The sequence below is a fragment of the Drosophila arizonae genome, chromosome 3 (genome assembly GCF_054131065.1).
Source record: "Drosophila arizonae isolate 15081-1271.41 chromosome 3, UAZ_ARI_1.0, whole genome shotgun sequence".
NCBI classification, from domain to species: domain Eukaryota; kingdom Metazoa; phylum Arthropoda; class Insecta; order Diptera; family Drosophilidae; genus Drosophila; species Drosophila arizonae.
The window spans coordinates 15201724-15342617 of record NC_142923.1 but is presented as its reverse complement, the minus strand read 5'-3'; the positions used below and the strand labels follow the sequence as shown (position 1 = coordinate 15342617).

The 140894-nt window shown below is 41.2% G+C and overlaps 15 protein-coding genes and 3 long non-coding RNA genes across 35 annotated transcripts in view; 11 read left to right on the top strand and 7 right to left on the bottom strand.

The window, feature by feature from the left end:
* Positions 1-716, top strand: part of odd (odd skipped) — a 2776-nt gene extending 2060 nt beyond the window's left edge. Inside the window, exon 2 of the mRNA XM_018001828.2 lies at positions 1-716. This exon is cut by the window's left edge and continues 1465 nt beyond it. The gene's annotated coding sequence lies outside the window, so the exon portion shown is untranslated.
* A 24964-nt stretch (positions 717-25680) lies between these two features.
* On the bottom strand, positions 25681-26840 carry LOC149269724 (uncharacterized). The gene is made up of 3 exons (XM_089463944.1): positions 26683-26840; positions 25896-26624; positions 25681-25840 (listed from the first exon to the last, which is right to left on the bottom strand). The coding sequence occupies exon 2, from the start codon at positions 26598-26600 to the stop codon at positions 26052-26054; it is 549 nt and encodes a 182-aa protein (XP_089320070.1). The 5' UTR covers positions 26601-26624; positions 26683-26840; the 3' UTR covers positions 25681-25840; positions 25896-26051.
* Positions 26841-30510: 3670 nt separating this feature from the next.
* On the top strand, positions 30511-34739 carry sob (sister of odd and bowl). The gene is made up of 2 exons (XM_018004904.2): positions 30511-33214; positions 33897-34739. Exons 1-2 carry the CDS (start codon positions 31698-31700, stop codon positions 34324-34326), a joined length of 1947 nt encoding a protein of 648 aa, XP_017860393.2. The 5' UTR covers positions 30511-31697; the 3' UTR covers positions 34327-34739.
* Positions 34740-53051: 18312 nt separating this feature from the next.
* LOC149269723 (uncharacterized) lies at positions 53052-53824 on the top strand. Its single transcript, XR_016269279.1, has 2 exons — positions 53052-53573; positions 53641-53824. It is a non-coding gene; the product is annotated as an uncharacterized LOC149269723 (long non-coding RNA).
* A 7927-nt stretch (positions 53825-61751) lies between these two features.
* On the bottom strand, positions 61752-63059 carry LOC149269722 (uncharacterized). Its single transcript, XR_016269294.1, has 2 exons — positions 62121-63059; positions 61752-62066 (listed from the first exon to the last, which is right to left on the bottom strand). It is a non-coding gene; the product is annotated as an uncharacterized LOC149269722 (long non-coding RNA).
* Positions 62327-64131, top strand: LOC149269721 (uncharacterized). The gene is made up of 2 exons (XR_016269295.1): positions 62327-62945; positions 63013-64131. It is a non-coding gene; the product is annotated as an uncharacterized LOC149269721 (long non-coding RNA).
* A 9487-nt stretch (positions 64132-73618) lies between these two features.
* Positions 73619-83068, bottom strand: drm (odd-skipped family member drumstick). 2 transcript variants are annotated; one of them, XM_089463891.1, is made up of 3 exons: positions 82709-83068; positions 74778-75673; positions 73619-73706 (listed from the first exon to the last, which is right to left on the bottom strand). In XM_089463891.1, the coding sequence occupies exons 2-3, from the start codon at positions 74996-74998 to the stop codon at positions 73682-73684; spliced, it is 246 nt and encodes an 81-aa protein (XP_089320017.1). In that variant the 5' UTR covers positions 74999-75673; positions 82709-83068; the 3' UTR covers positions 73619-73681. The 2 variants fall into 2 exon arrangements, with proteins under 2 accessions (XP_089320017.1, XP_017858696.1); XM_018003207.2 differs by lacking the exon at positions 82709-83068 and adding an exon at positions 81731-82348.
* A 7709-nt stretch (positions 83069-90777) lies between these two features.
* On the bottom strand, positions 90778-94565 carry IFT57 (intraflagellar transport 57). Its single transcript, XM_018001323.2, has 3 exons — positions 94167-94565; positions 93348-94104; positions 90778-91995 (listed from the first exon to the last, which is right to left on the bottom strand). The coding sequence occupies exons 1-3, from the start codon at positions 94524-94526 to the stop codon at positions 91850-91852; spliced, it is 1263 nt and encodes a 420-aa protein (XP_017856812.2). The 5' UTR covers positions 94527-94565; the 3' UTR covers positions 90778-91849.
* A 289-nt stretch (positions 94566-94854) lies between these two features.
* Spindly (spindle apparatus coiled-coil protein 1 spindly) lies at positions 94855-98168 on the top strand. Its single transcript, XM_018003209.2, has 6 exons — positions 94855-95580; positions 95633-95798; positions 95856-96071; positions 96132-96273; positions 96426-96524; positions 96580-98168. Exons 1-6 carry the CDS (start codon positions 95053-95055, stop codon positions 97625-97627), a joined length of 2199 nt encoding a protein of 732 aa, XP_017858698.1. The 5' UTR covers positions 94855-95052; the 3' UTR covers positions 97628-98168.
* LOC108610848 (uncharacterized) lies at positions 97647-100781 on the bottom strand. The gene is made up of 2 exons (XM_018003203.2): positions 98675-100781; positions 97647-97803 (listed from the first exon to the last, which is right to left on the bottom strand). Exon 1 carries the CDS (start codon positions 100720-100722, stop codon positions 98695-98697), a length of 2028 nt encoding a protein of 675 aa, XP_017858692.1. The 5' UTR covers positions 100723-100781; the 3' UTR covers positions 97647-97803; positions 98675-98694.
* A 902-nt stretch (positions 100782-101683) lies between these two features.
* Positions 101684-104263, bottom strand: LOC108610849 (uncharacterized). The gene has a single exon (XM_018003204.2). It carries the CDS (start codon positions 104041-104043, stop codon positions 102139-102141), a length of 1905 nt encoding a protein of 634 aa, XP_017858693.2. The 5' UTR covers positions 104044-104263; the 3' UTR covers positions 101684-102138.
* A 1025-nt stretch (positions 104264-105288) lies between these two features.
* On the top strand, positions 105289-107994 carry LOC108610847 (uncharacterized). Its single transcript, XM_018003202.2, has 2 exons — positions 105289-106729; positions 106790-107994. The coding sequence occupies exons 1-2, from the start codon at positions 105561-105563 to the stop codon at positions 107655-107657; spliced, it is 2037 nt and encodes a 678-aa protein (XP_017858691.1). The 5' UTR covers positions 105289-105560; the 3' UTR covers positions 107658-107994.
* Positions 107995-108265: 271 nt separating this feature from the next.
* LOC108610850 (PAT complex subunit CCDC47) lies at positions 108266-112510 on the bottom strand. 2 transcript variants are annotated; one of them, XM_089465109.1, is made up of 4 exons: positions 112365-112510; positions 109233-110140; positions 108820-109167; positions 108266-108747 (listed from the first exon to the last, which is right to left on the bottom strand). In XM_089465109.1, exons 2-4 carry the CDS (start codon positions 110070-110072, stop codon positions 108508-108510), a joined length of 1428 nt encoding a protein of 475 aa, XP_089321235.1. In that variant the 5' UTR covers positions 110073-110140; positions 112365-112510; the 3' UTR covers positions 108266-108507. The 2 variants fall into 2 exon arrangements, with proteins under 2 accessions (XP_089321235.1, XP_017858694.1); XM_018003205.2 differs by lacking the exon at positions 112365-112510 and having other exon boundaries at positions 109233-110185.
* On the top strand, positions 110472-114920 carry LeuRS (Leucyl-tRNA synthetase). The gene is made up of 6 exons (XM_018003201.2): positions 110472-110630; positions 110804-111639; positions 111698-112269; positions 112543-113001; positions 113067-114310; positions 114368-114920. The coding sequence occupies exons 1-6, from the start codon at positions 110628-110630 to the stop codon at positions 114803-114805; spliced, it is 3552 nt and encodes a 1183-aa protein (XP_017858690.1). The 5' UTR covers positions 110472-110627; the 3' UTR covers positions 114806-114920.
* Positions 114921-115065: 145 nt separating this feature from the next.
* On the top strand, positions 115066-116410 carry LOC108610851 (trypsin-1). Its single transcript, XM_018003206.2, has 2 exons — positions 115066-115714; positions 115776-116410. Exons 1-2 carry the CDS (start codon positions 115443-115445, stop codon positions 116329-116331), a joined length of 828 nt encoding a protein of 275 aa, XP_017858695.1. The 5' UTR covers positions 115066-115442; the 3' UTR covers positions 116332-116410.
* Positions 116411-117774: 1364 nt separating this feature from the next.
* On the top strand, positions 117775-118742 carry LOC149269720 (trypsin 3A1-like). The gene is made up of 2 exons (XM_089465110.1): positions 117775-118076; positions 118138-118742. The coding sequence occupies exons 1-2, from the start codon at positions 117790-117792 to the stop codon at positions 118691-118693; spliced, it is 843 nt and encodes a 280-aa protein (XP_089321236.1). The 5' UTR covers positions 117775-117789; the 3' UTR covers positions 118694-118742.
* Positions 118743-119578: 836 nt separating this feature from the next.
* On the top strand, positions 119579-120552 carry LOC108609603 (trypsin-1-like). Its single transcript, XM_018001324.2, has 2 exons — positions 119579-119898; positions 119958-120552. Exons 1-2 carry the CDS (start codon positions 119612-119614, stop codon positions 120502-120504), a joined length of 834 nt encoding a protein of 277 aa, XP_017856813.2. The 5' UTR covers positions 119579-119611; the 3' UTR covers positions 120505-120552.
* A 1654-nt stretch (positions 120553-122206) lies between these two features.
* tim (timeless) lies at positions 122207-140625 on the top strand. Of its 16 annotated transcripts, none has more exons than XM_089465104.1 (15): positions 122207-122597; positions 123632-123743; positions 127829-128068; positions 128129-129722; positions 129804-129945; positions 130007-130515; positions 130577-130775; positions 130840-130967; positions 131064-131217; positions 131281-131433; positions 131494-131854; positions 132157-132412; positions 132508-132609; positions 138188-138538; positions 139126-140625. In XM_089465104.1, the coding sequence occupies exons 3-15, from the start codon at positions 127972-127974 to the stop codon at positions 139223-139225; spliced, it is 4146 nt and encodes a 1381-aa protein (XP_089321230.1). In that variant the 5' UTR covers positions 122207-122597; positions 123632-123743; positions 127829-127971; the 3' UTR covers positions 139226-140625. The 16 variants fall into 16 exon arrangements, with proteins under 16 accessions (XP_089321230.1, XP_089321221.1, XP_089321232.1 ...); XM_089465095.1 differs by having other exon boundaries at positions 123443-123743; XM_089465107.1 differs by lacking the exon at positions 122207-122597 and adding an exon at positions 122639-123189 and having other exon boundaries at positions 123443-123743; positions 131518-131854.
* Positions 140626-140894: the final 269 nt, after the last annotated feature.

Sequence of the window (140894 nt, the reverse complement as noted above, 5' to 3'; positions counted from 1 at the left end):
GCAGTTCCTGGAGCCCAGGAACCCAACCAGTCACAACTAGCCCAATCGACGTTCCATATAGACCCGATGCTATATAGCTGTCGCATTGGCGCTACAAACTGCAAAAAGCCAAAGGAAGACAAACTAGACACAAATCAAATGGAAACTTAGTAAAAAGTATTGCGAAACAGAACAATTCCAAAATAAATATGGCATTAGATATCGCTTTTGCCCCACTGTACTTTAATCTTAAGTCTCTATCCATTTACTATATATATATATATAGTTATATTATCGTATGTACCTTATAGCCAGTAGTAGACGCATTCTGTTTATAACGCACCAATACCAATTCCCAGAGAAAACCTCAGACCTTCATCGGTCATTCAAAGACTGTACAATTATAATTACAATTGCAATCATAATTTGTTATTTTATTTTAATTTTAATGCATTTAAATACAAGAACATATATATACCTATATCGATATATATACATATATAAATCAATTGAATGTTTGTTAATTTTAGTTAAGTGTTATGCTTTTTGCCCCAATGACACAAACAAGAGTTCTACACACAAAGAATCGACGATCTCATTATCTTAGTCTAGCTCTAGATGTGCGTATGTCTGTATAAAGATATACCTATATGTGCATGTATTATATATGGTCTATGTATGATAAAGACAAAAGCTATCGCAAAATATATGAATTATGCGTAATTGTATAAACTAAACCTTATTTGTTTATCTTAACTGGAATACGACGAATTTCTGGGCAAAACAGCTGACGTACTTTGCCAAAAGTTGGGTTTTCATTTTACCTATTCCATTTGGGGTTTTTTTTTTTTTTTTTTGTATTTATAGTTACTGTATGATGTAAGTATTAAGACAATATTTAAGGGCTGAGTATGATATAACTATGATATTTCAGACAATACAATATAAGGAATTTATTTGACATATCTTTGATATTTAAAAAAATTAATATATACTTAGTAGAATATTGAAAATATTAATGCAGAAGGCTACGACTATTGACACTCAATAAAATAAAAGCAACTTATTAAGAAAAACCCAGTATACTAAATGGGGTATTCATAATAGAGCCCAAATATATTCAAGTAATATATAAGTTTTTCTTCTACATAGCTCCACTTGCGCCCAAAGTGGAATATTTTTGGGTGCGGCAAATGTTTATTGTTAAATATTTTTCTAAAATTTAATTTTCTTTCCGATCATTTTGAGCATTAGGCAACCTATTATTCGATGTACTTTATTTTTGGGCAAAAGTTCATTGTGTAATGAATTTTTTGTTTTCTTGATAGCTCCAATATAAATAGAAAATATGTAATAAATTTATTGTTAAATGCTTTTTATTTTTATATGCAAATAATAATTCAAAAACCAAAACTTTGTCCAATTAAAAGTTATTTCAATATAATTTTCAGTCTGTTTCTCACCCACATCGCAGCGGCTGAAATTTTGAGATGCTGTCAGCAATGAAGCGATTTGAATTAGGCAAATTCATAACTCAAATCGCTTCTCATATTTGAGGCATCTATTAATTTACAAGATTCCAATTTAGCCAGATACTAAGGCCCTATAAGGCAACTGGTACAGCTTCAAACTGTCAGATCTCTTAATTTACGATAACTTTTGTATTTGATGCTCGCATTCTGCTGTCGTTGATGTTGATGGCGATGTTGCTATACGGGCATTATTTATTTTTGGGTGTGGTCGTCGTGCTTGCCAGTTCTATAGAAGTGCGTCGTCCACTGAATAGCCAAGGCACAGTGGTTAGGAACGTGCCAAATGCGAAGATCTAGACAATCGACAATTGGCAATTGTGCGAGAGATCTAGAACTAGCAACTGCATTCCATTGCATTGCCATTAGCACGCGCATTACCAGGAACTGTGCTGTGCCTCGATGGCTATCTGGAGTTTGTCTTTAATTGAGGTTTCTCTTGCCTTTAGGGGTTGCCCGAAACTCTGCTGTTTGATTGGTCCAGCTGCTGGCTCATTTGCTGCTTCAATTTTCTACACAATTTTTGTTTGTTATTGTTATTTTCTCTGATGACATTGGCCATTATGGCCATGTACAATTGATTTTGGGCCAACTGTCGACTGTCGACTGTCAACTGTCAACTGGCAAATGTGGCATGCAAAATGGAAAGGTATTATTGGCAAGGGGCAAGTAGTGATGTCTACATTGCATTGCGTCTCAGCTGTGGCGTCCTAGGTGGCAGCAGAAGTATACGGGACGCGCCCTCCTGCCACGCCTCGACCCCGTCCCCGCAGATATTTCAATATCTGGGACAGCCTGCGGCTCTGTCCTGGCCAGTGTGTGGTGGGTTGGCCAGCAAACGCAGTGAGATTCTCTTTTCCTTTTTCGTTTCCTTTATTTTCGTTTTTTTTTTCCTCTCGGGTCTTATCTTCTGGTCAACCATAGAACTTGTTGCTCGACTCGGCCAAGTTGGCTGTGTTTTGGCAACAGCTCGCCGCAGGATACATGGCGGTGGCCAGGATGTGTGCTGTGGCCCGGTTCATGTCGCTCAGCATTCGACACACATTGTCCACAAACAGGCCCATAATTGCACGAATCCGCACTGCGTACAACCAAAATATTTTGTGAAAGTCACAGCGGGCGGTCGACAGCAACAGCAACAGCAAGAGCAACAGGAATAGACAAGGATGGCAAGCGTGTTATCCTGCGAGCTCAGATTGATGGATATATTGTCGCCTTCACTCAGCTAGACAACGGACTTGTCTATGTCTATCATTGTGTGTGTGTTTGTGTGTGTGTGTCAGTTTTAGGCCACAATTAAACGTATCGGTTCCGCAACTAGGGTGGCATCTTCTCTAGCCCCTGGTTCTGCCCCTGGCTGATTAAGCAGCAGGCAGTGCACAACGTCTGCCAAAAGTGAGCCATTTACTGCCCAGCAGCCAGCAGTCAGCCAGGAGCACCCCTACGAGCAGCGAGTGCTACCCCTGGCTGGCCGGGGGGTTGCCGTTTAATGACCTGTCCCTGGCCCGAGCATTGGCCATTGGCAATTGGCAATTGTCAATTGGCCAGTGCCCGAGGCACGTTCGCACTCCAAGTGGCCTTGTGCGACCACCCAGAATACGAAATACGAAATACGAATTACGAAATATCGAATACGAAATCCGAATAATGTCCACGATGCCGGAGCAAATGAAGTTGCCTCTTGGCTCAATTTGTGCGGCAATTAAAACGTTGCAAATCGATTTGCCGCCATTCAATAATGCCACAGCCAAGGGCCGCATTAGAAATGGACGCCATTTTGTGGCCTGATGCGTTGACAGCCACCGCACAAAGGCGGCAGCCATCGAGTGGTGCTTGGCGGCGTCAAGTTGTTGCCCATGATCACAATCACGCGCCAAGCGATAGCTGCGTACGTCTAATGTACATACATGGATGATTGGAGATGCTGATGACAGCATCGCAGAGCCTCTGGCTCGAGTGGGCCAAGCCCAAAACTTGTCTCCGGTAATTGTACATTGTCTATGCTGTCAGCTGGCACCATTTGATATGCCGACGCCCGCCTTTTGCAATGACAAACGCCGCCGAGGCGATGCCACTTGGCTTCATCAATAGCTAAAAGCAACAAGGGTATATATACACCTATATAGATATACATAAACATCTATATAAATATAAAAGAAACAAATTATAAAGCTGACTCCATCTACTTAATTCAATATCATAATGTATTTATATCACACGTTATTGTGGGAGTTTGGCTTAGTCAAGAAACCATTCGATGTGAAATATTAAACTGAAGTTGGTTGAAGAAATGCTTTCGAGCTTGATAATAATGAATAGCATTAGCTCATTTATTGTGGTAGCTTAATGGAAACTAGTTTTAATTGTTGGGAGCTTGCCAATTTCTAAGACTTTACTTATCATCATTACTATATCTCTTTTAATAGAAATTATACTTTTTTTAATGTTATGAAGGTTATAAGATTTTTAACTGAGCATAATTAGATTTTTCAAAATCATAAATAAATAAATACAAGAGCTCAAAAAATCTTAAACAAAAAATATAAAAAAAAGTTCCAAAACAATTTCGTAACTTTTTCGAAGCATAATATTTAAATATGTATTTAAAAAATTTACTTACATTTTTTTCTTGTTCCTTGCTTACAAGCTGCTTATTAATTTGATAAAATATTAAGCATTATACAACTGTGAACTTAGGAATCAATGCTTAAAGATATTACTTTTAATAAGTCATTTTTGATTTCACATTGAAAATTGCAAAAATAAAATTCAATTATTTAAAATAAATATTAGCCTTTACAACTTTTATAGCATACATACAAACATAAATAAAATATTAATTGTTTCTTCTTGTGTTGAATATACAAAGTACTTATGTGCATTAATTAAATAAATTCTGTTATTGCCTGGGGTAAAATAATATCAGCTTCAAATAATATTTTCTGTCCAAAGACAACAAGCTATCATTTCGTTAAATAATAATTCCGACCTAATTTATACAATATATAAATCTAATCAAATATTGTAAATGAACGAACTTTATTTATTTAGTCTCGATTGCCAACACGAGGCCATTCCAAAAGCTTTTACCAATAAACATCGCATTGTCAATTTTACCATTTGGTGTCAGGTTGTAATTGTTTGTCATTACACAATGATTTTTCCACAATGTGGTTACATTGTCTCGCATTTGTGGCAGTGTAAGATTTCTCAATGCTTGCGGGCCCAACCCTTTCTGCGGATGCACTTCTCTTCACATTTCCGCACAGTAGTTGCACATGTCTCAATTTGACATTGTTGTCGTCCCCTAATTGCATTACACGCGTTCTTACTTAGTCGACAAGCCCCACATACACACACACACACACACACACACACACGCAGTCAGAGACACACACACTTACGTACACACACATGCACGGAGGCACTCGGGTAGATGCGTAGTTTGAGATACTTTGAAGTATCTGTAACTCACTTAACTACGAAGCATGTCACAGTTACTGTTACTGTTAGGGTTCCAGCCACGTTAACGACGCACTGGGTGTTCCATGGCCAGCCGATTTTTATTGACCCGGCCTCAACTGAGCCGGGTCGCTCTATCTATCTGCTATTTTGACACTTTTGTTTTGCCTAAAAAGGTGTTTTAAATATATAACTTACTTGGGCAGATCGAGGGAAGCAGAGAGAAAGAGAGTGGAAACAATACGAATTGCTCTAACAATTTAATCGGTATGCGTGCTGGCTTATCGCCTGGGCTCAATCAGGACGCTGGGCATTAATTGACACCTTAGCCGTAGACCCATAGACAACTGGCCATGAAATCGAGCCCTGACAAGGGACTGTCAATTAGTTGCTGAATTTATCGCCAGGCACAAATCAGTTTTCGAAAATTTGTAACCCGAAAAACGCCGCAGCTAAAAGAGCGATCAATTTTATTGTAAACTAACTAGGGAGGTCTCTCCCTCCCTCCCTCGCTCCCTCTTCTCGTGTGTATATCTAATACTAAGCCAAGCACTTATTGAGAACTTAATTGAATTACCCGGCGAGAACGAGGGACCCGCACCTTGTCCCCAAGGCGTTCAATGTAGCCGTTGTCTGCTCGTTGTTGTGGCCAGCCAGAGACAAACACACACAAAAACAACAACAGGCGGCGATAAAGTCAAGTCCACAGACTTAGTACCAGGCGAGCGTCGAGATTCGAGAGACTTGGGAGTCTGTGAGGCAACAGCTCTTTTGTTTGTATCGTTTTTCACTAGTGTGCGTGAGTGTATGGATTGCCTTTTACACGCCATACCTAGAGTTACCCACTCCATTCCCATTCCCAGTCGCAGTCCCAGTCCCAGTCCCATTCCAATTCCCATTCTCAATCCCAATCCCATTCTGTGGCTCTCTGTTCTTTGACATTTTAATGCGCCCGTTGGCGTTGACGCCCGACTCTGATGGTGGTCACACATTCAGCTGGGCACACTTGAAAATGGTGTGATAGCAATAATCCGATATAAATAAGACATTATAAGCGACTTGTCTGCAACAACAACAACAACAACAACAGCAACAACAACAGAGACAATAAACACAAAATTTATTTGTATGGATTACAAGGAACTGAATCCACGGCGACGACATGTGGCGCTTGGGCAAAAGCTAAGGCTAAGGCAGAGGCTGAGGCTAAGGCAAAGCTGAGGCATATATGAAAAGGAATTGAGGAGTCTCGACACACGGATGATTCATATGGACCCACCGCAGACGCATCCTCTCATCAGTCAAGGGGCTGCACAAAAACGAGAAAAAGTGAAAACAATGGAAATGGCATTGGCATTGGCATTGGCAATGGATCTACGTCTGCGGACTGACTCCAACGACTGTTGATCGATTGATTTCATCGATTATGGTATAACAGTGCAGACTCCTCCGACTTCGCCGACTTCTCCGACTCCTCCAACCTATGTTTATTTGTTTGTTTGTTTGCCAACTCCAAACAGCAACAACAGCAACAACAACACATGATCAATTACAAGCTGTGCCGCTTTTCCCAAGCTCCCCACCGGCGGGCCCACGCCTGATGTCCGCGGCACAGCTTCTTTCACTTATTATTAAAGGTAACAAATTATTTTCAATTGATTTACACGCTGCCAGCTCAACAGTTCAAAAGCCCGCTGACACCCCCCACCGACGCCCTCGCAACCGTATGAAACTGACCCTGAAAACAAGGTATGCAGCAGCTACCCTCCCTTTCCTCCTCCCTCTGCCCTTGGTGTTCCATGCTGTTGATTAACCACTCACTGGGAACATTTAATGTGTAATAACGATTTGTATCTGGGAGAGCACAAAGTAGTTATGTTGAAATTCCTTGGGCAGCCAGCGCTGCCAGCTCCACTCCGATCATTAATCATAAGAATGTGAATCTTTCTTTTCGGCTCGCACACCTACAACAACGCATTGCCCCTGCGTTCACATGCCCAGAGCGGTAGACTCAGCCTGGTTCGGCTCGGCTCGGCTCTGCTCAGTTCAGCTCAGCTCGGGCTCGGGCTCGGGCTCGGGCATGGGGCTTCAGGCTGGCCGAACAATGATCATGCGCTATGCCAAACGATATTTCATGCCCATAAACGGTTAGCGGTGTTTGGGTGTAGTACGTCAGGTTTACGTACCACTCGCCTACACTGCAAACAATATATGTATATAGATTTTTGTCTTAGGTGTGATCTTCATTAATAACTAAATTATTACTAATATTAATATATTTAGATTAGTATTCTCTAGCAAAAGTTGATCCTTATTCAATAGGAGTATAGAAATCGAAGTCGTCATCTAATTTGATACAATGATAATATAATGTATAATATGTTTTATAGGATAATATATGAATATAGGATATTAAATGATCACCTATTTATTAATAATACAAAAATAAAAAATTTTAATATTTTTGTTTATAAATAATTATATAGCCTAGCTAACATATATTAAATTAGATTTCATTTAGGAAAAAAGTTTTTTGCTGATTTGATTTTTGATTTTTGTGCAGTGTGGTTATAGCACAGCATCATCATCTTCTATGCACCGATTTAACGCCCCGACATTTACATATGTCTGTGGTGTGTGTCCCCAGCCCCAGCCGCAGCGGCCCTCCGCCAACCTCCTCCCCCACAATCCGTGCCAATGCTCATTGGCGTTGGCGTTTGCTGCAGTACGTGCCTACAAATTATGTTTATTCACGTTTACAAGCCTCTGACATGCACTCGAAGACGAACCTGGAACCGGGAACCGGGAACCGGGAACTGGGCATGGGGTCTGGGTCTGGGTCTGGGTCCGGGTCTGGGTCTCGCTCTTGGTCTCGGTCGGAGGGGGTTCTGGGCACGGGGTACTGGCTTGGCACACCGGGGTGTCCCCCGGCATCAACGTCAGCGTCATCATCGCATCGACAGCGCTTGGCATTTCGGCCTTTTGGGTGGGTGACGGTGCCGACGTCATTCCCGCTGCGTCGGAGGGGGGCCTAAAGCGGGAGTGTCGGGGCCCGGGTTCGTTGCGCTTTCTACGTTAATTTGTTAACAACAATTTTTTGGCATTCGTCTGTGCACTTCTGTGTGTCATTAAGTTGCGACTTGATCACCGATCAGCGATCAGCGATCACCCATCACAGATCACTGGTCACTGATCATTATCATATGCTAATTATCGGTGATCACTTTGAAGGGATTTCGAAAAAAGCGTTGAAAATTTGGCAAATTAAGTGTAAAGTTGACTCGAGATTGCATTTGGTAATGAATTAGCAGAAAATAACATTCGCTCAGCTCAAAATTTATGATGTTTTAAATTTCCAATGAAACGAGAATTTTTAGGTTTGCCTCAGACCTGAGTGCTTCTTTTATAATTGAAAGTTTAGTTCCAAAGTTATCTTATATTTGAATATACGTATTTGATTTTCATTAATTATAACAATATTTAAAACTATGTAAGGGAAGTAGAGTTTAAAACATATATCATATCGTTGCTACATTAGAACCGTTGTGCATTTTCACATGATTTGGGTAATAACAACAGCCACAACAAAAGCAGAGGGCAATAAAGAGTTGCAACTCAAACATGAGGCTTCTCCAATGGCAACGGCAACGGCAATGGCAATGGCAATGGCAATGGCTAGTCGCATATGCAGAGCGCGTAGCAGCAACTGTGGCCCCTTTGCTCCGCCCCTAGTGTGTGGCATCGACTGAGAGGGGCAGCTAATTTCAAGAAACAGCGAGTCCATGTTGCATGATGCACTGCAGCATGAGGCGATTTTTATGTTAAGCACAAGGAATTCGGGCTATTAGCGCCAAAGGATTTTCTCATGGTTTAAAAATACTCAACGTGCGACAAATTTGGCCGCCGGCCATATGCAGCACGAAAGCTGCACGCGGAGCCAACTCCAACTCCAACTCCAACTCGGGCTGGAGCTGAAGCGCGTGGAGGGCGGGGTCCAGGCCTGGTTGAGCCGCTGACCGGCTGGACAGGCCACAACACATCTGATTGCCGGGAATTGCAGGCGGTGCGGTTGGCAGCCAGCTGAGCCCTCGCTCAACTAGGGGCAGAGGCAGGGGCGGTGCTTTATGGCCGATCGGTCGGTCGAGCAGCCTCGACCGGTCACAGAGAGCTGCGCCTGCCTGGCATACAATTTAATATTAAAGTTGATAAACATTTTGACCACGGCAGTTAGTAAGCAAACGTACGATCCACCTACTCGCCTTCTTTAACAGCAGCCGCTGCTGCAGCAGCAGCAGCAGCATCAGCAGCAACTGTGGCAGCACCGCCATCATCATCAGCAGCTCGAGCAGACAGTGGACGTGACCCGACTAGTCGGTCCGACGGTCGGTCGGTTGGTCGTTCGGTCAGTTGCTCTGACGCTCGGCTCGAGTGGCTGGTGAAATAAATTCAGAAACTATGCCAGCCACGAAACTTGGCAACTGATTGCGCCACAGATTCGCACTTAGTCGGTGGCTGTGGGCATACGGTGCTGGTGGGTTAGCGGCGGGGTGGTGCTGCTGGCGGTGCTGGTGCAGTGGCAGGCGGCAGACAGGGGGCGTACTTTTTCGGGACATAAACGGGGGCGTGTTGAGCGCGGCTTGGGCAATAAGCTTTAGCTTTTTGGTAGTCGAGTCAAGTGGGGCCAAAGCTCTGGGCCACGTTTCAGAAGCAGGGACCATGATTAAATTACAGAAAAAAACTCTAAAAATGGAGTATAAATTAATACTTTTTTTTTTTTAATTTTTATTATATTGTTAAATTTTATTACATTAGCTGTACATATACAAGGTAGCACACTATTAAAACATAAAATTAAATTAAAATGTAAAAGTTAATAAAATTCGCATTGGAAAAAATGATATAAAACAAAAATTGTAAAAATTGAAATTAAAAAATAATACAAAAATATTTATATTTTGTATATTGAAGAAATTAATAATAACAATTAATGCATAAATAATTATATTTTTATAAAACAATAAATTTATTGAAAAACAGAAACGTATTAATATAATCTATTATTTTTAGTAAATCAAAACATATATATTAAGATTTAACAACTTTTATTTATACATTTATTTTATAAAGTTTTGTCTTATATACTTATTTTATAAATTAGTTTAACATGTACAAAATGTTTTTATGAAAACCGAATATGTGAAAAAAAAAAAATGATATAATTTATCAGATTATTTTTATTGGTATGATTTACTTTTAATTATAGTTTTTTTTTTTTTTTTTTTTTTTTTTTTAAATTCAAACTTAATTTTATTAATAAATATCCTTAAAGTTTTTAGAAATAAAGGAAATAATTTTATAATTTTGTTAATTCTGTTTCGCTCTTTCTCAGCATAGGGAATCCGCAACCTTTGCCCACGCCCCAAAAAGCTGACTCCATCTTCAAACTGTGCTGGCAACTGATGCAGCCCTGGCTCAATAAAATGAGCAGCCACCACACACACAGACACACATATACATATATACATTTTTGTATGTACATATATATACACGCACACACACACAGGCATAAAATCATGTCCAGAGCGAGTCTTACATGGAGCTGGGAGCCGACTCCGAGTCGGCTTAGCTGGCTTTTGGCTGGAGCCGAACGCTTTTCGAGAAATCAACGTCCAACGCGATTGTTCCCATGCAAGTTTCTACAAATATTTTTTTGTGAATTATTACCTTCGTATTTTTCCAGTTCGCGAGGAGTCAAATTGGTCGGCACACGCTCGAGGGCACACGCCATTTCCCACGGAGCGAGCATTTATGGCCGAGACTTGGCCAGCGGACTGACTGACTGTGGCAGCAGCAATCGCGAGGCAGTGGCTGTGGCGAGCCACCCTGCCCTGCCCTGCCCTGATCTGTGCCGTCGACCCATGGCCGCGGTGGCTGCTGATCACTGATCGAGGACATGAGCCATGAACCGTAGCAGAATTCGCTGCTGCTGCTGCCGATGACGATGCCGCTGCTGCTGCTGCTGCTGCTGCTGGGGCTGTGACATGGCCAGGCAGGTGGTAGGCAGTTCAATTAGGACCCATAGCTTCATATCAATGGACGCAGTCACAAAACTGTCAACTGGGCCACGTAATGCAGCATAATTGCCAACTGCAGCAAGTGTCCAACTGTCCAGCAATTCAAATAGCGAACGCATCCTGCTGGGAATTTGATGCCTCACACACACACACACACACACGCACACAGAGGCAGAGAGAACGGCCTACACCTTTGTGGCTAATGGGCCAGGCTTCCATTGGGCAACCGAAACCGAAACCGAGCCCGATCACGATCCAAGTTCAAACCCACGCACTTCGATGCGGTTTCTACTTGGTCTTTTAATTGGCTTGTCGCACAGAATGCGACAGAGACAGAGGAAGAGTGAGAGAAAGAAGGAAAGAGAGTGAGAAAGGAAGGCTTTGCTGTTAAGGAGCGTCATGTAACAGAGTCTGGACCTCGGCCGGGTTGTCACTGGCACCTTCCTGGGCCTGGGCTAATAGAAGTGATGTCGATAGCACTTAAACACGATATCCGTTTCAATTTGTTTGGATTCTTCAATTTAAAAGGTGATAATTTTCTACTTTATGGCCCTCGACATGTGGGCCACCCATAAAACTGATATCGGAGTAGTGCCCCGGCTCTCCCCCTCCCTCGCTCACTGTGTGCGGTGTGTCCCTATCCATATGCATTCAATACCGCTGAACTTCGAGTCGCAGTCGCAGTCGCAGTCGCAGTCAAAGTCAAACTTGGAGTTGCAGTTGGAGTTGGAGTTGGAGTCTGAGTTCTTGACGTCGTATCACTCGCTTAATTTGTTATTCGCTGGTTTTCACACTTGATAATTGTGGCTGCGGTCAGTGGCGGGCTGCAGGAAGGGCAGACAACTTACGGCAACCAGCAACAGCATCATCCTCATCAGTATCATCATCATCGTCATCAGCAGCAGCAGCATCATCATCATTACCAGTCGGCTGCCTCTGCCACTTTGTGTCGTCTGTGTGGGCAGTTTCATTGCTAGCCGCAGCTCCGGTTTATCGCCTCCGACCGTAGACCCGACAGAATGTCTAAATTTTTTTTGATTACCGAATCTCAGCGATTTTTATGCGTTTGCCTCACATAAAATACGAGACGCTGGCTACAGAGCAACGCGCTCCGTTTCAATGATCAACTAAATCAACAGACAATTAATTATACACTGAGCGAAAACTCTTCTTCAAATCACACCGTGTCCCATTGTCTCGATCTGGCTGATCTTGAATGCCCGTCAATACGAATGCAAATGCAAATGCAAATGCAAATTGCTTTTGGCTCTTATTTCATTTTTGGGTGGTCCCCGATTTTAATTTGCCTGATTTGCATAGACGAACTCAACTTTTGTCTTAGCTCCGATAAGCTCTTGGCACTCTTTAAAACTCTTTAATTCCTATTTATTTAACGACCCCCTCGTTGGCTGCTTAATGGCTCGCACAATGCAGTGACAACGATTAGCTGGCAAATGAAACACGTTTTTTACTTTACTTCAGATTCAACTGATTAGAGAACCTGAACAAGACATTGTCTGTATGTATGGGAAATCACAAGTGTCATATACCAATGTCTATCCCCATTTGCAATGGGCGTTTTCTATTATATTCTATCATTCTCTATTATAGATGATCATTATATTAAATATTCAGCTCTGTAGAAATTCTATCAATTGTTTAACCAATGTATTGATAAATAATAATGCATTGAATCAGTGTAAGACATTGATTTAACTGAAATTTGAGTTTATTTTGAATTAAGTTAATAATAATATATTAAAGAATTTATAATATTATTTTCTCTTACTCATTATCATCGATGTCGCTTTACTTTGTGGTTTTTGTCTTAGTCATCAAACTTTGCTGCTGCTAAACATATTATAGTTTATTTTTATCAACTCTTAAAACAAATAGTAATAAATTTAAAATCAGATTCAAATCAGCAATACCTAGTATTTGTGTGTCATTCGAACTGTTTATATATTAAATGAAGCAAAACTCTGAAACAAACTTTTCCAATTCTGATTTCTAAGGTTGATGGGCATTAAGAATTCTGTTTATAAATCTTTTTAATGTGTCAACACAATACTTATAACAAACAAAATATAATAAAAAATAAAAAATAAAAAAACAAATACTATAATGAGCTGAAATTAAATTTACATATATGATCGATCCTATATATCTAATTGTAGTCTAAGAAGTAAACTTAATCTTAGAAGTATTTTTCTTTTAGCAATCTGTTTAGTATATACGTATATAATTTTATAATTGCATAATAAGAACTTCAATTATTTTCTCAATTCCTGCAATCCCTTGATAGAGATGGAGAGAGAACGAGCCCTATCCACGTTTGTTGAGCAGGGGAACTGGCAATTGGAAACGGGCAACTGAAGAATTGGAAACGTTGGCAACGTTGGCGGCGTCGGCGGTCTCCTCTGAAAGGCTGTAAAAGGCTGCAAAGCACAATATGAAATCATATCACTAGACATGGCTTACAATAACAATCGCGGCCAGACACAGAGAGCCGGAGTCAGAGTCCAAGTATGACTGAGTGTTGTATGTTGATGTTGATGTTGTATGAGTTTTACAGTGAATACTCTCAACAGCAACAGCAACAGCATCAGCAACAGCAACAGCAACAGCAACGGTAACAGCTACAACAGCAATGTGCCAACAATGATATTAAAAATAACAATTGTCTTCAGTGGTCTTTAACACCCGCACCGCTGATAGACAACAACAACAACAACAACAACAGCTACAGCAACAACAGCAGTTACAACAACAACAACAACAACAGCAGCGCTTGAGTGGCATATAAAAGTCACATCGACAACTTCGATTGACTAAAGAAAATATTGTGTCGATGGTGCGGATCGAGCGCTCGATCGGAGTTCATAAAGCACCGAGAGCATTTTGAATACCTGAACAATCATAAAAATAATGACGCTGCACATTCCAAGAGCAGCAGCAACAGCAGTCGAAGCAGCACCAACAGCAGCAACTCCCAGCCAAAAAAATCGAAGCGATCCCGACTTGGAGCTCGAGTTGGACTTGGAGCTGGAATTGGAGTCGGAGTCGGAGCTGTAGCTCTGATGAGCTTTTGCTGGCAACACACAGCATGGCATAAAGCCTGCGAATCGAGGAGCCTGGCAACATAAATTAGTGATATGGCACATTATGTGCCCCATGCCCGATGTCTGCAAACAGCAGAGGAGTCTATGGCGAGGCGAGGTCAATGCGGCGTATGCGCAATTTGGGCATGCAAATTGAGGCGCTGCTGAGGCTGGCTGCGTCTTCTTCCAAAGAAATTTGCATCATGTTGTGATTAATGAAGCGACTGCCAGCACGGATCACTGACCAGCCAATGGTTTTCACTGACAGCTTATCAGAGTAGCGAGCTTCCCCCAGCCAAACCGCCGCCTCCTGCTCCGCGATGGCACCAGAGTCGAGCCAATTGTTGCCTTGCGTGTTCGCTGACTAAAGACTTCAATTCAGCTTCAATCATTTCATTTAACTGATGATGACGATGCGGCTGCCGCTGCAGTTGGTCATCATTCTACTCGCTCAGATAGGTTAAATGAGTATATCAGTTTCACGTTTCAATTTTCATCTGACTATATTTGGTATTCAAAAAATCTTCAGCAAATATTTCATGTGATTTTAATATTATATATTTAAAACAGATAAGAGATTTAAGTAAAGTTTTTAAAAGTAGAATCGTCTTTGATGCAAAAATGCAATATGTTTATTGTTTACCCTATATATTTCCGTTTATGACGTTTTTTAAACTGGCTGGGCGAGTATGGCTTAGTCGATTGCATTCAACTGAATATTCAGTTCTGCTTCAGCCTTTGCTGAGTTACCTGAGCTCAGTTCCAATTTTAGTCGCTCGACACGCAACTTCCATTTCGAGCGTTTTGGCTACCAGAGCCGAGGCACTTAACTACTTTATTGGTCCAACTGTGGCTGCGACTCCTTCGCACACACCTGTGAAATGACAACAACAACAGAAGTTATTCAGCTTCTTTTAGAGTTTATAGTTTAATGAGCCACAACACACATTAGAATCGAGAGATTTCTATGTCATAAGGCTCGTAAAAGAACGGTATTTTATTGAGTACACAAATGTGAAATAAAAAATGAAAAAAAAAAAAAGATTTCTAAACGCCATAGCCATAGATCGACACATATCGCACTTCAGCTAACCCATAATAACCCATTTTAATTGACCATCAAAACGAAAAAAAACTGTAGAGAAAAAGATGAGAATAGCATATACAATAACCAAAATGAAGAAGTGGAGTGGAGGGGGTGGGGCTGGGGCTGGGTCGACAACTCTCATATCATTTCAATGGGTCCATGTGGATGTCTATGGCCGGGTGGGCTATAAATTTTGTATCGGCATTTGCCATTGTGTGGCCGACGATATTATCGGGCGTGGAATTTATCGTGCCATGTGGGGGAGCCATCAAAAGTGCGACAGAGATAGAGGAGCAGACAGAGACAGAGAGAGACAGAAGGCTAGGAGTCGCAATATTTCATGGCTGATGGATACGGATGTGATATATCGTAGCACAAGCGGGCTGTGATATATAGGCTCATACAGAGCTGGGCATAAATCAAACAATGGGCGGAGAAAAAAACCCAAAATATCGTATGATGTGCTGTAGGTGCTGTTGTTTTCCGGGCGGGCCGGCTCGGTTAAGGAAACAAGTGCACAGCACATCACCACAACAAAGAGCTATAAATTGGTGGTGGAATCAAATCGAAAAGGCGTTGAGAATAGTTAGCGATGATACTGATCTAAGCGAGTTCAAAGCGGCGGCATGTTTAATCAGAATACATACATATATTAACGGAATTGAATCTTTTGAAATGAGATCAGGGTACAAATGCGATGATCGGATAGAAGGAATTCGAAGAACTTAAGATGTTTTAAAATGACAGCAGTTGAAAACTGAAAATGTTTATAATTGAATGATTTTTGGATAATCATTTATAGATAATCATTTTATTTATAATAAGGTTTTTTTTTTTCAAATATATATAACATATGTATTTAAAAAATACAAAAGCAAAAATGAAGTTAAATAAAAACACAAAATAGTTAAATCTAGTCAAAAGAATAAATAAATAAATAAATATTGCTTATAGAAACCTAATATTTATTAATTTATATTTTACCTTTGATATTTTCTATTCGAACAATGGATTAAAGTAACATATCTATTTAATAAATATTTAGATTAATTGATTAATATTAATATGTTTAATACTAATATGACGATCAGTCCATAATTTTTCAAAATAATAAAATTTGTAATTTAAGCCCTATAATGTAATTGTAATTGTACTTTTAATAATTTTAATTATGTCTTTAAATATCCAGCAATTTATAATTAGTAAGTTATATTTAATTTTGTCGGTAATGCATATTATCCATTTATTATTAATGTAATTAATCATGCATTAATTAAATTGTTATATTATTATCATTAATGAGTTACATAACAAAATTATGACTTATCTAAATATTTTTTATGACAATAATTGGGCTATTTAGTAAATATTTAGGAATTTGCTAAGATATCAAAATATTTTAATTACTTAAACAAATTGCACTGCATCAATTTTATTCATGTATTTCATCACAATAAGTACTGCATTATTTCTCATAAATTATTTCAATTATTAGCCTCAGTCAACTGTTGAACTGTGAAAGTTGGCTTGGCTTCTGTCGATTCAGTAATCAAAAGTCGAAACTAAAACTTCTCACACTGCGACCGTTGCACGCGCATGAACTGTGACCTCTTAATGGTCATAAAAGAAAAGAGGGACCGAAAAAGAATCAGAGAGAGAGAGAGAGCGGGAGGGCAAAATGATGTATTCAAATTCGCAGGCGAATGCGAATGAATAACAAACGATGCGGCTCGATAATGTCGGCAATAAAACGAATGCCAACTGAAAGTCTCAGACAGAACTTGGAGCTGGTAGTTGGTTGCGCTTTTAAGCCTTTTAAACTTCAATCAAATTTCTCAGGATTTGACTGCCAGAACAGCAACAACAACAACAACAGCAACGGCAATGGCAAGCATAAGCCACGCTTTGGATGGATTGTAATTGGGAGGAGAAGAATGCGTATAGCGAGAGCGGCGAGCACCTTTCTTTAAGAGAGGTTGCCAAGACGATGATCCTGTGTGTGTACATGTGTGCGTCGAGACAGCTGTGTGTAAAATGCCAGCACGTAAACGTTTCACATGCAAGAGCTAACAGCATTTGGATTTGATCTGCCTGAATGCTACCAAAATTACCAGACAGCCAAAAAGTAAAAAAAAAAAGAAAAGAAAAATGAAAATAAAGAAGAGCTCTGGACCAACAATACGAATATGTTTATGGCTATGCGAAACACCGAAAAATTCTGCTGATAAAAGTCCACCGTAGCGGTAGACGATCGCATATATACAAATTGGCTGCAGCCATTAGTCTCGAGAGAGTCAAGTTAAACGTTTTAGTGGCTGCGCTTAAGAGCGCTAAGGGTAATTTTTCACTTTGCTGCAGTTTCCAGTTTATTATGGCATTATAAAGCAGATCTCCCATCGATGTGCCCTTTCCTTGGCTGCCTTCTTCTTCCCACACATATTCCCACAGAATATATACCTATGGGCAGCTATTGAATGGGATTCCAGGGAATAAGTCTGCAGCTATCTACTATTTGGAAAACAATTCGATTAGAATTGACTTCTGTCGAGTGCTCCGACTGCCCCCTCTCGCTCGGCTCAATAAAATACTTTCACATAATTTCCACAGAGAGTTGGAAAAATTGAGAGCGCTTCGTCGATAACAACAATAAGCAACATTAATTGTTTGGCATTGTGCGCATCCAGCTGTCCAACAATGGGCAGGGTACGACGACAATGGATCTCGGTTTCCATGCGATTCCGACTCCTACACAAGTGTCTTCGGCTTTGTCAGTATTTCACGCACTTTGTAAGTGGTTAGATAATCCATTGTTTATGGCATCTAAAAAAAGAAGAAAAAATAAAACACTATATACCGAAACCCGAATTTCGAAAATGGGAAAAATGTTTCGTCATTTTGCCAGCCAGTCTGAAGTCGAGTGTAAAAAGGGGAATTCGGTTCGCTTCGGTTCGCCACAAATTTGAGTTACTTTGCAGACAGTCAGGCAACAGCGCAGCCTCTCTTGGGGTGTCCAAAGAAGAGTTGTTCTTGGTCATCGAAGATGATTTGCTTATGTATTGTTTCTCATTTGAACAAATTAATCGCAACGCCATCGAAGACAACGAACTGTTATGGCTACTGCGTGGGTAGAAAACCTAAATTTAAATCAAATTTAATTTTGTTTGAGAATTTGTATTTTGAAATATTTCTCTGAATATATATGAATAGGAATATGTATGTATATTTACAAATATTTAATTAAAATTAAGTTAAAATATTTATCTGAATATGAATATATGCATATGTATATTTATAAATATGTTATTAAAATTGTTACATTCAATTTAATGTATTATTTATTTAATTATATTATTTAAAATGTTTATGTATGAAATGTACTCCATTTGAATTAAATATATTTTAGGACTCTTCCAAAAATTTTTATATATATTCTGAAAAATAATATAAATCATAATACAACGTCTTCTTTGTAATAAAAACATAAATATATCGCTTTCGCTTTATTTTTATATAAGAGCGCAGCAAAATGGTTATAATATACAACGATAGAAAATTCAGGCTAAGATTTACTACTGCAGCTATAGATCGGCTTGAAGTCCTTTACATTTATATTTTTTAATTTTTATAGAATACTTGATTTTTGTTTGTTTGTTAATAAACGAATTCTAGCATCAAAGCCAAAGTGATGGGAACTACGTTGAACACTGAAATGATCTATCAATTGATTATTAATTCGTCTAATTGATATAACTTGATTGATCTTGCTTCATAGCAATATCTAGGCAATACGTTCTCCCATTTCCCCTCCACATATGTAACCCTCTCCCTTTATAGCCAAACCTGAAAACCTCATCAATTTTATTCGACAATCGGCTTGAAAGCGTGTAAACCGAACCTATTAAGAGCCATCAGACGAGCGAATACAATTCAAGCTGAATGGATGCGCAACAATTGCATTCTGAGGCGTTTTAACAGAATAACAACAATAACTAAGCAAACCCAACAACGACAACGGCAGCCGTCGAGAAATGAAATGAAATCAAATGATGTGTATAAAAATGAAAATAATACAAAGATAAATAACAACAACAGCAACAAGGCAGCAGCAGCAACAACAATAAGATATACAAAACTCGAAACAAAACCATATAATAATAAAAATCAAGAAAAATAACTACAAAAGCGCAAAGTATCTGTGTATCTGTATCTGTCGATGCGACGGCGAGGGCGAGGTTGAAGTTGTGCTGTTGCTGGCGGCGCTGCTGCTGCGACTGCTGCTGTTGCCGATGCTGATGCTGTTGCTGCTGCTGCTGCTGCTGCTGCAGACAAGCGGGAACGATGGCGACAGCCATGGACAACAACATGCGAGACTCTTAACCTTTGACGCCCGAACAATGAAGTGGTTAAAAGCAAGACATTAACACACAGACTTACAGGCAGCAAACATAGCAACATAACAACAGCAACAACAACAACAACAATAGAGAGACTCGAGCTCGTTGCCTGGATCTGGGCTTGGGCCTTGTGTGTCTGTGTCTGTGTCTGTGGCTGCGGCTATGACTGTGCCTCATAGAGCAGAGATCGAACTCGAACTCCAGCTCGAGCTCTGCTGTGCTGTGCTGGCTTGTAGCACTTGAGTGGAATGACAGAAATTAGTGAAATTTATTATTGATATCCACTTGAATTTATAGAGCAGCGAACAAAAGGCGTTGTTCGAAGTCGCAGTCGTAGTCCGAAGTTGATGCTGATGTCGATGTTGCCCCCTTTACCTGCTCTCCCTCTCTCTGTCACTCTCTGTCTGTCTGTCTGTCTGTCTGTCCGTCTCTCGCGTTTCATATAAAAGGTGCATCTTTGTGGCGTCTCTCTGCAGCAGCAGCGGCAGCGGCAGCAGCAGCAGCTGCTGCAGCTGAAAAACAAAAATTGATGGCATTGCGTTGCGATCTAATGCGTGTGATAAACAGGTTCAGGCTATGCGCCGTTGCACCTATGCGCAGAAGGTGTCGCTGCGTATAAATTATGAGTGGAGAAACAATAAAATGCACAACAGGCAGCAGCGCTAATAGACGCTAGATAGAAAGGCCGCTTTGCTCCAAAGCGACAGACATGGACTGGGAGAGAGAGAGAGAGAGAGAGGCAGAGAGGAGAGATTCTTGCAGCCACCCAGAATGATGATTGCTGCGGACAGGAACGACGACACCCGCAGCAAGCATTCGTTCGATCGATCGATCGCATTTTTATATAAAGTGTATTTTCCAGCAGTTCCGAGAAAACTTGAGCGCCGCACAATAGAGTTATTTAGAGGCCCCAAAGTTATGGTTATTGATTTGAAATATCACACGATGTGAGTAAGGAGTGCGTGTGTGCGTTAAAATAACAGGGCAGCCGAATCGTTGTCTACTCACTACATGACAGAGAGACCCCCGAGAGCAGACTTGGCAGGTTCTTGAGAGCACAAAAGCCGCCGTTGCACACACACACAATACACACGCACACGCACACACTTACAGATGGATTGAAACTGAAGGCTTCAGCTCTTCCAGCTGAAGTGCTATGGGCGAGTCGCGAGCTCTTGACAGACCCCTTGTGCTCGTGCCCTGTTTCAAATGTTCAGAAATTGTGGAACCTTTAATTAAACGGTGGCCTAAAATATGCAAACGAGTCGAGACCGACGCTCGACCGTATGCCAAGTCCAAGTCCAAGTCATAACTCATTTTCTTTTCTTTTTTTACTTTTGTTTTTTTTTCCCCTCCCTGCACCGACGGGGCTACACCGGCCCATGGGCCACTTTGCATACTAAACGGCGCACGCCCCACTTTAAACGCATGCCGAAGACGCGTCTGCAGCAACGACGTCTTCGTCTTCTTCGCTCTCGTCCTTCGGGCGCTTTTTCGGCAGTCAGGTGGGAGTGACCATGGAGTTTTTTCTCTCAGTTTTTTTTAGTTAGTTTAGTTTTTTTTTTTTTTTTTTTCGGTGCGCTACCGAAAGTCTCCAGGTTTTTCGCTTCAGCAGATTTGCATGCGCCAGTAGAATATTTTGATTATGGCTTCGAACCGCAGGAAACTCATTTAAAATCGATTTATGCAAGGATTAAGACTCCAAGAGAGACTGAGAGAGAGAGAGAGAGAGAGAGCGAAAGAGACAGACAGTGCGAGAGAGAAGGAGAACCTCTTGCCCCTGTGGCACGTCCATCATGCAAGCCACAAGTTAAGAAATTAGTAAAACTCATTTTTGCATTTTTAGCCTCCGGGCTTAAACTTAATTCGGAAGCACAGCAGGAGGTTCTAAGTAAATAAATGTGCCTACCCGGCCTCCATTCGTTTAATTTGCATTTTATTGCACCGGAGCCAGTCGGTGCTCGACTCGACGAAGTCTGGGGGAAGTCTCGAGCCAATTAAGCGTATATTTGCCACGCTTTACAGCTTTGGACGGCAATCTTCCTGTTGCCTTGTGCCTGTTGCCTGGTGCCTTGTGTTGCTCTACTTTGGGCAGGCGCAGCTAAAAATGATTAAAGGCCATCCCGATCCAGACAGCCGTTTATATTAATTTCGCTTTGTGTTCCGAGCACCATCGCACCAGCTCCACTCACAACAGTCCTGAGAAATTGAAAGTGAATGCCGGGCAGCAGGAAATGAGTTGCCAATAGAATAATCATAACGCACCATAGGGGGTGGACGATCCACCTTGATCGGGCCAAAAGCTGGTCACACAATCCATCGGTAGGGTAGTCCGTGCATGCATATTCTTCATTCCATATCCGGCTTACAAATGGCAGCTAAAATGTAGAGGTGTATGTATTGATGGGCTAAGATGGGTCCAGGGATACTTAGAAGCCAAATTCAAGAATCTTAAGATATTTATTTACTTATAGTAAAAGGGGCAAAATATTCCGCTATTAAGAAATATCGATGAGTTGACGCGAAGAAGATACGTGAAAAGAATTCAAAAATATATTGAATATTTATTGAATAGACGACTATACATATGCTCGAAATTTTAAATGCATGTAATGAATTTAGTTTTAGCTTAGGAGTCTCTCTCTCTAGAGTATATTAGAAAATTTCTGCAGTAAGAAGAGTGAAATATCTTTATAGAGTAATGTAAAGCGGTTTCCCGGCTTTTTACACTTTTTTCTGATTTCCTATTTTGGAACTTAGTTAATTTTCGAGTTTACTTCAGTTTGCTATCCCGAGTCTGTTGATAATTTGCTGCTCTCGTGGTAAAGAATTCCAAAAGGAATTTCCTTTAGGTATATGCAAATGTCTCAACTTTTTTGTCTGTCTCTCTCTTCCTCCCTTTCTCTCTCTCTCTCTCTCTCTCTCTGTCTCTATCCCTCTCGCTCTCTTTCATATGTCTTTCTGTATCAATCCAATTCTATCAACATTGTTGTGATCGGTATCTTTATATATCTGTCTGTTATTTTATATCACTTTCTAAAAATTATATTATCTCACAATTCTGCATTTCTCACTATCTTTCTCTATCTGCTTTATTCCCTCAATCTTTATAAATGTCTCCCTCTTTTTCTGCTTGTTATTTCTCACCTCTCTTCCCCCTCTCTTCCAATTATAGCCTATTACTAGACATGTATATGTATGTCAAACATGACTATGCTGCGATGCCCTCCTTATCCCAGTTCCATGCGAATGCAATTTGAAGTGCTTACGTTCTGCTGGCTGGTGTCGATGTTGACCCAATGCGAATGCGAATGCAAAATTGAAATTTATTTCTTTCTCACGTAGTCGCCTCCGTCATTAGCTCAATCAGAGAAACGTTAAATCGCGTGCATCAATTTGGGCATTTAGGCATTTGGCCAATGAGCACGAATGGCGCCCCATTCGGCAACCGATTCCCATTCCAGCGATGCCAATTCAGATTCAGATTCAGATGCCGAGTGCCGAGCGTCGACTGCCGAGAGGTATTGGAACAAGTCGGACGGACACATGTCCACATCGGACTGATGGCCATGCCAAACGTTCAGCGATGCACAGCGAAATGCTTTGGCTGTCACTCAGCTGGTGAGTGTTTCGAGTGCGGGGGTCGAGCACACTCTCACATCATTCAAGCGGGCAGTCAGTCCGTCCGACCGTCCGTCCGTCCGTCTGTCAGTCGTTGTAGCCACTCAATAATTCGGCAGTCGACGTACACTTCCTTCTACTTCTGACCCAACCGACAGTCGCGAGAAAATTGCAACAATTTTCCATTGATGTTGTTGTTATTGTTGTTTTGTTGTTTTCTTGCAGTTTGTTTCATTACGATTTGTACCTCAGTTTGTTTGCAATTAATTGACATTCGCAATGCCCAGAATCGCAATCACAATCGCAATCGCAATCGAGAGTCCGAGCTCACTCTCTCAGCTCTTATTTGGCCGGGCAAATTATATTGAACTGATTCCCACGACGCTTTTGGCCAGATGGCTTCGATTTGATTTCAGTCTGTCCTTAGCTGTATTTCGTGTTGTTTCTGGTCGAAGGCATGCAAATCATTCAGGGAATGTTTGAGGAGGGGCTAGCACAAATGCTTCACATTCGCACTGTTCGCCTTCGCCTTCGCCTTCGGCTACGGCTACAGTTTCGATTCGGTTGGTTGATTCTGGCTCGGCTCTACTTGGTCGTAAATCACTTTCAACTGGCCAACAGCCTTTCCCAATTGACAACTCTGCTTAAGGAATTAGTTAGCATTTTGATTGGGAAGGTGTTAGAGCATGAAACGGCTGCAATTCAAAATATGACGATCGGTGTATAGAGCGGAACTGCTCCTCAGATAATAGCAGATGAAGTTATCAAAACTATTAGCTCATAATATATAGTATATTATATATGACTCAACTTATTATTTACTTTATATGTAATAATATTAGTATTCTATTACTTATACAAGTATGATAGACGATTCAACTCAGATTTACAGATTTTAACAATTTTATTTCATATTGAACTTGTAGAAAACATAGCTCTCCATTTCCATTACGTTTCGATTCGTAGACACTTTTTATTTGCCCAAGATCTTTGACCATGCGCCAGCTCATTTGTTGTTTGCCTACTCGGCTCAAGAACAATGTCAATACACAACAACAACAGCAACAACAACAGATCTCAAGTGTCTTAAAATTGATCAACGGCACGGATCAAAGAGCAACATATTAATATTTCCTAATCCATTGTAATTATGATTTCTCCCTCATTGTTTGTCATAAGAAATGTTGTTGCCTTCAACAAAAAAAAAGCAGCCGGCCCGAGGCCGTATTTTTTATTCTCTCTCAATAGATCAAATTACCAAGTGAATATGTCAATTCCTCACGAAAAACGATAAGAGATCTGCGTCACAGCTACGAAAGATAAAAAAGAAGAGACAAGAGAATTGTAAAGCAAAATCCCCAAACACTAATTGTAATGGCTGTGCGTGCCAACCACAAAGTCGACTACCAGGCCGCCTATTTCAGCAGAACTGACAAAATACAACAAAAAACGGGCATAAAACTAATGATAGTGGAAGAAGGGAGAGCTGGGAAGAGGGCGATGGCGAGGCAGCGCCTAATCTGGGCCTGCAACAGGGATTAGTTGGCCCAATCAGCGGCAACGCCTGCGGCTAATGAACAGCGGCTGCTGCCACTGCCACTGCCAACGGTTACCAGGAACTCGGGAACTGGACAACTGGGCAACTGGGCAACTGGGAACTCGGCTGACGCCCCTGGTAATTACTCGTACCAATAAAAAGTCCCGCCAAACAATGGCAATGGGTCGCATTTGGACTCGGCTCGACGAGCTCCAGATCTCCGATAGGCGATCTTATCAACTGCCACATGAGTGTGTGTGTTATGACTTTTACTTTTCTTTGGCTTCGGTCGCGCGCACCGCGCCAAATCAAAGCAGATTATAAATTCGATCGGTAAGATGACAAGCGGCCGCAGCAATCAAAATCAAATTATGAGACAGCAGTCAATAATTTGACACGACAAACCAGAGATACAGGCGCGATGGAAGACTGACGAGATCACACGCCGAAAACAGCTCAAAGGAGTCTATATATTTTGAGATTTCCATGTAAAATAGGAATCTAGATGCTTCGACATATGTTATTTGTAATTTGATTGAAAGTGAATTTAAATTGACATTGACTTTAACATTGACTAGGAAATATGTGTATCATATACTTATATGCTTCATTTGAAGCTTTCTTCTTATTATTAATATAGAACAGTGTAAAAATTGTATTGATTTGTAGATGTAGAATCATAAGTATTAAATCTACAGTTAAAACAGATTACTAATATCAACTATAATTTTATATATATATATTTTTATTATATAATTTAATGTATTTTATATACTAGTTATTTATTGTATATATTATCATTGCACATTTTGAAGGTAATTTACCAAAAAAAAAAATCTAAAAAAAAAAAAATTAACTAAGTATGAAATAATAAATTTAAAAAAAGTTTGATCTTCAATTCAAGTTCTTGTTTTTTTTTTTTTTTTTTTTTTTTTTTTTTTTTTTTTTGAATATACATAGTATATTATGTAAAGAGACAATTGGGGAAAAATCCTTTGGTTTATGAGGTCCTTGAATTTGCCTTAGATATCTAGCCGACTCCACCTCTGTCGAATACTGCAAAAATAAATAAACTTAATTTTTATATAACATATAAAACAGTTCTGCTTACAGTTTATATTTGGTATACAGCGTGTGACTTTGTAGTTCAGTTCCTGAAGAGTTCCGTGAGAGCTCTAATTATCTCATTCGAATATTGACGAATTAATTAATAGTATATTATATATTTTATATTATATTTTATATCAGTTTACTGTCTCTCTTGTTTTTACTTTTTTGAATCATCTCCTTCTTTCTTGTTTCTTTTTGATTTATTTTTTTTCTCTTCTTCCTCTTTTTCGTATTCTTCGATGCGCCGCTCCAGCACATCCACGTCCAGCCACATAAGCGTGGCGATGTTCCAGCTAGGCGGCGGATCGTTGTTGATTACGGCCATGAGTCTCTTCAGGCGCATTCGATCCTCCTCGATGGACATTTTGCGCCTCTTTCGCATCGTGGCATCCAGAGTCTCCAACACCGACTCACACTTGACACGCTTCTGTACACTCCTGTGGGTCTGAGATGCCTTGTTCTTGGTGCCCGGCTTGCCCATCTCAGCGGCAGGCACATCCTCGGGCAAATCCGGCTTTTTCTCCTGCAGCGCTTTGGGCTTGGGCTTCATCGATTTCTTCACATCATCGAAACTTTCTTCCTGCATCGGCTCAGTTTGCGTGGAAACCGTCTTAGTCTTAGGTGCCACAGGCTTGGAAGTAGATATCGAACGCAAAAGGTTTGTTGTGGTCGCGTTCTTATGGGCTTTACGTTTTGGTCGTTCCATTTTAATTTTCACTGTAAATAGTTACTAAAAATGCGTATGCTTTCTCTATACGAACTTTTGATTTTATTTTATTAAAATTTACCAAAATTCCTGGAAATTTAATTTAATTTTTAGTTTTTGATAGTACCTCTCACAGTTGTGAATTAGAACTGACTGCAAACAAATTGTATTCTTCATCTCTTCAAGGAATTGTCAGACATATTTTCAAGGCTAACTTGATGCAAAAAGTTGTAGGCAACTAATTTATCTATACTTTTCCATATGTCATATCACACAATTTAAAGCATTTCCGTTAATTTCACCTTTTTTTACATAATATTAAAATATTTATATAAATTTCTTATTGTATTATTAAAAATGAACTGATTATTATCATTATTTAAAATTTTATAGTTTGTACTCTTATACAAACTTTGTAAATATAAGAAAGCCAAATATGGCAGTAATTTGCATTCAATTAACTGCATGTTCCGTTATTTTCAAGCTGCCTGCATATAAGAGGCCTTGTAAATATTTAGTATATATAAATGAATATATATATGTACATATATATATTTGTAAAGCTTTGCGACATTTTGTTTGGCTCTTGGTTTTCAGTGAAGTTTGTTGTGCTCCGCTCGCCTGTGCCAGTCCCTGTTCCTGTTCAAGTCCCTCTGCCCGCTCTCTGCTCTCCGCTGTCCAATGTCCGCCGCCCGCTGCCCGTTGCCGCTCATGTTGCCTGCTATGTACAACATCAAGTTTTATCGCTGATCGTGATCATGTAATTCCAGCCCACGCATGCGCGCACAGCGTTAAGGAATCAAGTTTAGCGCATTCTTATTGCCGATCTGAATGCGCGCCTTTCGCTGTGACAGATGGTGTAAGGCTGCAAGGCATTCCCGTGCCCAGACCCAGGCACAAGCTCGGGCCCAAGCCCATGCCCATGCCCAGGCCCAGGCCCAGATGCAGCAGACGCAGCAGACGCAGCATCAGGCTCAGAGTCGGAGACGGCGAATGGAGCCCGAGCCGAGAGTCGAAGACTTTAGCGAACGACTGGTTTTTGTTTTTGTTGCTGTTGCTTTGCTAGCCGAACGTTCTATATATGTATGTAAACTGGTACTTGAAATTTGAAATCATGTACCATTTGCCTTGAGTTGCCAGCGCCTGGATGTGGATCTGATCGTCGATCGTGTCCCTGACAGAGCGGCACAGGAAACGCGCATTTAAAAGCGCGACTATCGAAATATAACGACATTAAGCTGCCTCAAAATAAGATAGAGGGAGATAGAGTTTGTCAAAGAGGGACAAGAGAGAGAGGGAGAGAGAGAGAGAGAGAGTGAGAGCAAGAGAGGAAGCAGAAGAGCCATTTAAAGGAAGCTTGTGTCAATACGAAATACGAATATACGAAAGCCCCATGGAGTTTGCCTTGGAATGCAGTCGATCGCTGCGATTTCTGCGATCGCTAATCTTTTGAAGGCGCCGACGCCGCACAGATCATCATAAGCGAACGTTTGGGCGCACTAAGCGACATAATTGCTACCGTGGGATGAGACAGACGCAGAGACAGAAACAGACGCAGAGACAGATCCAGAGCCGGTGGACGTTGAGTGTTCGTCTTCTTCGGGCAGCTCAGCTCAGCTCAGGTCCAGTCCTCGATCATTACCAGGCGCGCTCCTAATGCGCTCCAATCAAACACACACGAAACGAGCGTATGACATGTTTGTGCATTATTAATCATGATAATATCTGTATAAATGGTAGAAAAACTGTGCATTTGCCCCGCTGCCCACTAAAGCTCGCTGGCCAAATTGCAATTTAATGCAAAAATAAATTGCACCGCCGACCGCAAACGTGAAGCTCTCGAACTGAAGCCGGATCTGACCAACCGGCAGCCGGAGCAGGCAGCTCCCATGATTATTGGTCATTTACTTGCGCCGTTTAGCGCATTAAAATTCATGCAGCATCCGAGCATCTCTCCGACTCTGACTCCGACTCTGACTCTGGCGAGTCCCACAGTTCAACTTTTATGCATACAGAAATAATTGACAGTTGAAATCTTGGACGTGTAAGTGTAGACCCAATCCCAACTTTGCGTCTGGCTCTTGCACAATTCTGGGCGTTCGACTTGCAGCTGTGATTCTCTCTGCATCTCTGTGACTGCATCTGTGTATGCGTCTGCGTCTGTGTCTGTGTCTGTGTCTGTCCTTCTGCTTATCCCTGCAACTGCAACTGCATCTGCATCTGCATCGGCACTCACAGCTGTGGGGCGTGTGCTTTGCTAGCTGCAGCTGCAGCTGCAGTGGGGGGCAGCTGGCATGCAACACACACATTCGTTGGGGGTAGCGCCTACGGCCCCATGAAATCAACGCGTTCGCTAATGGGCAACAGCTAGCAGGTTATTACACTGAGAGAAATCATTGCTGCTGATCTTAAAAGTGAATTTTTAATTGTGAGAAATATTTTTAAAGCGGGTCAACTATTTTTGCAGCTCTGTCAAAAAATGAGCAAATAGCCTACTTTATATATTGCAAAGATAAGAATTGTGGCGATATACACTTCACGGGTGATTCGCCGATTTCTAGTGAAATATTTTTATAGCTTCTTTATATTATACTGAGAAATCCAAGTGGCTCAGTTTGTATAAAAACAAAATTAGATTGTTAGGGTGTTACTTAAATTTTTACAACTTTTGAATGCTCCATTGTTATATATTTTTGGGCATAAGGAATAACAATATCGGCGATAAATAACTAAAATATGTAAGGCGAATATTATTATGCTCTTGTACACTAGTAACTCTAGTAACTAGTTAGCTTTAAGATGATTTAAGAAGCTCGAAAATTTGAAATTTCCAATAGACCCATTTAGTTATAATACTTCTACTTTTACTACTACTACTTTTGCTACTACTAATACTCCTGCTTTTATTACCATTACTCCTACTACTACTATTATTAGTATTACTTCGTATACGTTCCCTGATACTACTATACTTTTGCTACTACTAATACTCCTACTTTTACTACTACTACTTTTGCTACTACTAATACTCCTACTTTTACTACCATTACTCCTACTACTACTATTATTAGTATTACTTCGTGTAAAAGAAATGTGCTAAAAAAACATTACTACCTAAATTTGTGATAAGCGCAGATATTTTGAAGCATACAAATAATTCCTACTTAGACCTTCAACTAATTTAAAATGATATTTAATTAACATATTTTTTCTCTAGTCTAAACGAACACTTAATCAATCAAGCATTTCCATTTAATTAACTTGTTTTCATTACAAACTGAAAGCGAATCAATTGACTCGAAGCGAGTATTTATTCCTATTCTACATTAATCCCAAATCAACTCCCTGGCTACGAGGGACGCATCGTCAAGTGCAAGCAACGACTTTAACTATCGCTCAAGGCTATCAGCGATTTGTTCGGATCTCTCGAGCAAGTTCTCGAAACAGGCCCCGTGCCTGGATTTGGGCATACAAATAAAATGATATACTACATAATTGCTACACAAAATATATGTATATAAGTTAAGAAGACGAAAGAACGAAATTAAATAATTCAGCAAGGCGGAGGAGAAAGACGACAATCAGAAAGAAATGAGAAAAGTGAAACTCATAAACAAATGCAGCAACGAAATTGCCAAAGCTAAGTAAATAATCAAACAAGAAATGGCAAATTATGTGCACAGCAACAACAACAACAACAACAACGGCAGCAATAACAGCAATCGCAGCGATTACTTCTAAAGCAATTGCGAAAGAACACCCACTCAAAAATAAGCGTTTGCCATATTAACAACAACTGCGAGCGCCAATAACCGGTTAGCATTTGCTGTATGTGTGTATGTGATCGCGCTCTCTGCAGCGAGTGTGTGTGTGAGTGCTCAAGAGATGGCAGCGCCGAAACGTGTTTCGTTTGCAGCAGCTACCAACACCTGGCTGCATTGCACTCACGCTTTGCTCTCACTCACAGCGCGCTCTCTGCTGTGTGAGCGCGCTCCCTGGCTCTCGCTCTCCCACTCGCGCTCTCTTACTTTTGCGATCGTTTGTCTGTTGCGCTCACTCAGTGAAGTGTGCTGGGCGTGTGCGTGTGTGTGTGTGTGTGTGTGCGAGCATGTGTATTTGTGAGAGACGCGTTTTTTGGTCAGACGAAACGGCAAACGGCAACAAGTGAGCGCAGGTCCAGGTCCGCGCGCCGCTCGCAGAGCAATGGACTTTTAGTTATTCCGTGATCTTTTACCAATATTGTGCAGCGCACACGGCACAACGGCTGATCGCAGAGCAACAACAGCAGCAGCAGCAGCAAATCCGCCCCTGGTTTCAATCAAAAACAAATAATACGCACATTGCTATATACATAAATAGTTATTAACGGAAGTGTGAAAACTGAAATCGATTAAATTGATAAAAAACAAATTATAATAAAACAAAACTTTAACTGTGTTTGAACTCTCCTATCGCCAAAAGTTCTCTGTGACAATAACGCCCACATTATCAAAACTTTTGTTGTTCTCTGCTGTGGGCCAAGCTTGAAAGCTTTTGCAGCGCGTGTGAGACGTCATTTGATCCACTCGCTGGACGTGTGCCTGCTGCTCCTACCCCAACCCCCATTCGTGCTCGTCTCACTATTGCGGTTGTTTGTTGTTGTTGTTGTCAGCAGTGTTTTCAGTGTATTTTGGTGTTTGTTGTTTTCATTTTGGCCTGTTTGCCGTTTGGAACGTCAAATTCGATTTTTATGACTTTTGAAAGCGTGACTAAGGCGTGATTTATGATGGCGTGTGGTTTTTAATATTCATGTGCAAAGTCAAAAGCCACGAACCAAGCGCAGCAGCAACCACTAGCCCAGCCAGCCAAACAGCCACACTCAACCTGCGTAGGTGCGCCAAACAATAAAAAACAAATACAACAACAGCAACAACAACAACAACAACAACAACAATAAAACAGAAAAGCAAATTTCAAAGCCAGCACCAATAACCGGACAACAACAAAAGCAACAACAACAACAGCAGGCGTTGCATCTCTGGTGCCCACGGGCCAAGTTGCTGGCTCGATATCCTGCTGTGTGTGCGTGGATCAGTGGATCAGTGTTTTGGGCTTTTTATGGATGCAGCGAAGCAATTGACTGCCGCTGCTGCAGCTGGCAAGCACGATAGCAACAACACCACAACCACCACCACCACCACCACCACCAGCAACAACAACAATAACAACAACGACGACACTATGCAAACATTGCAACAACAACAGCAAGGCAATACAACTACAGCAGCAGCAGCAGACGCCTGTAATACGTCAGAGCCGCCAGAAACAGCAGCAACAATTGCAGCCAGCAAAAGCAACAACAACAATCAGCAAACAGCTATGACAACGACAACAGCCAGCGTTGAACAACAGCTCAAAAAGACAGAAGTTCAATCAACAGCAACAGGCAAAGCAGCAACAGCAGTAGCAGCAGCAACAGCATCTAGCGCAACATCAGCAACAGTTGCTGTGGCCAGCAAGTCGAGTGCAGCAGCAATGGCCGCTGCAACGGCCACAGCAGCAGCAGCCACCAATGACTTGGCAGCAGCTGCTGCTGTCGTCCTGTCGCTGCAGGGCACCATGGTCAGCAGCCTGCAGCAGGCGGCATTGCTGCCGGCCAATTCAGCAGCAGCAGCAGCACTCAATTTGCAGGCGCTCGAATCCTATTTGGCACTGCAGCGACTCACTGGCAAATCGGATGTGTTTCGATTTAGTGGCAGCAGCAACAGCAACAGTAACGGCAACAGCAGCAGCAACAGCAGCGGCAACAGTACCGGCAACAGCAGCAACAACAACAGCGACGCCGAGCAGAATGCGACATTGCCCACACTCATTGACATTTCAAGTATTGAGCTGAAGTCTAGTTGCTCCTCCAGCGCTTCAAGCGTCTCAGCAACTGTGACCAGTTCACCCAGCAGCAACCATAACAATAACAACGCCAACAATAGCCACAACAGCAGCAGCAATAGCAGCAACACTAACAGCAGCAGCAACAATAACAGCAGCAGCAGCAACAATAACAACAACAGCAGCAACAACAACAACAATTGCTCTTCTAACACATCCAAGTGCATTCCGCCGTTGCCCTCAATTAGCACTGTGAGCGCCGCTGTGGCCGCTGCTGCTGCCGCTGCCGCCGCTGCAGCCAATCAGCAGGCGGCGCTGGATTGTGCCACAGCCGCCGAGCTGGCAGCCGAGTGTGAGCTGCCGCTGCTCGACGGCGAGGATGCGTTGTCCTTTGAGGCTGGCGATCTGGACAGCAGCTACGGCAGCTTCATCTTCAATCCCAGCAGCTTTGGGGCCGCCGATGCGGACACTTCCCTGCACTCGCTGCAGGCCACCATGTACCAGGACAAGCTGAGCGTCATGGCGGCCAGCGCCGGCAGCGGTGCAGAGGATGGGGCCAACAGCTCCACAGCTGCCGCGGCTGCTGCCCAGCGCTCGAAGAAGCAATTCATCTGCAAGTTCTGCAATCGCCAGTTCACCAAGTCCTACAATCTGCTCATCCACGAACGCACCCACACGGACGAGCGTCCCTACTCCTGTGACATATGCGGCAAGGCCTTCAGGCGTCAGGATCATCTGAGAGATCATAGGTGAGATAAGAAGAAGCAAACATTGCCGATTGTATAAGGGAATGGGGATTAGGCAAAAAGTAAAGTTTTATTAAAGCTCAACGGACGTATTTCCCTACTTCACGAAAGTATTTCGTAATTTGAAAACTGTATTCAATAACTTAACGAGCGTATTTCACAACTTGACGAAAGTATTCACAGCTCATCAAATGCATTCATAAATTAAACAAAATCACGTTAAAAGTTTGTGTAATCAATTTACGACTTAACGAAAGTATTTTAAAATTTAACGAAGGTATTTTATAATAATCATTCACATTTTATGCAACAGTCTGGTACTTGACGAAACTTAACTAAATTTATTACAACTTTTTAAAAATAAACAAATTTATATCAGAATTTATCTTAAATTCGACTTACTTTTAGCAATTAATTTAAGCATTTCAGCGCTTGATAATATTATCTACTAGTTTCGTCAAACTTTATAAGAATATCTTTACTTCCTCTTGCGAAATCAACACTGCAGGGTTTGCATGGTAAAAATTGGATTAGAAAGAACTTATTCAGATTAATTATGATTAATATGAAGATCACTTCAGTTAAATTCGAGTAAAGATGAACCCAGAATGAAATGATTCATTTATTTACATTTTCACATTTTAATAGCTTTATCTCCCTTTCGTCTGTTCCCTTTCGCCATCAGGTACATTCACTCCAAGGAGAAGCCCTTCAAGTGCGCCGAGTGCGGCAAAGGCTTTTGCCAGTCGCGCACCCTGGCCGTGCACAAGATTCTGCACATGGAGGAGTCGCCGCACAAGTGTCCCGTGTGCAATCGCTCCTTCAATCAGCGCTCGAATCTGAAGACCCATCTACTCACCCACACGGACATCAAGCCCTACAATTGCGCCTCCTGCGGCAAGGTGTTTCGGCGCAACTGTGATCTGCGGCGCCACAGTCTGACGCACAATCTGTCGGCCACGGGCGGCATGTCCGGAGGCCTGGGCGATCTATTCGGCGGCAGCAGCAACGGCTCCAGCTCCGATCTGGGCCTATCGATGGTACTGCCCAATTCAACTGGCACCGGATCCGCTGGCTCAGCCACAAGCCGGGACTTGGTGGCCGTCAGCGAGTAGGCCACTGGCAAATCCGACTCTACTCAACGTATCACGTGTTGTGACCTCCCAGTCTCTCAAGCAGGGGAGGCGCTATCTCAATCTCATCTGCAGCTCTCAAGAACTCGAATCCCTCCACAATGTGTCTGATCTGTGTTGCTCGTCTCGTGGCCTCCAAGTTGCTTACAGCTAACAGCATTTAATGTAGTTCGTAGTTCTCTTTGTGTCTAGACTATATGATTAAGCTAATGATATTTCCTAGTTGGTAATTTATTGGATATCTGAAACATAGAAATATATATCGAAAGTTTGACTTTATTTGGATATACAATAATATAAAATATATATATATATATAGATGTATGAGTGAATTGTGGACTCTTATCGTATTATCGAATAAATGATATAGCCTAATGGAAGTACTTAAAAGAAAAGTTTTTTATTATTGAGACTTTGGGTATAGGTGAGAGAGGTTGCTCGCATAAACTTTACAGGTAATTAATATACAGAATCATAAGAATAATAATTACCATAAAATAAATATGCTATAAAGACAATTTGGAAAATAGAAAATATACAAGAATGAATCCGAATTCCAGAACCTTTACATCAGATCTCTAGAGATAAATTTCAAAAATATATAATTTCACGAATTTAAGGAACTTTGTTATTATTTTGAAATGTCGATTCCTAAATTTTTATTGGCAAACTCTATTATTAGATCATTTAATTTAAATAAATAAAATAAATAAATTCAAATCAATGAAATTTGTATCCCTCAGCTCAAGGAAAGTACTTTAGTAGGAAAGGCTTACTTCCCAGAAGTGAGCCCGATCTTGGGAAAGGAAATGAGTTAACAAAACGGAGCTCAGGACTTTCTTTCAGTTAAGATTACAAAGGAATTTCCAGCGTATTCTCGAGTGCTGAGAGTGCTTCCTGTTGCGCTCCTTTCGTCTGGAGATCTGACCTCGTTAGCATGAACCCCCACCCACCCAAGCTGTGATCGCAGTTCTAGTTTCTCACACGTAGTTAACACTGTTTGCACACTTGTAGCAAAACGAAAAAGAGAAATCAAATATTTGTAGCGATGTTTATCGCTCGAGTGCCAACACGGGCAATTAATGTACCATTAAGGCGTACACTCCACGGCCGAACAAGCCTTTGACAACCGAAACGACAACAGACGGGCCCTGAGACAATGCGACTACTCGACTATTTTCCCATCGGTTGCCGTTCGATCGCCTTATCGCCTAGCCAAACAATGTCCGACAAGCCAATGACATGGAATTGTGGAGCAGGCGCTATTACTGCGACGCCCACCCACCCACATGAGGGAGAGGAGAGTCCCGGGGCTGGGCCAGCTGGCAGCTGTCTCCTCTTGCGCCACAAAGCCAACAAGTTTTTATGATCGGCAAAGATGCGTTCTACTTGGGCCAAGTTCAAAAGCCTAAAGCCGACCAAGTCGACAACTGTCCATCTCGCTCGCTCCGTCTCGGCCATATTGTTGTCTCTAGCGTTAAACGGATCAATGTGAAGCCGCCAACAAACGACGTAGTTATGCATTTCCTGCACAAACCAATTACAACGATCAAACAACAATTACGGTGCCACAGCTCTTGACCAGCTCCAGACCCCGCCGTCTCACGCCCCTCTCCATTGCCATTGCCATTGCCTTTACCTTTGGCTGTTGCTGTTGCTGTTGCTGTGACTGTGGCAACAGTTAAACACGCGCCTCGCTCTCTGCAAATATTTGCGCGGATATTGTTCTATTCAATGGAACAAGCACGAGCGACAACGTTTTGGGCCATTAGCCAAAGAGCCGAGCCGGGCCGAACTCCAGCTGGCCGAAACTGCGGACTGCGGACTGCGGACCGCGTACTGGATGAAGTCTCTTCAGACTCGGTTACAGTTTGAAGCAGCGTCTCTGCGAATTGCCAGCAATTTCACACTTTATGCGCGACGGCTTCATTTCCAGCTCCAGCTCCAGCTTCAGCTTCAGCTTCAGCTCCGGCACAGCCTCAGCTCTGTGAGGCGAGCAGCAGCAGGAGGCGCGTGCGGGCGAGCGGATGTTTAAACATTTAACGCTCGGCCTGTACCGCGGACCGTTGCCGTCTCTCCACATCCATACATACATCCATACATACATACATATATTGATGGGAAAATTATGAAATTCATTGTTTGTGTTTGACTAATAATTATGACAGCAAACGCATTGTCGTCATAAAGCCTCCGCTCGCTCCGTCGGTCACTGGAAGTGAGCGCACTAAATTTTGCTTTGAGGTTTCCGCAACGCCCCATTGACAATGTCAGAGCTGGCCGTACGGACGCCATACGTATTCGTGCACTGGCTAAACTCTAATAAGCCCTTCACTAAACAGCAGTTCGATTTGCAACAACAACAACTATAACTACAACAACAATGTTGTGTCTAGTGTTTGAGGCGTGGCAAGTTGGTTTGGCTTTGGTTTTGGTTTGGTTTGGTTTTTGGTTTCTTTGAAGTTGATGTTGAAAATATTTTCGTTGTGCTTGTGAAATTTTGTTGCGTTTCCCGGAACCAACGCAAAAAAGCGGAACGTTCTTCGTTGTTGTTGTTGTTGTTGTTGTATTTAGGTGAATGTGAATGTAAATGTCATGCTCGTCTGGTCTGCTCTGCCTTGGTGTGTTCTGTTCGTCCAGTTAGTTTGTCGGCACCATTTGCTTTATGATTTGATGTATGTGTGTCTGTTTCTGTGTCTCTGTCTAGAGGAGGCCCCACCAACCCGTCAAGAACTGACGGCACCTCAATAGGGAACGAATCTCCATGTTTGCACAGCGCTGATGTACGTTTCTCCATCTCCTCCTCCTTCCTCTTCTCCATTTCCATCTCCCTCTCCTGACCAAGTCCAGCCCAAAAGATCGCCGCTGGCGTTCCCATTTTTCGCCCAAAGCCTTTTGACTTTAAGCCTGTCTGAGTGACGTCGCTGCGCCAACGTTTGACGCAACGCAAACGTAAATTATGCGGCGTTCTTGTGCCTAATTAGGTGTCGTATTGTAAATGTTTTTATATATTGGAGGCACACACACCAAGCTAGCTAGCCCTTGAGCTAGCATCTCCTTCAAGCCAAAGTGCTTGAGGTCTGAGTCTTAGACATGCCGTATAATATTTAACAAGGAGTCGGTTGGTTAAGTGGGTTTGGTTTGATGATTGAATGGAAATTGAAAGCAATGATGATAGAGACTATAAATGGGACTTTTCATTGGATGAGATTAACCTTAATAAGTTAGACCTATATATAGTTAGCTTAGTATCTTAGCTCATAGTTAAGAACTTTACCATGAAGACTAGAGGAAGAATATATCTTTAGCTCTTGCTGCGCTCTTCGTGGTCTCTTTTCGTTGGTTCATGTGCCAGAATACTTATTAGTTTGATTCATATTCAACAAATCAAGGCTATATATCAACTAATATGTAGTTCCTCCAAGGACATATATCCTATTTGATCATTCAAAATTTAATTGAAAATAAAAATTTAAAAAACTACTAAACTTAACTAACTAAATTCATAAAAAAAAATATAAAAATTTTAATAATAATAATTTCGATTTAAATTAATAATAAAAAATATATTGAATTCCTTATAGTCCATATAACAATAAACTACAATTCTCAAAGTCAATCTATAATGCTCCCACGAATTGATATTTTATATAAACTACCACAAAGACCTGAAGATCACAGAATAATTAAAATATAATCGAATCATTCAAAATATGGTTGTATTTAAATAATTTCCATATCTGCCTTTGGTTGGAATAAATTTCTAATACTCGCACACAAATTCCTGTAGTAAAGTGGCTCGGAGACATAATAGAATAGCGCTCGGAGTTTATTTTGCAGCTTGTACCTTTAACCTCATTTGCATGTATTATTACAACTCTCTTAAGTCTGTCGCCTTCCTCGTCTTCTTCTTCTTGTAGCATACCAAACGACACTTCTTCTGAAGACTCTCCGCAAATTGCCGACGCCAAACGACCATAAAGAATGGTCGAAGCACAATTTCTGGAACTGGCAGCCAACTAGTTGGGGTCTCGGAAAGCCAACTGCAGCTCCAACTCGAACTCCAACTCCAACGGCAACTCTACCGTTCGGAGAAGAAAAGCTGCCGAAACTCGTGCAAGTGAATAGATAGGCAATGCTTACGCAGCGCTCCAAGAGGTAATTAGATTTTATTGGACGGTGCGCGCTATGCCGACGGCCTGCCTGGCAAAGGGGGTAGCTGTCAAGGCCCCGCGGGTGTGTCACAGTCTCGAGAATGCTTAGCGTTGACAAATATACATATATATATATATATATATATGGTGTATACATATGTATATGTATATGCATACATTCTAGCTATAACTGTTGAGCCTTGATGCAGCCGACTCGCTCGTTCTTTTTTTATGGCACTCGGGGCGCAAATGCAAACAAATGCGACAAATGTGAAGCGAGTAAGTATTTCAAGTTGAGAGCAGTACAATATAATTGACAGGCAATGAGCTCTGCACTTTTTGGATGCCTACTCTCTCGTTCTCACCCTCTCTCACTCTGACCCTCTCTCTCGCTCTCTCTCTCTCTCTTTGTCGCCCCTGTCAGTATTTGCCCAGGGCTTGTTTGACAAGTTCGCGGCACGTAGCACGGAGCAGTCGCCGCAGCGAGTTGTGTTCGACACATAATCATCAAACAGACCTAAGCTGAATAGAGCCCAACACTAACCACACTCACACGGCAGATAGTGCAGCGGCTTATCTCTGCCAACAGGGAGAGAGAGAGAGAGAGAGAGAAAGACAGGGAGAGGGAGAGCGAGAGTGGGTGAGCGAGTGACTACGGCATATATCTCTATATATATATTTACTGGGTTATATGGCTTTTGGGCACTGATAAGATCCGTTTAGTCTAGAGTTAGAGTCAGCTAATTGAGGGGACGCGCGGTTAAATGAAAACGAAAATCATTTGAGCAGCAGCACCACCCGACCACTGCCCGCCCACCCCTTGGGCAGCCCGTTGGCCTGAACTACCTCGGCGGCAGTCGGCATGATTAGAACCAAAAACAATCAAACAACACACACATCAAAGGCATTTCGCCGTCAATTTGTCATTAACGTCATAATATAGTGACAAGATTGCTTTGCACGGATATCGTCTGTGCCCGGGAACCCCTAGCCGTAGCCCCAATCCCCCTTCAGCTCTACCTCTACCTCTTCCTCTCTCTCTCTCTCTCTCTCTCTCTCTCTCTCTCTCTCTCTGTTTGCTAGGCCTCTTTGAGTATTTGTCAACAAATATAGAGTTAAGCGTCTGTCTCTCTGGCCGAGGTGTTGTAATAACCGCCCAGTTGTTGCTATTGTCGCAGTTGTAAATTTCCGTTCACTCGCACTAGCACCACATTGACATTTAAGAAATATTTTTTTGCTTTAGGACTGGTCTACAAACTGTATTCGAATTGTGTGTATTTAAGGATTAACAATGTGTGGGATTTCTTCAGCGTTTTCCATGTGAATCGTCGGCCTGGTTCTTTGGTGCCTAGGCGTTTATTTGGACAAGTGATTAATAGGCTCTTTATCTTTCTATTTGCATATCAACTGGGCTGACTAAAGAGCGGGCATATTTGAAGTACTTGAAATAGGTTAGACGAGTGCTGGAAAATTGATGGAGAGGATTTGACGAGCATAAGACATAGCTTGGAAGAAATCTAGGAATATGAAATATAGTCTAATATGAAGTATTTGAAAAAGTTTCCATAATTGCTGGAGGAGTTAAGGAAAGTATTTGAAAGGAAAACATAAATTGGAAGAGCTGAAGAATTCCTTTGTTATTTATGTAAATTGTACAAGTATTTAAATTTTCCATATTTGTTGTTGTTTCCAAGAAATCTTTTCATCCATCTCCAACACCGCCTCATATATTCACCCTCAATTACTCCCTAGTGATTCGTTGAATATTTTGCACCAGATTCAACAATGTTTATAGAGTAGCTGGCTCTACTTCAAAGCAGAAGTCAGATATCCATTTAAGATATGCAAAAATGTTTTGTTTACTTTGCGAGAGCTGTTAACGCCCACCTCACAGAGATAAGAAAAGCGACCCACACTCATACACACACACACAGAGCGCAGATCATGACGCAAAAAGAGAAACAGTTCGCCATGGGCTAGACACGATGAACGATTGAACGATAAACGACGAGCGATAAACGATAAATGGCAATCAAAACGAACTTCAAACACTTAACGCGCTTTACCCGCCCCCCGAATGTTGATTTAATTATCTCAGCATGGTTGCCGATTCCTCCGGGGGTTGAGCTACCCCCGTTAGGAGCGGACTTACCCTCACGCAGCAGGCCCATTAGCAGCAACTGTTTCGCATGTAATCTACACCATGCCACGCCTACCGCATGTTCAACCACCAGTTGGTGAGTGAGTGTGTGAGGCCCTCTAAAGTGGGCACAAATTATTAAGCTAATAAACAACAAAAACAAGGCGCGGATAAGCGACGGCGTCTGGCAGCAATTTGTGAACCATGTTGGGTGCTGGCTGCTGGGCGCAGGGAATGAAGGGCTGGCGGGATAGCACGGACAAGGGATACCATATAACGGGTGCTGATAAGCGTGAAATATATATCCATCCGCCGGGCAGCCATTGTCCTGCACCACTCGAAATGGGCCCGTTAACTGTCAACGGCAGTTCCTGCTTTGCTTAGGTACCCGGATACACATATAGCTGGTTATATGCATCGCTGATCTCCAATGCACGTAATTGAGTCGAAGTGATAGAAAGAGTGCGTGAGAGAGAGTGAGAGAGAATTGAATTGTTACGTGCATCTGCTGGGTTTTAAGGAGCTGCGACGCTACTTAGCTGGGATCTCTGTGTGGCTGGGCTTATCGCTCGCCTGCAGCGGCTTAGCATTGGACCTCTGCTAGCCTGAGTGTGTATCTGTATATTCGTACCTCTATCTGTATCTGTATCTGCATCTGATTGCTCTTTGTTATTGGGTGTCGTAATCGTTGACATAGCTCAACCTAATTGGGCATCAACCGAGCGCCATAATGTCACAACTGTCGGCTTAGCTATGAGCAGGAGCAGCCGATTGAATGGGGCATGCCACCAAACCCAACTGACAAATGCGCATTTGATGTGTCACACATAAAAACACATACAACTAAAAGAGTTTTGAGCTAAGTGATTCTGATGGGAATAAGAAAACAGAAAGGGCACTGAAACCGCCAGGAGAGCTGTCTGTCTGAATGAGATAGAATTTTTATTGAATATGAATCGAAAGACAGCCTAGAATGGGTACTAAAGGTTCTTGAGAGAGCATGCGATATGCTCATGCTCATAATGGACAAGACTTCTGTCTGAAAGAATCTTTATATATTAATTTCTTATATTCTAAAAAAGGTTTGAAATGTAACTGTGTCACAATTTATTTAAATTTTTATTTTTATTTTTTTTTAATTCATTTAAATTTGTAAAAAGAAAATTTCATTATTTATTTAAAGAAAATTTAATTTTAAAATAATTTTTATATATATATATTTTTTTTTATTAATTTGAATTTTGTTGATCTTAAAGTACTATTTTCTTATCATTTATTTAAATAAAAATAAATACTTAAAGCTGGTTATTCAACGAAGGTACCATATTTTTGTGCAACCCAACCCTATCCAAACTCAAGCCAACTCGCTCTCATAGTTTATTTCGATTCGATCCATCAGTCCATCATTGAGCATATGCAATTTCTGCTATATAGATGTTAATTTGTTAACTAAGGTACTCTATGGCATGGCAACATGACTAAGCGACTATCCTTAACCCGTTTATGTCATCAGCTACCTACAAATATAAAAAGCCACAGAGCCAAGCAGAGCAGAGCAGATCCGAGCTCAGGCGAGTCGACAAAATTAATTTGTTAGGTTCGCGCGAATCGTTAAAGATGCTGCGGTTGCGGTGGCTTGGTCTTTGCCTGGTCTCTTGGTCTCTCTATATAAGTCGAGGGTCCTAACTGATTGATGATGCAAACACGCGCCTTCTTTGTACTAATAAATTCTGAGCAAAATTCAGACAAATTCGAGACTCGAACAAAATGAAAGAAATTCCTTGGCCAAGCTAAGATAAGAGCACAAAGTGTGGAAAAGACTAATGTAGAAGAGATGCTCTCCCTGTCTCTCTCTCTCTCTCTCACTCTCTCACTCTAGCTCTTCCGGTTGGTCAGTTGGTCAGTTGAGAGTTACGCTCGTAAATAAGCAAAATTTGTTTCCATTTGTGGTGTGGGTAAACAAATTAGAAATCAAAAATTGAGCAGAGTCTGTTTACTTAAGGCTGATAACAATGTTGAAACAATAAACATTTTTCTCGCGCACCAACGAACACACAAATCCACTTAGCCACGCGCTTCACCAAAAAGAAATTCCGACCACCCGAAACGCAGCCAGAGCAGGGAGATGGGAAGATGCGACGACGGCGAAGAGTGCTGGACTCTCGGTGGACACATCATCAAGTGCGTTGGTGGTGTCGCGCGTTTGTTGTCTCTCAAACCACAGCCAGACAACAGGCAATTTATTGATGAGTTTATCGTCGGCCCTGAGAGCTCCCTCCAACTTCAACTTCAACTCCAACTGCAGCTGCAGCTTCCACTCTCTGATGATGTCGATGATGTCTATGTCGTCGCAGCCATAGGCCGCATATGAGTTGATTCTTTGTGCCTTTTTTATTTTACCTCTGCCGTTGGGGGACAATTTGTAAATTTGGTTTTATGACAACACGCACTGAAAGAGAAGAAGAGACAAAGTGTGTGTGTGTGTGAGAGTGAGAGAGGGTAAAATGCTAATTTAAAAAATTACGAGTTTCGTTCGCTTTTGGTCACACCTTAAAAATGCGCACAACCAGGTCTCGGTTTTTGGTCGCAGCTCCAGCCGTGGCGTATACGGTAGGTACAGCTCTAACTGTAATTTATCGCTAGACAAGACAAGCGGCAGGCCGCCTGTAGCTGAGGAGGTAGCTCCATGTGGCTGCTTCTGCTGCTGCTGCTGCTGCTGGCTCATCCGATATGATACTATTTATAACATTTATTTATGACATGCCAAAAAAACAGAAAAAAAAACAGATGATGAAGAAGAAGAAGAAGATGGGACCTCTGAATGCTTTGTTTTCATGTATATTTGGTTATAAAAAGCAGCTGAAATTATGATTATATCTACGACTTGTAGGTGCTGCGAGCCGAGGCTGCGCTGAGACACGTTTGACTTATGAAGACGTTGCCGTTAGTTGGCATTAAATATTGGTCATATTTATAGCTTGTCGCCAACCTGAGCTGATCTTAGCTGAGCTGAGCTGATCCAAGCCGAGCTGAGCTGAGTTTTATGTCTGCGAAAATTGACTTGAATTGGCAATGAATTTTAATCATTGAATGCGAAAACATCACTCCAAACTCAAATTCCGATTGCCGAGCAACCTCCAAACTTACCTAATTTATTGCAACTGACTAAAGTGATTCGACAGAGATATTCTTGTTTTTTTTTTTCGGCTTAGGGGAACCAAACAGGTTGACATCAGATTCAGCTTAAATATTAAGTGTACTATTCTGCCAGCTCGCTGGCTTCTACGATCTTTGATATATGAGAGTGTGAAGAAATTTGTCGATAAAGCCGAAAGATTCAACAGAATCGTAGCAGTTTTATGGGAATTGATAAATGCAAAATAAATAAGCCAGGTAATTTATGGAAATCACTTACCAAAGACCTTAACTGTAAACGATACTTTAACAAGCTTCAGATTTTGAATTAAATAAACCTGTGAGAGCTCACAAGAAATCAACGAAGGATTGATTTAGTTCCTCATCGATGTGAATTCAAGTTGATTTGATTTTAAAATTATTCAGTAAGTCCAACAAATGAGCCGAGCTGCTGGCAAATTATCAAATTATCGATCTATATTATATCAGAACTTGATTTGATTTTCTATTAAGTTGAAAGCGCAGCATATGTATTGAATAGATTTCAACAGGAGTAGAATGTATATAATATTTAAGCATTAATAAAATATATAAAATTACATGTAAAAATCTCATAAAAAATAAATAAATCAATAAGAAAATAAATAAAAATATTGGTAAAATAAATAATAAATAACCAATTAAAATATTTAAACAACTAATATATTTATTTACTAATCTTTCAATATTTCCTCATATAATCAAATATCAAAAGTCAAATTTTATGATAATTCTATCCTTTTCTAAAGATCACGTAATGTAAGTAATTCTGTTTATTTTTTATAATTATTACTATTTTTTAAATATTTATTTATTCATCCCAAAATATAATTAAGCAATTCTCTCATCTTCTTATATCAGATAACTCTCATATTAATATCCCCTAGCGCCATAGCTCTTCCTTGACTGTCAGATATATACTCTCCAATATATATACCTCAAATATATAGCACTGCACATAACTCTGCATTGACAATGCGCTCAGTGCGTCCATAAATGAAGCCATTATACAGAGCGAGCCATAGAGAACTTGTGCTAAACGTCAAACGTCGGAATTGTGCTCAAATATGATTTGATGTCGTTCTCAGTTCGTAGTTCCGTTTCGCGCGTGTGTGTGTGTGTATGCGTGTGTGCCAAGCTCAACAATGTTGCGCCATTCATGGAGTTTGAGAGCTGCAGCTGGAGCCGGAGCTGCCCCCAACGAGTCCGAGTCAAGACCCCGACGGATAGGCGGCGCTGAGTAGGTGAGTGAGTGTTAAAGGCAAATAATTTTAACTGCAGTGCAAAGAGCTCGCTTGTTGTTTTTGTTGTTGTTGTTTTGTCTTTTGCCGAAAATATGATTTAACTAAATTATTACCTGGAGCACACCTTAAAGTAATACAAAGGCAACGAGCAACAGCAACAACAATAAAGGAAACGCTTAATTTTGCATTGTCTTTTGGGCCAAAAAAAGTAACAAAATGAAGCGAAGCAACTCTTAAAATGAATGCATGGGGCGCTTGCTCGAGAGTTGGCTTCATGGATGCACCTTAAGCAACATTAACTTGAGGCTAAGCCTCACTCTGAGGGACAGAGGGCAGGGCAGAGCCCAGCATGGCACACACACAAACACACACAAGCACACACACACACACCCCACATACACATACACGCTCATTCGCAGTCATCATCATAGTTTGGGTCTCTTTGGCTACAGCTGTGCTGGCTCTGCTCGTGGGTGGGTATCATACATTTGAGTAGAACGCCTCTATTCGACGTGCGCATGAGTGGAGTGCGGGCGGGCGGTGGAGCAGGTGGAGCAGCTGGCGGAGGGCGCTGTGGCTGGGTCGTTGTCGGGTCTTGAAGCTGTGGAGCGAACGCATCACCATCACAATGTGCCATCAATAAGTGGTAACAGCGTGTGTTGTTGTTGTTGTTGTTGTTGTTATTGTAGCCAAGTTCGTTCGTGAGCGAACGTCCATCAATGTGGGCACTGTTGTTGCTGTTGCTGTTGCTGTTGTTGTTGTTGTTGTCGTTGCGACGACGATCATAACTTGAAGTTCAATCGCAATGCCGCGGGCCATTTGCCGAGCCTTAGTGTGCAAAGCCAAAGCCCAAAAGCAGCCAAAGCCAAAGCCACAGCCAGAGCCACAGCCATAGCCACAGTCGCAGTCGCAGCCGCAGCCGCAGTCACAGCCCCGGCAATGAGGATGGAGGCCATGAGACGACGGTACGAGAGAATCAATCGCCCACGTTTATGAATTGCTGCGGCGCCGCTTCAGACCAAGTCCATCCAAGTCGCCGCCGTCGTCGTCGACGCTGCCGTCGCGGTGCAACATTTTAGCCAACGTCTGCCTCGCAACCACAAAACGTCGCCACTTGCGCCTCATAAAATCAAAAAAGAGGAGACGAAGCAGAAGAAGAAGAACAAAACGAAAAGAAAGGCAACTCGAAGTCAAAGCCAAAAAAAATAAGGGCTAGGCACACGCGCCGCCTGTAACTGTGGCAAAGACTTGCGCCTGCCGCCCCGGCCCCCGCCCCCGCTCCCGCCCTGCCGCTGCCCGCGTGTGGCATGGCTCATGGGTTATGCCCCGGCCCAATGCACATTTGCCCTGCGCCACCTACGCCGTTTCGGGGCTGCGCCAGTGCAGCAACGTCCATTTGGCGGCATCTTCGCCTGCCTCTGCCTCTGCCTCTGTCTCTGCCTCTTTTTCTTCCTCTTCTGCTGCCTCAACTTCTTTTGCTCAAGCTGCGCATGCGACAAATATTTCAACACAGTCTTCGACGATTCTAATAGACCGATTTGTCAGGGATCAGATTACATGCCTGCCAACGCCCACATCCGGTAGAAGGTTGCCCGCTCCAAGCTCGCGATGCAGATGAAGATCGAGATGGAGATGCAGATGGAGCTAGAGATGGAGCTGCAGAGGCCCACACTTTAAGCTCTCGTGTGAATCCAATGAATGAATGTCGAGCTCTTTGAATGGACATTACTTAAGAAATATGCTCCAACAAAATGTGCATAGTACAGGTGCAAAATATATTTAATAGAATACCCAAGGGGTGAATTTGGAAACATTTGGTAAATCTTGGAACGCTTTGAAATAAAACATAACTATTGATGGGCATATGCATATATATTTAAGTTGATTCAATATGATGTGTAAGAATTATCCATGAAAAAATCGCTTATGAAAGTCAGCTCATATATCAGTAATATATTCTGTTAGAAGTTGATCAGAAACTTGTTATTATTATATTTTTAAATAATCAATTGTTTTTATAGACATTTAAGCTTACAATTATCATTAAAATATAATTGAAAATAAATTAAATATTGCAATATGCAAATATGTTTTTAAAAAAGTATTTATTTTAAAAACAAATGTATAATATTAAAAAAAATGTATGTGAAAATTGTAAATTAATGATGAATACGTTTAAAAATTAATTAATTTGTTATAAGTATGTTTAAATCAAAATATAATTTATTTAGAAAGATTTTACATTCTTTATATATTTAAAAGAATATGTACATATAAATATGAAGTATTATTTAATATTTTCAACGGATATTTATTTATTTATTTATATGGGACACTTTATTTTAAATCAATTTACGGTATACAGCATATTTTATTTATAGTTTTCTAAAAAAAAAAAAAAAATTGTTTTAAACATTTTATGGTATTAAAAAAATTTTTTTTAATCTTTAATATATAATTTATTATAGAATATTTACCAAATTTATAATTTTTTTGTTAACAGACTCATTTAATTTAATTCAAATTTAACATTTGGTTTTATTTAAAATAGGATAAATGCAATAGCTTGAAGCATATAAATTATTTCAGGATATGCCGCATGCCATTTAACGCTGTCATAGCCGAAGGAATAAAGGTATTCGACTCCAATTTCATAATATGCATACATATATATGTACATACGTATATGCTTATATATAATTTCTGAAAGTTGGCAGCAAAGTTTCAAGCTTGGCCATTGCTATGCGCCCCGCAGACAGCCACTTGCTGCCGCTGGGAGCTCGGAGCTCTGTTGCATGCCTCATTGTTTATGGTTAATCTTTATCAATTTAAAGAAATATCTTTGTTTCGACATTTGCACATAAACAGCGTTAAGCTTTGATTTCAGATTTCCACCGAGTCGCCGGAATGGGGGCCACAGAACACGCCACAGTGGCGTCTCCAACGGAAGCAAAACCACGGGGGGTGGGCGTGGCTAACTGTCCGACTCGGTTCGACTCTATCTGAGTGGCGGATAGTCGTGAATTCGGGGCGCCCCAAGCCCAAGGTGTCCACTGCGACTGCGGCTGCCCGTTGACGACAAGAAGCACCAAAAAGCACAATTTTAATGAGAATATATTTTGTGAGGCAGGCAAATGACAGGCCAAGGGCCAAGAGGCCAAGCGGCCAAGCGGCCAAGCGGCCAAACGGCCCCAAACAGCATTGTTCGGCAGCTGGTATATAATATTCCGTGAATTATGAAATGTAGGAGGGAATCCTTAACGAACAGCCCCCATATACGCACACACGAAAATGTCGTTCACACAGCGTGAAATGCTGCGATGCCATTGCTATGGCTTCAGCTACGTCTTGGGAACTGTGGGACTTCCCCCCCGCTGGTGTGCGATGACTACTACCAGGCCGGGGCGACTACTACTGTGCCCCATAGCCCCAATCGGCTGGCCAGCCAGCTTTTATATGCTCATCAATAAAAATAAATCAAAGCGCATTTTTAGAAACCAAAACTTGAGGTCATAACATTTTTGTCTTGTGTGGGTTCCACACACACACACACACAGACAGAGCCATAGAGTAGACAGGCTAGTGTGTGTGTGGAAATTAAAAGATGACGGGCCTGGCACTACACAGTCACACTTGGCAGTTGGATGAGGCTTGTTATCCTTGGCGCATTTGCAAAAACAAACATCCATTCACATATGCCAAACAGCGCTACCGGATTAAGGCATATATATGACTATATATATATGTATATGTATTTATATATATGTGATGGCAACTGTGACGCCAGCCTCGACTGTTGACGATCGTCGCGGGGCATGGAGCTTAGCTCACACACCACTTGGCACTCTCGGGTGTCTTGTTAACATATCAACATCATGTCGCACTCGCACAACAACTGCCCACAGTGGGATTTGGTTTTGGTTTTGGATTTGGGTTTGGGATCTTGAGTTTATGCATCTCCGATCTCCCTCTCCCTCTCTGTCGCTCATCCTGCCTTTTTACGATTATTATTTTATACTTTTTTTTTTTTCGTTTTACCGCTGCGGCATTTTAACGCCGCAATCCACAAGACGCCGCCTGCCTGTTTACCTTTCGGGTCCGCAGCTAATTGGGAATTATTTTTATGCATGAATTGTGTGAAGAAATTGGTAATTTTGTTGTTGTTCCAGTTCATTCTGGGGACGTTTTTATTTATATTTGTTTGCTTTGTTCATGCTCAGCCTGAAAAGAGAGGCAAAAGTGCCGCCAGAAGCTCTTACGGGTTGCAGTTGTATACAAAAAGGAAATAGAATAAAAAATATTTTTAGATTGTTTGATGCAGCTGAAACATTTATAGTGATTTTTGAACTATTCAAAGGTTTCCAAAAATTCAAACAACATCCTTTCTTCAGAAGCCAAAGAGAATTTCTAAAAGCTTGATCAGCAATGTGTCTGCGACTTTTTATGATTTTCAATAAAATTCATTTATTATTGTTCCAGCCATTAGGTTCAGTTATTAAATCACATCTCTTACATCGATCGAGTCACGATCGAGTAGGTCACAGTTGCTAAAGAGTTTTTATAGTTACTTCACACATACTCATTGACATTGTTAAGTTCAGTTCAGATATCGATCAGCGCGATCATTAGTCATAGCTGGCCGCCCTCATCATTAGCCAATATCCGCTTCCGCGATCTCAACCGCAATTCTCACACACAGTACAAAGCACAGCAACCACAACAAAAAGACAATCACAAAACAGATGAAGGAGCTGAGGAAGAAGAAGAAGAAGAAGAAAAATCACCGGAACTACGATCTATTCGAATTTCAATAAGCTTCACAAGCAGCGACATTGTCGTGAAGTACAAATTGATATTTCGCATTAGCGGTGTAGTGGAACCCGAAACAACAATGCGACTGGCTGACTGAATAAAGGTGACAAAGTCCCCGACGGAGTCAGGGCCAATGTCAGCTGGGCCTGTTGCGTGGGACTGCAGTTGACAAAACTGGGGGGAAAAAACAGAAAAAACTAAAAGGCTGAGAAGCTGCGAAGCTGGGAAACTGGGAAACTCGGCGATTGCATTGAGCCATTAAGACAAATGGCCGAGCATTCAAAAGGCAACTGCAAAGGCAAAGGCAAAGGCAAACAAAGCAAAGCTTCGGCAGCTGACAAATGAGCCGGCTCACACTCTGGCTCACAATGTGTTGACACGCTTTTGGCCACATCAGGCAAAGCAACAGTCGCAGTCGCTGTCGCCGTCGCAGTCGCAGTCGCAGTCGCAGCCTGTATCTTACGGATACAGATACCAATTTGTCAGCAGAACAAATAGCGCTTGTACGTGAGCGAGCAGAGCGCGTACGTGAACTGGGTGACGCTGATAATGTTATGGCTAATGCTAATGATAATGATGATGTTGATAATGATGATGACGATGATCATGTGGTGGCTGCCGCAGCTCCTGCTGCTGCTGTTGTATCTATTGATCTTGCATTTGTCTAGCTGAAAAATCTTTGGCGAGCCGATGCGACACATCGCAACGATTTCAATCTTGATCTTGATATACAGTTCGGCGCCTCTTTGATGGCACTGCCAACAAACAAATTCCTGGCCGGGCCAAGAGCTACACGACACCGCACCAAACACGACCTCAATGTGCGCTGAATTGTGTAAACAAGCTGACTCCAAACATACTCAGCATCATCAATTTCTCGACTCCATTCCTCTCACTCTCCCTTTCTCTCTCTCTCTCTCTCTCCCTCTCTCTCTCTTCCTCTCGCTCTGGCTGTGGCTCTCTTATTGGAAATTATCATAGCAGAGCATCTGAGTTATGCCCTATGCCAACGATGCGCCTGCTGTGGTTGTTGTTGTCCTGCCGATAATCAGACGCGCTTGGTGGCTCCTGGCCAGAGCATCAGCATCAGCATCAGCATCAGCAATGACCACGGCCACAGTTCCATTCCCTCAGCTGCCCCAGTTCCCCCTGTGGCGGCGACGGCGGCAACGCTGTTGGAATATTTCAAGCGAAAATCGCCCGGATTGGAATCGCGAATCGCGCGGTATCGATTGACTCTACGCTGCTCACAGCCGAATGGGTGCAAAGTCTTTGGCTCGCTGCCTGGCTGGCTGCATATGCTGTGGCCTTTCAACAAATTGACTCGACGATAATTGAAACTGACATGTGACTAATCTGCACCGAGTCCCAGCTCCAACTGCCCAACTGCCCCAACTGAGCATTATTCAAACTGGTTGCCACACCCCCGGCCGCCCTCCGCCCTCCGCCCTGCAGCCGCCGGCCATCCCTGGGTGACAATCGGGCACTGTACTTTGCGCCATAAATTTTGACTGTTACTCAAGTGGCCGGCCGGCTACTTTGTTGTACATCCACATCCACATCGACATCGACACACACCCATGTCCATAAATATATAGGCATGCATGCATACACTTACATAGGCAGAGACTGCTTTGGTCTCTTGCCTAACATGCGGGTCCGCGTCTCTGGCACTCACTCTGTGTGGGTGGCTCAGCGGCGTTATAGAAATTGTTACTTTTGATTATTATTTATGCGACATGATGAAGCTCAGCGGATCGATGGCAATGCGTGCGTGCCCACAAATATATACATACATACAGACTTATATAGATATATGTACGTTTGTATGTATATAGAGTGGCGCAACAACAACTGCAGAGATTAACAGAAACTATGCCAAATTATTGAGCTATGATTGCGTATGGCCAGAGCTGATGTTGTGGGTGTCGGCAGAGAAAGTGTTGGCCATCGATCAGAATACATAGAGAGGGAGAGATTTGCGAAAGGCAAGGAGAGAGAGAAAGGGAGAGACAGGCAGATGAAGAAATGTAGACGAGTAAAGTGAGAGAGAGTTCGAGATTTCAAGAGGCAGAGTGAGAGACAGAGAGAGAAAGAGAGAGAGAGGTAGAGAGACAGAAAGAGTGATAGAGGTAGAGAAAAGAGCAATCGCTCAAGCCTACAAATTGTTAATTTCAAAACATTTTTAATATAGTATATTTTATTTCATTATTTTTTAAACTTTTCAGTATTTTGCTCTAACTCCCTTCGATTTCTTTATAGGGAAAAAACCTTATCTTACCTTTCCATCCACTTTGTTTATCTAACCTAGACCTAGTCCCACACGTGCTTCGCAATTAAATTGAAATTAGCCGTGGCTGGCCAGCCCCAACACATTCCACAGTATCGGCTCAGTTATCGGTCAAAATAATAATTTTGCGTCATTAAGTTGCAAAAATCAATCAGTCTTCAAAAGAATCATAAAATATTTGCGATATATGCGACGTCTACCGAAATAGAAAAAGAACAGAAAAAGATAAAATCAACAACATACCAGTTAAAGTTTCCTACTCAATTAGACCAATTTTCAATGCCACAATATTTATTGAGAGCATTTATTTCGTTCACCATAATTTCTATATAAATAAAATATTGTAAATTGAATTTCTATTTATCAAAATTTAAATACATGCAAATATACATTTAATTTCAATTTATTTATTTGCTTTTAATTTTATATCATAGATTCGCATATAATTTACTTTATTTCTTTAACACTTTATAAAATGGGAAACAATTCGGTCATAGAAATGGCTTTTGCTTATTTATATCGTTATATTTATATTTATGGCCGTTAATTTATTTATTTTAATGTTTATTACATAACACAAAATATTTTATAAAATAGTTGAATTTAAGTAATCCCTTTAAAACGTTTCTATTACAAGACGAATATTTTTGTAATTCATTTCGCATTTATATTAACTGTTGTTTGCAGATGTTTATTTATTAGATTATAATAATCTTTTAATTTTTAAAATTTATTTATAACTTACTTTTTATTATGTAATTTATTTCCTATTTAGTTGAACTATTTAAAGATTTTTACTTATTAATTTATAATTATTTTTTAATTTATAAAATTTGTTTGTAGCTTAATAATATAAGGACCATATTCATAAAAAAAATAAATAAATAAATTTAATAAGCCTGTACAAAGCTTCTATTGGTTAACGTCTTCATTGCTTTCCCATTTCACCATCTATATAAAGGTTGTTGAAATTTTCGATTGCAGCAGTTAAAACTTATGCCAATAATTCAGAAATCTAGTTATAAATACTATATACCTTTTTCAAATACCCGTTCTACGGCCATTTTTGTGGAGCAACGGGTGTACTTAGTATGTGGGAAATTCCGTTTTCAGTAGTTGGAGTGCCGACAAACCGATAATGAACTGAGAAATTTAGATTTGATATAGATCAGGGCACAGGCCGAGCCGAATCGGCGATAAGGCTGGCGGCGCATTTCAGCTCTCGGAAGTCGGCACAGTCGGCAGATCGATAAAACGTCACACACATTTGGCACACGTATCGAACAGCAACGATGACTTTGACATTCCCTGCCCGATAATGGGCCACTTGATTAGCCAGGCCCAATTGCAGCAGCAGCAGCAGCAGCAGCGAGCGCACGACACAGACAGGTCATAGCAGCGCAGAGGGGAACGCGGTGACAAATTTTATTTTATTTTATAAATTTTGTATAATTTTTAGCTTTTTTTTGTATTTTTTGATAGCATCGAGCGCCATAAATTCAAAACGCACTGCATGGAGACAAATTTTGAAAATAATTTGACTTGTTGTTGTTGCTGTTGCTGTTGTTGTTGTTGTCGTTGTGGGTTTTTGGCAAAAGGAACGCCACCATAAAGATAAACTCTAACATGCTTTATACATCATTAAACATTCCTGCACAGCCGCCAATTTGGCTTTTTATTGGCTGCCCCAGACGCGAGTCTCTGCTCGTCGCCGGCTGAGGGAACGAGACGGCATGAGCTGGAATCAGCTGAAACGAGATGGGCCACTGATGCCTGCCTGGGCTAGGGAACGCGAGCTTTCGGTGATTTATATTTGACAGAGCTGCGGTATTTGATTCTGATTCGAGTTTGAGTTCGTGTTCTTTTTATTTATTTATTTATTTTTTTTTTTTTTTTTGTGGGGTTCGTGTTGCTTTATGCTTGTGGCTCTGGCTGTGGCTGTGCCTGTGTTTTTTATATGCACCCACTTTTATCGTTAAAGTGGCGTGCCACAGCTACACGAGACTCGATAAATGTCACTGATATTTAATTAAGTCTGGTTCGCATATGGAAGGCGCTTAAATAAATGATATGGCCAGCGGGCATATACCCGCACCTGTTTGAAATTAAGGAGTATATTGGCTTCTATTTCATGTAGTTATATATATATTATATATATGCATATATTATTAATACCATTTGTGTTTACAAAAGAAAATAAATTGAAGAGAAGTTCTAATTCTATTATTGAAGAACCCATATATGTAGTCTACATCCTTCATACTTTCACATGCTTCAAGTACACACAATGTATGGTCAAGCAGACTGCTTTTTTTCTACCCTTCTACCCTTTACTCTCAGTTAATTTGTCGTTTTGACAGACAATGAAATGAAATGGAAACGTAAAAGAGCGTATTCACAAAGCGTATTTAACTGCATTTCAGCGATGAGATGAGTGGGTTCGCAACGCCAGAGGGCGCCACACGCTGGTATTGTTAACCCCCATTAAATTGGCCAAGCGGCCATTTGGCGAGATGTGTGACTGGCTGCTCGATGACTGCTCGCATTCCAAGCGCTGACTCAACGCCCATAAACCCCGTAATTTACAACGTTTGGCGAACTGGCCAGGGCACGCCGAATGGAGAGTATCTGAAGAATCTGCGCTACCGCTGCACGCGCCATAAATATGTGTTAAGTAGGGGCAGCCGCATAACTTATATCGAAAACTTGTGTTCATAACAATTTAATTTTGCTTTTGTTTCAACTGGAGCTGAAATCGCGCGTGAAGAACGAATCGTTGCCATAGCCACAAAAAAACAAAAAAAAAAATATATATATATATATATATATATATATACAAAAAAAAAAAAAAAACGAAAGATTGTCGCGTGTCCGAGACAAGGCGAATCGAGGATCGAACAACGCGCTCAGCCAAGATGACAAAGACAACAACAACAACAACAACAACGACAACATGGTGGACAGACAAGGCGTCGCAAAAGTCGAGACAAGAGCAACTGCTAATGGGAATACTATGTAAACGGATGTTTTAATGTCCAAAAAGTAAACTGCGAAAATGCGCTCCACACTCGCGGCTCACTCGACTCCGGTTGCGAACCGATCCGATCCGATCCGATCCAATACGATCTGAGGCAATGCGATGCGATGCGGTGCGATGCGATGCGATTCGATCGATCGCCAACAACAAGAAAGTGTACATTATAAACACCTACGAGATGTTGTTGTTGCCCTTCGTCGTTGTTGTTGTTCGCTGAGATACACAAGTTTCGATATGCCGCCACCATTGAAAATGCGTACAAATTGCCCAGGAAAGTGGTGACAACTTTGCAAGCTGTAAAACGATCAAAAAACAGAAAACAGCAAAAAAAAAAAAGAATAAGAAAAGGAAAACAAACAATCACAACAGAAGTGAAACAAAGTAAATGCTTGAATGAAGCTCCACATCGGAATTGTGGCTCCAAAGTGATTATTGTGATCGATATATGGGGCTACACGCATACAAATGCAATAAAGATATTAATGCATGGCAATAAAGCCCTAGAAGCTTAAATAACTATGAAATCATTGGAATAATTTGCTAAATAATAGAAGGTTGACAGAGAAAGGAATCTTCCCCAGAGATAATGAAGGCAATGCCGGTTTCTTCTTCTGAATCACCTTCTAATTATGGAACTTTTAAAACTATTTTTAAATCATTTTATCATATTTTTACTTGCTTTACTTTTTTTTTTTTTAAACAGCTTTGAAGCTTTCTTCTCTTAATAATAATATAAAATATTCAATACATTTTCTCTAATTTTCCATATTGAATTATATTTGTATGCAAGATAATACGATTTTAAATTCTATTTAGTAAACTTTCAAGATCTCTTAATATATATACTAATTAAATATAAACATTAATCTTATAAACTTTCATGTATCGAAATTATTTTAATATAGCCCATAATATAATTTGCTCTATATCTTCTAAAAGTTTATCTAAGCTACTTCAGCTAATTTATGTGAATTCATATTTATATAATTCTTAATTTCTTAATTAATTCTTTTGCTTACGGAATTCATGCTCAACTGAAAAATGGCTTAAATTTTGTTTATCTCTTAAACAGCAAAATCCTAAACAGCAAACTCTAATCTAATACGTTACCATTTTGATCTTTTGCAGCGCAGTTCGACGAGCTCAAGATCTGATCACCTTCATCAACATCGAAGACAACAGGGGCAGCCAAAATGTCGTCCTACAAATTAACAAAAATTCCAAAAATTTCAGATTCTTTCATTCGACATGCCTCCTTTTGGCCTTTACTAAATATACAAAAATGTGTGTGTCTGTGTGTGTGTGAGTGAGTGTGTGTGTGTGTGTGTGTGTGTGTGTGTGTGTGTGTGCAAAAGCTTTCTGCTACATTGATTCAATCATTTTGTGTTGCTATCAACAATAAGCTATCTCGCTCACCTTCTCATTCTCTCTCCTTGTCTCTCACACGCATTGTGCGTCTCTGCTGTCTCACGCACTTTGTTAAAGAATTGATGACCGAAAATGGTTCGGCTAGTGTAACTAATGTAATACGCTACACTTTAATAGTATTTAAGAAGGAAAGTTCTAGCAAAATGTTTGTAGGAATATATTTGCTAAAAATATGTTAAAGATTTTTTATAAATTATCTTTATTATAATTAATTTAAATTAATTAATTAGTTTAACAAATTATTAATCAATTAGTCTACTAAATCGATAATAATTACAAGATTTATTCAATCTCAAAGAAGTGAATGAACGAAGCTATAAAACAACTGAGAAGCCGAACCATTCAAGAGGGAGAGAGAGAGAAAAACAGGCAGAGAGAACGAGATCGAGAGCGAGAGCGAGCCAACAGGGAAGCAAAATGGAGCTGCATGTCTGGATTGTGGGGATTGTGTGGACTGTTGTCTGGGGCCCGCGCCCATTCATGTCATCAAGCGTGGTAAAACATGCAACGTGCCATTAGCCCGACGGCCGGATGGACAGAGAGGCGGACGACGACGACGACGGCGACGACGGCGACTGACCGACAGAGTGACCAACCGAACAGAGCAACTGGAACGCCTGGCAAAATCGAATTCCTTGTTAGATGCATTCCGACAAGTTGTTTCCTGACACCTTTTCGAAAATACACTCATAAGCAGCGAGCTGCTTGCTTTCTAGGTGTTGCCAGCGACTTTACGACAACGAACTGGCCGTGCATATGGCTTTGGATAAGGCTGCGGATATGGATGTGGCTGGGGCTGTGGACGAGCAGCTGGCGATAGCTTGACAAGAGTTTATGAAGCGAGCCACAGTTGCTGCCTCGTTATGCCCGTTCGGAGTCGAGGCGAGGCGAGTATATTAGGCTTAGATAAGGTTTATGTTCACGTAGCGTTGGCTATATATCCGGTGATACGAGCTTGACACAATAAAGGCAAGCCTGAGCAGCAACCTCTTGATGCTCGCTCGTTAACTGAGAAGAGTATATTTGATATATTTATTAAATGAAAAAAAAAAAATTAAAAAAAAAACAATAAAAATTTAAATTTAAATTTAAAAAAAAATAAATAAAAAAAACTATTATAAATATACGCTCAGATATAGATATGTAGTATATTAATAGAAATTATACAAATAAAATAAAGGCAATGGAAACTTGTAACTCTAACAATTTGAATGACAGAGTCTTATAACAGACCCTACAGATCTCATTAATCCTAATATTTATTCCCGAACGAGTATTGGGCAGTCGGTTATCAGGGCCTACAGTGTTTATACTTGTTTTCTTTTTTATATGGGCGACAAGAGTTGACAAGCAGGCGAAGCGTCTGGTTAACGGGCAGCGGGAGCAAACTGGGGGCCGGTTAGTGAATCACAATGTAGACCCGGGGCTACTCTTGTGGTCAATGCTGTTGCTGCTGTTGTTGTTGTAGTTGTTGGATCTGTTGAATTAATTATGAAACTTAAGCGCAGCGCAGAGCTGGGCTTTTGCAATTTATTTTAATCGCACATAGGTAGGCACATTTATAATCGATTAGGCCTGAACGCCTCACCATATGCAATCTCATCTCACTCTCTCGCTATCTCTCTCTCTCTCTCTATCTCTATGACTATGAAATGTGTGTCAATTTGAGCTCGTAAAGTCTGTAGCCGGGGCTTATGTTAATTTCTAGTTAGTCAGCTGGCTACTTAGTCAACGTTTGGATCGCAGCTTGTTGTCGCCTGCTGATCGCATTTTAATTGCAGCCTTTGAAGCATTATCAGATCATCCAGCCCGGCATCGGCTACCGTCTGCCTGGGAACTTGGGGCTGGGCTCGGCTGACCGCCTGTCAGCTTAATTAGCCACATTGATTTGTCCATTTAATTATGGAAATTTTCATAAAGCAGCATGACTAATCGAAATGGGTCAAATCTGTTGTTAGAGGAGAAAGGCAAATGACAGATAAATAAATATGAGCTGAAATTAGACTCAGCTTCAGTTTTGGTTTCCGCGACGATTATCGCAGCGATATCGAGCTATTATTGTCAACCATGGATGAGCAATGTTTAATCTAGATAAAAGAGCATTGGTATATGAAAAACTCATTAGACCTAATGCCACACGGGAAATTGATTGATAAGTAGCAAATGATTAAATTGATAACAAGCCGTATTGATAGAGGTTGGATTATATTGATTAAAATGAAATGAAAATAGAAATGTTCGATAGTAATTGCTACCCCATATGCAACTAATTTACCGTTATATTCGACTAATAGCTTCTAGTAAATATGTAAACGTAATCTCTCTGAGAATATTATCTTTGCTAGTCATTATATATATGTACATATATTGTGATAATTGATGAGCTTATGAATTAAATAACTATTATATGCCTGTATTTGACATATTGTCGACAAAGGGGTGAAACCCGTATCGAAGGTAAATATTTTAAATAGAATTCTTTTCATTTGATAATAAAGATATTTTCACCTAATTAATTTGTCGTCTTATAAATAATAATTAGACTGATAAATTATACTATGATACCATTATTATTATTATTATATTTAAAAATTTAAAAACGATGCACAGATCCATAATTGGGGATCCCAGCAGTACCACTTACATAAATCGTAGAGGAAAGACCACGGACACCCATTGCTAAAGCTGCTACAAGCAATACTCAGGCAAACTCACCTATACAATAGTATGTCCTAAATCTCTATGGCAATGAGGGAAAGTTCTCCTGTAATGGCGTCGTCAGCTCTTGCACTCTGCTGCTTCATCTCCAGTCTTAATGTGGCATTGCACCACTACAACCAGAGTTCCCATTTCCCATAGTTTCTACTAGAGGCAGGCAGACAAAAGCTAGCATATGGCCAAGCAGCCGCTATTATATTATCGTTACATCTACTCAAATAATTATGTACATATGTATATGTCTGCTCTTATAAACACATCTCAACTGATGTGAGCATTGCTCATCACTGCTCTTCATCTCTGGAGTAGTTGGTACTTTAGAATCGATTCAAAGCTATCAAGTTCCCACCCATTACTCACGCCGATCATTGCTAGAGAGCCAGTGAAACGAATTCCCAGTTGGCTGCTAATTAATAATAGAGCTGACCACAATAATGATAACACTTGCCACCGCGCATAGCTCTACGGTATTGTTCTTTATGATTGCTGTTGTTGTTGTTGCTGTTGTTGTTGTTGCTGTTGTTGCTGTTGCTGATCCACCCGAACACACATTTAATCATAACTTTGTTGTGAACGAACTCTAAATATTTGGCTGTGTGGCACTGTGCGGAGCTGTGCGTCCGATTCCCAGAAATCACTCAGACGGCAGGCAGCAGCAGCAGCAGCAGCAGCAGCAGCAGAAGTCAAGTCAACGTCTGGGCAGCTTTCGGTAGCTTAGCGAACGAACGGTTAGTCGGTAGAACAGACTACTGCCGACTCCTGCCCCGCTTGCCCCGGCGACCGCTGGCCAGTCATAAGCCGTCTGGCATTTCGGGGCGCTGCCTGAATAAACGCATAAATCCGAAAGCCACAAATTGTAACATTGGCTGTAATAAATGCCGCGATACGCCCACCATTTGCTCAGCGGCGGCGGCAACGGCAACGGCAGAAGCGGCAGCAGACGACGCTAATCGAGAGCGCGAGAGCTGTGCCCCGATGGCTCTGGCTCTGGCTCTGGTTCTGGCTCTGGCTAAACCCTAGAGCGAGGCCAGGCGCTGGACCCCGCTTGGAATTTCGACAGTTGCTGGTTTTTTTTTTTTTTTTTAGCCCTGAGCCTTTGAAAATTCACACGGCCTAAAACACAAAATAAACAAAATGTTGTAGGCAGGCAGGCAGGATCGCAGCCAGACCATATTGTCTTAATGTGCAGCGCCCCCTCCCCACGCCCCTTGCAGCACGTAAATGCTGCCCCGTTGCCCCAATTAGCTCGATTTGCTTCTGATACGCGCGTCGTCGTAGACGAGCAAACCTTGGAGGAGGTGGAGTTGCCGTTCCACTTGGTTATGGCAGACGCTGCCAGGGCCCGAGCTGACCCTGGCAAGGGTTCACAAATCGCTGAGACTACACACACACACACACACACACACACACACAGACACGGGCTGCTTACTGCGTACACATACAATATTTCTCGACCTTTTGACAATTTAATAATAGGCTGCACTCGCACGCTGACCAAATGACGGACTCTGCGCCCACCACATTTCGTAGAAATGGTTCGACTTGGATACCTCTTACTCTTCCCCCTCTCTCTCACTCACTCTCTCTCTCTCTCTCTCTCTCTCTCTCTCTCTCTCGCACTCTGTGCGTCGTTCTGGTAGCATCGTCGATTTTGGATGGGCGTTAAAATTGGGCTGATCACGTTCCTGCATGCCGTTCACTTAGGTAGCCGTTTATCTGCGCGGTAATCCGACTTTTCAATCCCATCGCGTTTCGTTTTCAGTTTCGGTTTCAGTTTCAGTTTCAGTTTAGGTTTTCTGACTCGTCATCGTCATCGTCATCGTGGTTAGACATACATAGCACATATTTGCCCTACCTCCATAGACAGTCAGCTCCTCAGACTTTCTATATGGCTCTTGATTTTGATAAACGTTGCTAAATTGTGGCAAATTAAATTATTAAACAACATTTTGTGTTCGCCTTTTGTGCGCTGCTCGACTTCTTTTGGGGCGACGCAAATTGTTGCAAATTATCTTTGGCCTTGTCCAGATTTGGCAATGCTCCAGCGACATGATCTCTAGTGATCTCTTATGATCTGCCCCGATCTCCTCTGATCTGCTCTGATCTGTTGTGGGCGTAGCTCAGTTCAATTCCGATCTAAGGCTATGGTTAGTATAATGTGTGGTCGCAATCCTGGCTATAAGCCAATCATTAGCAACTGCTTCAATTCAGCTTCAACTGCTTGCCAGACAAATTAGTTTAGACTATTATCAAAGATCCGCAAAAAATATAATATAGTTCTGTGATGGAATTGTAACCAAAGTCAATATATTGTATTGATATTTTCAAGCATCGCAATTTCTATAAGGCTGGATACTTCTAAATTTGGAGTTCGCTTCCTTTTCTTCACTAATCAAATATACGCAAAATATTTAGCTGTAATTCATTGTATTTCCTCAGACACTCTCATCTTTTCTTGAATGACGGGCACATGTATTATAAATTCTAATTTATAAATTATATTATATATTTAATAAAAATTGTATTTACAATTCCGATTTTGACTAATACTTGCACCTTTGCAAGCAGTCGGCTTTTGTTGGAAAACGATTTTCGACGCCACTTGGCGAAGTGGCAATCCAATTGAACGAAATGCACACATTCTCTTCAAATTTGAAATACCATTGCCTTTTCTTTTCCGGTCTGTGCACATCATCATTTAGACTCGGTGTTGCAAAACAGCGGGCTAGAAAAACTTGACCTTAGATAGAGAAACAAAACATTTTACCAGCATACTTACGATCAAGGGATAGAACATTGGAAACTAAGAAATACGCATAGCTCAAAAGTATTAAAGCTAAACTCTTCATTTTCTTGGTTGCAGCTTCGTCCACACTGCAGATCAATAAGACTAACAAATTTATAGAAAATAATGTATCGCTTATTAGCTCGTTCAAAATCCAAATAAACTTTAAATAATTATGCGTAGCTGAAACTAATCAAAAAGTATGAAATATTAGAAATATGTTTATAAATAAATTTTAAATATAGATAAAGATATTTATTTAACGTATTTACACTAATACAAAGTTAAGTAATCGTTTATAAATTCTTAAAATATATGTATATATTTATCCATGGGTAACAGTATTCATATGATTTTCTATTTCTCAGCCTGCCTGTCATTTCCTTTCAACTGGAGCTGAAGACTTGACTTTTTTACTTCGGCACGCAGAAGAGACTTAAAATTCGAATAGCATTCTATTTGTGTTTTATGAGTGTCTTGAACATATATCACTGGTTCCAGTTCTTCGTCCACATCCTTCCGGGTGTACCTCTTCACTCATCACATAAATAAACAAAGCCTTGCTTGACATAGAAAACTATATTCCGCATGGCATTCATATTGATATGCTTAAAATAAAATTATACCGTAGCTAATTAACTTAAATATACTAATGTAGTAGCTTACAATGTTTTTCTATGCATTCCTTGAATCATCCTCCAGCTCAGTTCTATGGGGCAGTTTTCCCAGAGAGTTGGAACAACTTTCCACGTGACTACGCCAGGTCGTCATGCACTCACTTTCGCCGCATTCCGCGAAAATGCTTTGGCCAGTGATTCAGTAAGCCTTAAAAATATATATATGTACATAAGAAAAAACCCCAGTTTATGCGCGATTCCCTAAATAGCAGAAAAACCAGTTAGCGCTGTGTCAAACTTTTGCTTGGCGTCCCCCTGTGGCTGACAAATTTGCTGACAAATTCAAGGCAGCCCGATCAGCAGAGCTGCCAGCCATCAATCAAACCATTAAAAGGAATGCACCGCAAAGTGACTCAAAAAAGACACAGGAGAAGAAGACAGAAAACGCCACCTACAAACGAAAGGGCGAGGCAGTGAGGGAGCAGGAGCTGCGGGTCTGCTGTCTGGGCGAAATGATCAGCAAACATGTTGATTGTTATTGATCAGCGCTGTTGATTAAAACGACAAGACAAGACGACTCGCTGGACGCTGGGGATCGGGACTCTGACATTGGATATGGCTGGCCTGGGTGGCCATCAAAGCGACACTATGTCGCCTGTCAAAATTCTTAATCAAATACGCAGCGGAATGTCATCATTATGCAAAGAGCCTCTGGCTGAGCCTCTGGTCCTCGTGCACAGCGCAACATGCAAGGCTTGCCGCCGCCCCAGACATTTACAATTTACACTGTTCAGCGGGGTAACAGGGTGGAGCGGTGTGCGGTATGTGTGTGTGTTTGTGTGTCTCTGGTGAAGGGGGGCCTGGAGGGATTGGCTAACATGCCTAGAGTCTGCGCCTTCACGGCCCGTTGACAGACGGCGAACAACATTTGTGCCACATTTGCTTCACACGCAGCCGTCTATCTCTCTTTCTCTTTCCCTCTCTCTCTCTCCCTCTCTCTTTTTCTGTGACATTTTAATCGCATTTGCTAAAACTCACTGAACAATTCACCACAGCGGCCGGCAAGCAGCGGAAAACAAGCAAGAAAACTCTAATTTTCACACTACGAAACATCAAATACACTTTATGGAAGGGCGACCACAGCTCAGATCTAAACAATTGTAAAAGTCAATTGTATATCGTCTTTTGTAATAGGGTATTTTATGTTAATCAGGTACATCAATAATAAAATGCATTGAGGTGCGTTTCAAATTGGAAAAAAAGAATAGGCACATAGTATTAAAATTATGTAATATTATATAATATATACAAGTTAGTAAAATATTGCATAGATCAATTTTGAAAATATACTAAAGCTATTTAAAATAAAATATCATAAAAACCGTTAATTTTAAATATTTGTAAATATTTTTTGGTCAATTAAAGGTTTTAAACTACTTATTAATTTTAAGTTTCTAAACAAATTTGTCTTATAAAAAATACTTTAAATTAAAACTGATATTTTGTATGCAAATAATAATAATAAAAAAATATATTGTAATATAATAGAGTAATAATAAAGTTTATACATATTATACAAATATTTTAATATTATTTTATTACTATATAATTTTTCATATTTAACGTATAAAGTTTCATAAAATATTTCAAATATTAAAAAATATATTTATATACCGAATTTCAATATAGTAGTTTATTTATTGAGAAATTTTTTATCAACTATATACATATAAGCATATACGTATATGCATTAGCCTGAAAACTGATATAGCTTCATATGTAAGGTATGCTCTAGTTATACTTAAGCTTCAAATATATAGCTGACAGTAAGTCAGGTGTGATAGAGACATTTCCAACTCTTTAAAAGTATATATGACAGCCTGTTGGAAGAGAAATTTAAATTCATTGAATAAAAGTCTTCAACTATGATAGCTAACTTTCCACAATTCTTTGTCTACACCCACAATCTACCAAATCCACTTATCCCCCAAAACTTACCCACATTCCAGCTCCCCACTTGGTGCTGGTAGCAAACATGCTGAGATAGCCATATGATCCTCTGCTAGGGCAAAGGTAAGGCAACTGCAGAGCTGACCGCAGCCTCAAGCTGTCATTAAGAGGCGCGCGCGGAGCGCACACGCATTTTACGAGGCAGCAACGGCAGCAGCAGCAGCAGCAGCCGGAACAGTCGCAGCAGCAGAGAGATGAGAGGATCTGCTGCTGACCGGGCTGACCAGACCAGATCCGAGTGGACCTCTGGTTGACACTGGCTGGCCCACAGTGACAGAGCGAATCGCCTGGTTGGGAACGTAGCCTGATGATAGCTTACTTAGCGATTGCGACGGCGGCGTGTAATGTATGAAGCGGATTGCAGAGCCGCATCGCCTTATTTAGGAGATCGTGATAAAAGTTGGAAGTCGCTTGATTTATGTCAACGCACACGGCGCAAAGACCGGCAGACCACAGTTGACCAAAAAACAGAAATGAACGAGAGAAGAAGAACAGTCCAGAAATACAGAAATAAGAGAAATATAAATAAGATGCCCATTCGGAGTATCCCATTGCAGAGCACGATCGACGCACCTAAGTGCCAAATTAGGAATAATATTGAAGCAATTGCCCAGAGACAACTCCAGCTATAAGTAGAAAGCCCCCAAACTGTCAGCTGAATGAAGTGAGCTGTCACGTTTGCGGTCCGCTTATGTCAGCTTCGGCTGCAACCGACAACAACAACAGCAACAGCAACAACAGCAACATCAGCAGCGAGAGCAACAAAGACGCCTCGTCGACCGCCGCCTCTTAAGCCCTTTAAAATGTGTTGTTATGATCGGGCGGCAGCGATAAGTCCTCGCTGAGGATCTCTGCAGCTGGGTAGCAGGCGGCGGCCCGGCACAATCCCTAGTCTCTACGTCAGCCTAGCGACAGGCTCTAAAGTTACGCGGGATTGAGCATCGGGCAACTGGCATTGGGGCTCTCTTTCGAGCTTGCTGCTCGCTTCGATGCAAATCATTTTACGTGTTGGCGACATTAAGCGCGAAATGACCCCGTTATCCCACTTGTCATCATCACTTCATAAATTAATGCAAACTCGGAAGGCGGATCAGAAGGCAACCACTGAACAGCCGGACAACCGGACAGCGCGACTGGGACTGGGACTGGGACTGGGACTGCCAGCTGCAGGCCAGCGCAGCGCTGGGTCAGGGACAGCTGAGCCGAGGTACACTGGGCAACAGCATTGCGCCAGCTAAAATTACACTGTGGCTAAATCAGGGAACATAATATGATAATCAGATAAAGCTTATGAATTATATATAGATAGATAAGAAGAGATCATATTGACATGCTTTGCATATAGTAACAATTATATATATGTATATACATTTAAGTAAACATATATTTAATGTGTCTGATTCAACATTTGATTGCTAACAAATGATAAACAAATGTATTTGTGAGAAGGTAAACAAGTAGAAGATCTTAAAAATATATATTTTAATAAAACATACTTTATTAATCATTGTTTTCAATGGCTGCATTAAATAACAATTAATCAGACGTTGCTTGGGAACCACTAAAAATAAATTAAGTTGTCTCTGAAAACTAGACTAAAGGTTGCATTTAAATGTTATATATAAACTTAATGGAAAATCAATTTAATGTTGAAAAAAAAATAAATAAATAAATAAAAACCGAATGCGACAAAGTCAATTTGCAAAAAGCTAAAAGGCAAAAATAAAAATAAAAATAAATAACATAATTTAAAAAGAATATATGTGCATAAATTTGTGTTATAAATTGAGCTTGGAGTTCAAGTTTTCGAAATGCATTATAAGAAAAGCTCTTATAAATATGTCATAATGCTTGAGTTATTTTAATTTAGATATCAACTAAACTGGTTTCATACTACTTCATATATATACATATATTAATATACGCACGTACATACTTTAATTTAATTAATTTTGTAAAGATTTATATTAAATTTGTAAATTCAAAAGTTGAAAATCATAAACCGTAAATTCCAGTTGCTCTCACTCGATTTCTCTCTAAGTACGAGACTTCGACTCCATTCGGCTCCATTCGGCTTCACTTCCGTTGAGTGCCTTAATTTGGATATGAGAGTCAGAAAGTGTATGAAAAATCGCACTAATGCATATATACCAAAAGTGTTTTTATTTCAGTTAACTCAATGAAATGTAAAACCTGTGTTAAATCACTATTACATTTTAAAGCCTGAGCTGTTAATGCAATGTTAAATAGCTTGCACTTTATAATTGTCTAATAAGAGTAATAAATTTAGTAATTAAATTTTTGAAACTATATAAATAGCTAGCTTTGTAATGCATTTAGGCTACTTAATATATTAAAAATGCTCTAAAAAATAAGAAATGTGGAAATTCGTTTTATTGCCATAGGCTCCATACGACATGCGAGCTCGATTGATAAGTTCTTTAAAAATCGATAAAAATGCCATTGAAATTCCTTGGAAAATTCCCCCGTCTATTTCCATGAAGGTTGGCCTAGTGTAATGTGAATGCCACGGTGCAGCCCGATGCAGTCGCGATCATGTTGAAATTTGTGATAGCCGCCGTCGAGGACAAATTGGTCCCTTAACTGTTGGCACACACAGAGGGAGAGAGACAGGCTACAGAGTCGAGATTCAGAATTGGAGCTGCAGCTGAAGCTGAGGCTGATGCTAAGGCTAAGGCTGTGGCACTGAGACTGAGACTGTGCCAGAGCCAGAGTTTCAGACAGTTGGTCTGGTCCTGGCTTGCTCCGCTTTGCGATTACGATCACTTTTAGATCCAATATATCAGAGGCGCGTTGACGTCGTACATTGGACGACAATTGATATAAGTTGTGGTGAAAAGTTTAGTGGCATTCAACGATTGCTTTGCTAGATTAAAAGCGACAGGCAGCGGGCATGCAGCACCGTTCCGACCGTACCGAGCCATGCCGAACCGTTTGTCTGCCAGTGTTTTATTTTGTTTTTGGCTTTGGCCCACAAATCTTTGGCCAGTCACAATGCCAGCAACAGCAACAGCAACAACAACAGCCACAGCAGCAACCGCAGCAGCAGCAGCAGCAACAACAACAAAGCAGACAAATAGCCGCACGTTGTACGTGCCGCGCTCTCGAGCTCTGGAGCTGGTGCCAGTTGCCCACTTCTTAGTGTCTGGCATCTGTTTGGGGCTTTGACTCTCTGTACTGTATTTTTTTTTCAGTTTTTTTTTGTGGTAGTAGTAGTTGAGCTTTTTTAATTGCAACCCACAGCGGCACAGGAGCGGCTCCCAGTCCAACAATGACGACAGAGCGCGCGGACAGATGCGTCGTCTCTTAACAGTAAAAGTAAAATTATGCGATGCTACGTGTTGACAACAAGGTGGAGCATTCCAATACGTCGCCCAGATTGTATCTCATCCAGCATGGGCCATGCCATGTGATGCCATGCCTGACGGCCGCCAGGCAATCCAGACGCGTCTCAGCCTCTGAGTTGGAGTTTTGCCTCTGTCAGATATTACGTATAAATTAAATGGAATTAATGAGCCTTGCGGCAATGACGACTAGCAAATGCTCTACGAATGGGTGAAAGGAAAGGAAAATAATATTATAGAGATTATATAGTTTCCTGATCTGCATTGATTTATTGACTGATTGAATAACTATTTGAGTTACGGATTGACATGCGGATGGACTGATATGAGATGAACTGAAATAATTGATTCACTGAGAAAAAGACTGTATACATAATAATGACTAATTGATTGGTTGACTGATTAACTAAATGATGGACAGACTGATTGACTGACTGACTAGGCTGTTGACTGATTGGCGATTGATTGGATTCTCGAATGATTAACGCGCTGACTGACTGAATGAAAGCTAATAAATTGACTGATTGAATAATTCATTGACTGCTTAACTGATTGATAAACTGACTGATTGACTACTCAACTGATTAACTAACTGAGTGTTTGACTAACTGACTGAGTCAAGTAGTCGACTGATTGACCTACTGACTGATTGACTGACTGATTTAGTGATCGACTAATTGATGATCATTGAAGTCCATGAAGTCCAAGTCAGAACAGAGAATGAGTGATAAAATAAATAATAAACCTCTTTAACCAATGAAGCTACCCGTTTTTGGGTTAGGGTATTCGAAAGCGTTTATCAGCAAATGACATCTAATGAGTGTTAGACGACGTCGCTTCAGGTGTGAGTCGTCGTCGACGTCGTCGTCGCCGTCGCAGTCTCTGAGACGCCGTCGCACCTTGAGGATGGGCAATTGAAACCTGTTAACCTGTGGCCAAATATTGTCGTTGCACGGCCGCAAACCGATGAGATTTAAGCGAAGGCCGCTGCTTAGAAAGTCGCACGGGGATGACTGAAATCAGAGTTAGTAAAGCAACTAAGAGCAAGACTCTTGACGACTATTTAACGTTTTTATGATGTGGCTGCAGCAAGCAGTTGGCCAAACTGGCGCATGAATCACTTGGCCAAGAGAAATGTGCAGCCAGGCCAAAGGCGGAAATGAAGATTGCGCTACCGAAGTGTTGAATCAGCAGCAGCAGCAGCAGCAACAGCAGCCGCAGCAGCAACAATGCCCGCTCTGATGGCCGCGATTGATAAGAGCTGAGTCCGGCTGAGAGTGGGTGGGCGGTGTAGGCAATGAGAGGGAGTCGCCGAAGCGCTCAGATTGAGGGCTGCGTCTAAGCCAACAAAAGCCGCGGGTGGTGGCCAAAAACGCAGCACGCAGCACGCAGCGCAGACGCTGCAGCCGATTTGGCCAACGGGCGAGAGGTAGATGCTCTCAGTCTGTGTATTTGCAGAAGTCAAACTGCGCCAGTTGTCGTCCTTTTTGCGGGTAGGTGGAAACAGTTTAGTTTTAATACCAAACGCAGCAACGGACAGCAACGGACGGCAACGGGCAGCAGCAGGAAGCGGCTCAGTGGCGAGCGGAGCGCGGTTAACTGGAAAACCACACGTGCCTCCACAGCGGACCACATGCGGCTGCATCCTGGCCAACGCGCACACTCGCCACAGTAGCTGGCCCAGCATTCGTTTCGCATTTGGAAACGCTTTCATTATCCGGCCGCCGAGTGGCGCATCCTGCCGCGTGCAACATTTAAATTTTATTTTATTTCATTTACTTGTTTCTCTTCGTTTCCCTCTCGGGGAAAATTAAATGCGGCAATGCTACGGCTTATCAAAACATAGTCAATATTTAATTAACACGAAGCGCAGCGTGTGGCACACTCTTTGGCCCCGATGATTTATGACGCACGGACACCCTACGCCTGCAATGTGAACAAATTTTCCCCAGCACTGCGCACTAATTTGTTAAAAGGGTCGCTGCACGCGTGGGGCTCACTTGACGCCGACAAAGGCAGCGTGCGGCACCCACTTGGGGCCGGTGAGGGGCTGCCCACCTAATGGTGCACCTAATGATGTGTGTCTAGGGGCAAATGCTCGTGATAATGACAGCAAATACGCAATACGAAATGCGGCAAATACCCAAGACATATGATGTAGCAGACACACACTCACAGCTGGAATCTGGCCTTGCCCTCTGCTCTAATGTATCCAACATCTGGCCACATTTTTGTTTAGCCAGGACAAGTGATTCATCTCTCGGGATGAGAAATTGATATCGTTTTGAGCACAATAACTCGATTTTAGACAATTTTACATTCAGTCAATCACTTGAGGCTAATTGATTGATGAAATAACCACTATTTTTCATATACATAATCAGTGACAAAAAAAAGTTTACTAACTTGGAATGAATGAGACATTGAATGAGAATAAATTTGGAATTTTTTATTTTGCAATATTTTCTATACAAGATATAAAAATAATCTTGATTTTCTATTATTTCTTGATTCTATATTATTCTATAAATTGAGCTCATTTAAATATAATTCTTAGTATATTATATAATCTAGTTGAAAAGAAACACAAAAATTGTGGGTGAAAATAATGTAAAAAGAAATAATGAATAAACGAAAATAGGAAACAGATTATAAACATTTTAAATTTATTGTCTGTATAAAATAAAAATAAAAGATAATAATAAAATAATTAATTCAAAAAAATAATAATAATAATTCTTAATGTTGTTGGCAATATGATTAAATTTATTTGAATTTTAAGATTGATTGCAAATAAAATACATAAATAAATAAAAAAATTATTTAAAAAAATAATATAGGTTTTTTTTTTATTTCTCCAATGATTATAAAATTAGTTTTACACTTATATACATACATATACAAATATTTAAAATCTATAAGTTTCATAAAAACCAATAAAATAAAATATATATCTGTCAATTCAAAAGCCAATTTACATTTGTTTGCAGCCCACGGCCTTAGCTTGCATTTCCCACTATATTTATCTATACTTAAATTAAATATTATTTATGTGTCTAGAGAGAGAGATGGAGGATGACTGCAGTTCGAGCTGAGCATTGCAGTTAGCTCACAGAAGCAGAGTCATGTCATGTACATCCATAAATGCATTGGGTAATCAGTCAATCATTTGAATATATACAAGCAAACAGCACGTTCTCTCGTTTAACTAATCGTTTAGCTTAATAGATGTCTTATATAATAGCAGACAAACAGACGTATCTCTGTGTGTGTGAACGTGAGTGTAATAGAACATTTATATGAGCTGTCGCTGAAATAGTGAGAATATTCGAGTGACAAATATTTAGAATGAATATGTATATGGTTACATGCCCATGGATATGCCATGGATATATTGATCTGTGTCAACATATTCTAATTGAATATTTAAAAGCTTTATGGAATAAATACATTCGTTTTTAATTGATGTAAGTCTTGAAAAGAGTAAAAATATGCATGTTGTATATCTCTGAGGCTGTCTTTCATTTGCTTGCACGCGCATGATATCTCTCTGTCTCTTTCATTCAATTTATTTTTCTTCCTCACTCTATTTATCTGTCATAATCACACGCAATACTCTCTGTCTCCCTCTCTATCTCTCTCCCTCTCTCTCTCTCTCTCTCTCTTTCTCTCTCTCTCTCTCTCTCTCTCTCTCTTTATGATTATTGCTCTACCTTAAAATATCTTTCTCTCCCAATCTCACTGAAGTTCTCCTTTAATCTTAAATAATAAAAAAAAAAATAATTAGTTTTATTTTAACTACAAGGCCAAATATATCAAAAATTTTAAAAAATTATAATAGTAATATATATTATAAGTATCTTTCCCATCTTTGCCCAATGCTGTCAAAATAAACAGTTAACAGAATGAAAAACAATTGAAAGTCGATTTTACATTGTATAAATATGTTTATTTATTTACTTATTGTTTTCTTGTCTTTACCACACAAATGCCAAAATAAAAACAAAAATTCATCATACATATTAAAACATTAAAATAGAATATTATTATAATTATTGTTACCATTATTATTATGCATTATTCATTATTCATTATTATTATTATTTAGTTTTATTTGCACGCAAGCAATGCCCTCTTTGTGGGCGTGGCACGCTGCATGTAATACATATTGCGTATGATTTCTCATCTGGGTTTTCTTCTTTTCTTTTTTTTTGTATTTTCGAAATTTTTCTCTTTATTTATTTTATTATTTTAAATAGCAAAACATTTACAATCTTATTGCAAAGAAATTATTTTGTATGGGAAAATTAAAATTTTTTAATTTGTTTCTTTAAATTTTTTGTTGTATTTTTAATTAATAAACTTAAACAAAACAATGCATTTATATTATTATTTAGTTTAATAGTTTTTTTTTTTCTTATTATTATTATTATTTATTTTATTATTATGAAATTTATGTAATACATTTTCAACGTGTTTGCGAATTCAAAATAAAAAATACTTAGAATTTATGAATTTGTTTTTGTTTTAATTATTATTATTAAATTGTAATTAACTGTATTATTAATATGAATAGCGAGAGAATCGCACAAGTTCCGAGTTATAAGGCAAGAAATTGCAGCTGTGATTGCATATGGATTGATTGAGTGATTGATTGATTGATAGATTGTTTGTCTGATTGATGCATGGGATTGATGTGGCTATGTTGCAAGAGTTGTTGCTTTGCTGTTGGCTGGACGAAAGCACAAAAAGCTCAAGCTTAATTGTGCTTTCCATAAGCAAAGCAAAACTCTCGCAATCTTGCTGAGGCATGTTGCATGTTGCATGTGTTGCATGTGCTGCTCGTGGCATGTGACATGTTGCTTGTTGTTTTATTTGTTGTACGCACGCCCACAGGTATTCATGTGTAAATTTCTGCAAAGATTATTGTAAATGGTTGTTGTTGTTGTTGCTGCTGTTGTGGATATGGTTGTTGTTGTTGTTGTTGTTGCTGCTGCGCCTGCGCAACATTTTTGGGTGGGCGTGGCAGAACCAATTAATTTAAATATTTAAGAAGACAAAATGAACAGCCAAACCAAAAGCGAATTATCGAATACCAACACCCGATTGCATTCCGATGCGAATGTTGCTGCTGCCGCTGCTGTAGTTGTTGCTGCTGCTGATGCTGCATCAAAGCTGAGTGTGTGTGTGTGTGTGATATGCGTGTGTGTGCTTTGCGTGTGCATGTGCTTGTGCGTGTGCTGGTGTCTGTGTGTGTGCGGTGCATGAGGGTGGGTCGGTGGGCGTTGGTGCTTGCTGTTGCTGCTTTCGAGCTGCCGATTACCGATTACCAGCAGCTATCGATAACTCTATGTGTATGACAGTGGCCCAAAAAGTTTCCATTTAGTTTTCTTATTATTTTGTAATATTGCGTGCATTTGTTGTTGTTTGCTGTTGGTGCTGCGGTGCTAGATATCAGCTGTTGTTTTTCGTTTATATATATATTGTATATTGCTGTGTATTGTTTTTTTTTTTTTTTTCTTTTTTTTTTCATTTATATATATTGTATTTATGATATTTTAGCTTATCGCCAAACACACTGACTACATCTACAAATAGAAGAGAAAATAGAGAAAACAAATAAAAGGTGATGTAAAAAAGAGACGTGTTGTGATAAATAGTAGAACAAATACATATATCCATAAATATATATTTATATTTGCATATAACTTATCCAATAATTAAGCAGAACACATTTTCTTGTGTGTTTATGGTGCAATATGTGTGTGTGTGTGTGTGTGGGTGTATGTTTATGCTTTTTCTATGTGATATTTAAGACTACAGACTATACAGTAGATATTTATGTACATATATTTTCGTATATAAATATGTTCATTTGCATTTGCAAAAACAAAACTGAAGACTAGAATGGAGTTATATATACCTGCATATATCTTTTTATATTTTCTTTTCCTGCTGTAGCATTTAATAATGCCCACTATACAATACATAAAATATGTGTATATTATAGAATATGCTGAAAATAAATGCTGTATATCTTATATATTCTATTATATATTCTACATACACAAGCTATAAAAACAGTTTTAGATTAATTGAGCTTTTTTATTTCCAATAGCTATAATTTTCTTTCAACTAATAACTACCGAACATTTTAGTTAGGCTTCTTCATAAAAAGTATGACTAAATAATTTACTAAGTAAACATCATTTCAATTGTAGCTTATCGAAGTGCCTAGTAGATAATTTCACATTAATATTAATTCCGTGACTAGAATTTAAATGTAATAAAAACTGGGAATCCGTTGATTTCTGCTAAACTTATCAAGGTACTTTTTTGCTAAGCTGAAAATATCTCTTCTAGAGTGTCATAATATAAACAAAGCTTTGACAAGATAACAAACAAATAACACCTCCATATATATCAGACAGATATAAATCTATATGTACATTGTAATGCTAACCAACACCAAAAACGATTTAAATTTTTAGTTTTTTCCTTTTTTTCATGCACTTTTTAAAAGAACCAACAAAAATAGCAGCTTTACCTATGCATATGTGTGTGTGTGTGTGTGTGTGTGTGTATTTATGTACAACTTGAGTTTGAATATTTATACTAGAATATAGACTATATATGTTGTATATCTGTGTTGAACTCACCTGTGCTGACGCAGATTATCACGTTGCTTGAAGTACTTGCCACAGACCTCACAGGAATATGTTATCTCTGGGGATTTGTGCGTGCGCTCGTGTATCATCAGATTGTAGGGCTTGGTGAAACGCCGCTGGCAATACTTGCAAATGAACTCACACTTCGGACGCATCTTGCGACGGAAATCCGACCGGCAGTCATCGTTGTCGATTCGCATTACAGCAAACATTTTGACAGACGATATATTTTCCCCTCTTTTCGTTGTTTTTTTTCCTCTTTTTTTTGCCTACGTGCGACGCGCGCGCGCTCAGTGCTCGCACAATCAGTGGGTGAAGTTTTTCGTTCAGTTGGCGTCGCTGCCGACGACACACACTCACTCTCTGCTGCTGCTGTCTGCTCTCTTGCAATCGCTCTCTCTTTGTCTTGCACTCACACACACTCACAGTGTCGCTCTCGCTCGCTCTGGTTGATTGTGTGTGCTCGATCTCTTGCACTCAGTGAGTGCTCGCGCTGCGCTGAGTGGGGTTGTGTTTGGAAAGCTTTGAGCTTTGCTCTGTGTGCAATGAGCGCAATGCTTGACGCTGTTAACGGTACTCAAAGCGTAATCGCTATCTCTATTGCTATGGCAGATAACAGTTATTTGCTGTATGTGTGGCAATGCTTTTTCTTTTCTTTTCCTCTTTAAGTTGGTTTTTTCCTCTTCTCCTCTTTTTTTTTTGTCAACTGTCACACGCTCGCTGCTCGTTGGCTGTTGGCGTTGTTGTGATTTCTCCGTGTGCTAGCTTCGCAGTGGTTGCTGTTGCTGCTGTTGTTGTTGTTGTTGTAGGCGTATTGGGTGGGCCGTATTTCCAGCTGCCGCTGCTGCCGTTGCCTTTTAGTTTATGGCACACTTTAAGGCAAACACCTAAAAACACAGACACGGAGAGGGAGAGAGAGAGAAGAAACAAAGTTAAATAAAGTTAGCAACGCCTGCGACATCTTTTATGTGCCAATAAATTTGAGCAAAAATACCACAACAATAACAAAAAGCAAAAAGAAAAAAAAAAAAAAAAACAAAAAAAAACATCTCGACAACAACAAGTTGTCAACTTAAATCACGCAACATGAAATTGAAAATGAGTCATTAAAGCCACCTCAACCGCTAGCCCCCATACGCAAGTGGAACTCGAACTTGGTGTTGACATTTACAAATCACCAGCCGCCCAGCTTCAGTTGCTAACCTTCGCTTATAATTTGTCTTAAACGACAACACTGACTTGCTTTCTGCTTCTTCTTATTTATTTTTTAGTTTCTTATTTTCGCCAACCAGTCAGCCGTCACTGCTGTCGCCGACTGTACTTCCGCAACACAATTGTTCAATTAGTTGCCCGCGCAATGTTGAAATTAAAATACGAAATCCATAAATAGTTACAGCTTGACCTGAATTCAGTTGAAATCAGCTCGAGGATAACCTATTTATTCGTTATACAAGCTTCTTAACACTTCAGTAAAATATAATTTAATATGTAATTTTTTTGTTTAAAAATTTTTAACGAGAGATTTGATCTTTCCAATTGTTTGATTGTTTTATTATAGTAAACATTTATTTCAATAGGGAATTTCGGGGAAATACAAAAATATGCGTTACGATTATATTGATTATCGCAATAAAAAAGTCTTCTATGAAAAAGAATTGGAATACCAAATTTAAAAATTATTGCTGCTCTAACAACTGAGTTCCTCTAGGTGAAATAATTATAGACACTCATGATGACGTTAAAACTCACTATAGCTAAGTCTCTGTGTTGACTATCAATTAAATAATTAAATTAAAACTTTGAATTTATTCTATTGCTTATATTCTTTATATTAAGTGTCTTTATAATATGCTTCAAGGTTTGTGCATAACAGGAAATTTGCTATCAAAAAATACCTTATATCAAGTTTAAAGATTATAACTCAGCTAATACATAGCTGAGTTCAAAGAGGTCAGACGACATCAAAGCAGTAAAAATCCCCAAATCTATTAGCAATTACATAAAGTATGCAGAAACATGTGCCCAATATATACTTATCCTCAATTATTCATATAATTCTATATAGATTAAAGTAGTAGAGTAAAGTAGATTAAAGTAGTAAAGCCTCACTTGAGAGTGGCATATGATATATGATATGTTTATACGGTTGCAATAGTGTAAAATTATGCAGTGCAATGCTCTAACTGCTCTATAAAGAGCATACATGAAAAGTTAATAATCATAGCCATAGCGACGGCCCAGTTCACATAGGCCACTATGGCCGTCTATGGTTATGGGCGCTATAAAGATGCTGAAAGGCGTCACAAACTCACTCGGAGTGGTGTTTATGCCTTTACGACGTCACCTTGCCGCATTCAGTTGCCATATTTTAGTCGCTTCATTAAAGTGGCGCTGTAACAAGTTTATTTTTAATTGGCGCCTGGGCCGAAACAGCGCCTCAAATTTATGCCCGATGATTTTGTTTTTGGTTATATTCAACGGATCTCAATGCCTGCTGCTTCTTTCTTTTGGGATCCTGCGCGGTAGTTAACAACTGTTATTTTTTATGTAATTTTATTTTTGTCATTTCGGCGCCGCTGGATAACATTATTTTTTTTTTTATTTTGGTTTTTGGATATATGCATATGAATATGTATATAAATACGCGTCAGTCCCTTAATGTTATGCCATACATTCTTGGAGTTTTTGGAATGGGAGTTCGGATTCGGATTCGGATTCGAAGATCTCTGTGCAAACAAAAGCCTGCGCTGACTGGTAGCGACAACGTCTCTCGGCAAGCCCCGATTTCGATATTTATATGAGTTTTATTTTCATTTTTATTTATTTTGTTGTTGTTGTTCTTGTTGTTGTTTTTTTTTTTTTTTTTTTCTTTTCGTTTTCTTTGATTTTGTTGGGTGCGCGCAGCTGGAGTTTGGCTGCAAGAGGAAGACAAATAAAGTGGCTTTGTTGCTTTTTGGGGCTTTGGGGGCCACAACGTTGACAACAAAAGGCAAAAGTCACAGCGGGTGCTGCACCAGACGCAGACGCTACGTAGTTATTGTCATTATAACATTAATGCCCACTAAACATATTCAAATTATAACACTGACGTTCAGGTCGCTGATCGCCAGCTCTTAGAAAGAGTGCGACAGAGAGACACCGTGTGAGAAAGAGATGGAGAGGGAGCGAGGTAGCGAGCAAGTCGTAGTCCAAGTCCATGTTAATTTGTGTACACAATGTGGCGTCACATTGGCATTTTAACGCCGTTAATCATGCGACACAGGGCGCCTGCATAAGGCCATGGGATTCGTTGTGGATGCGCTGGAGGAAGCGGCGTCCGTCCCTCTATTCCTCTGTCCCTCTGTCTCTCTGTCTGTCTGTTGAGCTCGCTCTGGCCTTTGGCTATGCTTTTTGGCTTTTTGCCTTTGGGCCATGCTTTTGTCGACGGCATTTGGCGTGGGCCTAACTGGAGCAGCATTAGCCACGGCTTACGACTGCGCCTAAGCTTTTCAACTTTATTTAACTTGACAGATGAGCCAGCCAGATGAATGCGTAAACCAAAGAACAACAACAAACACACGACGTGAAGGGGAAGAAGAAGTGTTACAGCTTATTTATTGGAAAACCATTGAGGGGAGGCAAACTCAATGAATGCAGTCGACTTATGCAAGAGATGTTTCGGCTTACTGATATATTTATCTGATTCGGAAATATTTATATGCTTTATAAATGTAATTGCTGATGGTATTCCATTTTTGTTATGAATGAGATAAATTGAAACAAATTTAATTTGAATTTGGCTTAATTGACTGCATACATAGTAAGTTTAACTCTTCAGGAATCTCTAGAGACTTTTGATAAATACAAGATATTTTGTTGGTAAGCTGAAGTACCAACAGGCGTTGTTCTAGTTTGTTCTTATTTAAGCAAATGGCTCATTTTAAATGTCTCATTGTTGTTTATAAACAATTTAAAACCTGCTCACAGCGAAAGATCAGCTATAAATGTATAGAACTAACTGTTTATAAATAAATCATTTTGAATTCATTTAGCTTATCAAAAGTGCATCTACAAAGCAGAGACACTATTAAGTAGCGATTTTTAAGCATAACAAAGTGATCTTAACGAATCAAAAGTATTTCGAGTTAAATTTGAATGGAAAAAAAATATTTGAAATACACAAAAGATCTAAAATTTAAATTGATAAAATATTTTGTAAAAATTCTAAAATAATATTTAAAAATATTGCAAAAATTAATATTAACAAATTTTGCTTTTAAATTTATAAAATATATAAAATATTTGAAAATTTTTAAAGTCACACGGAAATTTTTCCTCATCGCTCAATATTATGCTTTTACTTGGGACTAAACTCTGTTTACGCCCTAAATCTATAACATTATTCTTTTGTGAGAATTCCCATATAAATATCAGCAATACATGAATAAGAAGATAGATCTTTTCTCTCCGCAGCCACTGTGAATTTGTGTTTGCATAATCCGTTGGCTGTTTGCCAACTGTTGCTGTTTGGCATTTGATATTCTAACCAAAGCCGCTTAGTATTAGCTTGAGCACAGTCAACAGACCACACGCACACGCACAGACACACATGCACGCATAAGCGCTTAAGCAGACATTGAAACTGGCCAAAATATTGTATAATAAAGTGTTGTACAAGATGCAGTTAATCCCATTAATCCGCACTGAAAATAATTAGTGTTTTGTACACACAGCACAACGAGAGGTCTAAGGCATGCAGAGAGTCGAGATATATAAGAAAGAGAGAGAGGGAGTGCGTGTGTGTATGTAGTAAAAGATCAAGACACAGCGTGAAACTCAGACTTCAGATGTTAAAGTGAAGATGCAGCAGCTTGTGAAGGGCATGCGAAAGGCGTTAATACTGCGTGAAATTAGATTTGCACCAAAAATGGCAACAAACAGACACAGAGAGAAAGGGAGAGCGAGATACAGAGAGAGAGAGAGAGAGAGACAGAAAGGCAACGTATCTGAATCTGTATCTAAATCGTTTGGCAAGTGTGCATGTGAGTGTGTGTGTGTGTGTGTGTGTGCGAGGGTGTGTGTGTGCGCGCCAGCGCCTTTCCACGAAGCCAAAATCCGAAAAGTTACAGTTTAACACCCCGGCCCAGCGATAATGTGTAGCGGTATACGCCGATAAGGCTGCCAGGACCTAAAAAACTAAAAGGCACGAAGAAGGGAAGACAGACAGCCAGCCAGACGGACAGACAGCGGAGTGACACACACGTCGCACACTGTTAAGGGCCAGCGTAGCTGACATGGTCAAAAGCGATTACCACACTTACCAATGTGGCCCTTTTTTGAGTTCTTTTGGAGGCGGACAAGGTGAGTTGGCAAGGTGTCATTAAAAATTACATTCCGAAAATGTGGAAAAAATGACAATAAGCCGCACGGCTCAGGCCATATAAAAAATGTAAAGGACAAAGGCACCGAAACGATTTGATACGAATCTAATTGTGCTAATGGCGCAGAATTCTCAAGAAAATTAAAACCCCAGCCACACAACAACAGCAACAGCAACAACAATTAGACACCGTGCCTCAAGTAGTCCAAAGAATGAGAGAACAATGCAAGGGTGCGGGGCGCGCGAAACTGGACACAACTGAGACTGAAGCAAGGGAGACAACACCTAACCACAAAAGGATCTTTCAAGTGCTGACCGAAAGACAAATGTCTAGTTTTTTTCCTTCTCTTTTTCCTGTGGGAAAACACGCACCGCGTCAAACGCGAACTAGATGCGTTCGAATGCGTTGCGTGATCGGTTATGACAGACAGACGGACAGACAGTTGTGCAGCTTGGGCAACAACCACAGCCTAAGACACCCACGTGAAAGGTGCAAAATGCCTGCTAGATCGTACGTTTAACTAATTTGTGCCTAATTGATGGCACGCAGCGTGTGGTCCCAAAGGAAGAAAAAAGGACGAGGTCACTCACTCTCAGACATTTCCTGCTGAGCACAATTGCACCTCTATGTAGATAGATATATACATAAATATATAATATGTATATATAAATATATACACAAAAATATATAAATAGTAAAAGTGTACCAGCTTGTTAAAATTTGGCGACTCATTCAGCTAAGCTTGAAAATGCTAAGCTTGGTGCGTGAGTCAGAGCTTAGTTTAAGCCAAAATTAATTTGATGATCTTTGGCAACAAGTCATTTGCGGTTGTGAGTCGCATTGTCTATGTATATGATACGTTTGGCAAGTTTTATTAACCTCGCACAGACCTTCATCGTTTATAAGAAGTCGTCCAAGTAGTGCTGACTCATGGACTTACAACTGACTGAAGCGGACCTAAGGTCTCATAAGCTCATGTTGAAAAAATGCCGTCGGCACACGATTAAAATCATGATAGCTTAAGAGAAACCAGCTCGAAGCAAGCTCAATGTACAATTTACAATTCCAATTCTTATATTCGAATTATAATAAATGAGATAAAATGTAATGTAATACATATGTAGAAAATATAAATATAGATTGCTTTGATTTGCTGATGTAATAAGATGTGTGCAATTGGCTTATTAGAAATTCTGTTATGCTCGCCATTTTGTGGCAGTTTAATACGCAGGCAAAAAAGCTTAACGCACGCCATTGACAAACCATTTCTTTCAACTCTCACGCTCTTGCACACGCAAAGACACTCACACATCGAACGGCTCTCACGCACATTTGGCTTGGGCCAATGAAAGCGCGTAAAACTGGTAGCCAAGCAAACACATACACAACAACAGCAACAGCAACAACAGCAACGGAGAATAAAGAGAAGAGAACAGAACAAAAATAACATAAGCGCCAACGCTGCCTACTGGCTACTGTGCGACGCCGCCGCCTAGGTGCAGCCGAATCGACGCTAGCTGCGCAGCCAGGGCCATAGCAATGGCGACGCTTGCGTAACTGCGCAGTCGTATAGGCAAAACTTACCCAATGGGAAATACGACAAAATGTTGGTAGCTGCAGCTGCTAATCACTGGAATTAACGCGACGACAACGATTGGCGACTGGTGTCAGGCGACGAATGAATTAAGGTCACGTAGCACAACGGCTTATGTATATATGATTATCTGTGTGTGTATATATGGAATCACAATGTAGATCGGTTTTATTATTATGATGATTATTTAATTTAATTTTTTTTTGCTTCTTGCTTTTTGCTTGGTAGGTACACGCGAAGGAACTGAGGAACTACGCACGCTTGCGCGGCACAAAGTTGAATGAATGAATGCTACTAATAACTGAAAGAAATAGTAGTCAACTCTGCTGCTGCTGCTGCCGAGAGCTGCTGCTGCTGCTGTGCTGCTCGCGTCGCTGCTGCCAAGTTGAGGAAGCGGCGACGACGCAGTCAAGACCAAAAGACCGAGGCGTTCGATGTGTGGCTCTGTGTATGTGTGTGTGTGCCTTGAGTGCGGCTCAATACAGTAGTGAATGTGTATGTGTATGTAAATGTGTGTGCGTGTGTGTATGTGTGTGTGAGTCATCGGACTACTGTAGTGCCACAGCAACAGCAGCAGCCACGCCAGCAGCCATAGCCGCAGCAGCAGCTCTGCCTAGCTCTTCTTTCTAACTGGTCAAGCACGAACGCGAAAGCCGAAGCCGAAGACGCATTCGTGACACGAAGGAGAAGCTCAAGACCAGAAGCCGAAGCAAGTTCTTATAAGCTTCGGCTACTGCGCATGCGCAAGACGAGTAGCGCTCAAAGCGCACTTGCTCTCACTCTCTATCTCCGTCTCTGTCTATCTGCCGCACAGTCTATGCGAGTTTTGTGCGCGCCGTATTTGTTGCGGTGTTGTTCGTCTTCTTCTTATTTTTTTTTCTTCATGTCGTTTTTGCTGCTGCGTAACTGCGGTAGCTTTCAACAGTAGCCACAAAATGGCAACAACTAACAAAATGGCGACTGCTTACCTTTTAGTCCGCAAAACCCAATGCAAATGCGTATTTGCCAGCGAAGAAACAAATCAAATACAATTTGATTGCAGTTGTTCCGTCGTCTGTTCACCTTTTCGAATTTCGTTCACTTTTGCAATTTGCCAGACGGCGACGGGGTTTACACGATTCAAAGCTTGTAAGCTCAGAAAGCTCGCACAGATCGACTGCTAATATTATTAATAAAATATATTTCACTTCCGAACGCTTCTGTGCGCGAGAGTCAACTGCAAAGTTACGATCGAAACTTCAGCTTGATGGGTTTAACAGCTGCCTGTGTTGAAACAGTTGAGCGGCGCAACAACAACAACAAGAGCATAAAACAGCTTCTGCTGCTGCTGCTGCTGCTGCTTCTGCTCGTGGTGGTGCTGTTCGCCTTTCGCTGTTCGCTGCTTGCATTCAATTGTCTCTGCACTGTCTCGCTCTAGCACAATTGAGCGCAAAACGAGTTTGAGTGAGCGCAACGTGCTCTGATTGGATGAGAGCACTGAGTGACGCTGTATGCGTGTGTTAATTTGAACGTGTATGTGTGCGCGTGAGTGTGTGTGCGCGAGAGCAAAGCAGGTGAGTTAAGTTCTTTTTTTTTTCTTTTTGTGAGCTCAACGCTGGGGCGTTACGTGCGTGCGTGCTGGTCTGTTAATTAAGCCTAAATGCGCCTTCGTTTGCCAACAGAAAGACTTACATTTTAATTAAGAGCGTGCGCAAACACACAAATTATATGCTAAAGCTCAGTAGCTGCCCCAAAAAGCGCTCTGTGTGTCTACCTCTAACTCGCTCTCGCTTGCGCTCTGCTAAATACGCTTGTATAGTTCCATCTCTGTTATGCAGCTGTCGGCTGTCATCTAGCTGCTGTGCAACGCAACCAACTTTCTTTTACACACACATTCGCATACTCGCACACACACACAGAGGTAAACGTATGCTCAGTTGTTAAGTGGGCGTTGCCTTGTGGCGCTTTTGGGCGGCCAATGGCAGCCGCGTTCGCGTCGCTGCTGGCGCTCAGCTGTCAGTTGCCTGCCCTTAACCCGTTTCTCGACTGTCTCTCGCTCACATGCGCCAATCTATCTGCGTGTGTGTGTGTGTGTGCGTATGTGTGTGACTTTCAATGTGTATGCGTGAGTGCTGAAAACCAGTGGCAGAGCAGCAGGCAGCCGTATTACGCATTCGCCGCATTGACTGCGCTGCCAACTTTGTTAACTGTTGCGGCTCCATTTTGTATGCGTGTGTGTGTGCGTGTGTATATGTGTGTGTGTGTGCCGCCATGGGAAACTCTTGAAATGCGTTTTTCTTTAACCACTGTCGCTGTGTGGCCTCTTTGTGCCTCGCAAACAACAAATAACATGAAGAAATACAAGAAAACGAAGAAAATATACCAACATACATTTTGTAATGCGCCGCAAAAGGGCCGACCTTATATTTATTGTCTGTTTATCTCTTGCTTTCAGCCTGCTCTAACTGATTGCCTTTCATTTTCTTCTTCGGCTCATCTGCTGCTGAATGAAACAAACGCTCCATTCACAAATATTCACGAAAAAACAAAAGATGAAGAAGAAAAAGAAAAAAGAGACTCAACAACAAAATGATCAAATAATACAATATATATACACAAAAATTCGTTAATTTTACATAACTCTGCGCCTTTTGTGATTTTAATTAAGTGGCCCCAAAAAGGATTGCCTCTTCTTCACATCTTATTGTTTTTTGTTCCCCCGGTTTGCCTGCCATTGGACTTTTTAATTAAGTTTTCGCTTTGCGGAGCTGGCGAATTGACATGAAGCATCAATAAAGTTTAAAAACATGAGAGAAAATAAAAGAATGCTCAAATTGTTTCTCCTTGTGCGGCGCATCGTTGTGGAGATATTGCCATATTTGAGCCAACGTTTCTTAAACTCAACTTCAATTCGATTTTGATGGCTTCATTCCGCATTTTTGGCTTCACATTTGCATATATCCAATCAGGCGATACGCAAATTGATTTTTTTCTTTGTTTTTTTTTTTTTTTTTTTTTACAGACAATTCCTTATGAAGCAGCAACTGCAAGTACATATTCGACTCTTTATTGACAGCTGTTGAAATTTAAAGTGCATAAACAAACAATTAAGTCGAAGGATCAGACAGTGACATAAAAAAAAGAGGCAATCATAAAAAGTTTCTCTTTGGCATTCATGGTGATTAACAGTAATGAAAACAAAAGATTTGGTTATATAAAAATGACATTTATATTATCGAAATCGTTAACGTTTTTGAGATTTTCATTTATTTTTCAAATATGTAGTTTATTTAATGCAGTAAATGGTATATTATTATTTATCTATGTATATTTGACTACTTAACTGATGCCTGAGTTTGCCGAAAAATTTTCCGGCGGAAAAAAACAAACTCAGAAATACTACGGGGAATGTTCTATTGGCGCATATAGAAGCTTTGCTCCTTGAATATTAATAAGGAAGAAAGTCCTATCCCCAGATGGATGATAACCGAAGAAAGAGGAGGCTTAGCAACAAATGCAATACGGTGCATCGATCAGTGTGGCAACCTGGATGCTCGTGATTCGCTAAACCAAACTGATTGAGGCGTGTTTTGATAAGTAAAACTCAAAGCTATTATCATATGGAATCGTATGCTAGAGATTCAGTCCAAATTAAGATTTTAACTAGATTCAGTATTTTACTTGAAGCAATACGTGTATTATATGCGTAAGCACAGGTTGGTTATATATACATATATATGAGGTCGAATTCTTTGCTGCAAAAATAAATTACCTGTGCCAAGAATAAACGAAACAAAATCAACTGAACAGGTAAACCTAAATAAACTCAAGCAAATCGACGCAACTCAGCTGTGAATTTTGCTAACAAGCTGTGATTCATCTGGGAATAGGCCTGAGATTATACACATATGTGTGTGTGTGTGTTTGTGTCAGCTGTTTCGCTTTCTCGGCGTCTATGTGCCACCGATTGCCACTTTGCTTATGCCACACACTTTGCCCACCGGGTTTTTATGGCAAATTAATAAGCCACGAAAATTCCAAATAAACCATAAATTTTATTAATATTCTATGTATGAATAAAAAAGACAATCGCCACACACACACACGCACACACACGCACACACACATACACATTTATTTAAATATGCAGCAGGCTATTCATAAAAAAAAAAAAAAAAAAAAAAAAAAAACTTCTTTTTTTTTTTGTGGATTGGTTTGGGTTTATTGAATTGTCGCTACAATGACAGCGATTCAGGAAAAAAATAATATATATAGTTAAGCAGAGTGAGAGGAAGAGGAAGATATTGTAGAGAGCCTTAAAAAAACTACCGCACCGCACCCAATTATAATAAAAAACAAACGAAATCGATTTCGAATTCAGCTTTTTATTCAGAATTGAACGAACAATGGAAAAACCTTTTGCGCTCCTACAGAAGTGACAACAAATTTAAAATTTACGAAATAAAAATTAAAATGAAATAAAACACAATGGGCACACACTGAAACTGGAAACCAAACAGCACACAAGAAGAAGACAACGACAACAACAACAACAGCCAAATATAATAATAATAAAAATTAACATACAAACTAAAATGCATACGAAATGAGGCTGAGAAGCGCACAGAGAGGCTGTGCGACGATCAACGATCGGCGATCGATAGCGCTTTATGGGCGATAGTTTTTGTTGCTGTTGTTGCCGCTGCCGTTGCTTGGCCATAGTACGAGTTCATTGAGTTCCGAATTCATTGATGGATCGCAGCGCTATAACGGCAGCCAGCCAAAGCTAACTGTGCGTTCCAAAATAGAAACATATATATATGTATGTATATACATATGTATGTATGTATATACACAATATACCATGGCTGGGCAGGCACAAATTTACGATCGTACATAATTCAAATTTATGCAGATGGATTCACGGCGTGGCTAAGCGAAAATAAATCATGCTTTTTAAGTGCCAGCCAAGCATTTGTTTTGGCCAAACACCTTGAATGGCAGCCTGGTAACTCTGTCACAAACAGCCAAAGCAACAGCAACAACAGCAAAACTACCGTGAGGCAATCATCACAGCAAACTTTGTCATCCTGCTCGCCAGCAGCAGCAGCAGCAGCAGCAGCAGCAGCAGCTGTTGACAACGTTTCAGTTTCAAAGCCTTTATATATATGTATTTAAATAGTGTATATAGAAACATATCTCTGAGCCGCCCACATCTTCTGCTCTGCGTCTTCGCATCTGTCTGCTGGCAGCCTTTTTCTACCCCCTTCTGCTGCCGCAGCTTCTCCGCAGTGTTGAAATTTATGCGACCGCAGCGCTGCCGTATGAATTTTTAATTTTTCACAAAATGTGTTTTTTTTTTTTTTCATTCTTTTATTTACTGTCTGTTGTTGTTCTTGGCTCTTTATTAATTTTGGCAATTAATGAAATTTAATACTTTTGCGCACAGTGCAAACTGTTTTCGAGCTGCTTTTGTCAAGTCATCGCCAGCTGCGAGCGCTCGAGTCTGTGCGAGCAGTTGATTATTGTGCAACTTAATCAAATATATTATTGTATAGAAATATAAATAATGAAAGGATTTTAAAAAATTGCACAGAAATGATAGAAAATTCAATTAGACTCTAGTTAAGAATAATTAAATAAATAACTAGAGAAATTTTTGTATGTTTAGTTAGAAATAATTAAATGTAAAAGAGATTAAAGCTGAGATGGGTTTGCCGACTAGGAAACAAGCAAGTTTTTACTATTATATAGTATTAAATTTTTAAAAATAAACTTAATTTGATAATGAGCAAAGAGTTACTTCAAATTAATAATGTAATTTTACATTGATCAATAAGTCAGCTCAACTTTAATTGACGTTCCTCAGTCAGCTTTCTCAACTAGAATGCCCTTCGCTTTACTGTTGTTTTAATTATATGGCACACATTATTTTTAATAAAATTTCGGTTTAGAAAAGTGTTGTGTTTTATATTTATAGAGCACCCAAGTCCTCTTCTACTTAAATGTATAACACTGGAAATTCATTAGTATGAAAAGTAACATAAGCACGAGAGAGAAAACGTATATAAAAACCACTTAAACATTAACTTATATATTATTACTATTTTTATTTATTATTATTATTGATTGGTTTTCTCATTAAAATTAAACATATTATAGACACTTGATAAATTAATTATAGTATATAAGTGTTCTCATTAATATTTCATTTCCGAACTTCCATCTAGATCTATAGCCATGCCAAATTCTATATCTATAACTCTCTATAGACTACAGCCATCAGCAATATATTTATATACTTAATGGTTTCGAAAGGGTTTTTATTTCTATTCAGCTACCATCATTGGAAGGATTAAACGTAGCTAAAGAACAAACTCAAATAAAATCAGCTGAAAGGCAACACTCAAACTGAAATTATTTTTGTTGTTCTTTCTGGGGTCCACACCAAGCACAATTCGGACGATAAATTAAATACCTTTTGTGGGTAATACGAATAATAGGGATTGTTCAAATGGTCAACAGTTTTATTGTGCGCTGGACCAAAATGCGATCCCCCGCATTACTCGAGCTGAACGATGTTTATTTTTTTATTTTTCGTATTTTTTTTAGAAAGCTGTGAAAACAAGATTTACGATCGATTTTCATGTGCTTAGCGCCACATGAACTTCCGTTGATTTAGAGTCGGCTGCGAGAAGAAAGAAGAAGAGGACACGAGTCGAGTCGAGGTGTTGGCTGGGCGTAGGTGTCATCAGCTGCAAACCCCAACCCCAACCCCAACCACAGTCACAGTCACAGTCACAGTTATAGCCTCGGTTACAGCTACAGCTACAGCTACAGCTCCATCTCCATTTTCAGTTTAAACAAATTGAATTTAAAATTAATCGTATTTGATATCGCTAACAAAAAAGTCACAGAGAGAGACAGAGAAGGAGAACGACAGAGAGAGAGAGAGAGAGAGAGAGAGAGAGAGAGAGGGAGAGAGTTGGAGAAAAATGTTTTATTACATTGATTTGCATTTAAATCGATGTTTCGACTGAGATGGCTGTATCAAGAGAGAGCGACAGCGCAAGAGAGAGGCAGATAGGTTTGGGATGGGGATTGGAATTGCGGCTCAGATGATAACGAGCACAGCGAGCGGTCAAAAAACGTTGACAAGCTGACAAGAACCGAAACCCAACCCAAACCAAAACAAATAAAAATGCGGAGAATTCTCAATGAATTTGGTCGAAAAGAGGTTTTTGTTTCTGAATGAATGAATTCTAGATGCATAAATAATACCCCTATGTAGGACTTAGGTCAGAACTAAGAAATGCAATTTTCTGCTTTGTAGGTGGTGGCGTCTCTGTGGCATAGGGTTTGGGCAAAGGGTTTTGGCCCAACTCGCGTCAGTATCTGCTGCTCTCGCTGTTGTTTGGGCCAAATCACGATTTATGCTCCGCAAATGCTTTTTAGCCAGAGGCTAAAACGAAAAAAAAGAAAGAAAAATAACAAAAAGCCAAAATAAAAGAAGACAAAAAGCTGAACACAAATTTGTTCATTCAGCGTACAGCTGAGGCGGGCAACAGGTTTTCTCTTGTTGTTGCAAAGTTGATCGTGCCAAACAATGAGAAAATGAAACTCATCTCGCGTACTCGCTCTTATACAGCTGCTCGCCCAGCGCTGCCTCCTCCCACTCCGCGGACACCAGAGAGCCGGAGAGACACTCGAGACTGAGCCAGAGACTGAGACTGAGCCGCAGACGGAGACTCAGATTGAGACTGAGACACTGTTGTTGTTGCTTTGGCCAAAAACCAGCCCCAGAGCGAGTTGCGAGCTGCGAGTTGTGAGTCGCGAGTTGCGAGTCGCGAGTCGCGAGTTGCCTGCCACTCAACTCAGTGGAATGGCATCCGAATCCTACCGTGGGAAATGAACAGTAGTTGCTTTTGGCTTTTGGAGCAACAACAAGTTTAATGCTACAGTCAGTTGTTTGCTGCTGTTGTTGTTGTTGTTGTTGCTGCTGCTGTTATTGTTGTTGTTATTGTTGTTGGCTTTGCAATTTCACTGCAGCTTTTTGGTCGTCGGCGCATATCAAATAAGCCTAATAATAATGCAATTTATGCCAAAGCAAAGCGAAAAGAGCCACAAAATGACTTTTGACTTGCTCTATTTTGCATGCCCACGGTTAGACAGAGATGGAGCGAGAGTGACGAGAGATAGAGAGAGGGAGAGAGTGGGACAGAGGGAGAGGCAGAGTGTGGATGTAGTAAAGAAAGAGAGAGAGATTGAAATGTACTACAAAAGAGAGCAATTCTTATTTCTCAACTATGATAAGACATATATAAATATATGTACATAATACATAAAATAGGTACTGGCCCAAAATATTTGCGATTAATACAAAGCTCTTATTAGTCTCTTTCACTCTTATTATTAGAGCCTAAATAGTTAAATAGTTTTTCTTTAAAAAAAAGCATGGTAAACTACAATCCATAAGGAAACATAATATGGTCAACAAAACTAAATAAAATTCCATTAGATTGATTTAATATAAAACATAGATTTTCTTAGGAAAAAAAAAGGAAAAGTCTAGTTAAATTTAAAAAAATAAAATATAAATTTAGAGAATTTCTTAACAAACCTATTAAATTTCCAATTTTTTTTTTTTAATTTATTTATTTATTTATTTTTTCAATTATTTTTTTTAATGTTTTTGTGTAATTTATACTTGCACGCAGATATTTAGCCACAACTATTGAGACTTGCAACTGAAATTAAATTAAACACATTATACAATATCTTAAATGCATTCATGAACTAAAAAAAAAAAAAAAAAAAAAAAAAAAAAACATTTTCCATTAAGTTTATTAATTTAAAAGCGTTAAAAATTTCCATAAATGTATCGAATTTAAATTGAAACAGAAAAGTATTTATTTTTATAAAATAAATCTGATCTTATAAATATAAATAGGTAATCAATATATTAAATTTAAATTGTTGTCAAGTCAGTTAGAAACAAAAATTTATGTATTTTTATTCAATAAATTTGATCATATAAAAATACAAATTTATACAGTTTTTCATTGAGACATGTATTTTCTTTGACATTGAATTTTATAGATTTTATTTATATTTTAGGTTTTATTTAATATGTATAAGTATATATAGAAAAAAAAATGGGTTCAGGGTATAAAAAGAGAATATATATAGTATCTCAACATTGGGTTTATTTGGCTTCACATGCGGCTATATTTTGAAGGATGATGGAAATCCCTGAGCGCGTGCACAGAAAAGTCCGCAGCAGTTGCCAAGCTGTTGTTGCTGTTGTTGTTGTTGTATGGTGTGTTTTGGGAAAACCTTTTAGCACCTTTGGCCACAGCCGCAGCGCAAATCACAACAAGTTGCGCATCGCAGGGACCTGAGCAATTGGGAATTAGGAATTGGGCTGATAAGCTGGCCAAGTGGGCAAACAAAGCGTTTGCGCGTGCGCAGCGAGCTGAAAGTAAGTGAGTGAGAGAGAGAGAGAGAGAGACTGAGGGAGAGAGTGAAGGAGATAGAAAGTGGGAGAGGGTAGAGCAACACCTACGGGCGAGCAAACGGTTTCGCGGTTGCGTCTCAGGTTTGCTTTGGTTTCGGATTGGTTTGGTTAGGTTCGTGGTTAGTTTCGTGGTTAGGTTCGTGGTTGGGTTCGTGGTTGGGTTCGTGGTTATGTGGTAGTAGCGGCATCCTCTCATCTAAGTGCGATGTGGCTGCTTATCTGATCAAGCGCAGGACACGCGTGCGTCTACTTGAGTGTGAGTGTGTGTGTGTGTGTGTGTGTGTGTGTGAAGTGTAGATAACAAAGAGGTGATAATTGACCGCCCTATTGGCTTAGCAACCAATTACAAAGCTTATCAGCTGCACTGCAGCAATCAAATCAAACAACGTTCGACGGGGCGGAGCAACGCCGGTGGTCTGCCCTGTTGCTGTTGTTGCCCCCATCGATAGCCATCGATCGGTGTAAACAAGGCCAACATCGCAACAACAACAACAACAACAGCAACAACAACAACAACAACAGCAGCACACCCATGGCCAAGTGTGAAATATGCCCGGGTCGTGTCGAGTCGATCGCATTCGTATGCTAAATACCGAATGGACTCCCTCGCTTATCAGTTGTTTGCCTGGTCGGTAGGGTCGAGCGCTTGACGCACTGTCTCCTGGTCGTAGGCATGCACCAGCAATGCCACCTCCAGATTCAATTGGGCAATGTCATCCTTTAGCTTGACAATCGCCTTCTTAATCTGCTGCACGGAGCCTGCAAAGAGATGGTAAATCAAATGGTAAATAACTATGATCATAGAGAGAGACATACAGAAAGAGGGGAGTGGGAGCAAGAGCCATTAAAGAAATATGCTATGAATCAGTTGAGACTCTTGCAGCTCACTCACTATTTCGACACATTGGTATTTCCCACTAAAATCACAAACGACAACGAGCGGAATGCCAAGAGGTACTCTGAGCCCATGTGAATTCACTGAGCAATGAGTAACAAATTGTGTATTGAGTTGTTCGATTGGGTATCTTCTGTGATATGCTATAAATAATAATGAATCATCAATTATTGAATCATAGAACATTTGAGCATGAATTTACGCAAGTTGTTCAAACTTAATGAAATGAATTGGAGAAAAATATTTAAATTTGAAAGGAGGCTCCAAACTAGAGCGAAAAGAGAGAGAGAGAGAGAGAGAGAGAGAGAGCAATGCAAATGCTACGACTGAAGTGAAAGAGACTGGAATAGTGAGAGGGAGACGGGGAGTAATATTGTATACAGAATATGCGAAATGAAAAGCATGTCAAAGTAAAAGACAAAGGCAGAAACTGGCAGAATGGATAAATTAAAGTAAAATAAACAGATATGTAAACGAAATATTATATAAATAATATAATAATCTCAAAGACTGAAAGACTGGAAAATTCTACAATGCGGTTTAAGGGAGAGAGTTTAGTTTAATTAATTATACATTATTATTATTATGAGAACACGTTGATTTATAAAAATAAAGTTCTTATTAATTAAAAAAAAAAAAAAAAAAAAAAAAAAAAAAAAAACCAAAACAAAAAAAAAAAAAAAATATATATATATATATATATATATATATATATATATATGTATTTTTAAAAATATATTAAATTTTATTAAATTAAATTAATTAATTAAACTAATTATTAAAAATTATGAAAATAAAATTTTATTTTACAAAAAAAAAGATAAAAAGAATATAACAATAATTAAAAAATTATTTATTATTATTATTCTTATTTAAAATATATATATATATATATATATATATATATATATATATATATATAAATATAAATTAATAAATAATAAAAATAATTAATAAAAGTAAAAGATTTATTGCTAATAATAATAATAAATAAATGTAAATGGCACAAACAAATATTCCATTTCCAACAGTTGAATATTTTAACAATGAATGAAATGAAGAGGGACAATAAAATGATTGAATTAAAAAAGTTAACAATATAAAAGAAATCAATTGCAGCAGAATCGATCGGACTAGTCAAACTCTCTCGTAACTCGTCTAACTTCCACTCGCATTTGAACAGCTCCAAACATAAGCCACATCGTGGCATACTCACTGCCATCGGACATGACTTGTCCGCGTCGTTCCATTTCCTGCTTCTTCAGCTCCTGCTCGGCCATCACCTCGCTGAGCTGATTCATCTGCTTCTCGGACTCGTCCTGGAGCTGCGTCTGAGCGTACTGCACGGTGGATAGCTCAATGGAGAGCTCCTTGTACTGCTGGATGAGCTGCTGGAACTCGTTGTTCAAGTGCTTCTCCCGGCTCTCGATCTTCTCCAGGCTGAAGGTGAACTCGCTGTGGAGTTTCTTGAGCTGCGCCTGCGTCGTCTCGGCTACGTTGGCGATGCTCGTGTTGAGCGTCTCCATTTGGCTGATGTGAGTGCGCCAGTCGCGGGCATCGGCCTTGACGAACACCTTCAGCTGCGGCAACACGCGCTCCAGCTCCAGGCGCCACTCCTGTTGATCGCTGAGCCGAGCGTTCAGCTCGTCCGTCGTGCCTGCTGGCAGTTCGCCCATTGAGCGCTTCTGGCGATTGAGCCAGTTGAGCTGCTTGAAATTGTGCGCCTCCAGCTCGAGATCGCTGTCGTCGCTGAGGGCGCCCGCATTCTGCTCATCCTCCAACTTCTCCAATATGATCTCCGCGTTGTCCTCCAAATAGTCGCCCACGAACTCCTCCTCCTGGGCGATGTGCAGGCGTTGATAATTCACTTGCGTCACCTTCAGCGCCTGCGTGGCCAGCACGTCCAGTACCATGAGGCAGATGGGTCCAGCGCCCCGTATTAGCTTATTGGGAGTAAAATCCACTGGGACGTCCTGCGGAGCCTCAACTGCTTCAATTTCAATTTTCAAATTTTCATTTAGCTAAACGAACTTACGATTTCCTCCAGTATTTGCATTATCTTTGCTATAACCGTATTGGGATCATCGTATTCCTGTGGCCGCTCCATTTCCTTACCCAGCTTTCTGCACAACCACCAGCAGATCAGCGTGAACATGAAGAATTGCTCGCCGGGATTTGTTGCCTTCACGAAATAAAACCGCGAAAGCGGCTTTAATTTATATTCTCTCAGCAGATGCTTCTCATAGTTGAGCAGCTTCAGCTTCTCCAGCAAATCGTCGGATTGAAAATTTTGCAATTGCTGCGTTTTATCAGCGGCATCTTCCTGCATTTTATCGAAACTCTTTTTCAAGACTGAAAAAATTAAAAATGTTTGTTTGGGTTTGCTAATTTCCATGGAAACCAGATGACCAGTGAAAAGCCAAATTTGCGCTAATTAAGTATTATTTTTTATATTTATATATAATAGTAATAATGCTTTAATATACTGTTTAAAACCACCCTTATAATTTTGCAAAAATGATTTTGCATTTGATTATACATATACAAAAGTTAAAACAAAATTTGATTTGGCGCACAACAAATACTCAACAGATGGCGCTAGTAAACAGTTGCCATTCACAAGGACAAGTTGACATGCTGTCATGCTGTAGACTTGTCTATGATAGGAATGGCATATTCCCTCTGCATTTTTTTAAAAGATTATGTAAACATATATAAAAATAAAATAAATATTTTGCATAAATATATTTTAATTGATATTACGGCATTCTTCTTGCTGTCTGCTCAGTCTTCTCACATCGCCACTAATCGGTACATCGCATAATAATATCGATATATATTGCATAGCAGCGCTATTTGAGCGTCGCTTTTACACAATTGATTCAAATTGTTGACGCCTTAGAGAAAAAAACGGCTGGAAAATGTATAATAACTTAGATTTAAATGCTTTAACCATAGAAGACATAGTTGAAGAGTACAAATTACTGCATGAGCGCCATGAACGACTTAAGGAGCGCAGCGAGGAGGATGCCCAACGCCTACACGAGCTAAAACGCAGCCTAGACACATCCTTGGCGGCGGAACGATATTTAACCCAGGAGCTAGAGCATCTAAGTGCCCAAACACAAGCGTCAGGTCCTACGCCAGAGCCACGTGTGCAGCAAGAATTGGAGGAGCTGCGTCGCAAATACAAGAACCTGCAGCTAGAGCATGAAACCTTGCAGCAGGACTACGATGCCAAGGTCGAGGATGTGGTCAGCCTCAAGGCGAAGCTCGAGAGCGCAGTGCGCGATCTGGAATCGTTTGCCTTGGTGAAAGCCAACAGTGTAGACGATGAAATCACATCACGTTTTAATGCAATGGAGCTGGAGAATGCAGAGCTCATGCATAAATTGGCCGAATATGAGGAGATTAAAGTGAAAAATACCTTTGCTATAGCCGAGCAGGAGGTGAGTAAATAGATTATATCATCCTGTTGTTACAATCTCATTGTCCTCTCAGAAAACAATTGAGATGTTAAAAGATCAAATCGATTGCCTGGAGCAAAATCTGCGTAGCAAACGAGATGAACTCGAGGAGAAGTTGCAGGTGCTGGAGAGCACACAGGAGCAGCTGGTGGATGCCAATGCCAAAATAGCGATGCTCAGCAGTGCCCCGGAACACAATGGTTGAGTAGGCGAGCGGAGATCGCTGAAATCTTTTTTAAAATTTAAAATGCTTGCAGATCGCAAAGGCAACTCACTATTTGCAGAGGTGGACGATCAGCGGCAGGTGATGAAGCACTTGCTGGCCAGCCAAAAGAAGAGCTACCTGGACATGAAGAAGATATTCAATGAGAGCAAATTCGAAATACACCGACTCAAGCGGGAGAACGCAGCCATGCACACTGAGCTCCAAGCATGCAGCACAATCTTCTGCAGCGCCGACAAAACCTATCAGAGTAAGCTTGGAGAACTCGAGTATAAGACTGTCTTAACTGATTCTGATTCACTCTGTGCAGATAAACTCAATGAGCGCATTCGCAAGCTGTTGCAGCAAAATGCCAAACTGGAGCACAATTTGAATGTGACGCAAGAGCGCCTGCGCGAATTGGCCAGACAGAAATCGGTGACTTGGCTTGATTCCATGCTGGATTTCTGCAAGTATGAGTTGGCCGAACGCTTGGGCCATGCTGTAGCAAAGCTGTGCAATCATTTGCTCAGCTTTACCAGCTACAGATTGTTTTTATTGTGATAGGCCGTTATTAGGTTAGGCTGCGTTTAGATTTAGTTCACAACATTCCCATTCCATTTAGACGCGAAACGGACGAGCTGAAGACCCAACTGCACAGCATGCACATCCAAAATGCCACGCTCGAGGAACAGTTGCGCAACATGCAACAGGACATGGCACGGTGGGTGCAAACCGTTCACCTCATGAGCTCTTTTAACTCAATTATTTTGGTTTAGTTGGCGCTTTGAATCGCTGAAGTCCCGCTGCGTGTTGATCGATCGCGAGAATCTGCTGATGGAGCACAAGATTGCCTTTAAGCCCATGAAAGCCATGGAGTTCGATATCAAGGAAGCTGAAATAAAAGCTGCCTTGCCACGCATAGCCAGCGTCCCCGCCGCCCCAGCCAATGTGACGACAAAAGCTGAGTTTATTGTAGTGGATACGCTGCTGAAGCCGCCCGCAGTTTGCGTCAATGTGCAAACTGATGTTATTCTCTTGGACACTCCGCTTAAGGCTGAGCCAGAAGCGGTCCCTCGTCCTGCTATTAAATATGCACAGCTCTCTTGTCCAATTAAAGTGAAGCGTGAGCTGATTGAGCAGCCGTCCACGGAAAACTCGGCTCAAGAGCAACAGCTGGAGCAGATCGAATGCAAAACGGAGCCAGAGCAAACTGATGTCATCGAGCCGCTGAGCGCGTCATCTCCGTTAATTAGCACTCCTCCCGTTGCACACATTCGCGTGAAAAGCGAGCAACAGTTAATGTCACCTGAAATGGAATCAGATGGGGCCCGTGCTGAGCTTCCTTCTCTGCCTGCCAAGCCTCAGCGCAAGGGCACGCCCATCCAATTACGTCAGATGAAAGCAAAAATCGATGATGATGAAGAGCAGGACCAAGCACCTACTCCAGCCAAGCCACAGCGCAAGGGTACGCCAGTTAAGACCAAGCAAGAGCCACTCGAATTTCATGAAATTTGTGAAGCGAAGCCCTTGCGCAAAGGAACGCCAGTCAGAGTCAAAGCCAGTGCCATGGACACTGAAGCCGCTGGCCACGGTGCAGTGCGCTCCATACTAACAAAGAAGCGCGATCTGTTTGCCGAGGATAACCAAAAGAATGTCCAGTTCAGCAGCAGTGCGCCCATCGTGCACAATCTGAGCCCTGATGTGTGCAGTCCACCGCCCTGCGGCAAGGAGAACGCACTCAGCCAGGATGTAAAGCCGGTCAAAAAATCACAGGGCATCATACGACGCATTGTTGTGCCATCCAAGAAGCCAGCGAGCTCTTAAGCTGCACACCAAATGCATATTTACAAATAAAGTGTTTAATTAAAATTAAGACTTAGGCAATAAATTACACAGCAAACAACAACGAGACGTACAAACTTAATAGTTCTTGCCGATCCAAGGCCCACATATGGACACTTAGTGCATCAGCCATCAAGATGGGAAATACATATGTAAGCCTGGAATGATATAAATTAGATTTATGAAAAGTTTAAAGAGAAATTTCTGTATAAGCTAAAGCTCAAATGCAAATATTGTCTATGCATATAGAATATAGAATATAAAATATCTATTTAAATTGTATTGCTCGGGATCAGACGCAGTCCCAGGGCTACTGTCGAACATCTTGAATTTGAAGTGTTTAGATTTATGCAAATGATAATCGTTTATGTACAAGTAGGCTATAGGGGGAACTGCATTATGATGATCCAATTCAAGAAATTAACTATTACTAAAGAGCATGATATAAATCAATAGCTTTTCTCATGTTATTCTATAACTAGCTTAAACTATAAAATAAAAATTTTAAAATGTATTTGTCACATATCGAAGTTTGTTTTAATACGGATGTAGATCTATAGAACTATATGTCCTGTTTATAAATGATCTCACAAATACTTGAACTATATCTGATATTTCAAGTTGAATTATAAATTTTGCTGCTAGGCAGCTAGTATCTCCAGCTCCTAATTTTGAGTTACTGTAGTTATTTATTTTATCTAAATTTACGCTCAATAGTAATCGAGTCAGAAATTTGTAAGATCAGCTCAGGTCAAGTAACTAAATTAATTATATTTAAGAAATGGATTGCGATATAAGAATATATAATATAATTTGTAACTACAATTCCCCATCTTCTCTTACATAGACTCCCAAGAATTCATATTACCCATTTTGACAGCTTAAAGGGTACGTAATCTCTGATTATTAATTGGAGCTCTGAATCATGTACGATTAGATCATGTAGCACAGCAAACAGACGACAATATTGTGCTGATAGCACTGAGAGACGATCTACAGCAGCACAAGAATCGCCTTTCTTTTGCTTACTTCATGAAACACGATGATAGCTAGACCTCCATTGGCTGCTCCTCCTCGAAACCCAAGTGCTCGTAGATGGGCGCTGAGGCCGCAGGCAGTTCAACAGGAGCTTCATCCGCCTCGTTGGTGTCCGTCGGCTCCTTGATCTCCGTGTAGAGCTGATAGGGCAGATCTGTGGGCATGGCCTCGTAGGTGACGTGATGGGTGCGCGAGCAACTGCCGTGGGATTGCCGTGGGCCAGCGCAGTTGCAAATGGAGGCGGAGCCGCTCACTGGCGTCTCATAGCCATCAGCCAGAGCTATGGGCTGGTCCAGGTCCTCGGCCACGTTGGCGCTGCTGCTGCCATTGGCGATGGGATAGCGCACGATGTCGATGTGATCCACGAAGCGATGGTTGCTCGAGGCCTTGCCGCCGCCGAAGCAGGACAGTCCGCCGGAGTAGTATGACCAATGGAACATGCGCTCGCAGTGCAGATAGAGGTACAGGAGCAGGAAGAGCAGCGCAATGCCCAGCGGCAGCATGAAGACTATGACGAGTGCCTCCGAGCGTTGGCTGTGCGACTGCTGCAAGGGATTGCCGTAGAGCACCGTGTGACTGGAGACATTCAACTGGCCGTGGCTAACGGACCAGTTGCCCTCAGTTTTGTTCCGTGGAGTGCTTGGCTCCACTGCCTCCTTCCCCTTCTCCTTCTCCTTCTCCAGCTGCGGCTTGCAGCTCAGCCCATTCACGTTGATGAGGGATATGTACTTGGCATAGCGGAACAGGCGAAACAGCTGCGGCTGGTCATGCGAGAAGTTGAGCAGCCACTGGCAGCTCCACGGATTATCGTCGATGTGTATGTGCAGTTGCTGCACCTGCTCCCAGGCCGCGTGCTCTGTCTGCTCCAGGCGCACCAGCTCATTGGAGCTCAGGTCTAGCCGGGTTAGACTCCCAGGAGCTAGCTGCAGCACCTGCGGCCACGAAAGGCTATGCAGCTGATTCCGCTGCAGCTGCAGAGTCTGCAAATGCTGGAGCTGGGCAAACCAAGTGCTGTTCAAGCTCCGCAGGTGATTCGCGCTGAGATCGAGGCTGATGAGCGAGCTGTTCGACAACTGCAGCTCTCTCAGCGCATTTCCACTCAAGTTGAGCTGCTGCAGCTTGGAGCCTATGGAGGCATCAAGTGCGAAGCTGCTCAGCTCACACTCGACCAGGCTGAGGCGGAGCAGCTGCTCCGTGCCATTGCCGAGGCGAAGATGTCGGGGTTCGACCAGCGTCTGCTGCACCAGCAGTTCGGTCAGCTGACCAGGCAGCGCCTCCAGGAACTCACGCCTCACCAGCTTCAGCTGTGTCAGCTCCAGGCGCTGCAGTTGCTCCAGCTGCTCCAGTAGCTCCGCTTGCCGCAGCGCCAGCTGACGCTCGCGTCGTATGCTCAACTCCTGCAGCTCTCGACATCCCTCGAGCGGCTCGAGCAGCCGTAGCGAGTTGTCCTCCAGCAACAGTTGCTGCAGGTGCGGCAGCAATGCGAAGCTGTTGCCACTGAGCGTGCCCAGCTCATTGTGGCGCAGGGCAACAACACGCAGTCGTTCCAGCTCCTGCTCCTGCTCCTCCTCCTGTTCCGTTCCGCAGCTTAAGGGCAGGCTAGCTTCCAGCACAAAGCGCTCGATCTCAACGCTCTCCAGCTGCGCACAATTGTGAAGATAGGCCAGGCCATAGCCGACCACGTCGGCCAGCGGCGGCGTTTGGCTGCCATTGAGGCGCACATGCAGTTTGCCAGCCACACGCTGCGCGCCCAGATCAAATACGGCTCCACCAGTGGCGCTGCCATTCCCAGCGCAGTCAATGTCCAGTGGCAGACCAAAATCCTGCACGCTGCGCTGCTCCGGCGGCGTTACATAGAGCGTGGCCCGTATGAGGCAGGAGCTCTCAGCTCCAACCACAACAGCTGGCAGCGGCAACATGAACAGCAGCAGCAGAGGCAGAGGCAGAGGCAGCGACGATGCGTAGCTGCCTGTCGAGGCGGTGCTGCAGTGCGTCATCGGCTCGTTGGCATTCCACTTGAGCAGCGAAGCGTGTCGCATCTTTGTCGAACAGCAGCCGCTCCCGTCGCGTGCAAAAACTCAACTGTGGAAAAGTGGAAAAGCGGAAAAGCTTTAGCTTTGGCGTCGCACCTTTGGCTCTCGCCAGGTCAGCGCCAGCCCCCCGCCGTTCGCTCGAATATTGAAAACATGAGTTTCTCATTTTGTTTCAGTTTCAGTTTTTGTTATAAATTTAGCTATTTTGTGTCGCTCTGCTCTTTGCTCTCCACACACGAGAGCTCTTCTACACAGCTGTCAGCTCTATGCCCGTACCCCCTTCACGCAGCGCCACGCCTCCCGCCCAGCCAGCGGAAGCAGCAAACACTTTTCGCACAGAGCCCACTCAGCAGCATGCCTCCAAAGTGGCTGTGGAATATGTTTATCCATGCCGTATATCTATATATATCAGCATCAACTATAGATACATGTAGTATATATAGTCATATGTATATATGAATATCTGTACAATCGCATCAGCTGTGTAGCGAGCATTCGCATTCGACTCGAACTGTTTACACACAATTCTTTCTTTTGAATACACTCATTTTGTTTTTAGAATCGAATAATTACTAATCGTGGGCACTTTTCAGCTGCCATGAGATCAGCAAGAACCCTTGGAAATCTATTGCGAAGGACAGTCTTGAGATGAGAGCAAACGAGTGAGAGCTCTGACCCTCAATTGTATCAATATTTTTTAATGGGAACATAATAAATCGTAGCAATAGGCTATAGGGCATTATTAAGTATTGAATATAATGCGACTGCTAAGCAGATGTACAATATTGTATAATATATGTAAAATAATTTAGACTCAATGGTGTTAAGTCATCAATATAAAATACCATATGATAATTCAGAGAGAAATCCACTTGAAGAGCCTCACTATAAAAAAGGCTTGAGAATGAAGAAAAAAATATTTAAGTTCTTTCACAAATCGTTCGACTCATACAAAAATTACAATATATAATTTTAATAACTTTAATATACTTTTAATTTTTATTTATAAGATAATTTTAAATAACTATTTTTGATTAATATAAAAATTTAAATTTACTGCACAACTTGAATTTCCATAATAATCAAAGCTAATTATTTAATAAAATCCTGAATCCTTAGGCAAATTCATGGCTGAACTCACCTGCCAAAGTCTAATTAGGCTACATAGAGTAAACTTAAAACGGTGAATTTCCACACAATTTATACACGAAAATTTCCTTAAAAACTACGGGAAAACAATACAATTAAAATTTGCGCAGGGCGAGCGGGCACAGCGGCCATTGTCGTCCACTGGAGTAGCGGGGGGCAAGCAGCTTGATGATATGGCCCAGGAGACGGTGATCTATATGCAGATGAGTCACGGCTGCTCCTGGCCATCTCCTCAAGTTGCTTGGGCCGCTAGACCAGAGAGCTGACCTGAGGCTAGGCTCTGGCCTTCAGTGTGCGCGGAGTGCCAAGTCGTGTGGCGCCAGGGCTGGATGGCTGGCTCTGGGTGGCAGCTCGCGTCATGCCCTGCTCGCTGGTGGCGGTGGAGCGTTGGGGAGTGGCACCACCGAGCGGAACAGTGAGCGAGCTGCTGGCGAGGCCGCCTGTCGTGCCGCCCGAGGTCATGGTGTAGATGTGCCGGCGGAGCACTCGGATGTGCTTCTGCGAGACCTCGAAGTTGTGGACGAGCGTGTGCAGCTGCGTCTGCAGCTCGGCGATGAGGCTGTCGCGCTCTTGGATCAGGCTCGACGTCGAGTTCTGGCTGCGGCTGAGCTTCAGCTCCAGATCGTAGATGCGCTTCTGTAGCTCGCGACGCTGCTTCTCCGTTTGCTCGCGATGCCGCGACAGCTGGCGCTTGCCCGCCGCCTGCAGCGTGTCCAGCTGCAGCTTGGTTGTGGTCAGCTCCTCGGCGAGTCGTCGCTTCTCCGTCTTGAGCGCCGCATTGTAGTTCTTGAAGATCTTGAGATCGCGCTCGGCCGCCTTCAAGCGATTGACGGTGATCAGCTTGCGCTTGCCCAGGTCGTCGATCTTGCTCTTCAGCTGAGCGGCCTCCTTCTGCAGCGAGTGCAGCTTCTCGGCCATCACGCAGTTCTCGCGCAGCACATTCTCATACTTGGTGTGCTCCTCGCGCATCAGCATCGGCAGCTGGGCGACGCTCTTCAGCTTGCTGTCGATCTTGGAGCGCAGCGTGTCGATGTCGTGGTAGATGCTCGACTCCAGCTGCTGGTTGTTCACGTGCAGCTTGTCGATCTCATGCTTCTGCGTCTTCATGATCTCCTGGGCCTTCACGCAGCGCGTGTGGTAGTCGCTGATCCGCTCCTGCTGGTGCCGTATGATGTTGCGGAACTGCACCTGCTCGTTCTTGAGGTCCTTAATCGTGCTGTACAGCTGACTGAACTCGCCGCTGTCCAGATCGTAGCCATAATTCTTCTTGTGATCCTGCTGCGTATTGATCACGTCCTTGAGCACATGGTACATTTCCTTGAACGATGGGTCGTTCTCCTGCTCCCCCGCTGATGTGCGCAGGGCCCGGCGTGCATGGCCACGCCCCAACACTTGCTGGCCATAGCCAGCTGGCTGACTCCTCAGCTTCGACTGATGCCGATGATCCTTGCGCTTGCCCAGCGACGTTGGCGCCGCCTGCATCGTGTCGGAGGAGTTGGGCACAGCCAGCACCGTCATGAAGCTGCTGTTGCTGCAGAAGACGTTCTTGCCGTGGCGGCCCGTGACCGTCAGATCGGAGTCCATGCTCGTGGAGGATGGGCAACAGCTGTCTAACAGGCCTCCATCCCCATCCCCATCCGTTTCGCTTGGCAGCTCCATCTCCGGACTCGGGCAGCGTCGGGATACAAACTGGCCGTGCTTCTGCTGCATTTCGCTCAGCTCGAAGTTGATCTTCATGTACTTCTTCTCCAGGTCCTTGGTCGTCTCATTGTACTCCTTAAGCTCCTGCTTGTACTTGGTTAGCTCGTGCTTCAACTTGGCCCCCATCTCATCGCCTTGCGGCACGCTTCGTCTCTTCGGCGTACACGACCGCTGCTCTTCCTCATCGTCCTCCTCGTCGTCCACCAAGCCGAACTGATCGCCGTCGCTGAGCGCCTCGTCCTCGTCCACACAGTCGTTGTTGTTGCTGTTGTTACTGTTGCTGTTGTTGTTGTTGGCATCGCTCGACGACAGATTTTTGTTGTGTAGACTTATGTAACTGGTCTGCTTCAGAGCCTTGCCGTTTGTGTTGTCCCCCTCCGGTTGCTTCCCCATCGACTCGGCCTGCTCTTGCCCGACGGGGGAGACTCCTCTGGTCGCCGGTTCGTTATTAGCTTTGTAGCTGACCGGAATTAACATTTACAATAATTTTGTGTTCAGCCGGTTTCTCTATACACTTCCGTAATTTTTGTCCTGTCTTTTTACCAACAGATAAATTTTAAAAGGAATCTCACATTTATTTACCAAAAATAATTAGTAGTTCAACATGGAACAATATCAAATTATTATCAATAATTTTTTTTCTTTTCTTTATAAATGCCTACTAAACTAGAGATTTTTTAAAGGATGTTTCCAAAATTTTAGCAATTTCGTATATTTTTCTAAAAATAATATAATATTCATTTATAATCATATACTACTCGAAGGAAGCGACTTGTTAGGTGATTCAGATGATTCTCACGATTCAGGTGATTCTCCAGCAATTCCTCAAGTGAATTAAATATAGCAAAGGTGGAATGCGACATTATCTCTATTTAACACTAAACAAGTTTATATATCTTCGTCTATAAAGATACTAAAATACCTATTTAACACCAAACAAGTTTATATATCTTCGTCTATAAAGATATCAAGTTTTATAAGGATAATGCAGTATTTACTATCAATCCAGAGATCCGTGATTCATGGATTGTGATGTTTTAGCCATGATATATGAATAAAAGATCTGTGATTTATAAACATTGTTGCATGATCATTGATCTTTAGTCTATGCTATATATATGTATATCCATAATCTATGATTTATATATTTATATTTCTATATCTATTAATTACATTATATTAGATATATGATTATTGATTCACGATCTACGATATATAACCATGATCAATGATCTATGATCTGTGTCATTTGAGCTTAGATCGCTGACATATGATCCGAAACATAATTTTCATATAGATCATAATCTATAAATCCTTATTTCTTTGATTTCAGTTTGCTAAAACTAATAAGAATAATAATGGCTAGAGGCCAACACTATTCTAGGAATCTGAAAATTAAACACTGCATATTTGTGGATGCAAAAGAATTCGAGTAAACATCAATTCTTTCAGTTTTAGCATGCATAATTAATAACATAATAAATAAACATAATGAATAAACATGTGTATAAAGTCTTTCGTTGTAGAACTATACGAGAGAAAATAGAAAAAATATTTTTAAATATATATTTTATATATTCCTATGCCGTTTATGACTTGTTTGCTTAAAAATATATACCAATAGCTTCAATTTGACTCCCAAAAATATTGATTACTCTGATTGTGATGATTTGTAGAAGTCTCGATGCGAACTTGAATTTCGATCATAGGACCCATCAAAGCAGGCCTGGGCACATATTTTTCGAAGCGTGAAAATCCATACAAACATTGTTCAGTTCATTTTAGTTGTTTAAAAAAACAACACAACACCCTTAAAATTTTATAGTAATCAATTCCAGAATATATTACCAAAATTTTAAGATTATGCTTTAAAATTACGAGTGATTGGAGCTTATATAAAAAAGAAACCATCTTGGAACCATTGAACGTTACCACACGAGAGACAAAGGGGCAACATCATTTTGCTTACTTAGAGTAATTAATTATCCAACAAAATGGCTGACAATGAGGGAGCCGCGGAAGAGCAGGAGTTCGATGAGGACGATGGCATGGCAGCCATGGATGAGGGTGGCATGGAGGAGGGCATTGAAGATGACTTATTCTCACGCCTGGGCGAGTCTTCGGATGATCCGGAGCAGAGACGAATGTATCACGAGTATTTGGCGCTAATCAAGGAGATCGACTGCCAGAACAGGATTATACAGGACATTAAGATGCAGGTGATGGACATGTGCGAGCGACCCTGTAAAACGCGCAACGAGCTGCGCGAGATCAAACGTCTGCGCATCTGCATGGAACAGGAAAACATCAAGCTGCACACCATGATGAACCGGGCCGTGAAGCTGCAGAACTTCGGATCCCGTCGTCATTATCGCGAACTGAACATGACCACCACCGTCGATGAGGACAATATATCGCCATATTGCATGGGTCCCTGTGGCGCACCAGCTGGAGGCAGTGGCGCAACAGCTACCGAGTGTAGCGACGAGGCCCCCTCCAGCTGCTGCCAAGCGGAGGGCCAGGAGGATCGGCTCATTAAGGCGCTGAGCAAGGCCATGCAGAAGATGAAGGGCGCCTGTCCGGAGGATATGAAAATGATGCAGGAAATCGCCTGCGCCATAATGGCCTCCAAGTCCAAGCCGAAGCAGGTCTGCAATCCAGGGCCATGCCAGAAGGCGCAGTCGCCCTGTGAGGACAGCAGCAGCAGCATCCAAGGACCTCCATGCCCGCCCTGCCCACCGCCGCCGTGTCGGCCAGCGAAGCGCTCTCGCCAGCGTGCACAGTCGCCCTGTCCACCACCGTGTCCGCCGCCCTGCCCGCCGCCGTGCAGCAAGAGCGACTCGCTCGACAAGCTGAAGCGTCGCATCGTCAACATGCAATGCTCGGTGAAGAAGCTGCTCAACGAGGTCAGCAAGCGCGAGACACAGGAGCCAACGTCGTGCGGCGGCTTCGATGATGATGATGACCACGATCATGATCATGATGATAGCTGCAATGCGGGCTCGGTGCGTCCGCCTTGCCCAGAGGATCCCGATCCGCTGGTCATCTGTGGCGGCAAGCGCAACACCAAGGCGGACAAGTACGAGAAGATGAAGGAGAACTACGCACGACTGTTGACACAGTTTCAGCGCAAGGACTGCCAAATGAAGGAGCTGGAGAAACGGTGAGAGAGCTCTTAGCACTCAGCTGAGATCCTTGATTAACTTCTTTTCATCTGCTTTAGCATGAAGGGTTTCATGGGCAGCTGTGGTGGCGGGGGCAAAGGAGCAACCTCGGACGCTGACGCCGCTGAGTTGAATCTGCTGCGTGCCCGGGTCAACGAGCTGAAGGAGGAACAGCTGGAGTTCAAGTGCATCATGAAGGAGCAGTCGCAACAGCTGGAGGACTATCGCAACAAGTACATGCTGGCTCAGCAGAAGGTGGAGGAGCAGTGCGTCTCTCTGGAGAAGCTGAACATGAACAACAAACGCATCGAGCAGCAGATCAACACGGAGGTGAAGGAAATACGCTCCAAGTTCCAGGAGAAGCTCAACGAGCTGCTGCACTTCCCCAAGCTGCTCGAGAACGAGCAGCTGAAGCTGGCGCAGGTGTGCAAGGAGAAGGATGATCTGCAGAGCAAACTTGTGGTCGTCTGCAAGGAGCTGAAGTCCTGCAAGACGCAGATGGAGGCTCCCACCCAGGATCTGGGACCTCAGTTGGCCCAGTGCCAGCTCGATCTGTCCCAGGCCCGGAATGAAATCGAGGAGCTGCTGCGCCAGCGCGATCTCTTCTGCGAGCAGCTGAAGACCACACAGGACGATCTGGACACATTGCGCACCGAGTCCGCCAAGATTATTGCCGGCACCAAGGAGCGCGCCGAGATGATCAAAGCCCAGCAACAGGAGCAAATCAATCGCCTCGAGAAGGAGCTAGCCCAATGCCGTGCCACAGCCAGCCTGTCGGTCAACGATCGCGAGGCGGTCATCCGCGAAATGCAGGGCCAGCTCAACACCCTCTCCTACAGCTTCGATGCGGCCCAAAAGCAAATCAAAACCCTACGCAATCACATCGCCTACGTGTCCAACGAGAATTGCTTCCCGGTCAAATGTTAACACGGATCAGTTTTCACCAGATTTCAATGTTCTCATCCAACTGCCGTCCACCCTGTGCCTGTGTGTATGTGTGTGTGCGTGTGTGTATGCATGTGCTTGTGCGTGTGTGTGCGCGCGCCTCTGTGCTGCTAATGCCAAAGCTCCAAAGAATGCGTCTCTCAGGAAAGTGCGAAATGTCTGATGAGCTCCTGCTAATCTCTAGCAAAACTACATCAACTTTCAGCTCATGGTGAATCTTTAGTCGAACGGGATTTAGAAATACTCTAAATTACACATCACATACATGCATGCAGCTATATAATAATAATTTCTCTATAATAAAAGCGGTTCAAAATCATTCTTCATGTTGCAATACCTCAAAGGAGGAAGTGCCAGAGAACATAGGGGGATTGTTATATGAAAGTCGGAAGGCGGATGAGCGGTTGGGAGGGATGAACCTTATACATACATAATAAAAGCGATTCAGGTTTTGACTTCGATCAGGGAAAACAGGGATATGTAGAAACCTGCTCAAGGCATTTATAGACAAATTAAAGTATGAGAAAAAGATAGCCCTAGCGATATGATAAATTAGACAGTCAATCAAAAAATAAAATAAAAACAAAATATTTTTGACGTAAATAACAATTATGTGAATTTAATCCCACGAAATCTCCATTAATTTTTTGCTACAATCTGTATTTGATCAGTTAATAAAATTTGAAGCTGACTGTTTTTCGTTTTTTGTTTGGCGCTCAATAAGAAAATCAAATACTTTATTGCTTTAGTGTGGCATTTGAGAAATGGCCGCAAACTGTTCTAGGGTTTGTAAAGGAGCGCAAATAGATGGCACTACAGGGCGCCATAAGAGCTATAGCGATTTAACTGCTAGGCGCTTCATTTTGGGCGCATTCTTTTTGGCCTGACGTTTCTGTTCCTTGAGCTCCCAGCGGCGTTGCTTCTCTGGATCTTCCTCGGCGAGCACGCGCTCCTTCTCCTGCTTGCGCTTATCTTCGCGGCGCTGAGCGGCTGCCTCGGCACGAGCGGCATGGGTGCTCTTCAGGAACTCCTCCTCGACGCGCAGACGATTCTTGTCTGCCTTAGCTTTGGCCTGCAATTTAAATTTACGGTGTTAGGATATTGCTTTTCTCGTAGAGCGCTGACTAGCTGTGTGACCACTAACCTCCTTGGACATACGGTAGACTTTTAAGCGTTCCATTAGATAAAATATCAACAATAACAAGGGTTTAATGGTCTCCATTTCGGCATGTTTGGGCAGATTGAAACCGGCCAATAGCACAGGCCGCGTCTCTGGCTGCTTCAGCGTGTTGCCTTCCTCCTGTTGGATTTGGCCGCTGAACTGATCCGAGATGTGCAGGTAATCGATATAGCTTTGGTATTTGTTAAGTGCAGTTATAACACGTGACTCGAGTATGGCGGATGTGGCTTCTGGAATTTCAGAAAGCACGCCAAAACCACTGGGAACATTATAGCGATCCTCCGGTTTGGAAACTAAACTACAAAACTTGCTCTGCAAAAAAACGAAAATGAAGAGGTTTAAACTGATTTCCGCTGGCTCAGCAGTTCATGACTTACCAAATCTGTGTACTCTTTGAATATTTTCGTTATAGTCTTCTTGCTGCCGACTGCAAACACAAATGAATCCATTAGCCCACGTGTTAATTCGATTTTGATGTGCACCTGATCCAGCTGGGGTCGCATCAGACCCGCAACAAGTGACACCAAGTCCTGACGCTTGATCATCTTGAGCTCTACGAGCATGCCCTCGCAGCATGTGCGACCGGAGCACCACAGGGTGTATAAGCTTTCGCTCTCCTTAATCAGTCCCGGATTCTCGTTCTCTACTTTACCATCGTCGCCGACCAGCGCAAAGTTTTCGTCGAGGAGAGCTTTATGCGTGCTGAACCAGAGCTGCGCCAGGCGCGCATTCTTTGCTTTGCCAGCAAAGAAGTTGGCGAAATAGGCCAGGAGACCGGCTACCATTAGCATTTCCATCCAATAAGAATCCCAGTGGGTGCGGAAATGTAATGGTATATTCTGTATCTTCAGCTTTGGCTCCGTCTTCTGATCAATGGGTGGCTCCATGGTGTCACCAGCATCGTAGCCTTCAAACTCCTCTTCGTCCTGGAAATGTTCAAATTCATCGTCGTTCTCAACGAGACCGTCTTCCTCGTCATCGTTAGAAACAGATTTCTTGGGCACTTCCTGACGTTCTAAGTGGCTTTCTCTGCCTGCACCTCTGGATGAGTCGGCATTCTCTGCGGTTTCTGTATCGTAGCTGGCATCCACAAAGTCATCGTCGAATTCCGCAAAATCATTGTCCGTTTCATCTTCGCCATTGGTGTTTACATTTGCGCTGTTCATCTGACACGCGCACAATAGCGCCAGCAACAAAAATGCAAGCACTGGTCGCATTTTTTAATACAAACACAGAAAAAATAACGTAATTCAGCTAATATTAACCTAAATCTAAAACTTTTCACCTAATAAAAAAAAAGTAGGTTAAGTGGACTGAAAATATCGATAAAATAATGGGAGCATCGCTTCTCGATAATAAAATACTCACGATATTGAATTAAATACTAAACAGTTGCGGAACAGTTGAGCACGTTTAAATATGCAAAGTGTTTGGGGAACGCGCAATTAGAATTTAGAACATGTGTGAAGGTGGAAAATGCTGATCGTCTCCATATTATATAAAATATAAGTAATAAACGAATGTCGTAACGTCATGCTATGCTGTGCCACTAACCAGAGTGGTTAGTGGCTGTGCCCGGGAAATCAAACTTCGTTTTTATTCTCACCTCGATATATCGATACTTGCATACGTATTTCGATTGCAAAAACGATAATAGCCTTTTAGCCGCCGTAGCGAAGTAAACACGTTGCAATTTGCAATTTGTTGGTTGCTGGTTAATTCAGTAAATATTAAGTGAACTTATAATAAACTGCACAGCCAAATAAAGGAATATGGTAAGTGAAAATATATAAAAATATTACCGGCATAGCCAACTTGCTTACTACCCGGTATATTCCAATAATAAATTCCACGGGGACAAAATCCGCAACCTGATGCAATATTTGCATCGAATGACAATCAAAAACGAAATAATTACAATATTTGAATATATGCATGACGCCAATAGGCAAATGTCGAACGCAAAGGCACCTTCAAGGTGGAATTTCTGCAGAAAATCGAGCGCGAGGTGCAAGAGCGATGGGAAAAAGAGCGTGTACACGAAACAGATGCTCCAACTGAGCCCAAAAAGCAGCAGAGCGAAAAATTCTTTGTCACATTTCCGTTTCCCTATATGAATGGACGCTTGCACTTGGGGCACACATTCTCCATGTCGAAGGCCGAGTATGCTGTGCGCTACCATCGTCTCAAGGGACGTCGTGTGCTGTGGCCTTTCGGATTCCATTGCACGGGTATGCCGATCAAGGCGTGCGCCGATAAGCTGGCACGAGAACTGGAGACATTTGGCTATCCACCCAAGTTTCCGGACACGGAGGAAGAGGCGCCAGCCGTTGAACAGTCGCAGTCGGAGGTGCCCAAGGACAAATCCAAGGGAAAGAAGAGCAAAGCTGTTGCCAAAACAGGTAGTGCCAAATACCAATGGCAAATCATGCAAAGCCTTGGCCTGCAGGATGAGGAAATCAAGCAATTCGCCAATGCCGAGCATTGGCTGGGCTATTTCCCACCGCTTGCGGTGCAGGATCTGAAACGCATCGGTGTGCACGTAGACTGGCGTCGCACGTTTATAACCACCGATGCAAATCCCTATTTTGACTCATTTGTTCGCTGGCAGTTCAATCATTTGAAGCAGCGCGGCAAGATCATGTATGGCAAGCGCTATACAATTTATTCGCCCAAAGACGGACAGCCCTGCATGGATCACGATCGCTCCAGCGGCGAAGGCGTTGGCCCCCAAGAATATACTCTGATCAAAATGAAAGTGCTGCAGACACCCAAAGCTTTAAGGTAATGCCCCGATCTGCAATTGTAAACTTAGACAGTAATGTCATTGAATTCCTTACAGTGCCATTAAGCAGCCCATCTTCTTGGTGGCAGCAACATTGCGTCCGGAGACGATGTACGGCCAAACGAACTGCTGGCTGCATCCAGACATCAAGTACATTGCCTGGCAAAGCACGCGCGACAACGAAGTGTGGGTCAGTACTCACCGGGCCGCTCGGAACATGTCCTACCAAGGCTTTACCGCCGAGGACGGCAAAATTGATGTACTGGCCGAAGTGACTGGCCTGGAGCTCCTAGGTGTACCATTGTCGGCGCCGCTAACTAGTCACAAAAAAATCTACACACTGCCTATGCTGAGTATTAAAGCGGATAAAGGTACGGGCGTGGTGACCTCGGTGCCCTCTGACTCGCCCGACGACTATGCGGCTCTCCTGGATCTGCAGAAAAAGGAGGCATTCCGTCAAAAGTATGGCCTAACCGATGAAATGGTGCTGCCATACGGGCCGATACCCATTATCGAAGTTCCAACACTCGGCAAGCTCAGTGCTGTGCATGCCTACGACACGCTCAAGATTCAATCGCAGAACGACAAGGAAAAACTGGCTGAAGCCAAGGAACTTTGCTATTTGAAGAGTAAGTGTCATTATTGGAGGGGGGATAATATGTATAATTGCTTTTGGAGTCTATTGAGGAATTTTGAAAAATGAATTATACATATCCATACATACCTTTAATTTATAATTTCGATATATCACACAATTTACCAACTGTTAGGCTAATTAGAATAAAAAAGACTGATCTTTATAAAGCTTTTAGGATTAATGACTCATAATCAACTAAGAAGATAAAAAATGTATATGAATGAATCCTAGAAATTTTTCTGATTGATATGTTTATACTTCACAGGCTTCTATGATGGCGTAATGCTGGTGGGCGAGTTCGCTGGTCGTAAAATCCAGGACGTGAAAAAGATGTTGCAAAAGCAATTGGTTGATGCCAAGGAGGCGGATATTTACTATGAACCAGAGAAGTTGATCATGTCACGCTCAGCGGATGAGTGCGTGGTGGCGCTGTGTAATCAATGGTATCTGAACTATGGCGAGCCCGAATGGCAGGCACAGGCAATGAAAATACTGCAGGACATGGAGACGTTCCACGAGGAGGCGCGCAACAACTTTGAGGCGTGTCTGAACTGGTTGCACGAGTACGCCTGCTCGCGTACCTATGGCCTGGGCACCAAACTGCCCTGGGATGAGCAGTGGCTCATTGAATCGTTGTCGGACTCAACCATCTATATGGCCTTCTATACGGTTGTTCACCTGCTGCAAGGCGGCACTTTCCGTGGCGAGAAGCCAGGACCATTCGGTAGTTGAGATTGTAAAACGCTTGTCTATTATATGACTGACTCCTCGACAATTTACTTTCTATAGGTATCAAACCTGAAGATATGACCGCTGACGTCTGGGACTATATATTCTTTAAAGAGACGCCTCTGCCAAAGAAGACAGCTATTAAAAAGGAGCACTTGGCTGTGCTGCGCCGGGAATTCGAGTACTGGTATCCCATGGATCTGCGTGTGTCTGGCAAAGATTTGATTCAGAACCATTTGACTTTCTGCCTGTACAATCATGCAGCCATTTGGCCCAATGATGAAACAAAGTGGCCCAAGGGCATGCGTGTCAATGGTCACTTGCTGCTCAATTCAGCCAAGATGTCCAAGTCAGATGGCAATTTCCTGACCCTCTACGAAGCTGTACAGAAATTCTCGGCGGACGGCATGCGCCTGTGCCTTGCCGACGCTGGCGATAGCGTAGAGGACGCCAACTTTGTGGAGAGCACCGCGGATGCGGGAATTCTGCGTTTGTACACATTCATTGAGTGGGTCAAGGAGATGCTGGCTACGCGCACCAGCCTGCGCCATGATGCTGTCAAGACCTTCAATGACCAAGTCTTCCTGAGCGAGCTGAACCTGAAGACAAAACAGACGGATGATAACTATCGTCGTATGTTGTTCAAGGAAGCCCTGCGCAGCGGATTCTATGAGCTGCAGCTGGCTCGTGACAAGTATCGCGAGCTGTGTGGTGCCCAGGGCATGCACGAGGAGTTGGTCATGGAGTTTATACGTCGCCAGGCGCTGTTGGTGTCGCCGATTTGCCCGCACATGGCGGAGCACGTGTGGGGTCTGCTGGGCAACAAGGAATCTATTGTCCATGCTCGTTGGCCCGAAGTGGGCGCCATAAATGAGAACGACATCATGCGCTCTGAGTATTTGATGGAGGCGGCGCATTCTTTCCGCCTTAACTTGAAGAATCTGCTGCAAGTCAGGGGCAAGGGTGGCAAAGAGAAGGCTGTGGATGTCCAGACACCGAAGCCCAATCGCGGTCTCGTTTGGGTGGCCAAAACGTATCCGCCGTGGCAGTGCTGCGTGTTGGATACCATGCGGGAGATGTATAACAAGGACACCAAAACGCTGCCCGACAACAAGTTAATCGCAGTCACGCTGCAGCAGAAGCCCGAATTGAAAAAGTTCATGAAGCGTGTGATGCCCTTTGCACAAATGATACGCGAGAAAGTGGAGGCGGGCAAGGGCGTGGCTGCACTAGCGGTCACCCTGGAGTTCGATGAGCGCGAGGTGCTGCTCAGCAATCTCGACTATCTGAAGAACACCTTGGATGTGAGTAGCAAATTTACCTGAAAATGCTTGACTTATTTACACACTCTTCTACAACAGCTGGAAAGTCTAGAAATCAAATACACTGATGATCCCTCGGCACCTGAGAAGACGCGCGAGGAAGTGCGCCCTGGCTCACCCTTCATTAGCTTCAGTGTTGCGCCTCACGTCCCAGTTGAGCTGGTAAATCCAACGGAACGCTCGAGTCTGTTTCAGGTGAACACCATCATATCTGAAGGTGACACAGTGCAGTCCCTGCGCGAGAAACTCGCCAAGATTATCGGCCTTAAATCAGATCTGTCCACGCTCCAAATCTGGCGCTATGAGGATCCAGTAATGGGTCCACGGAAACTGCCCAACTTCCAGGACTATAAAACCGGAAAGACACTTCTTAGCGAGGGCAGTTTCGTTCTTGATGTGGCTGATAAACGAGTGAGCGTCAATCTTTCGGGGAAACTGACCGAGGTCGGACGTAATCTAATCTATGTGGTTGAGTAAAAATCTGATGCATGTTATAAGAGATACTTGAATTGAAATTGGAACACTGTAAAGAATTGTTGGCTATAAACGAATACCTTAATAAGCAATGTGCTTTGGTGTAACCGAAAATACACTTGACCCACTTTCAATTGTTTTATCAAGGTTGGTTCGGCTATACAGGCTAAAGCTAAGCTAGAGCTCGACTTTATCTACTGTGAAAATAAAGTACTGTAATCTATTGTATATGAAATGTGAAACTAGGTAAGTATTATACAAAAAATCAAATATATATATTTGTGTATTGATAGATAAGAGGTCTTTTTAATAAACTTGGAAGGTAATAAACTTAATTCAAAGTAGATTAGAAATTGAATTAGAATCTATATATTTGATTAAGTCCATCAAGAGCAATTCCCAATTTTTGTATATTTTGTAAAATCTATTCCAATTTTCTTAAAGTTAGTGTATCCAATATTCGTTTAGAGTATGTATTGCTTCTTCATTTCTTCCAATTATTTTAGTATGCCAACCTAGCAGGCTTAGATAAAGTCTCAGTGGGGTTTTTTGACTATCTGTTAGCTTAGCCTATTGAAGTTCTGGTCCGGTTTTATAAAAGCCGAGCACTTCTTTTCTGTGTGTCAAAGTCAAGTCAAAAATGTCGACGAAATTAGTGATTGTTCTGCTGCTTCAAGCCGCCGTTGCTGTCCTGGCGGGCGTCTGTTTGATACCTGAGCCCGTCAAGCGCCAACGATCGCTGGTCAATGAGCTCTTCAGACGACAGCCACGCCTCGATGGTCGCATTGTTGGTGGTCATCGCATAAACATAACAGATGCACCACATCAAATCTCGTTGCAAACATCCGACCACATTTGTGGCGGTTCACTAATCTCGAAAGAGTGGATAATAACGGCAGCTCATTGCACCTTGTAAGTTGTTCCGGCTGCAGATTCTACGTTGAGAAACTAACCGCAATTTTTTCTAATCCAGTGGCAAGCAAGCCAATCAGCTACGCGTGCGGCTGGGCACTTCTGAATGCTCCCGAAATGGACAACTGCTAAACATCAAACAGATTGTTCAACACGAAAAGTTCAACTACTCGAATATCAACAATGATTTTTCGCTGTTGCAGCTGCAGGAACCAATTGAATTCGATGAGACCAAGCAGGCTGTTAAGCTGCCGACACAGGATCAAGAGTTTAAGGACGGTGATGCGTGCTATGTTAGCGGCTGGGGCAGCACACAGAATCCTTTGGAGTCCCGCGACTGGCTGCGCCAGGTGAAGGTGCCGCTGGTCAACCAGGAGGAGTGCAACAAGAAATACAGTCGGTACGGCGGTGTGACAGATAGCATGATCTGTGCTGGATACATGCAAGGTGGCAAGGATGCCTGCCAGGGAGATTCTGGTGGTCCCATGGTGAATGGGGACGGCGTGTTGGTGGGCGTGGTGTCCTGGGGCTTTGGCTGTGCCATGCCCAACTTTCCGGGCGTATACTCCAGAGTAACTCATGTTCGTGAATGGATCAAGGAGCACAGCGGTGTTTAGCTAACTGAATGAATGAAATAAACGACCGAGGGAGGTTCCAGAAGTACCCCATCTAACAAATAAAAAACAATAACTATGATTTTAGACTTATGTGATTCTTTTACGGATTTTTTATAAATTCAATACCCTTTTTATACCCTGAACCCATTTTCAATGGGAAATCAGGGTATAATGGTTTTGTTGAAATGTATGTAACAGGGAGAAGGAGGCGTGGCAGACCCCACAAAGTATATATATTCTTGATCAGGATGACGAGCTGAGTTGATTTGGCCCTGTCCGTCTGTCTTTCCGTCTGTCCGTATGTATGAACGCGTCGATTTCAGAAGATATAAGAGCTAGAGACTTCAAATTTTTTTTAAAATGTCCGTAATTACAGCGCGCATATCAAGTTTATCATTAAAAATCGATAACTCATCCCGATCTTTTTTATCGATAAAAAACCTTATCGAAAACTAGTTATAAAATTATATCTTCTACACCTTTATTGCTAGTCTCCAAATTTTTAATGTATGCTTACATGCAATTTATACAATTTCGGGTTTTGTTAAAATTTACCCCCCACCCTTAAATTCACCCCCTCACCCTCACTTTTGTAAAAAGCGTATTTCAAATACTAGAGACTTGTGCTTTGGCAATTACATGCATATCCATGTTATAATCATAATCTGAAAGTTTTATGAAGATCGTACGTCCATAAAAAAAGTTATTAAACAATTAAGTTCTCATAGTAAGCGCACACTGCAGCCCATGCGTGTTTATGCGTGGGTGCTTGTGTGTGTATGTGTGTGTGTATGTGTATGTGTGTGTGTATGCGTTTGTGTATGTATGCGTGTGTGTGTGTGTGTATGTGTGTCTGTATGCGTGTGTGTGTATGTATGCCTGTGTGTGCGTACGTGCCTGTGTGTGTGTGTGTACGTGTTTCTTGTGTAAGCTGAAAGACGCGAAAAATTATTGAAATATCTATTGCTCCAAGGGTTCAGGGGATCTCGTAGTCGAGCAGTCTCGACTGGAGCTTTCTTACTTGTTATATTATGAACTGTATTATACAGTCTGTATAGCTCTTTGAACAAACGTTTCTGCCCCGCTTACATACTCCTTAATGGTCGTAAACGATGCAGCCGACTTCTTCAGAATAGTATATCAACTAACTTTAATATTCGTTGGTCTTAGCCTTACAAGGATTTGAGATCTGAAATCACATATTTTTATAATGAAACCACTTGCATCAGATTATAGTTTGAAAATAAATTAGTCTTTCATCTACAATATAACTAGAAAGCCCGGCAAGCGTTGCTTTACCTCCAGCGAATGCTTATGTGCCATGGTGCACTCATCCCAGATAAGAATTTTACACTGTTTCAGCACAGTGGATGGACAATGGATGATTGTTTATTAATGTTAGAAACTGCATCTGGATTAGCCAAGCGATTCCTTCTTTCCGCTAGAGTCAAATTAACAATGTCAGTTAAGCTTGAGACTTTTTTGCTGCTCCAAACCGCAGCAGCCGTCCTGGCGGGCGTTCGTTCGATACCCCAGCCAGACCAGCGGCAACCTTCACTAATCAATGAGCTCGTCAGACAACCTCCGCGCCTAGATGGTCGCATTGTTGGTGGCCAACCTATAAACATTACAGATGTTCCATACCAAATCTCGTTACAATTATCGTTTCTAATATTCTTGAAGCATATTTGCGGCGGTTCACTGATCTCGAAGGAGTGGATACTAACGGCAGCGCATTGCACCCGGTAAATTGTTCGGACTGCAGTTTCTACTTTCAGAAAGTAACCTCTATTCTTTCTACTCCAGGCCATATAATGTTAATGATCTACGCGTGCGGTTAGGTACCTCGGAACGTCACAGCAATGGACAGTTGCTAAGGATCAAAAAGATTATTCATCATGAAAAGTACAACCGACCTACGAAAGAATATGACTTTTCGCTGTTGCAGCTGCAGGAACCAATTGAATTCGATGAGACCAAGCAGGCTGTCAAGCTGCCGAGGCAGGGTCAAGATTTTAAGGACGGCGAAATGTGTTTTGTAAGCGGCTGGGGCGAGACACGGAATTCTAATGAGTCAGAGGAGTGGTTGCGACAGGTGAAGGTGCCGCTATTTAACCAGGAGGAGTGCAACAAGATATACGGTCAATTCATCGCTGTGACAGATAGCATGATCTGTGCTGGCTATTCGGAAGGAGGCAAGGATTCCTGTAAGGGCGATTCTGGTGGTCCCATGGTAAATGGGGGCGGCGTGTTGGTGGGCGTGGTGTCCTGGGGCACTCCGTGCGCGAAACCCAACCGTCCGACCGTATATGGTAGAGTATCCCATGTTCGTGAATGGATCAGAGAGCACAGTGGTGTTTGATTTGTTAACCAACTAAATAAATAACCTACAATATGCAGCAATAATAAAATAGTCTCGTCATTTGCCCATAATTATTCTAAAATAAAATGTCTTGCCTGACAGCAAGCAGGCTGTTTACCCAAGAAAGAAATTTGGCTGAAGTCGGACGCAATCTGATAGGTTATGGTTACATGTTAGTAGTTAGTAACTTAAAAAAAAAATTGAAATTATGATTATTAAGATAACTGAAACTCTTCTTGGCATATTATATTGATTAATTTGGGACATATACTCGTGCAACCATCGAATTATAAGCTGTCAAGATTTTTCAGAAAATTCATTTTTTTCAATTCCAGAAACTGTGCTAGTTGAAGTGCTATAGTGTTGAAATGGCAGATATATCTATGTCCATTGGGAGCGTGGAAAATCGGATCTCTCTATATAACATCTGCTAACTGATGAATATAATTCAATTCATACAAATAGAGTTTGGGGTCTTTTTAAAAATAATTTTGTCAACAATCGTAAATATTTAAATACCCGGAAAAATAAATTACAAACTTAAAAATAAATTCAGGAAAGCAAAATGAAAATTATTGCATTTTATTTTTTCTTATCTAGAAGGAAATACAGTTTCATATTAATGTACCAAGTTCTGAATAGATGAGCAAATAAGTAACTCAAAGTAATCTAAGCCAATTTAAACTCTAAAAGTGTATTGTTGATTTGTTTATCATTTAAACAAATACTTTTGTATATCTCTTTGCGTGTGTTTTATCCAAGGCTCGTTTCGTGAAAATATTCTTTTATTTTCTAATTATTTTAGTATGCCAAAACCGCATTCTTCGATAATGGAATTATTAGACAATCGTTTTCTGGGCCTGGCTCCGTCTTATAAAATCCAAGCGATTCCTTCTTTCCGCTAGAGTCAAATTAACAATGTCAGTTAAGCTTGAGACTTTTTTGCTTCTCCAAACCGCAGTAGCTGTCCTAGCGGGCGTTCGCACGATACCTCAGCCAGACCAGCGGCAACCTTCACTAATCAATGAGCTCGTCAGACAACCTCCGCGCCTAGATGGTCGCATTGTTGGTGGCCAGCCTATAAACATAACAGATGTTCCATACCAAATCTCGTTACAATTATCGTTTCTAATATTCTTGAAGCATATTTGCGGCGGTTCACTGATCTCGAAGGAGTGGATACTAACGGCAGCGCATTGCACCCTGTAAGTTCATTTGACTACGTTCTACGTTGAGAAATTAACAATAATTCCTTCTACTCCAGTGGAAGGAAAGCTAATCAGCTGCGCGTGCGGTTAGGTACCTCTGAATCTAAAAAAAATGGGCAGCTTCTCCGAATCAAAAAGATAGTTAACCATGAAAAATTCAATCTCTCAAATGCGGATTATGATATTTCGCTGTTGCAGCTGCAGGAACCAATTGAATTCGATGAGACCAAGCAGGCAGTTAAGCTGCCGAAGCAGGGTCAAGAGTTTCAGGACGGCGAAATGTGTTATGTGAGCGGCTGGGGCCAGACATGGAACTCTAATGAGTCAGAGGAGTGGTTGCGGCAGGTGCAAGTTCCGCTGTTCAACCAGGAGGAGTGCAACAAGATATACGGTGGTGTGACAGATAGCATGATCTGTGCTGGCTATTCGGAAGGAGGCAAGGATTCCTGTAAGGGCGATTCTGGTGGTCCCTTGGTAAATGGGGGCGGCGTGTTGGTGGGCGTGGTGTCCTGGGGCACTCCGTGCGCGAAACCCAACTATCCGACCGTATATGGTAGAGTATCCTTTGTTCGTGAATGGATCAGGGAACACAGCGGTGTTTGATTGGCTAACTGATTGAATAAATTATCTGAGTATGCAGCAATACCAAAATGCTTTCCACTCATTTTCCACACTTATCCCAGAGTGCAGCACAGGCTGTCAGCAGGCAGGCTGCCGCCGAGCTTCAACCACGCGACCTGCTCTGCGCACATTATGGCAACGCATGTACAGGTTGTCGCATTGCGTTGTCAGGAATGTGACAAGGATATGTGCGTAGCTGTGGGTCCTTTTCGGCTGTGTTTGTTTCTAACCTTTGCACCATTTGCTATTTACGTTTGCGGTTAGGTTTCTGGTTATGTGCGCGTATACACACTTAATACTACGTATTTAAAAACTAATTTCTGCTGATGATGAAGCTTAATAACTGATTGATTAAATTGTATTTATATGGAAAGTATAAAATGCCCAATTAGAGTGAAACAAAGTTAAACAGATAATTCTAAATGCTGAATATTAAAAATAATGCAGTTCAGATAATACAATTTTCAAAATAATGAAGAATATTTATGCAAAATTTACAATTTGTGAAATATTCTGAAATATTATAATTCGTTAATTTCTTTCTATTATTTATGCGACTTTTTATACCCTGAGCCCATTGAAAATGGAAAATCAGGGTATAATGATTAGTTAAATGTATGTAACAGGCAGAAGGAATCATCGCAGACCCCAAAAAGTATATATAATTTTGATCAGGACGACGAGCTGAGTCGATATAGCCCTGTCCGTCTGCCTGTCCGCATAGATCTCAGAAGTTATAAAAGCTAGAGAGCTGAAATTTATCATGTAGACTCGTGTATACCATACGCAGTACAAGTTTATTATATTTTTTTCGATAACTCAGCCGATAATTTTGTTATCGATATTAATTGAAATTTTATTTTGTTTTTTCCGTCTAATTTGAACACTTGTAGACCTGGAATCTTCAGATATATGATAAATACATATATGTATATATATAAATACAAAAATTTTGTAATTCACAGATTTTGGATACCACGCCACTTTCGCCCCCAATTTGTAAGAAACGTATTTCAAGTACTAGAGACTTGTAATTACCCTCTGAAAGTTTCATAAAGATTGTCTATCTCGAAGAGAAATTATTCAACTAATAAATTTTCATAATATTGCCCACACCGCAGCGCAGCCCAAGCGCAGTCGCTGCTTACTGCACAGTTAGCAGAGCGCGTGCCTATACGTACGTGTGGATGCATGTGTATGTATGGGTGCATAAAAAAAGTGCAGAATGATTAGAATATCAGCTTGGAGGGTTTAGGGTATTTCTTCTTGCTTGTTTAATATTTATTCTCTTCACCTATTTCCATTAATTTTTAATTTTAAAGTTTTGACAATGCAATGCAGGCCCATTCAGAGCGCAGGATCTAAAGATCTGCAATCAATTTGCAATAATTAAATTAATAATAACATGCATATACCTGTATCAGCTGACTTTAAGTTATTGTCGTAAGTTTTTAAGGCCAATAGCTTATGTGTCTCACCCTGAACTTGATAATGATCATGGAAGCACACACACAGAGGCACCTTAGTATACACACACACATGCATACGTTAACTCAGACCAAATGGCAAATTGCTTGTTTTATTTTTTTTTTTTCATTTTTTACTCGAGCATTTTGCCAATGGATATGCTCATAGGAAGAACGATCGTCTGTAATCGCGATTATGTGGACTGCTGTTTGACATTGGCATTAGAGCTGTTGCAGTCGCGTAGAGCTGACGTGCTTGGGGCTCGCGCCAGCAGACGACGTCGACGTGAAGTGTTGTTGTTTTCTTTTTGTTTTTCATTGCATTTCATTGCGCATACGCCTCGTTAGCTGACCAACTGTTGAGTCGATGTTGTGTAAAAATAGCTGAACAGCGAAAACTGTTATTCAACAGCAGACAATGAAGTGTGGTAGGGAGAGTGGGCGCAACCACTGGCATAAACATCACCACCACCACTGTCCCCTCCACGTTCACCTCGACCATCAACAGCAATACGAAAGCATCAAGAATCAATAGAGAGCAACGGGCTGTCGTTGTCGTTGTCGTTGTCGCTGCCGAAGGGAAGCGACGTAGTTTGAAATCGTTTAACGGTATGTGATTATTATGGTTACACTGTCACGCACACATACACACAGACACACACACCACCAGCAGAGTAGACAAACAAACGTGCCGCACGTTGTGGCTACACGTGAGCAACTCGAACAACACAAACGGGCCGTGTGCGGGAGCGAGAGGGAAGCACTTAGAACAAGAGAGCTTCGTCACACAAACACAAGCCGACAGCCGGCACAACGGCAACTGGTGGCCGAAGCTTCCAACGTCTCACGTCGAGTGCAATGTGAATGTGAACGTGAGCACGCGACTGTGTGTGTGAGAAAAAGCTTCGGCTCGCCGCAACGGCGGCTTCCACTGGAGCAGCAGTGGGAATCCATTGAACATTCAACGTTGCGAGCTTCAAGCGAACGGTTCGTGTAATTGCGCTGTGTGATTCGAAACACTTCGACAAGATATACTTTCAATATAATAATCAAAAAACTAAAAACCCATTATATATTTTAAATTCACATAAAAAGCGCAAACTTGTGGAATAATCCAAGCGCACAGCTTGCAAGTGCAACAAATTATTTGCGAGTCGCAATACAAAATTTAGAGTATTTAGCTAACCCATTGTGCTTCGATGTAAGTCTAAGTGTATGTGTTTACATATTTCTGTGTGTGCTTGTTGATGGCAGTGAATAATATTCTAAGCCATTGACAAAAGTGCAAATGATTGTTGTTGTTGTTTTGTTGCATTTTACGTAAATTGAACTTGAGTTGCGTAAAGTGCACAAATCATTTCAGTAAATTTAGATGATAGAATATTCTATAAAGTGATCAATATTGAAAGCATCTAATTTATATTGTATATATTATTTTTTATTTTCAAATTTAGAATTCAAGAATTTTAAAAGACAAATTTAAAAACTTATTCCAATTGTTAACAAACAAATCATATGCAAAGCACTGTACATTCGTGAAAGGCTGCACATAACATTTAAGCTCCACCAAAAATACGATACAAATATTAACATATTTAAAGTGCATTTAGACTAACAGTTTTTAGCTGTGGAATTAATTACAGCTGCGAAAAAATAGAAACGTTCTACAAATATTCAAATTGAACTATATATAAATAATATTTTAACCACTGTGGAATAACTAACAGCTGCAGTCGACACAGACAAGAGAATCGGGTAAGCATCATTATAATATATAATACGTACTACACGACCTATCTTAGTATTGGACGTCCCATAAAGCAAAGCTTTAAACAAACGTTTAGGCTCACGAAGCTTGCGCCATTCGAAGCGCCAAATTCAAAACTATAACTGATTCGCAAACTTGGCGTTTTTAAGGTTTCAAGTTAATAAAGCGTCGCTTGGGTAGCTTTGTCCCAGTTCGTTTTGATAGCGTTGTAATTCCTAGCACACAAGGCGGAAGTATGCGAGCTGTTATATAACAAACATGCACAGAAGCACATTTCTGAAATTTAAATATTCACTCAACACAATTCAAACAGATCAGCAAAAAAATGCATTCGATCAGCAGTCACTGACCCGCCGTACAGCCTGCGAGCAAGCGAGTTCTCATATGAAACTGTTCGAGAAATATTTTGAAAAATATGCATTTTGTGTTGCTTTTTAGTTTTTTGTTTTTTAATACGATCTTAAGTGTTTGACATAACTTCACTTAAAATTATATATTTATCGAGGTTTTTTATTTTATTTTATTTTTTATTTATTTTTTAAATTTATAATTGATTTTAACATTTCGCGTTTAATTTATATGCCACCTGTCCTAAGTTTAAAACTTTCTAGCCTGATTCATCAACTACGCTTTGCTGTTTTTCCTATCAAGTAGCTATATCCCTATTCCTCTACGCAAGCGACTAATACCGTCAAAAGCTAAGAAAATTAAACTTTGTATGAGGTCATCTAAGTTTTTGTTACGATACGATACGTTACGTTAATTATACACCAATTGAAAATTAAACAAGTCCTTAAGAAAAATATTTTACACATTTTTTATATTTTATTTATTTAAATATTTAAAATCAAAACTTGTTTTATTTTATTTTTTTTTTATTTGTTTATTTATTTTTTTTTTTTTAGAAAACTTATTGAATATATTTTAAAATTGTCATTCAGGTCTATGATACGAACCGCCTATTGAAATAGGCAAGAGACCTATTTATTTTGTATATATCTGTATTTATATATTCCATAGACTTAAAATATGTGTTAGACAAAAAGTTGCCAAATTTTTGTTTATGATAACATACATACATGCTTATATACATACATATATTTGAATTCAGTCGTTATGTCTCTGAGTTTGAAAGCCGTTTGATGCCGTTTTGATAGCCATTCAAAAATTGATTTCCTCTTTCGATTTGCAATGTAAAATTTGTCAATATTGATTTGTTAATATTCGCATAAGCAAACTTTTATTTATGACTCTGAAAGCAAGAGAAAGAGTTGTCTAGAGCACCGTATCAAATGTTAAATATACGTTCGCTTTTTGAATGAATTTCACTCTCTTTTTTGCGAAAGAATGAAAACGCATTTTGATTACAAATGCAATGCGCATATCGTTAATCTTATCTATTCCTTTATTTTATTTATTTTTCTCCTTTTGTTGTTTTGTTGTTTGTGAAGCAAATTTTATGTAAGCTCTCTTTGAAAGTTTATTTGGTTTCATAACTGCTGGCGGAAACGGAATTGGGGCTGTACTTTCGAATCGACTCAACAGTAGAATAGTATAGAAAGCATATAAAGTAGTCCATATATACATACATATGTATGTGCATGTGTGATTGTAGAAGGTAAATCTAGAAACAAGATGTGTGCATATGATAGAAATTTAAATTAGTTTTAAGCTTTTAGTAAACTTAAGAACAAAAAAAAAAAAAAATATAATAAAATATATATATATATAAAATATAATATTTGCGAAAAATGCATAATAAATTATTATATATGTATATATAGTTATATATATTTTTATATACATAATAATTTGTTATGCATTTATATTTTCGCATTAATTATATATACCAAATCACAGATTACATTTTTTATATAAGCTATGAATAATATATAATCTACGTGATTAGCTACCTCACTCACATAATATTTGATAGAAAATGACTTATGTATGTATATATTTTACGTACATATTTGTATTATATATGTTTGGTGTAAGATTACTTACAGCAAATATGGTTTATTGGCCTGCTCAGAGTACAAATATGTTGATATATACATAACATACAAATCTAATATATATACAAATTGTAATCTAATCTCAATTACACATCTCACTGTGCCTTGAAGACGGTAGAATATAAATTGATAGTATAGTAGCGCACTATTTATATTCCATTGTCAATCATTCGAATATATTCACATGCAGGCACATGCTCTACAATGCACACATTAGATGTTCTAAATATAATTCAGATCACTTGTTGCACTTTTTAGTACGTCATTTCACGCGTCCGCTAAAAAGTATGCAACGATTTTTGTATGACAATAGCTCACACTGACAATTCGCCCACCAAGCCAGCTTGGGCTATAAATCAATATTAATTAATTCACGCTGACATTGGCAAGATTGCAACAGTTTCTTGCAGTGTATGGGGAGGCGTGTCATGTGCATAAAAAATCCATTGTAGCATTGTTAACCAGCTAAACTGTTTACATAATAGTCGAAGGGAAAACTACCGCAACAGTGCTGTGTCCGTGTGTGAGTGTGGATATCTATATATATATGTGTGTGTGTAAGTCACATGCGGGCTGCGTATGCCTGTGAATGCTTATGCTTCCAATGATTACGTATGCCACAACAAGGGCAGGAGATTGGGGCTAAAGTCTTTCTCGTTCTCCATTTCCATATTGCAATCCATGTCTTAGGGTGGTGGGGCGTGTCAAGGGGGCGTGGTTACATGGCTATAGTTGCAGCTGCTAGCAAATCGACATCAGCTGAAAAGCTGAATAGGCACGTGTTGGCAACGTATATGTGTGCCTCAGCGAGTCGCATTATCCTGCCTGCTGCGCTTGCACATTGCGCGGCCAGATATCCCAATGTCAGCCGTGCTGAAAGCGAGAGGGCTTTTCTATCTGTATGTGTGTGTGTGTGTGGTGCTTTGTTGCAATCGAGAGACTCTGCGCTTGGGGCGCTGGTCACATGCAGCCAAGTGTGTGCGCAGCTCTGGTTTCTATTTATGGCCCGCTTTGTGCCACGAACTTCAAAGCTTCGACTGCGGAACGGCAAATGCTGCATGCCAGCTTTTAACGAAGAATGCGATTATTTGTCTTATTCAATTCAATTGAATAATTTTAACTCGCCATAAGAGCGCAACATGTGCCGTTGCTTATCTGCCAGGTAGTTCACAAATGACAGTTGATGTTGGGATATTTGTTTTTCGTTAAATAAAAATAAATTAATAACATAAAAAATAAGATTTGATAATTAATTTCAAACAATAAATATTAAGATTTTTTTTTGTAATTAAATAAAATTTGCATAGTGAAGTAAATGCCTTTAAGAATTTATAGAAAGTCATAGGAACCTGTTTTCGTATCTCTTGATCCGTTGATATGTAAAGTTCTTGAAGGTCTTTAATATTGTAAATGGAAATATGTATAGGAAATATAATTGATTTTTATATTATTTGTTATATTCTATTCTTTTTATATATTATATATATTTATATAAAATGCTGAATTAATAAAAAAACAAGTATGAAAGCTCTAGTCGAGACTGCTCGACTACGAGATCCCCTGAACCCTTGGAGCAATAGCTATTTCAATAATTTTTCGCGTCTTTCAGCTTACACAAGAAACACGCATACACACACACACACACATACACACGCACATACACACGCACGGACAGACGGGCAGACGGACGGACAGACGGACAGGGCCAAATCGACTCAGCTCGTCACCCTGATCAAGAATATATATACTTTGTGGGATCTGCCGCGCCTCCTTCTGCCTGTTACATACATTTCAACAAAACCCATTGAAAATGGGTTCAGGGTATAACAATAACAATAATAATAATAAAATCGCTACCCAGTGAAAAATAGTTTAGCTGTGACAAAGAAAATCATTCTGATCTCTATTCTTCAGTAGTAGCTGAAGAATTAATAATTGAAAAAATTATATTATTAAAAAAAATATACAAATTTTAACAAAATTTGTGTAAAATAAAAAGCATTTAAATCAAAATAAACTGTAATTTTGTCAACCATTTTCTATACGACTTTCAGCACTTGCCATAAATCGTCCTTTTTCCTTGGTTAAGGATCGTCTTGTATGTTCAACTCTGACAATGTGCCACAGTTGGCAGACTAGGAATCACACCTTAATATACGAGTATAACAATCTAGACTTCAAATAAAGCAAAATTGTTATGGACTGGTTACTAGCAACGCCTCAGTTGCATAGCGTCTTCTCCTCGCTGGGCTCCCTTGTGGGAGACACTTACGTGGTCAGCCCCAATGCATTGGGTAAGTCTCGTATCTGAGAGTTAAATGTTCGTTCAACTAACTTAGTTCCTTCGACGCTAGCCATTTTGAAGGAGATCAACTACAAGCTCACCTATGAGGATCAGACCTTGCGCACCTTTCGCCGTGCCATTGGCTTTGGTCAGAACGTGCGCTCCAATTTGATCCCATTGCTGGAGAATGCCAAGGATGATGAGGTGCTGGAGTCTGTTATACGTATTCTGGTCAATCTTACCGTGCCGGTGGAGTGGCTTTTCTCCGTTGATATCATGAATCGCACAGAGGTGGGCCGACACACCATCTTCGAGCTGAACAAGCTGCTCTACAGCTGCAAGGAGGCCTTCACCGATCCGAAGAGCACAAAGAGCGTCGTTGAGTATATGAAACATATTCTGGAGTCGGACACCAAGCTGTCGCCCCACAAGTGCGATCAGATCAACAACTGCCTCCTGCTGCTACGCAACATTCTTCACATACCAGAGACTCACGCCCACTTCCTGATGCCCGTGATGCAGTCGAGCGGCGCCCATCAGGTCTCCATGCAGAATACCATATTGTGGAATCTCTTCATACAGAGCATCGACAAGCTGCTGCTCTACCTGATGACCTGCCCGCAGCGAGCGCTCTGGGGCGTCACAATGGTGCAGCTGATCGCAATGATCTACAAGGATCAGCATGTGAACACCTTGCAGAAGCTACTGAACTTGTGGTTCGAGGCATCGCTGTCGGAGAGCTCCGAGGACAACGAGAGTAACACGTCGCCGCCGAAGAAGGGTAGCGGCGATTCCAGTCCCATGCTCACCTCGGATCCCACCTCCGACTCCTCGGACAATGGCAGCAATGGCGGCGGCAGCAGCAACGGCAAGAAGGAGGGCAGCGATGAGCGGCGTCAGGCTCTGCGCGAGGGCACCGAGGCCACGTTGCAGGAGGTTAGTCGCAAGGGGCATGAGTATCAGAATGCCATGGCCAGGGCGACAGCGGACGAGCCGAACGCTTCCGAAGAGGCCAGCGATATTTTCGGAGCTCCCTGCTCGTCGCAGCAGCAGCATTTGAGCACCGAGGAGGCCATGGACGACTATGAGGATCAGGCACAGGAGTACATACAGGAAGCGGCTACCGTCAGTTCGGAGCCGCTGAATCTAACACAACCAGCTGACAATGTCAACAGCACTACCAATGCGGTGTACGTTACCACCACCGCCACAGAGACCCGCACCACATCGTCCTTGTGTGGAGCAACTAGCCTTTGCTACGAGCCCTTCAAGCCGCCGGCCCCGCTGCCCTCACGGCGGAGCACCCTGTCGGAAATGCTGTCGGACAGCTATACGTCGCACTCGCACGTCTCGGCCGTCAAATTGGGCCAGAAGTCCTCGCATGCGGGCCAACTGCAGCTGACCAAGGGCAAGTGCTGTCCGCAGAAGCGAGAGTGCCCCTCCTCCCAGTCGGAGCTCTCGGACTGTGGCTATGCCACCCAGGTGGAGAACCAGGAGTCCATCTCCACATCCAGCAACGATGATGACGGACCCCAGGGCAAGCCGCAGCATCAGAAGCCGCCGTGCAACACGAAGCCAAGGAACAAGCAGCGTACGCTCATGTCGCCCCAGGACAAAAAGGAGCTGCGTCGCAAGAAGCTGGTCAAGCGCAGCAAGAGCAGTCTGTGAGTGCTGAATGGGAATTTACTGAATCTGAAGTAATTGACAGCCTAATTCATATTCATATTCTTGCCAACCATTTCCAGCATCAACATGAAGGGTCTGGTGCAGCACATGCCCACAAACTATGATATATCCAATTTGCTGAAGGAGTTCACAGTTGACTTCCTGCTCAAGGGCTACAACTATTTGGTGGAGGAGCTGCACAAGCAGCTCCTAACGAGTACGGTAGGTCGATTCGCTGATTGCCTTGGAGTCCCAACTGATCGAGTTTTGTCTTTTCATCCAGAAGGTGCTCATTGACACATCTCACTTCTTCTGGCTGGTCACGTTCTTTCTGAAGCTTGCCGCTCAACTGGAGCTGGACATGGAGCACATTGACACCATACTCACTTACGACGTGCTCAGCTACCTCACCTACGAGGGCGTCAGCCTCTGCGAGCAGCTGGAGCTGAATGCCCAGCAGGAGGGCAGCGATCTGCAGCCCTATTTGCGGCGCATGCACCTGGTGGTGACGGCCATCCGCGAGTTCCTTCAGACCATTGAGACGTACAACAAGGTGACGCACCTCAGCGAGGACGATCGCCTGCGCTTGCACCAGCTCCAGCTGCAGATCGGCGCCACCTCAGATCTACGTTGCTTGTTTGTGCTGCTGCTGCGACGCTTCAATCCGCGCATCCATTCCAAGCAGTACCTGCAGGACTTGGTGGTGACCAATCACATCTTGATGCTGATCCTGGACAGTGCTGCCAAGCTGGAAGGCGGCCAGACCATCGGACTGTCCGAGCATATTGCACAGTGAGTCAAAGCATGAATGCCCAATCGAATGGAGTCTTTAAACTTCTGCTACTCCCACTAGATTTGCCACTCTGGAGGTCATGCACTACTATGGCATTCTCCTGGAGGACTTTGACAACAATGGCGAGTTCGTCAACGATTGCATCTTTACCATGATGCACCACATTGGCGGTGACCTGGGCCAGATTGGCGTGCTCTTCCAGCCAATTATACTGAAGACGTACTCTCGCATCTGGGAGGCGGACTACGAGCTATGCGACGTGAGTTTGTTTTTGCCAGAGACTTAGATCTGTTCTTTTATTAATATATTTATTTATCCTGCAGGATTGGTCCGATCTCATTGAACATGTTATACACAAGTTTATGAATACTCCGCCCAAATCGCCTTTGACTATACCAACAACATCGTTGACTGAAATGACGAAGGAGCATAACCAGGAGCACACAGTTTGGTAAGCTTGTCACTTGGGTTAGCTGCAGTGTAACCGACCAGCAGATACTCTGCAAACTGCAAACAGAATTTGATGTAATTATAATTGCAATTACAGCACCTGGTCGCAGGAGGAGATGGACACTCTGTATTGGTATTACGTGCAGAGCAAAAAGAACAATGATATCGTGGGCAAGATCGTGAAGCTCTTTAGCAACAATGGCAACAAGCTGAAGACCCGAATTTCCATCATTCAACAGCTGCTACAGCAGGTGTGTACCAAATTATTTTATTATGTATTTTGAATGTCGCTAATCTATTGGAATAATCTGAAGGACATTATAACATTGCTGGAGTATGATGATCTGATGAAGTTCGAGGATGCTGAGTATCAGAGAACGCTGCTAACCACGCCCACATCGGCCACTACCGAGTCGGGCATCGAGCTGAAGGAGAGCGCCGCCGGCAAGCCATCCGATGACGTACAGGTGGGTTGGGAGCTTAGTTGGGCCTAGAATATAGCAAACGACAATCGACTTCTTATTTAGATTTTGCTGGATCTGATTATTAAGGAGCACAAGTCGTACCATCTGGTCTGGCTGCAGAAGCTGCTGCTCGAGTGCTGCTACATCAAGCTGATGCTCAAGTCCGGCAGCAGCCTGGCGGAGGCGGATCCCATCATGGAGCCAGTGGCCTATCACTACATATACAAGCAAAAGTCCATACCGGTCGTCCAGTGGAACAACGAGCAGTCGACGACAATGCTGTATCAGCCGTTTGTCCTGCTGCTCCATAAGCTGGGCATACAGCTGCCGGCGGATGCAGGCTCCATATTCGCTCGCATTCCGGACTATTGGACGCCGGAGACGATGTTCGGGCTGGCCAAGAAGCTGGGGCCGTTGGATAAACGTGAGTTACTCAAATTGAAGGTGATGTATATACCGTTATCAATAATTTTTGCTCTCTTTGTCGACGACACAAATTTTGATTATGGGAATCTCGCCCGCATCCACTCGCAACGTCATTTCATTTTCTTCAACCTAACGTAAATCGCTGAACTAATCTATGCGCCATGTCTAACTCTCCTCAAATCTATTCCGCTTGCATCTCACAAAACATCTCTCTCACTGTGGCTGTGTGTGTCTGTTAATCGGTGTATTTCGATATGCTCTGTGCCTCTCTCCTCTGCTCCTCATTTTCGGCTCTTATAGTGACGCTCAAATTCGACCCCAGCGAGCTGGAGGAGACGCCCTCGTCGAGCGCCTCGTCGCGCTATCATCACACCGGCGCCCGTAACTCGCTCAGCTCCATTGGCAGCCTGGACGCCGACTACGTGGAGCCCGAGGAGCTGGCGCTCATACCGGAGGTAGATGCCGCCGTGGAGAAGGCAGCGGCAGCCGGTGCTGCCATTTCTGTCAGCGACATCTTTGCCGTGCCGAAGGCCAAGCATTGCAACTCGATCATCAGGTGCGTAGCTCAGCTCACTCTCTCTCCCTCTCTCTCTCTCTTTTAGTGTGTGATCGACTGATTAATTGTCTCTTGGTCTCTCTGTTTCTTGGCAGGTACACACCCGATCCGACACCGCCTGTACCCAACTGGCTGCAGTTGGTCATGCGCAGCAAATGCAATCAGCGACCCGGCCCAACAGCCGACACCGGCGATTGGTAAGTGCCATAAAAAGAGAGGAAAATAACCGTTGACCAAGTGCCCGAAAGGCCCAGAAAGCCAACAGATTTATGGCACACGGCAGCCGTTAAGACGCTCGCTCTGCAAACATATTGTTTACATGGCGCCCTCAATGCAATTTATGAACTTTAAGACCCGACTTCACACACAGCTCCACATTTACTTTCGTGTGTTGACAGTTGTCGTTGCCTTTGCCGTTGCACCACTCGCAGCCTGCAGCTTGCAGCACACAGCTTGCAGCTTGCAGCAACTCTCACAGTTCGCACTAAATGTCAGCCCATTGTTGGCCATTGTCTGGTGTGTTGGTTAAAGCCTAGAACGGTGTGTGCCCCCTGCCTACCCCCTAACTTTATTCATAAGCTTGTTCATCCGTATTCGGTACTGTCCATATACATGTGTGTGTGTGTGTGTGTGTGTACCTACATATATCTAGTTGTTTGCATCTCGGTGCAGGCTTATGGACCTCACACGATCGCCTGCTGCTCATGTTGAACGGCATTTTGCGTACTGTTTATGATAGCTTTTTTTCTCTTTTTCGTGTTTTGATATTTGTTGTTGTTGCACAGTGCTCCATGATCACAGATAAATGCACCCTGAACTCTTGATATTGGGAAAATATATACCAAAACTGGGCAGCTGAATCGACTTGGGCAGGTTCGCAACAGGCAAAAGGTTGCCTGGAAAACTTTTGATCTTTTTGAGCAGCAGGTTTGACGGTCTTAGATAACTGAGATTAATATATAACTTAACTGAGAGAAAATTTCTGATGCTAAAAAATCTCTTGTACAGTATTACAAAAAAAAAAAAAAAAAAAAAAAAAAGAGAGTTATAAGAATGTTTTTCAATAGTAAAATATGGGTTTACCTTGAGTTAAAATTAAAATTGATATCAAGTTTTGATATTAGGAGAAGCATAAATTTTAATAATTCAAAATTTTTCCAATTCAAGAATGTTTTTAATTTAGGAGCAGCCTTCAGCCTTCAGCAAGCGAATGATCTAAGGCAAGCAAAATATATTTATGATCTGACGATGAAGCTAGAAGACAAATGATTTAAATTTGCATTCTAAAAGATTTATGAAATACTCAGTTATATCCATCCAACATAACTAATAATAATTTACATAAACAAAATAGAGAACAAGTTAACATAATTTGTTTTAAATTTTGGGTGCTAGATGATTCAACTTAATTTTAATCGCTTGCAGCGCATTTCCCAGTCGCCTTCTGCCTAAAATACCCTAGCTTTTATTTTTGTCTCTTTTCTTTTGAATAATTTTGTCGTTTGACACCTTTAAAGTTTCTGCATCAGCTTTTCGCGAATCTGAGACTGAATTCAAATCAATGCTGTGTCCATGAGATACATTGTCTGACCCGTGTCAGCAGCGCACCCAGCTGAACACGAAATGAAGTCATCGCGATTAGCACGTGTAGCGCTGGTATCTTGACTCTACTGGATGGATAGAGTCGAGTGCCAAGTCGCAACGTGGACGGTAGCAAGAATATCAATATTGATACGAATTAATTAAGCCGACGTGGCACAAAAGCAATTTCGACCTCGTTAGCTAATCAAAAATAATACTCATGAGGTTCACTGGGGGAAAAGAGGCTTAGCTGAAGTTAGAATAAAGAGATGACGAAAAATAAATATTACGTTGAAAATAAAATGAATTAAATTATAATATAATATATACATGTATAAATAAACAATAATAATAATAATAATAATAATAATAATAATAATAATAATAATAATAATAATAATAATAATAAATTATTTATAAGCTGTGATATGAAGCCTATGAGGAAGAAAATTAAATAGAGTTGTAAAATATTATTATCAATTAATGACAAATTTAATTTAAAATATATATAAATTAATAAAATTAAAAATTAAATTTAAAGTGAATAAAATTAAATATGTTTTATTATGATTAATACCAAGTACAAATATTACAAAATAAATAAATAATAATAATAATAATACAATAAATAATAACAAAAATTATTTAAAATAAAATGAAATATTTTTATACTCAACTATGAGCATATAATTATAAATCTAAAGCTAATTTATTCTTCAATAAATGTTATTAAATATTTCTCGCAGCGTAATAAATTGATCAAGCATCGAGTGCACCTAATCAGTACTCACAGCTTCAATGTTAATTGCCAATTCGCCAACGGGCCATTATTATTATAAACAGTAATTTAAATTGTTCTTTGGTACAGGCAATAAATGAACGATAAATTTTAATTGGAGCTCAAAGCAAACCGACAACGCTCAAACAATACTAAATGACATTTGGCAAATGTTACAAATGCATCTTCAGCTCGATTCAATAGCATGGGAAAAACGCGTAGACAAAGACAACTTTGCACGGTATTTCAAGTTTCAAGCTTCTTCTTAATTTGTTGTTCAATAATGCTTGCTTTGCATTCTACACTGTGATGGTATTTTATTTATTATATTAGGATACTTTGCTACATTTTGGGCGCTAATGGGAAACGAGTTTTGTGCCAAAGTAAAAGTCAAATTCCCGCAAGCTAAAGATCGCATCCGCAGATATTTGTCGCATGCGTGCAGAGCTCAGAGTTATCGCAAACAAGTTCTTCTGCATTCGCCTAAGCGAATTCGAACCCTGATGCTGCCTTAGCTAAAAGCCAAACTGATTTATACTAGTGATATTTTGTTTACCAAATCAATTGCGTCAGTTCTTGGCCTAGGTGTGGTGCCTGATGCTTGGGGACAGGTTTCAATTAGAGCTCAATGAGCAATTCGAAAAGCGGATCTTTGATAGCACACAAATCCACTTTGACAAGCTGCCGATAAGTTGGACTGTAAATAGCCAAACCACATTAGAATGGCTTGACTGAGACTTGATGTGCATCTTCACGCCCATTCAGTGTTAGCACTTCGCATATACATAAATAATGTGATTAATGATAGTTGTTTAGTCATCGATTGGGCAACGACAAAAATATGTGTTATTTATTGTTATTATTGTTGGCTTGGTTTGTATTTCATGAAGATCTAACCAACAGAGAGCTGGAGATTCTCTCAAATATAATGTTTGCAATATTTTTCGTATCAGTAAGGATTTTTATTTATTGAATAAATCATTATTATCAATTCAATAAATTTACGATTGACAAAAGCTACACTTTATATAACCCTATTTATATTACACTCCTCGCCTATTGTCAATGGCTTTACGGAATGGGTATACCGACTTTCCTTAAGCTGTTTTGCAGCACCAGCAAATTATCCTAAACTAGACCAACATTCAACTCCATCTATCACTGTCAAGCGGGCAATGTAAACTAGAATGGTAGTAGCTGCTGCTCACAAGGTTCAAGGCATCTCCTACTTGGGCACTCCCGACCAGAGTTTATTTGCTAACTGTGTCAATTAATTGCTCCGCTGATTTTGATTGACAGCGCAGTGAAAGATAACATGAAACTGAAAACAAACGACTTCATATGGAATATTAGTTATAGCTATGACAGTTTGAATTCATAGCAGATGTTTACATCTCGGTGGCATTTAGCACTCAACACAAATTAATGACAACTGAACAGTATTTTAAAGCAACTTCAAATTCGATACCAAATTTTATTGTCAATTTGACAAATCAGCCAGAAACAACATGAAAACATGAAATGGATTTGTGACTATGTATTGAACGAGATAAGCTTTGCAGTAGATAAGTTATGAGTGACAGAAACATAATACGTGTTGAGCAGAAGTGTTTATTGAGCAATTGACAACGATATCAGCATCAAATCTATAGAAGATGTATGAATAATGTAGACGAGGCAAGAACAGTTAAACAACAAAATTTAATTGGATATATGTAAAAAAAAAAAAAAAAATTAAAATAATTATAAATTTTTTTATGTTGATTATATTAGAGTTGCTAACTTAGAAATCGGTATATACTCCGAAATATTTTACTATACTTCTATCACAATTATTTATTTTATTTATCTAATAATATGGTATGAAATAATAATATTCATATATTATGGTGTGTAACGTAATACCGTTTGTCTGTTCTACTAAATAAGCAAAAATGATATATATTATATGATATCATATATTCCATTTAAACATATTTAAAAGTTTTGATTAAATTTTTTATATTTCTGATATTATTATGATTACAATTCCATTATTTGTTATATTTCATATATTTTTTGCTGACTATTTTTATCTTTTCTGTAAATGTTTTTATTTTATTTTATTTTTAATTTTTCTTTTGTATCAAGTAGCTGCATTTTATTTCTTAATCTGCAGTAAAGTGTTTTTTTCTTTTTTTTTTTTCAATCTCTAACCCGCTCTAACCCAAACGCCTTTTGCAGTCTTTGGCTTGCTTTATTATTAATAACTTTTGCGCAAATTAACACAATGGCCTTAGCAAGTGGGCACGAGGCACAGCTATTTCATGGATTTTACGCCTGCGGCGCGTGGGCGTTGACAAAATGCAATTTTCCAAAAAGTAATTTAATTTGACGCCTGGCGAAAATTGAAATTGACATTTGTTGTGCGGCCCACAAGGAAGTCAACGAGCAGCGAGCGATTCCAGCTGAAGCCGAAATGCCTTCACTCTAGGTGGAGTGGAGCCGTGTGGGTCGACTCTCTGTCCGAAATGTCCCAGCGAGTGGCTGTCTGTCTATCTGTCTGTCTCTCTGTCTGCCAACGGGTAAACAAATATGAACATGCATTCAGCATTGCATTCTATTGTGGTTTGGTTAAACGGCAGCAGGCAGAAGACTTGGCCAAATTCAAGTCGCAACTGCGGCGACCTTCTATGGGGCGCGTTGCTGTTGCTTTTGGCTTAATTTTGCTCTTTTTCTTTTTTGGTTTTTGTGGGTTTGGCCCGAATGTTGTTAACATTTTGCTGCAATTTATGAGGCAACCGACAACAGACAACAGACAACAGACGCGCGGCATTAAGCGCAACATGCTGAAAAACATGGACAGCAATTGCACTCTTTGGTGTGGATTGCAAAGCCACAGCACCACATCAATCAGTCGCATAAATCATTTTAATTATTAAATAAACAAGTTTCAAGCCGGCTCGGCTCGGCTGACTCAGCAATTGCCACTGGGCCAGGCGCAGGGTGTGAGAATAAACTCCTAGTAAATACAATATAATATATTATATATGTATGTATATGAGCCAAGCCATCAAAGGGTTAATTGAGCAACGTTTGATGGGCTGTTTAGGTGTGTCGAAGAGCTACCGTGACTGAGATTATCCAATAACAAGCCAAAATATTTAATAATTGGCCTTTTAATTGTTGCAGCTCAATTGGAGCATTAGCATATGTTAAATATATACCAATAGTTATACATGAGCCATATAGGAGATAAAGAGGAGCTCAAATATAGTTCAAATATGAATACAGGACAGATATAAACTTCTAAGAGATCTTTAATAGCCCATTCACAATTATTGCAGCTAAGATCTCTGTAGAGATATATAGTCCTAGAAACTTTCTTGTCATTCCTCAAGTCTAATCACAGAAATCTTTCCCTCTTATCTTTACAGCGCCATAGTTGGCGAAGACGAGGGCATGGGCAAGTCGAATGCCTCCACGCAGCAGGCGCAGTGCACAGCGAATCCGAGCAGCACGCTGGCCAAGCTGAACAAGTTGAGCAACTGTACGTTCATGTTGCCACCGAATGAGAACAGCAGCAGCTCCGGCTGCGGCGCTACGGTCTCATCGCAGTCAGCTGGCGTGCTGATGGGCAACAGTTCACCGGATGCGAATGCGGATGCAGTGATGAAGTCGTCGTTCGAGCGCCTGGAGGTGACGGGCACACACTTTGCACGGCCAAATAACTTGGATCAGGAGTACAGTGCGATGGTGGCGTCGGTCTACGATAACGAGATTGCCAAGTGAGTGAGTTAGAGAGCTCTTGGGATTGAGATTGAGCGGGCCAGCTAATTGACAATTAGACACATTGCGCAAATGCCAAAAAGCCAGCGAGCGAGCGAGCGACTGATCGAACAACTGACAGAATGTCAAGCTGTCAATATATATAAATATATTGTATATATATATATTTATATTTATTTATTTATTTATATGTATACTTGTATATCTATATATATATTGAATGGTCGCCCTGCCGCACGGCGGAAGCATGCCAGGCATTTTTTCGACAGTGTCTCACATAAATTTATGGCGGGCAATTATTCAATTTAAGGCGAAATCGATTTCAACCAAATTTGGAGGCGGTTGCTTGTCCAACTCCAATATTAATTTATTTATCTATCCATCGGGCGGTGTCAAAAAAGGCGCGTCTATTTGGAATGCAAATCGGGTGCATTTGTATTTGGACACTGAAATTCTGTTAACTGATTTTATTTCAGATCATTTATTTATTTACATTTTGTTTGTTTTGCTTTTTTGTTTGGGCTTGTTATTTACCCAGTTTGCTAATGCTTGCCGATGTCTTTTACATCTTCAATTCTCATCGCAGCAGTGACAATGTCTCAGTGGCTTCCGACTTGACCCGCATGTATGTCAGCGATGAGGATGAGAGGCATGAGTTCCGAGTGCCAGTGCCGCATTATCATTGAGGCAAAGGGTGAAAGAGAGAGAGTCAGAATGAGAGTGAGAGAGGGAGAATGAGAGATAGAGAGAGGGAGAGAGAGAGGAAATAAGTGTGCTTGAGACTGAGAGAGAGATAGAGAGAGAATGAAAGTGAAAGAGTGAGAGTGAGAGAGAAAGAGTGAAATTAAGAGAGAGAGAGAGAGAGTCAGAATGAGAGTGAGAGAGGGAGAATGAGAGAGAGATAGAGAGAATGAGAGAGACATTGATTCGAGCCGATTTGAGTCATGCGACTGGTTTGAGTGATTCGAGTCATAAGGCAGACAAAGGCAGGCAATGATCCAACCCACAGCCCAATTTATAGCAGTTTATTCAAGTACCTTGCACAGTTTTGCAAATCTATTAACCAATTATAATATCAGAATTATATAAAATATACACACATTTTACAAATATATTCAATGTTACATTCGTGTTTAAGTCTTTATTATATTAATAAACTAGAGTTAAGCAAAAGAGAAAAAACATTTATATATTACTTAACCCTCTCTTCACACACAAAATATTTGCAGATTTATTGTTGAAAATTTATAATTAAATATATATAATTGAAATTTATGTCTGTTTTTTCAGTCTGAAAGGAAACTTTTCTAGAGAGAATTTCTTACCTTTGAATTTCTAATTCTTTCTGAGAGTTAAACATAATCTAACAATATTATAAATTTGTATTAATGAATAAATTATTATAAACATAAAAGTTCCCCACTCTTCTATGAATAGCTTAAGGTTTATCTATCTGCTCTACTATCTGTTATTTGCGTAAGAAAATTTTATGTGTACAAGGGCATTCGATATTGATATTCGGCTGGCCGTTTATAGCATTTGATTCTAGCTTTCATAATCTTCAATGTACAAAAAAAAAAAAAAAATTAATTATAAAAATAAATAAAAAACATTATACATATAAATATATGTCAAAAGTAATTTCAACAAAAAACAAAATTAATATTTATTCTCAATGAGTATGAAGAGTGCATTATTTTGTTAAAACTATAAAATAAAAATATAATATTTACAAGAAAAAATATTGAGAAGAGATATACATAGACATATATATTGGAACACTAGTAAGTAGTTAATACAATTAAGCAAGCCTTATGATTACTGTACTTGTTTGAAATACATAAATAGTACAATGGGCAGATCCTGGTTGAAATAGTGCAAATATACAAATACCGCGAACATATTTTTACACAAAATATTACCGAATATGTAAAGCCAAATTATATTTTAAGAAGCACTTTACACACACAAGAACAAGATTAACAATAAATAAGAACAACAACTATAAGCAGTGTCTGTCTAGCTGTTATAGAGTGTATTATGAATTATATGGATATTGTAACTAATAAAGCTTTCCTTGTAGTAATCCATGTTTTGTGCTCTGCTCAGCTGGGAAACATACTTTAGAGTTAGATACACCTCGGGGCCCACACGCTGTGCCACAAGCGAATACAAATGACAAAAAATCGAACTGCATTTGAACTCTGCTGGCCGGCTGGGCGAAAGATTTAAGCCGCTTGTGATATATGTGCTGCAAATTGGCGGAGCCAGAAGAAAAACGAGCTATGACCATTGCGAATTAAGGTCATTGGCGTTAGCGGAATCTGTAGCCAAAATCTGTTACTCTGACTCTGA

What these genes read in the sequence shown, in the direction of transcription:
- LOC149269724 (XM_089463944.1), bottom strand. Translation starts at nt 26,600, where the DNA reads ATGGAACGACCAAAACGTAAAGCCCATAAGAACGCGACCACAACAAAC.
- sob (XM_018004904.2), top strand. Translation starts at nt 31,698, where the DNA reads ATGGATGCAGCGAAGCAATTGACTGCCGCTGCTGCAGCTGGCAAGCAC. An exon ending in GATCATCTGAGAGATCATAG is followed by an intron (nt 33,215 to 33,896) that starts GTGAGATAAGAA and finishes TTTCGCCATCAG; the next exon opens with GTACATTCACTCCAAGGAGA.
- drm (XM_089463891.1), bottom strand. Translation starts at nt 74,998, where the DNA reads ATGTTTGCTGTAATGCGAATCGACAACGATGACTGCCGGTCGGATTTC. An exon ending in GATAATCTGCGTCAGCACAG is followed by an intron (nt 73,707 to 74,777) that starts GTGAGTTCAACA and finishes TTCTATTTGTAG; the next exon opens with ATGTAGTCAGTGTGTTTGGC.
- IFT57 (XM_018001323.2), bottom strand. Translation starts at nt 94,526, where the DNA reads ATGGAAATTAGCAAACCCAAACAAACATTTTTAATTTTTTCAGTCTTG. An exon ending in TGCAAATACTGGAGGAAATC is followed by an intron (nt 94,105 to 94,166) that starts GTAAGTTCGTTT and finishes GAGGCTCCGCAG; the next exon opens with GACGTCCCAGTGGATTTTAC. An exon ending in ACAAGTCATGTCCGATGGCA is followed by an intron (nt 91,996 to 93,347) that starts GTGAGTATGCCA and finishes ATCTCTTTGCAG; the next exon opens with GCTCCGTGCAGCAGATTAAG.
- Spindly (XM_018003209.2), top strand. Translation starts at nt 95,053, where the DNA reads ATGTATAATAACTTAGATTTAAATGCTTTAACCATAGAAGACATAGTT. An exon ending in TTGCTATAGCCGAGCAGGAG is followed by an intron (nt 95,581 to 95,632) that starts GTGAGTAAATAG and finishes TTGTCCTCTCAG; the next exon opens with AAAACAATTGAGATGTTAAA. An exon ending in TCCATGCTGGATTTCTGCAA is followed by an intron (nt 96,274 to 96,425) that starts GTATGAGTTGGC and finishes CATTCCATTTAG; the next exon opens with ACGCGAAACGGACGAGCTGA.
- LOC108610848 (XM_018003203.2), bottom strand. Translation starts at nt 100,722, where the DNA reads ATGCGACACGCTTCGCTGCTCAAGTGGAATGCCAACGAGCCGATGACG.
- LOC108610849 (XM_018003204.2), bottom strand. Translation starts at nt 104,043, where the DNA reads ATGTTAATTCCGGTCAGCTACAAAGCTAATAACGAACCGGCGACCAGA.
- LOC108610847 (XM_018003202.2), top strand. Translation starts at nt 105,561, where the DNA reads ATGGCTGACAATGAGGGAGCCGCGGAAGAGCAGGAGTTCGATGAGGAC. An exon ending in ATGAAGGAGCTGGAGAAACG is followed by an intron (nt 106,730 to 106,789) that starts GTGAGAGAGCTC and finishes CATCTGCTTTAG; the next exon opens with CATGAAGGGTTTCATGGGCA.
- LOC108610850 (XM_089465109.1), bottom strand. Translation starts at nt 110,072, where the DNA reads ATGCGACCAGTGCTTGCATTTTTGTTGCTGGCGCTATTGTGCGCGTGT. An exon ending in TCAAAGAGTACACAGATTTG is followed by an intron (nt 109,168 to 109,232) that starts GTAAGTCATGAA and finishes GTTTTTTTGCAG; the next exon opens with AGCAAGTTTTGTAGTTTAGT. An exon ending in TCTACCGTATGTCCAAGGAG is followed by an intron (nt 108,748 to 108,819) that starts GTTAGTGGTCAC and finishes TTTAAATTGCAG; the next exon opens with GCCAAAGCTAAGGCAGACAA.
- LeuRS (XM_018003201.2), top strand. An exon ending in CAGACACCCAAAGCTTTAAG is followed by an intron (nt 111,640 to 111,697) that starts GTAATGCCCCGA and finishes AATTCCTTACAG; the next exon opens with TGCCATTAAGCAGCCCATCT. An exon ending in GGAACTTTGCTATTTGAAGA is followed by an intron (nt 112,270 to 112,542) that starts GTAAGTGTCATT and finishes TATACTTCACAG; the next exon opens with GCTTCTATGATGGCGTAATG.
- LOC108610851 (XM_018003206.2), top strand. Translation starts at nt 115,443, where the DNA reads ATGTCGACGAAATTAGTGATTGTTCTGCTGCTTCAAGCCGCCGTTGCT. An exon ending in ACGGCAGCTCATTGCACCTT is followed by an intron (nt 115,715 to 115,775) that starts GTAAGTTGTTCC and finishes TTTCTAATCCAG; the next exon opens with TGGCAAGCAAGCCAATCAGC.
- LOC149269720 (XM_089465110.1), top strand. Translation starts at nt 117,790, where the DNA reads ATGTCAGTTAAGCTTGAGACTTTTTTGCTGCTCCAAACCGCAGCAGCC. An exon ending in ACGGCAGCGCATTGCACCCG is followed by an intron (nt 118,077 to 118,137) that starts GTAAATTGTTCG and finishes TTTCTACTCCAG; the next exon opens with GCCATATAATGTTAATGATC.
- LOC108609603 (XM_018001324.2), top strand. Translation starts at nt 119,612, where the DNA reads ATGTCAGTTAAGCTTGAGACTTTTTTGCTTCTCCAAACCGCAGTAGCT. An exon ending in ACGGCAGCGCATTGCACCCT is followed by an intron (nt 119,899 to 119,957) that starts GTAAGTTCATTT and finishes CTTCTACTCCAG; the next exon opens with TGGAAGGAAAGCTAATCAGC.
- tim (XM_089465106.1), top strand. Translation starts at nt 127,972, where the DNA reads ATGGACTGGTTACTAGCAACGCCTCAGTTGCATAGCGTCTTCTCCTCG. An exon ending in CGGACTACGAGCTATGCGAC is followed by an intron (nt 130,776 to 130,839) that starts GTGAGTTTGTTT and finishes TTTATCCTGCAG; the next exon opens with GATTGGTCCGATCTCATTGA. An exon ending in AACCAGGAGCACACAGTTTG is followed by an intron (nt 130,968 to 131,063) that starts GTAAGCTTGTCA and finishes TTGCAATTACAG; the next exon opens with CACCTGGTCGCAGGAGGAGA.